We start from the raw sequence: 102,237 nt of genomic DNA on the forward strand, positions 1-102,237 counted from the left end.
GGCTCAGGTATGTAAAGGTGGTCAACCGTCTGCTGCCGCGGCGCAACGCAGAATCAGAACGGAAACGATCGTACGCGTTGCTTTTGCTTTGCATGCGCTTACTATTACACTAACCAACACATTGTTACTACTTTAGTAGTTGTGTTAGATTATTTTATTACTTTGTTAATCAGGATTATGTTTAAGAGAGAACCCTTATTTCTAGTATTAGTTAGGATTCTGCAGTAGAATTTCACATGCGAAAAATGTCAATATCAACGTATTATATTTTAAAATTACTTTTGAACACACGCGACGATGAAAAAACATGTAAACAAACATGTATTTAAATTTAGGTCCTGAAAATCTATTTAAAATTTAAGGTTCTGCCGCATAACCCTAGTGATTCCATTGTTCCATTATAAGGACTGGTTCTCTCTTGAGCGCGAACTTTATTAATTAATTATGAACCATTCTCAATGTACTATAAAAAATGGGTTCACCAGTCTCCCCGAGAATCGTTGCTATTCCATTTGACAATTAGCAGCGGATTATTTTCGGGTGCTGATTTAAAATCTCTCATAAGATTAATACTAGTTGGTATAATGGTATTCCGTCAATGATTAGTAGTGGATTAATTTCTATTGCTGAATTCCTACTGTACTCGAGTATTCCAGCAGTGCGACTCGATTTTTTTAAGTAGAGCTTGCATGTTTTTCTTCTTAGTCTAGGCGGAAGAGCTAGGTATTATCATTAACCAGCATTAAAAATACTTGGAAAAGTTATTCATAGTTCGATCATTGTTGTTGTGTCTAGTGGAGCAGAATGAAATGAAACGAGTAAAATCATTCAAAACTAATAGAAATAGGAAGTAAGCTTTGAAGAAAAAATTAAGTAGGTGCAAAATTATTATATGATGACATTTGAGAAAAAATTGGGATAGGAGAGAATAGAATATTTCTTATTTATTCTCATATTTAGGATGGGATATATAATACCCGATGTAAGGAATAGAGGAAAAAGAATTTTTAAACATGTCTAACATAGTTTAATTTTCATTTCATTTTTTTCGGAATCATTGTGTTGAAGAGCCATATCCTGATCCTCATACTCTGGTGTGCGTTTATGGATGCAATTACCTATACTTCACTAATTCCATTACATTAGTTGGTTTTTGAAAACCTACATTACAAACTTACCATACAATTATAACTTGAATGAACATGTTCTTAACATTAATGCAAAGCAGGCTAATGCTTAATATATTAGACATAAATGAAAACATATGATTTGATCAGAGCCAGAGAGCACCAGCATCCTTGAGGTGAGGAACAAGAGTGCCATTAATATGACAAGCCATCAGGGTTTCGACTCCTCCCAAGAACTTCCCTCCCACAAACACTGCAGGCACCGGATGCTGCTGTCCTTCTCCGGCAATCTGGCTCAGGAAGCGGTGGATATCCAGGCCAGCTTCCTCCCTGTCCAGCTCCACCACCGTTGGGCCCACACCGAGGCTGAAGAGGAGTTGCTTCACCACGTGGCACATGCAGCAGCCGCTGATGGTGAACACCACCACTGCATTGCCGGACACAAGGTACCGGACCTTGTCGTAAATAGTGTTCATCTTCATCTCATCACTGCTACTAGTGCTGCTGTCTGATGGAATTCCCATTAGGTGTTTTTCAACCTCCATGTTTTTCCTGTTTTCTTAATAGTAATCTTTTTTCTTGGCTGCAGAAATAACAAAAAGGAATGTGCTCAAGTGTTTCTTTTACTCATTGTTTTTTGGCATGCCTATTTATAGGCGAAGGAGAGAGAAAGCAGATAATGTATAATTAACAAGGGGTGATCAAATGTATGAGTTTTAATACATAAATGCATTTTCTATGATTGTATCTATGATTGTACATGACACCATACGTAGTATAGTACTGTAGGGTTTTCTAGAATAGTAACAAAGGTAGTGACACAAAAAAGGATTGAGTTCTATAATTTGTGAAGGTAGTACTGTGGTTGGAGTCTTGGAGGAATATAAGTGAAACATGTCTATTTGCTTGCATGTACATTTCTAACTAATTAGTACTACTCCAGTACTGTTTAACTGATTTCTTGTCTTTTAAATTCTAACCGAAATCAAGTAGAAACAGGAGGGGCCAACTTATTAGGATTTTGATTAGTTATACCATGAATGTGTTTATGTTACATGTACCCTAATTATTTTATACTCAAAAGTAGCTTCGAATTTCGATTGCATCCCTCATATAATTATATGATCTTCGCTATTGTGATTACTGTTGTAATTACTGTGTTTATACATCCTTATATCTTGATCTAGAAAAATGTTCAATTTTTATAGGACATGCTGAATATAGATTAATTATTGTTTTAAGCATAATTTCACAATTAGTACTTAATTATGAGAGAGGTGGCACACATCCGGATGGTCAAAAATCATAAAGTGAGAAAAAAACAGAAAACAAGTCACAGGGTACGTAAGTAGCAAAAGAAATGAAAGAAAGGTCATGGAAAAGAGGTGGTAAAGAAAGCATTGAGAAGGGATAAAAGAGAGAAATGAAGACAGGACTAATGAATGCATGAGACAAAGCGCTGCTGTTATACCTCTCAACATACAGACTCGTACACCTACCTAAGGCGTGAGAATCATATCCATACTCCCTTCGTCCCAATGAATTGTATACATTTTTTTTTTGGGACGTCCCACCAATTGTATACGTTCCAAAAGTAGTAAACTTTTATAATATAAAATATCGTTACACCAACTACATTCTTCCACTATCTACATTCTATAATAATATAAACACTATTACACCCACTACTTTCCTCCACTATCTTTAATCTATTATTAAATATAAATGGGTCCCACCACTATATCCACTTTTCATCCAACTTTACTCATTTCTTACACAATTTCTTGGTCTCCGTGTCCCAACCATTTGTATACAAATGACTGGGACGGAGGGAGTATATTTTTTCAGTATATACATGTATAAAAAATTCAATATAAATTAAATAGTAAATACATTGTTGATTGTACCATGATATGGAGTTGGAATTATTGTCTTGTTGTCCAACTGATACTAAAAAAAACATCAAAGTAACACCGTAGTCACCACAAATGCATTTTTGGCTTTTGTTCAAAGTGGCTCCCTCGTCAATATACATGTGTTTATGTGAAACGTCAATGTGTAGTTAGTTTTGCATGTAGAGAGAAAAGACCAAGGAGAGGAAATGCAGTATGAATTGGGTTCAGAGAAAGTAGATGGACAAACGCAAACAAACAGGTAACTTCTAGCATGCCGTCGTTTGACTGTTAGCCCAGTTCGGGTGTAGCTTCTGCTCTTGAGTGGTGGTCTCAGCAGGTAATGTCATAGACAAAACACTATATTACAATATACCAAAAGCTGAGGCTGAACTATCACTTCATTATATCTCCGTTGCTGAGCTCTGATTCCATGGTAAGTTACGAGGGTTTAACATTGATCATATTGTATATTGTAACAGACACAAATTTAATTCAGCTTCCGGATTCAAAACAGAACGAACCCACACAATTCTGATTTAATTATTTATAAGTACCATCTCTGGCAAAAAAAAAAATCTTTTTGCTAAATAAGCTCCGAGCCTTACAGATTCAATCCCACTGGTGCATTGTGATACATTGTACATGTAGTCAAGCCTCAAAAAAAAAGATCCTACATAAAAGGAGAGTCATTCATTAATTTACTCTTCTCTGTCTCTTAACAACCTTGCATCGTATTGAATAAACCAACTTAACAATCTCATAATTACCAGCTTGGGGTAGGCCTGTAAATGGATCGGATATCCGATCTGATCCGATCCGATCCGTGGTTAAATAAATGGATATGGATCCTTATTAAAATAATCCGATCTGCTAATAATCCGATCCGATAATAATCCGGTCCGATAAAGAATGGATATGGATATGGTCAAATCCGATCTGTTAACGATCCGATCCGATTCATGCTTAACTATATTATATATTATATATTATATTTACTTATAATATATTATATTTTATTAATATATTACATACAAAATAAAAATTTCAAGACAGAGCCCTAAATCATATTTTCTTATAACCGATCAGCCGCTTCTAAGTCTTAACCCGACTCTCACTCTTATTATCAATAGAGTGAGTATAAACACATGAGAGCTAAACTCTTCCACTTAACACCTCCTCAATCACCTAGTTCTGTATTTAAGACATATTTATTGATTTTAATCCTTATTGAATAGAAAAGCGGATCATAATTTGCTTCCTCCAAAAATATTAAGCAACTTATTTATTGTTTTTCTAATTCACTTGATACATTATATGTTAAAGGTTTTATAGGAACCACCAGCAAAGTTTTTCAGTTACATTGTTTTTAATAACATGAAGTTGCAGACTTTACTTTACTGCTTTATTAGTTCTTTTTTGTACTTGTTATGTTAAAACTCATGAATTAATATAGCTAGAAAATATCACTTTCTTTCTTTGTGGAAGATTAAAACATTGTCCATGATGAAAAAATATATTTCGTAAATTTTAGTGTATCGGAGATCCGATCCGATTATCCATGATCCGAATGGACCGGATATGGATTGACTTGTAAAATATCCGACTCCTGATCCGATCCGATCCGAATCCGATAAAATTAAATGGATTAGGATATGGATTTAGCTAGATCCGATCCAAATCCGATCCGTTTACAGGCCTAGCTTGGGGTATTAAGAAACTAATTGCCCATGCAGCAGCAACCCTTAAGAGGGGCTTTCAATTTCACAACAAAATCTGATATATGGCCTTAGAGATATGGAGCCAGATAGTGAAAAACTAAAACTTCTGCGTTCATTTAATCTCAGGAGCGACTCATTCAAACTCTGGCGCACTGATTCTTCAATAAACAGAGATCAGGATCCAGACATATGTTGTCAAAATTACACAAGCCTGAGAGACGTTATACATTCGCCACCAACAAAATCTTCATCATTAATGGAATCGAGTGCATTTGATTTTTCCAATATATCAATTAGAAATGAGCTGGTGAAGCATGCAGCCTCGGTTTATGTGCAGTCCGCCATCATTTCCTCGCGTCATAGGAGCTTATTTGCCACTTTGTTAGAGAAGGTTAAAGATCAAGGGAAATCATTCCTGTCCTGCTGCGCAACACACTTTAAGAAGCCGCTGCAATGTTGTTTCGGGGCAATTTATCAATATTTCTTTTACATAGTCGATCATTTTGCAAGAGTTTGGAGAGGAAGGGTGGCCATAAGGTGAAAGGAGCATAATTCATTGCCACATAAACCACATATTTTCTCTGCATAATTTTGTATTAGCAATTGATGTTTTTTATTTCGATGTTATTAAACAGAAGATCTGAAATGTGAATGACCGTGTTTGCTTATTTAATCTGCATCCATCTAAGCACACAAGCCTCTGAATTCCATGAAGACCTATGAACCTCAAGCAAAACTAGTAAAGAACATCACAAATAAAGCAAAATTAGAACAGAGACAAACAGAGGATCCAACCTCATACAATATGTTGTGCAAGACTCAAAATCTTGACATGCTTTTTCTTCCTCAGCTCATGCGGTACAGGCCCATGAACCCTCTTTCCGATTGGCTCATATTCACCGCTGACATTTTTCAAGAGCACGCAAGCATTGTCATCAAATTTGATCTCACTGCCATCACAACGTCCACGTGACATTGCAGCACGAACCACAACAGCATGAACGACAGCTCCCTTCTTCACTGTGCTGGCGACAACTCCCTTCTTCACTTCCTTTGGAGGGCTAACTTCCTGTACAGAGGCAACTATGATGTCCCCCAATCTTGCCCCTTTCTTACACTTCAAAGCTTGTATACACTTTACGCGCTTGGCTCCAGAATTATCAACAACTTTGAGATTGGTTCCCATCTGAATGAATGTCCGTGTTTGCTGTGAAATAACATGAGCATTCGTAAAATAACACAAAATTACTTCAAAGTTGAACTATCACGCAGTATTGTAGTATATGCGATCTTGTATAGATGTTGAATTGATTTTCTTGTGAAGTAAAATTCCCCATCATAAAAACTGACAACAAGACTATTACTCTAGTCTAATGTTTCCATCAAAATTTTTAGGACTGAGGCATAAAATTTCCAGATGCTGGACCGCATTTTTTTTGCTTTTAACAACTGTGACTGTGTTAAAACATTAGTCGATCACAAGGTAAAATGACACGGGCCTCTATTTCCTTCTTTGCACCAGATTAATATTGTGACTTGCCTATTGTGTAATACTTGGTTTCTGCTGAATTTAAACTTAGTGGTTGGCTTTCCAATCTTCCAAAAAAACACCAAGATTAAATGATTTATAAATATAATTGCACTTTGAGCAGACTGCAATATTACTGATAACGCCAAATCCCGTTCTGATGCTTCCTCCGTCGTGTACTGGTGTCTTGCGGTGTAGCTGCTGGACGGGTGTCTGCAAAACAACACCGGAGGGGGGTTTGAGCCCCGCGGCGCCTCCGGCGTGAGAATGAGTACAGGCGTCGGAAAATAGATAGACGAGAAATGAGCTATCTATGTGTGGTGGGTGAAGGTGTATGGTTGCTGTATATGATGGCTTAGAGTGTGTGAGAAATATGAGAGTGTGGCGTCTATCTATTTTCCGATGCCTGTACTCATTCTCACGCCGGAGGCGCCGCGGGGCTCAAACCCCCTTCCGGTGTTGTTTTGCAGACACATGTCCAGCAGCTACACCGCAAGACACCAGTACACGACGGAGGAAGCACCAGAATGGGATTTGGCGTTATCAATTACGACACTAAACTGTAGTAGCTACTACCGAAACAGAACTTATATATATTGAATGTAAAGCTCGGTCATCAGTCATCACACAACTTAGAACTGAAATAGACACCTTCATGAAACAAAACTTACCTGAGGAAAAATAATAGAACGACTTAGCTCATGTGTCATTCTCAGTAGACCCAGAGAATTGTTGCTGAGGCACCCTATCAATGATCGACCAGCTATTGCAATGAAACAGTTAGCAAGTTACTCAACTAGAACAGGTGCGAAGAAAATTTCGCACCACTGTACACAGAAAGGAGTCTGAAAGTAAACTCAACTGAACCCTATGACACAGTTAACTACTGCCTGAAGTGCATGATTCTGAGATGTTCTCTTTTCATAATATATGTAATCTAAACGACAAAACGCCAAGTAATAATGCTCAAATAACAAACAAACAAATGTAACTAGTATATCGGGCTTTAAGACAGGGTACAAACAAATGTAACTAGTATATCAGGCTTTAAGACTGGGTACGAGAAAGATAAGATGTACGCAACCTTACTTTTCAATTTACTTAAATCATCCTAATTGTACATCCATCTTAATTACCTGAAATGATTTAATTCTCCACTTCGCGGGCGTATCATGCAATGTCAATATCAAACATCGAAACAAACCTATCATAAACTTATTGCCAGCAGCATAATCATATCCACAGACGACACCACATATTTAAACATTTCATGATCAAATATCAGCTACTGTAACATCTTAACAGTGTCAGTATAGTTACAGACTTACAGTAACTTCATACGCAAATGTCCATCACATGCGAATGAAAACATGTGAAAGCTGAATAAATGTAATTTCACGTACAAGATAGACAATAAATGTGATAATAATTACAAAACAAGGCTTTACGTACCACGAAACCAATTCGAAGCAGCCATTCGTACACACTTCAAATAATCAAACCCGGGGGACTGATGTGTAATCGTTGTAATGTTGAGCAAAATATAAAGCCTTTAAATCACTTCCGTCAACAGACTCAACAAGACCAGCGAGAGAGATTTACCCAGAACAACTGTTCTAGGGTTGAAAGGATATACGGTATTTATGTACTTTGTTACTCCCTGTATGTTTTATACGTAAACAATTAATTAGGGACAAAAGAGCAAAAAAAACTAATATTAAACGAAGTTAATCTACACACAAATTTTATTTTATTTTTTGAGATAAAAGCAACGGAAAAAGTTTGAGCCCGTTGAACAGTAAGAGTTGTTGGCCCATCTCCTGCCACTTAATAGAGGCCCAATCATATTCAACAGAAGCTTCATTCATGCTCAACGTACATGATTTGTAGGAGTAATAATTAAAATTAAAATGGAGTATTAATGTTTTTGAATTTTAATATGATAGAAATAATCATTCTTGAACATATTGATGTGTACAATTATCTAATATTGTATTGTATTATTAATAATAAGTCAACAATCAGTGCAATTAGATCGAATATGAGTGATACTCTGCAATCACAAATTCGGTTCCCAGCTTATTCTCCAAAAAGAGAGTGCATTTTGCGTATACAGTTGATGATAAACATGAAAATCATGTTATCTGGAAGGTTATCATTCGAGTGTAGTCCGTGATTAGAGAAGAGAAGTACAAAAGTAACAAAAGGACTGGTCAGGGTCAAAGTCAAAGTAAAGGAGTGAACTGACACTTGTTAAAGTTACTTGTAATATTCGAGTACTGTTAGGCCCACCGTAAGGGTTCGGTTATAGCGCTATGCAAAAGTGTTAAAATTTTGATCCGAAAATGATGGTTAGAGAAGAGGGGAAGAAACGTTAGTCTTTGGGAAGATATAAATAATAGGGGTGATCGCAGTCCGGTTTGGTTCGGGTTGGAGGTAGAACCGGAACCAAACTATATATTAGCGGTTTTTCAAAATCTCAAACCAACCCGCGACCCGCAAACCAATTAACCCGGACTAAGCGGTGCGGTTTTTAATGGTTCGGTTATGCGGATTGATCGGTTTATGACTAATGCTTATAATCAAAGATGAGGATTCATGAATAATACTAGAAAATAGAGGATCATTTTTGTCTCCATTTACATAATTTCACATAGTTAAATTAAAATACAAATTTTAGCCTAATAAAATGCATAAAGTTGAATCGAAGTCGTGGATTACTGAATTGGTATGACTTGTAGTTAGGTATTGATAAGGTAAGTAACTAAACAACCCAGCAAGTATCAACTAAAAACATTAATATATTTATATAAAATTAATATTTTATATATATATAATACTAAATATTTATGTTATATATATATATATATATATATATATATATATGCGGTTCGGTTTTTTAACGGGTTGGTTTAATATAAAACCGAAACCAACCCACAAACCACGGTTTTTTAAATTAGTCGAACCGAAACCGTAAACCTCATTTCGGTTTCGATTTGGATCGGATTAATATCGGATTGGTTCATGCGGATTTTGCGGTTTAAACCAGACCGTGATCACCCCTAATAAATAATAATCAGGGAGAGTTCTCGTACGAACTTATAAACTTACAATTTTTTTTTTGACCACTACATATATAACATTGTTTTAAAATATTCAGTTGAACATTGATTAAAATTGTGTTGGAAAAATACACAAATTTTATAGACCCTGCGTCTCTGCCCAAACCCCATATATATAGTTTAAACATCTTTATAAATATATTCTAACATGATGATAAATAATGTTCTACATCCATCGTTGAACCCCAGTTACAAATGTGTTGAATGCACAATTTATCTTTGCGTTATTTTTATAATTATGATGTTTTTTTAATAATTTTCAACATTGATAATGTCTATAACCAAGGATTAACAGGTTGGGAGAATTAAAAAAAAATCAAAAATTTTTTTTGTTAATTTTTAACTTAAAAAAGTTTTTATTTGATTCTATCCCTATATAATTATTCATTAAAATTAAAAATAATCATTTGTAATATATTATAATAATACAAATAATATATATATATATGTGTGTGTGTGTGTGTGTGAGAGAGATATTTGATCATAAATTAATGATTTATAATCTATTACCAGTATATTTGAATTATATTATATTATTTAAAATAAGTTAAATAAAATTATCAATTATTTGAATAAAAAATTGGATTTGGTATTATATGTATTATAAAATAAAATTTATATTCATTAATTTTTATATATAAATAGCAATAATATTCATTTCTATTGAAGATGAATTCAAGTCCGAGTTACTTGGAATTAACAGTAAAATAAAAAGAAAAAGATAAATTGGTGGAATATTGAATAGAAAAGGGAAATATATTGAAATAAGTGATGAATCACGAAGACCACGACACGTGGTGTGGGTTTTGATCGAGAAGTCAGTCAGCTCCCCATCACGCCTTCTCAGTCGTAGACACGTGCCCGTGCTCCCCCTTTTTCTCGAGTGAGTAGAAGAGTACTTTCATGAAGTAATATGTTATTTTTACAAAATATATACTCCATCTGTCCCTCCCATTTCTTATCAAATGGGTTGGGCATGGAGGTTAAGAAATATGTATAAAGTAGTGAAAAATATAAAGAAAAGTGGGTGAAGTGGTGGAACCCATTGATTTTTAATGTATAAAAAGAAGATAGTGGAGTAAAAGTAGTGTGAAAAGAGAAGAAAAGTGGAGAAGTGGTGGGACCCATTGACTATTTTTGGTAAGTTTTGAAATGTAAAGAATTGGTTGGGACATCCAAAAAGGAAAGTGTAAAGAAATGGGTGGGACGGAGAGAGTAGTATATATTTATTATTTATTTCTTATTTTATAAATATATTTATCATTATCTACTTGCTTTAAATCTAATTTTATTTAGTTTAGTTTAATTTAAGTTAACTACAACTTTTAGTTTTACAAATAAATAATTTCAATGCTACGCTTTAACTGAATTTTATTTTTTTTTAAAGTTATGTGTATTTTACTTTTTATAATTAAATTCATAAAATGTTAATTGAAATCTAAATAATTTAAAAAATTAATAAAAATATATTAATAAAGAATACATTGTACTATTTCGGGATGTATACTTCATTCTTTTATAAAATATAAAAAATCAATTTGATTCTAAATGAACTAGATAAACAAAGGGTGGTTAAAATTTGGAGATTAGGATTTAGTGGGTTTTCATCTTTTGTAATTATCAAAATTAAATCATCACGAGTTGTGCTATAGATATAATATATATTTTTAAATTGAATACATTCAATTTATGTAAATTTGGAATGTAGGATAAAGTGCTCCACTCCTAATTGATTGCGCAGTAAAATAAAAATTTATGGTCAAAGTGATTCTAAAATTTATATATATCACATAATTAATAAAATATTATAATATTAGAAATTATAAATCCATAAGATCAATCCAGAGCATGTTTGGACACCGGTCTTAAGTCATATTAAAAATATATGTCTGTTGCCTTATGATTTAAGTCAAAAACATAAGTTAGCAAAATGTATTTTTTCGAACAATTTATTTGTTACTAATTTTTTAACAAAAATTAATAAGTTCATCACTCAAATAACTAAACTATCCAAAATTATTTTTAATAAATCACAAATAAATTAGTTTTAATATAAAATTATTCAAAATTAATTTAAATTACCATACATCATGTACGTGTCAATATTTTATACTCACCGGCTCCTAATAGGAGAGTATATAATAACCGTGCGAGTACAATAAGAATCTCGAGCGACCCACGACGACTGTCCCTTAACCCCAAACTCAACTTGTCAAAACCCTAAAAAAGCTCCTTTGCATCTGGCCACTCCAACTTTTCCCCACTAAACACTTCTTTATATTTATTCTGATCTGTCATTATTTTATTACGTTAAATACAAGAGTATCAAATTTTGCATGCTTTCTTGCTAATATGATATTAATATTGTACAAACGATATTGGAAGAAATGATGTGGGTGAAGAATATAATTAGTATTATATAGTTGGCTTCTTTTTAGCCGGCAAGCGATTGGACCTGGAAATGTGTGAAACACATCTTAACTAAGTGTATAATTGTACCATAAAGTTTTCTTTAATCTCTTCTTTTGTGATTTTGCAAATGGGGTGGGAGACAATTACATTATTTGGATAAGAATTATAGTACATCCCACTAATTACCCCAACAGTTAAACATTATTTTATTGTAACACAAGCAACTAACTTGTATTATTGCGCATAATTGTACTTTAACCACCCAACTAGTAAAGCATTAAAATTAAATAAAAAAGTTCTGGAATATGTATATTCCCCTACTTTAACTAATAATTTTTGAAACTATTTCCGATTGAAATTGTTTGAATATGTACACATGAGTATTTGGGACAAAAATGTTAGAACCTGAGATTTAGAAATTAGAAACAACAAAACCTTGAGAAAAGTTCTTCAACGTCTTCAAATTAAATTGCAGATTTTTATTTAAATATTATCTATTTTTAATATCATATATATTTAACAGCGTAAAAATTTATATGAGGTGACACATTTACTCAAAGTAACAGGAAAGTACTATCGGTGTTATGTTCGTGATTTCTGTTTCCTTGAGAAAATTAGCCATTTGCGATATTGTTTTGAACGGTTGCATACGGTCACTTCGGCTACCAAAGAGCAGGGTGAATAGAGTGTTATATGCAGTACAATTATAACAAAACCATTTTTACATATCATAAATTTTATCGAAAATTAAATAGAGTTTCCGAAAAGGAGGGATTCTTTTGTTCAAAAAGTGTCCACGAATGTATAGATAATATAGAATTTTAAATGAACAAGAAAAGAGCACACAAAAAAAATAAAAAATCAATACATAATTGAACTGATCTGAGAAAATTTACGTGTTCATTTATCTTCTGAGAAAATTTACGTGTTCATTTATCTTCTGAGAAAATTTACGTGTTCATTTATCTTCCACAAATCATCTTTACAAAAAAACGGAGTAGTTGCGATCACGATAATAACATAATTAACGTTCATTATACCACCAGCTCAATTCTATTTCTCAAATATTAATAAAAAGAATTATCATCAATAATATATTAAATTATATAATTAAAGACAAATCCTTTAATTGGATATTATAGGTAATAAAACAAGTAAATTTCTTATTACAGGCAAGACAGAAATTACATCGTACATGATCATCCAATTTCTTCAAAACACAAAAAGGACAACTTTCACAATTCGCAATGAATCATTAAAATTCATCGTATGCGTACATAAAAATCTATTTGAATTTTGAACTCAATAGGATAATAATCACAACTCTAGATTTCGCATAATTTTTTTTTTCAATAAATATTCATGAAGATTCATGACATAAAATACATATAAAATATATATAAATCCTGAATATTGGACAATAATTATAAATTCATATATGAAATTAACAACCAAACACACTGTGAACAAATTGTTTAGAGTTTAAGAACCATTTACAAACCCCACACACTTACCTCTTTATAAAATTGAATATTTGAAAAATATAAACCCAAATATCTTCAATATCTGAACACGATTTCGAACAATAGGCAGTAAGAGCACGGATTTTTCTTCAATAAACACCAATCTAAAAGGAAAAAGAAACATTAAATATTATTATCTTAGTATTTTTAATGTTACTTTTTATCCAACAAAATAAACAAGAAATATAGATTGGTGAAGGTTGCATGAACAAATTAAAAAAATAGTGAACTCATATATATAATAAAAAAAAAGGGAAAATAGATTTTTTTGCCACTCAACTTATAGCGTTTTTAGAAATTTACCACTCAACTAATTTATTTTTTCTTTTAGTCACTAATGTTAGGTTTGGTTTTATTTTTAGCCACCAACTTAGGTTCGGATTTGAGTAATAGCATTATGATAATTTTTTGTAGCATCATTTATACATGGTGATAGTATGTAATATTTTGATGATGTGTCGTATGTTTATATATTTATATATAACAATAATAATATAAAATGATCCGATGAAAATTAAAATCAGAAAAAATCGTAATTAGATTCTAAAAATTCAATAAATCATGAATATGAAATTAATTACTTCAAACAATTCACCTCCTCTCATATGATAAAGTGTAATTGAGTGATATAACGTATCATCTTTCGCTATTAAAGTTTCAATCGACTAACTCAGTCTAAAATCTCTTTTAAATTTATCTTCAAAAATTTTAATAACTTTATCCTATTACAATTTTCAAGATAAATAAATAGAGTTGAAAATTTAATTTTCGATGATTGTCCTCTATATATAATGCATCATATTATATTATTATTACTCCCTCTGTCCCTCTCATTAGTTTACAGTTTTTTCAACTGCTTAGCACGTATTTAAGACTCTTAATAAACATAGTTCCATAACTTATTTTTGTGGTTTTTTTTGTGTGAAAATTCAAACGTTGAATATTCATTCGGAAGAAAAAAATAAAGTTATATTTGAAACTACATCTTTTAAAGGCCATGAAATGCGTGTAAAATTCTTATCATCCAAGATAAACGACCTTAGAGACATAAAAAGTACTTTGTATATATCAAATCATCAAAATATTATAGACTACCACTATATTTTAATAATGCTACACATAATATGTAATGCTAATAATTAAATCCGAACCTAATTTCAGTGACAAAAAAAAAAGCTGAATCTAACACTAGTGAGTAAAATAAAAAAATTATAGTTGAGTGGTTGGATTCTAAAGACGTAATAAGTTTAGCGACAAAAAAAATATCGTAATACTAGTAATCAAATCCGAACCTAAGTTGGTGGCTGAAAGAAAAACCAAACCTAACATTAGTGACTAAAAGAAAAAATAAATTAGTTGGGTGGTAAATTTCTAAAAACGTTATAAGTTGAGTAGTAAAAAAATCTATTTTTCCAAAAAAAAACTAATTTCAACAATTATGTATTAAATAACTTTATAGATCACGACCCAAGAATAATGGCATACAGAAGAGAGATGAATATAGAAACAGAAGTGGCTAAAGGTGTGGATTCGCTGCTGTTGATTTTGTTCGGGAGCGAAAAAGACGGACTTTAATAGTGGGGGGTTCCTGGCTGTTTCATATGATGCTATCAAAATCAAGAGCCAGTGCTTCATCCTTTAATTACTAATGCAAATGACGGAGTGCAATGAGACACATCATTGCTTGTACGGACTAATGTCATTTCGGTACTTAATTAAATCAACACCCTCATCTTTTGACACAAGTTGTAGTTATAAAGTACCCCCAAATCAGACAGTTTGTGAATAGCACTGAAGAGTTATCAAGTGGATTGTTTACCTTAGATTTTTTACCCTAAGTGTAGCGATAAGTATTAAAATATAGAGTTTCTAAAATAAATTGAAGGGTATTTGATTTATCAAAAATAGAAGTTATGATTAATAAAAATGAGATAGATTAATAATATTTATTCGGTTGATAGTGTTACTATCACATACTCATATATTTTACCTGAATGAAATATGTATCAATTAAAACTACTTAGGTCTTGGTTGATTAATAGAAATCGACCGATTGTTGGAAACAACGGTGGGAATATTATAATATGTATATATTTTTTCAAAAAATCGCTTGATTGTCTACGGAAAAAATAAGGATTCAAAGACGATATGATCATGTGTTCGTTCCTTGATTTCGATTTATAAATGTTGTATAAATTTTCATTATTGAATTACCCTCCTTAAAAAAAAAAAAAAAAATCTTCTCAATAATATGAAATGTAGTGTAATCATAAAATAATTATTCAATTAATAAAAAAATATAAAAATTTAAATATATAATAATTAAATTCATAAAAATATTTTTTTATGTGATACATGAAAATAAATTAAAAGCATGTCACATAAAAAATAATAATTATCAGGATTATTATATTCTTCCCAAAATTGCTCAATTATGCATTTCGAGGTTCAAGATGTGCATCTTTGTTTTTGATTTTAATGTAGTGATTGATCAATTGTTGAAATCGCTCATCATTTTCATCATTCAAAACCGTCTCAACTTCTGGATTCGATACTGTTTTAATATTTTTATCTAAAGTTGTATTGTCGTTTTATTATCTATATTGTATTATTTTACTCATGGTTTTAATTTTCATGTGTTATGAAATTTTAGGTATTTTGAAATTTTATTTTATAATTAATCGTCATTTTAGTTATATTTTAATCTTAATTAATTTATCTTTAATAACATTAACAAAATTATTAAATAATAAAACTAATAATATTTTAATATTAAAAAGATTTGGATCAATGAACATGAGTGATCCAAATTTGGACCAGTATTGTTCACTGATCTATGTTTGGATCACTTTTCGATTCAAGGTTGGAGTTGTTTGAGGCAAAACTGTCTCAAATTTGGATTTTGGATTACGCTCGGAGATGTCTTTATAGATTTTTCAAATTATCTCTAAAAATGCTACATAAATATCATATACATTTTTCTAATTATTTTTTATTATTGAAGATGTAAAAAGAACAAAGAAGCCGCCTTTTTTTTTCTCCACTATATGCCCCCCGTCTTCCCAACTCCTATGTGTATTTTACTGTCTTCTATCCATTTTTCCCAGGTCTTTGTTTGCTAAAAATATCCGATAACTAAATTTTCTTTTCTATCTTGGCTATGTATGGTACATAGTCGATGAGTTTAATATGTGTTCACTGCTATAACATTATTTCTAAAAAATGTCTATATCTAAATAAAAAATAACAGTTCTGTCAAAAAAAATTAAAAAAAATAACAGTTATTATGGCACACACAAAAAAATGCCATTTTATAAAAACTCGAATCGCAGAGGGATAAAAATGGTAGAGCAATCAACAGAAGCGCGGTAAAAAGATAAAAAAAGAGGAGGAAGAGGTAGATTAAATACAAGTTACAGGGAGGGGAAGAGGGGAACGGCGCTGTCTGGATAATCTCATTCATATATCCCTCCATTCCCCATAACCAATACACACACAACACACATACAAACACAATGCTTTTTTTACTACTTGCTCGCTCTTCTTCTTTACTTTCTTCCTAGGGCATTTCTCTTCTAGCTTTCTTCTTCCTCATAATTTCCATCTCTCTCTTTCTTTCTTTCCTTTTTTTGTTAAATTTAACAAAACCTCTTCACTACTCCATAAATATATATACCTATTTTTTAGGCTGCATTGTTCACTATTCTACTCACCGGAAATTGACTCCAAAGGTATGAGCGTGTGTCTCGGAGTGCATAGTTATGTACATTTTGCGGAATTTAGTGGGAGGGGGGGAGAGAGGGAGAGAGAGAGAGAGAGAGAGAGAGAGAGAGATTTCACAAACACACACATGAAGTAGGAGAGATTTGTACTAGTGTTACTGATTTTTAGTTTTGTTACTTAAATGATGTTAATGTGAATACTTAAGATGCTGATCGATCTGCCATTAATGTTGTTAAACAGGCTGAGAAGCTCTCAGATCCAAAGCCTCTAGTTGGGTACTTTGTCGTTACTTGCAACTTTCTAACAGACAACAAGCTGGTAAACTAATGTACACAGTACAAACTTGCATATGTATATGTATGTGTGTTAGATAGGTTTGTTCTTATCATCTTCCCTCTCCATCTGCTCACTAAAATATGTCAAATATTATATTAGTCTTAACCGATTTCATAACCATTATTTACACATACACACTTGTAAGCTGTATTTAATATCAATTATTGATAATGGGTTAGTTATATATTTACAATATATATATATATATATATATATATATATTTGTACCGTTCTTGTTTGTTTTTTAATTTTAGGTTAACTTTGAGCAAACTGGATACCATGTTTCTAATCAAAGCTTAAATCTAAAGCAAAATGAGGTAGGAGTAATTAGTACCAGCAGTTGAGAAACTTAACTTTTAGTGAACTACTTATGATTTTTCATCTTAATTTAAACATTATCTATAGCTATAAATACACTGATATTAATACATACTATATATAAATGCATTAGTTGTGGGTGCTGCTTTACAGTCTGCTCAGATAGTAATAGTAATAGTAATAAAGGCATGTGTAGAAAAGCAGGGTACTTGAGAATACATTACATGTATTTTTTAATCTGCTTTTTCTTTAAATTTTCCTGTTTCCTTTTGATGGGTTTTTACTCTTTTTACAGAACAAGCTGCCTAGAAGAGAGAGATTTTTAACTTCTGATTTTTTCTCAGGCTTTGCTTTCAGAAATCACTGAAAAAGCTTCAAACGGAGTTTCTCGCTGACACCACGGCTGCTATTCAACATGATACATCAAGCCAAGACTTTATTATACACATAACCATATAAACTTAATTAGTTAGTCATAAGTCATCTGTGTAATCCTCATTAATGCAAAGCAAATCTAGTCATAATATATATATATAGCTAGCCCTTAATCTTTCTCTCTCTAAACCCTAATCTACAGCCAATTAGCCCTTACCCACTAGGAGATTTGGTCTTAATTCATAGAGTATGAGGATGAAGGTGAATTGCTTTTAGTTATATGTATGTGGGGAAAGGTATGAAAGTGATATGGATATGGATGACATTCAAAACCAAGGTTGCAAGTTTCCGAGAAGTAGAAGCGGTGGTAACAAGATAGGTCAGAAGGGGGATGATGAAGATGAGGGAGATGCCAAGAGGATTGCTTCTGGGAATGATATTGGTAGGTTTTGTGGATGGCCGTCGTCGAGAATAGTTAGGGTTTCTAGGGCTTCTGGTGGCAAAGACAGGCACAGCAAAGTATGGACTTCTAAAGGGCTGAGAGACCGCCGTGTTCGCCTTTCTGTCACTACAGCCATTCAGTTTTATGATCTTCAAGATCGGCTCGGGTATGATCAACCCAGTAAAGCTGTGGAATGGCTACTGAAAGCCGCGGAGAGTTCCATTTCTGAGCTACCTTCACTGAATACCTCTTCGTTTCCGGATACTCCTAAGCAACTCAGTGATGAAAAGAGGTCAAGTGGAGGTACAATAGAACATGGGTTTGATTCTAATGACTTGGAAATGGATATGGATCCGAATCATCACTACCAAAACCAGAATGTTTCTTTGTCAAAATCTGCTTGTAGTAGCACTTCTGAGACCAGCAAAGGCTCTGGTGGGTTGTCAATTTCGCGGTCTGAGATCCGGATTAAAGCTCGAGAGAGGGCAAGAGGTAGGGCAGCAGAAAAGGAAAAGGAGAAAGAAACTGATTCTCTTTTTCCTGCTCATCACCATAGTGTAACCCCCAACTCCTCTTTCACTGAGTTACTCACAAGTGGTGGTGGTGGTGTTAACAACCATAACACTAGCCGTAATGCTCGAGCTCCACACCTCCAAAAGTCCTCACCATCATCTAGACAATGGCCTAATGCTCCAATGGATTATTTTGGTACAGGACTTAACCATCCATCGCCTAATTATCCGGGGCATATACAATTGGGGAATTCTCTACCACAGCCCATGATGATTTCTCCATTCACTGTCACATCCGGAGATCAGCAACATCACGAGCTTCAACAGTTTTCATTTGTCCAAGACAATCTTGTCCCAACTGCTTCTGGCGGGAGTGATTACAACCTAAACTTCTCTATATCTTCCGGCCTTGCTGGTTTCAATAGGGGGACCCTTCAGTCCAATTTATCAACAATGCCTCAACTCCATCAGAGGTTCTCACCCATGGATGGACCACATTCATCACCCTTCTTCATAAGCTCTGCGGTCCCAAATGGCTCCACAACCGAGACCCATCAGCAACATCCTCAGCACCACCCTCAGTTCCCTGCTGGACTACAGCTATACTATGGAGATGCAGGCAGGCATTCAGAACAGCAGCAGCACCATCACTACTCATCTACTTCTCAGGTACTCCCACACTACTCACCAGTCTACATAATATAAAATTGTTTCCTTTTTTTCCTTATTACCTGCTAATTTGAAATCTTGGGTCACGTGGGTTCTTGTTTATGCACTTATTTTATGCTTGCAAAAGTTTGCTTTTTGGATTTACGTGCTATATGTATGTACTATATATAATATGATAATGCTCTCCTCCATGAATGCTTTGGGTTTCTTGGTTTCACAAAAGTAAGCATAGCAATTGAGTATATTTAATTGATGTAGCATTATGTTATGTATTGCGTTGTCTTTATTATACAGCATAGATTGATGAAAATAGGGATCCGGCAGGTTGTCTCTATGCTTGTTTTCTTTTTGGTTCCCTTCTTTCTAGCATGTGTATAGCAAGCCAGGTGTTAGTCATTGTGTGAAGGAAATAGACTTTACACTAGGCTTAATCTTAATAGGTTTGTTTATAATTACATCACAAGATTTGGTCTTTACGCCCAAAGGTTGAGTCCATATCAATGCCAGTACCAATTTAACTGTCACTGAAACCAAGCCTGTTCAAATTGCTAAGCAACAGGGTTGGTGGGGTCATTATAAGACTGTTAACTTTGAACAACCATTGGTCAAACTCCATGCACGTAAGCTCATTTAGTTGGGACTAACTTGTACTAATAAGAAAAACCAGGCCACTCTATCTTTTTGAATTGTACCAAGAGATTCCAGTGATCTCATCATGGAGATGATTAATGTGTACCTTAATTCTTAATTCTTTCTAGGTGATACATGATGTAGCATGATGTAGTATGACTATGAAGTGACGCTTCATGGTTACTCATGAGAGTATTGTACTCATTGGTTTGATAGAGTAATTGGGACTTTTTTAAATTTTTTGTGTTGCAAGATGAATATTTTGTCTTCAGTTACTGTCTAATCAAATTAAACAAAAATTTTGAGGGACTTTCCATTTCAGAGTTCAAACATAAAAAAAATCTGGTATAACTTAGTTATATAATTTACCATAGGATGTTGCTCTCAGTTTGCATTGTTTTTTTTTTTTTTTGATACTGGCAGAATTTTCAGAACTCAGCTGATGCAAATGAGAGGCATAATTCATACAGATAATATTATTGCTTTATATTTAAGAAAATAAAATAAATTAATATCAAAATTTAATATGACATCATTATATATATTGATTTATAATTGATAAAATTGTGGTTTATGAAGTCCGCATTTAAGTTAGAATATTGGAGTACCGGTCATAATTTCTAAGTCAACATAAATAATATCTTTGATTATCCAAGTTTATATATAAGTAGTTTTAAACATAAATATCAATTAGTCATTAATATCTTTCAAATTTAATAAGAGTATCTCCAGCAGATTAGCTATATGAGATCCTAAGCTATTATTTTAAAGAATATGCACAGAAATTCACTCCAGCAGAGTCCTGCTCATTCCCTAAATGTTAAGATCCAATTTCCATTTCTCATAAGTAAGTAGGGAATCCCTGACCCATTCCTCGTTTCATTTTTAATGATTAAATATTCAACTTTCACCTTTTGCACACTCTTTCCCACATATTTTTTGTAATCTTTTCGTTAAAAGAATTTGAATTTAATATTATAATAATAATAGTGAAGAGAAATAGGGATCATTGTTGGAGTTGTCAATCAATATAAGATCCCTATTATTTAGAATTTGAATTGTTTATTATATATTTAGGGAACCTCTAGACACTGCTTGAGATGCTCTAATCATTAAGATCATTATTGAGCTTATGAGTTCTATTGTAGAACATGATGTGCCATGATTTTTAAAATGAACTGTTCTACCATTACAATGATTACATTGTGGAACATAATTTGCAGGTTTTCCAGCTGTTGAAAAATATTATTAAACAAAAAAATTAAAATTGAAAAATACTATACTCTCTCAGTCCCATTTTAACTAATGTTTGGCTTTTTAACACGTATATTGAGGTGTAAAAAAATAATATCTACACTTAATATAAAAATTCAATTCTTATATCAAATAAAATTTCAGATTCTAAACTTTTATTTGATATAAATTTTCTAAAATATATTTATGTTTCGATGTGATTTTTTTAACATCTTAAAATACGCGTAAAAAAGTCAAAAGCAGTTAAAATGATAGTATTATATTTTACTCAATTTTAGACTCCAAAATATTGTGAACTTCATGAAACTTGGACCTCTATGATATTTTTAATTATCAAAGTCTATATATAATTTATCATTTATAGATAATTTTAAACATAATTATCAATTAATTATTAACATACTCCAACCTTATTAATCATTGATATTATTGTTCTACTTATTAATTATATTATAGAACACAATGTGCTACGATTTAAAAAATTAATTAGTGTGCATGTTGATTATATTGTAGAATATAATTTCAAATTCTCGGATTTTTAAAAATATAATAGCAAAATAAAATCAACTTATAATATAATTATATTTTATCATATTTTGAAAAATATGATCAAGACTCCACCGTAAATGTGGAATCTATAAAATTTAAGTTGTATATCATATATAACTAAATCAAAAAATGATAATTGGTACTAAACTCCATAAAACTCAACTCGTAATTATATTCATAATTATCCATCATTTCGTTCTTATTTCAAAGTTTGTCATGTGCTAAATATATTGTGATGCAAGATACCGGGACAATCTTGTTATAGTCTTTTATAGGACTTTCAAAAGTGACTTCATTTTGTGATTTTGTAATTTTCTCTCAGTACTATATAAGAAATTTATAATAATTGAATATTTGTTTATCTTGAAGTAAGTTAATTAAATTTAGAATAAAAAGAAAAGTAGATGAAATGTGGAATTTTATTAATTTTTAATATATAAAAGAGAGATAATGTAGTAAAACTAGTGCGAAAATAAAAAAGAAATAAGAAAATGATGGCATGTAAAGAATTAACTCCACACCCATTGAAAAAGTAAGAGACACAAAAAGCATATCACAAAATATGTCACCGGCAAATAACTATATTATGCAAGTGACAGTGTGTATCTAATACTCTCTTTGTCGTCCCTTGAGTCTAATGTTTCTCTAAAAAATATATTGATAACCTTTTTCAAAATTTTTTATTCAAAAAAATAATCTTAAAAATAAGTTATAAAATTATACTTCACTGAGTGTCATGTAATAAACGACTGACTGAACGCATAGAATACACGGGAACTGAGGGACTACTCCCTCCGTCCCAATGAATTAACTAAGAAAAAGTGTAAAAAATGAGTAAAGTTAGATGGAAAGTGGGTAAAGTGGTGGGACCCACCTATTTTTTAATAATAGATTTGAGATAGTGGAGTAAAGTACTGGGTGTAATAGTGTTTTTATTATTATATAATGGAGATAGTGGGAGAATGTAGTGGGTGTAATAGTGTTTTATATTATAAAAAGTTGCTATTTTGGGAATGTATAGAAATGATGGGATTGAATTGATTGGGACGGAGGGAGTACATACTCAGTACTAGTAGTATATCAGAGGAAACGTGACAGCCAAATAACCACCATACAAGAGACCTCTATAGGCAATCATGGAGTCTAACCTGCGAGAGAACTTTATTTCAAATCGACGATTTTCCTTCCTTGTTTGTTTAGACTTTAGAGAGTACTTATAATATTATAATAACCAGAAGATATTCATAAATATTGATTACTATATTATAAGGGGCATTTGGTTCGCTTCAAGGAAACGGAAAGGAATCCAGAAAGGGAAACGGAGAAAGGAAAGGAATGATCCTGAATTGTTTTGCTTGTTTGGTTTTGTGGCAGAAACGGAATGAAAATTTGTGTGATTAATTTTATATTCAATTTTTTTAATATTATATAATTTCAAAAGAGTTAAATGTATTTATATCTATAACAAGATAATTTATTTACATTCTAATAAATTAATATAATTTATTTAACCATTCTATTAATTTTTTTAAATAAATTAAAATGTGAATTATGTCACAATTATATTTAATTAAAAAACTAAATTAAAAATTATTTTTAATTCCTAAAAATACTTTATATGATAATCTTCTATTCTAATTGTTTAAAATATGAATTATAACTCAAAATAGAAAAAAAGTGAGGAAAGAGAATCCAAATACCTAATTGGGGTGGGGAATGAGTTATGAGTAATATTGGGTAAACCCACTACTAAAAAAGGGGAAAGGGAAAGATGATTTTTACAAAACAAACACCTACAAAGATTACCTTTTCCTTTCCTGAATACCCCTAACCAAACGGCCCCTAATTATATACCTCCTCTATCCCCTCATTTATTTACATGACTTTTTGGCACGTTTTTCCACTCTCATTTAAAGTATAATTTCATAATATATTTTTAAATTTTTTTCCTCCGAATAAAAGTTTGATATTTAAACTTTTATTCCGAATTTTTTTTTTTTTAAAGTAATGAAACTATACTTTATAGCAGTCTCTGAATACGTACAAATACAAACACTGAACGTAAACAACCACGAGGAACGGAGTGAGTATATATGAGTGAGCATAAGACATTAACATGTAATAAATATATTATGTTCAAAGACCAAAATAATTTCATAAAATATATAAATTAGTAATATATGTTGGTGCTAAGTCATATATTTAAAATTCAAGTTTATTTTTATTATAAAGTTAAATACAAATTATTGTAAATGATATTATAAAAGTAGTTAGAACCACACCGATATAAAGCCAATACCATATTAATTACCATCCAACTCATAATATATAATATATATGTGTGTGTTAAAGTTCCTTGCAGTCTTCATTTCAACGGGGTCTTAGAAAATTGGATAAAATATAAAATAGTGGTTTTAATTTTAAATTTTTTTGTTCTACAATATTTTTAAACATCCCACGAGTTAAAGATTATGTTCTACAATTTAATCAATGCACAACAATTAATTTTATAAATCGTAGGACATATTAAACATATTGTAGAACATATCGTCTTATGATTTATAAAAATCAATTGTCATGCATGTTGATTACGTTATAGAATATAATCCTTAGCTTGTCATATGTTTAAAAATATTGTAAAACAAAACAAAAAAAAATTGAAACCACTAGATTAAATTTTATCTAATTTTGAATGATAAGGACTCCACTGAAATGAGGAATACTAGCTTAACTCTATATGTATATAATTGTTGGAATACAAACTAAAATTAAATACAAATTACAAACTAAACTAACCTAAACTCTAAGACAAATCTAATATCACCACACAACACATAATTTAAATACACACCTCCCCATCCCACATAATCCCCTCTATTTCTAATTTGAATTTTTCCGTCAATCGATGAGGTTTTTTTAAAATCTAACTTCGCTATATTTCATTCCATTCCATCCCCAACGATCAATATACATAAGACATGTATTATATTTTAATGTGGTATGTAATTATTTTTTAGAAAAGTTGATATTGGAACAATATCATATATAACTCTCTATATATATAATAAATATACCAAAATCACATACATGTCTGCATGAACAAGAAAATAATAAACAACTGCAACACATTCATTGCAACATCAATGGAAAAAGTTGCAATAACTTAATATAGTTTACAACACTAAGTTCATTTTCATTCATTACAACTCATCTTTCTTCGCGAGTTCTAATTAAACCAAAGAACAACTTTTCTTCTAATTATCTTTGCGACGCCACTTTCTTACGTGTTGTCCTCAACAATTCCACCATTTCGTGAAATCTACATCGGAACTTTTATATCACTTTGAACATGTACATGCTGCCGGAATCTAAGCAACCCAGAAACCAGCACCGTTCCGGTCATCAAAACTCTCTAATAAAGCTGAATTTATGTTCAAATCGGCTCTATTTTCTCTGATTTTTAGTGTAAATCACTCTATACAAACTCAACAACTCTTACTTAGAGCAACTCCAACAACCACCCTATACAAGCTCTTAAGTCATTTTTTGAAGAATCCAGAGTTTACATGTACTCCAACAAGCTCCTTACCTCTCCTCAAAATCTTAGGAGTTTCATTTGCTTCCTCAATGTTGAGGAGGATATGTTCCCTCCTAACTCATTTTATATTCTTTTCTTTCTCTTCAATGTACTGAACATACATGATAACATTTATATATGCATGCTTGAAGCAATAAATGATAGAGAAGGAGAATCAATTTGAAGAAGTCTGTTGGAGAAGAAACAACATTTTAACTCCTAAATAGTTAAGAGTGTATTGTGTATAATTTATTTGAAGAAAAAGTTAGGTGACTCTTGGAGTTGCTCTTAATAACCAAAGTACTTCTCGACCATTCCGTCAAGAACCAAAAAATCTTTCAAATTTAAAATATGACAATACTAATATTGATTAAAAACTCAATAAAACTTGGTACATAAGAATCAACACACTCCTGCAAGATCATCACACCAACTTATACTAACAAATAATCACTCAATCAACCGAAAAAATTAAAGACACAAATTGCGTCCACTTTTACGGCGAACACAAAATCATAAGCCAAAAATCACAAGATTAATGTATTGAAGCTCAAAATCGAACGATTGATGCATTCATAACTTCAAAAACAATTAACTAAAATGAAAGCCTTAATTAGGTCAAAATTGAAAATTTACACAAATCATTTTTTATTGATGAAATCAGGTAGAGAGTTTCACAACAATCGATTTGGCTACATAAACTCTAAATTTGGACTACAAATTCATCTTTAAATTCGAGTTTGATCTTCAAGAGCACTAAGAACATTTGAGAGTTTCTTTTAAAGTATGGTTTGGATTGGTTTATAGTTTTTTAGACAAAATTAATAGAATGATTTAAAATGAAAAAGAAATGTAACTTCACCTAAAATAAATATAATTTTAGTTTGGTAGTATGTTTCTAAAAAAATAAATAATTGGATAAAAAAATTGATTTTGCTTTCTAATATGACTTAAAATAATCTTTTCCTCAGTGTATTATAATATGACATTTTATTCAAGAATATTTAATTTGTAAAATGTTGATTTAATATGATGGGTAGCACTCCATAGCATACCATCTTATATGGAGTTACGTAGCACACCATTATAAATATACACATAATATATATTCTATTATATTTTTTATGAAATATAATTACAAATTTTAATTATTAAACCGAAAACGAAGATATACAATTTTTTTATTCCAAAGATCATCCAAAATTATGCAATATCTCAACATGATTCTATAACAGAATAATAATCATCCAGAATTATTCTGTTGTAGAATCAGTTTCGAAAATATACTTTTTTTCATCAAATTTTAAGTTTTAAATTACTTAAAATAGATATATTTTATAGTATTCTATATTAGAATCACGTTTTATATGTATTTTATAACAGAATTTATAATAAAATTGATGATTTATGGTGGCGCACTATGTAACTCCATATAAGGAGTCCCTCTCTTGAATGTTGGCCTTAATATGATAATAGTTTATTATATAACGCTGGCCTTGGATATTGATTGTAAATTTTCTCCTAAAATATTGATTCATATAGAAAATTCATTCTCTATTATAAATCTTTATAATATAATATAATTTACTTATAATATATGTTAATACATAATAATCGTTATTAAAATGTAATTATAAAAGAGATTAGTTCAATAGGATTATTATTAGAGAATGATTGAATTAAATGGAGATTGATAAGTATGAGCTATTAATATATAATAATTGAATATGGGTAAAATTATGATTTTGTATGAATTTATTTGCTTGTTCTCCTATTAGATATATGATAGATAGATTAGAGGAATTAAAAATTCTAATTAACAGAATATATTATATTATTAGTTATTAAAAATTACAAACGAAAACATGAACACATAATCACACTCAAAATACACTAGTTTGTCTATGACTAAAAGGAGAAACCAAACTGAAAATTTAACAATGATTTTAATCAAAAATCAAGCTGAATTAATTTGTGCACATTCCGTACGAAGCATACAACTCCGATATAAATTATTTTTACATAAAATATTTAAAAATAACATTTTTGTTACCTCGCATAGTTTATTATATCATATAGTACAAATTTTAGATGACAGTGTATATTTCAAGTATGTATATTTTGATATACATAATACCAATATTAAGTAATTTTTGTATGTCAGTCTTTTTGGATCCATTATTATAATTTCTAGTTATCATGCCTTTGTTCCAGGCTAATTAATCAGCTGCATTTTCTACCAAGTATTCTGTGATTATATATGTTCCACCAAGTACCCTTACAAATGCTGTGATTACATTTCATAACGACTATGATGCAGGGGGGCTTAAGCAACCTATGTCCAGAAAATTAAATTTTTATACATAAAAACATCCCGTAAATAAATATACTGTAGCATTTAGTAATAGATTTGATATGCATGGTTTTATATTCGACGAACTATCAACATTTGGGAATTATTTGTTAATATTAATTAAGTCTCTCTATCAATTCCTGAATCCGATTTTACCAATTACCATATATTCTATTCCTGCCAAATTATAAGCTTTAATAAATCATGCTGTCAAATGATTAAACTAGTGAGTATTGAATGCATAAGAACTGGACAATCAGTATAAATTATGATCACACTTTGTTTCATTTCAGTGGTATAACGCGTATTACCTGTTTCATTGATTTATATGTTATACAATGCTACCGATATGAATGCTGATTTATATCCCACATGATTTGTTACATGCTAGGCAAATTCTTACTTAGCAGTTGCTAAACCAGTTATTTTAGGCAGCTTAGAAGTAAATTAGTGCCAGCATGTCCTGTGTTGAGCTATTTTAAAATAGTTCATCTTTGGACTGTCTGAATTTGTTTTACATTTTGTGTTTGCCTCAAGATCAATATCAGCGGATCATTTTCAAATTTATACAGGCAGTATTTCAGTAAAGTTGCTTGTTTTTGTTGTAGTATTAAACCTGCAGTATATTGGGGAAATTTCCAAGAGGATCCAAATTTTGATCCGAATAGATTAAGCTTTCTTTATGAACATGTAAAATTTAGAGCTTACTGCAGTTTGCAACCTGAGATTTTTTCAGCCAAAAAGGCTTAAGTACTCATAATTTATTTCTTGACAGTTTACCTTCCTAATTTCAAATTGGCTTCAGTTTGCAACCTGAGATTTTTTCCCGTTAAAATAAACATTGCATGCTGAAAAATTCAATCCCGGCCATTTACGTTGTTGATGTTGAATGCAGGTAAAGAAGGCGGACAAGTAGTAGAACAGGAAGGAACTCACAGGAGAGAACGCATGCACCGTCTCCTCAGTCCTCAGCAGACACTATAGTATTATGCTCCTGTAATTCATGTCGTGTTTCTTAAGTTTAAGGTCACTATTCGGATTCTTGTTTTGGTTTTCTACGTAACTTATCTACTATCTCAGCCTGGAAGGCGCAGAGTGTTTTGGTTTTCTACGTAACTTATCTAGTATCTCGGCCTGGAAGGCGCAGAGTGTTTTGTGTTTTGATGTATGAGATACACATCGATCTCTTCTCTACTGCACGTGTTCTGTTCTTTTACAGATTCTTGTTCTTTTTTAATGTGGAGACTTTGTTTGCCATCTTATATGTTTGTGTGAAACTGAAACCAGAGGCTACGGCACTTCCCCTCCTTTTCCCAAATCAAATACAGATTTTGGTCTATGCTTCAGTTCTCCATACCCTTTTACCACTCAGTTATTAATTGATGTTCAACTGAAACTAGACGGGATTTATGTTCTGAGAATTTGAACGATGCTGGATAAAGCAGTTTGCTAAACAAAGTGTCGCGTGCAAATTGTTATTACAAGACCATCATCTAAGTTATTTTGCATCGGAATGCGAATTCTGTTTTGTTTTAATACACGAGACATCCCGGATTAATCGAATCAGATTGTGTTCAAATTTGGTCTCTGTTAGTGAGAACCGGATTTTGGTGGTGCAGGAAATTGCTAAACACTATATTATCAATCACGCAACCTGAGTTCCCATCTGTGAACTTGGATTTGCAAAGAAAAGGCCAAATTGCTCAATATCCAGAAATTGCAACCCGAAAAAACAAGTTATAAAGTTAACAAGGAATATAAGTATATAACTCCTGTTGAACGTCTCGGTGCAAGGTGTAACAAAGAAGCACTCTTGGCTTACAAAATGATTTTCTGTTCTATCATTCTGCGAAGAGTGTACTTTTGTATTACTTAAAGGGAGAAATATAGATAGTATCAACATTTTATTATTAATACTTGAGAGACATGGGTCTTGTGTACCATACATTATCAGATCGGGTATACAAAGCAAAGAAGAATAGTAATTCAAACATATTCATGAAGCGCCATACAAGTCACGTCCACAACGGTCACATGTACTAGGAGTTATATGGGAGACTGTTTTTGGTTTCTCTCGCAGCATCTTTGGTAGATCATGTTCCAAAACATCCTGCAAAGCCTTTGAGCCTTCCTGAAGCTCTTCCGGGCTGAAAACACCCACAATAATAAGTCACTGTATAAGCTGTAGTTGTGGACCAGATAGTATGATACTATGATTTAAAACGGTAGTGCATACTATTACCCTTCACAATAAGTATTGAATCTAACACATAGTGCATTATGACTCTTTAACCACATTTTACTAATAAAATGGTCGATAGCTTTAGACATAATTGCCACTGGAATAACTTAATAAAATAGGTAGAGCTTGGCTGATTTATATACAGGGAGTACCACAGTCTCTTAATTGTGACCTGCTTCACAGATATTAACCTCAACTCCTCAAGGAATTTTAGAAAGGACAAAACGGATGTTTATTTGTTTTGGCTTTTGTTTTTGTGTTTTTCCTTTTTAGGTAATTAACTACTTTCTTCGTATTTATTAACAGAAACTTAGAAATATAACATATAAATTTAGTAGTCATTTATAATAAAATTATACCTCATGCAGAGAGGGGGTGTCAAACGAATAATTGAATCATGAGTAGGCTTTGCAAGAATTCCTCTCTCCTTCAGTTTCAGACATATATCATAAGCAGTGATGGGAGATAAAGCTTTGCTTTTAAGCTCTACAGCGTTAAATAAACCTTTTCCACGAACTTCCTTAATAAGGTCAGGATACTGCTGCCAGATCTTCAACAATTGCTGCCTAAGCAGTTCACCCATTTGAGCAGATCTGTCAAGAAGTAAAAAATGAGAACTTTGCAATTTTTACAATAAACCCAATATAATTAAAGACAACTCTTTGAAATTTTATGATAACTGATACGTGCAATTATAGCAAGCTGGCCTTTTATCGACTTGAAAATTTTCTCCAGACTTCGAGTCAAAGAAAACTCAAGGTATTAATTCATATATCGGATATATATTAGATAAATTCTGATTCGTTGACTTGTGAAGATATATCAACCTTGATTGGTAGCACCTAATTTGATCTGATTGGTCTAAGCATAATCCAGTATGTACACTGAGGAGTGTATTACATGCTTTACAGTTTACACTGAAGAACAATCATGTCCTTTATTTCCCCAAGAAACTCCATAAATTAATGTTTTATGATTTTTATCAGATTTGCCCTTTAATTGACTTTCGATTAGAATCAATTCCCAAGCCTCTGACCTGTGGTAACAGAGCATGACCAGGCCTATTTTGCAGAAACATGAAAAAAAATTTGAGGATAATGGAGAAACGGCAAAGGAGCTTTTAAATTTTATGACCAAATTAACTAAATGCAATCAAAATAAGAATGGAGCCACAGGACCTTGGGCAATAGTGGTCTCCATAGAGCTTAACTCTCTATATATATTATAGATTAAGTACTCGATCTCAAATCTTTGGTTCAACTTCAATACCTTTCGACAAGTCCTTCATCCCTGACGACCTCCAATGATGCAATGGCAACAGCACTTGCTAAAGGATTTCCTCCAAATGTGCTGAAAGTATTATTTAATCAGTATGTTATTATTCTGAGCAAAAACAGGAATAAAACAGAGGTCTCATATCCCCCATTATCTTTCTAGCATGAGTCATAATTTCCAATAAAAGATTTTTACTAATCCAATAAATTATACCTGTGAACCAACAAATCACGACCTACATTAATTCTCCAACACAATTTGTTTTATCAGGTCAAATTTTGACCAAGCATGAGGATCCTTCCCCTTCAGTGGAAGTGTCTAAAGCCCACGTCAAACCCTCTTAAGCTCAAACCTTATGTTCTTATAAAAATGGGCTTATTACCACAAGCCCAGATCGATTTTTGTCTTGGTAGTAAGTTTTTATAATTCATACCAAAAAACCTCATATTAGGACATCCCCGACCTTAGCTCAGTTGGTAGAGCGGAGGACTGTAGTTGTTTCAAACAGAAATCCTTAGGTCGCTGGTTCGAATCCGGCAGGTCGGATATTTTTGCTTTTGTTGTTATCCATGTCCTTTCAGACACTCAATACTTGATGCCTAAAAATGTAATGCATTTCATAATCTCATGCTCTTTCACTCTTGCTGTGCACACAACAATCATGATTCTTGCTTTCTAGGCTTGAGTCATATCTAACATAATTACTGTATATCGCCCTTATAAAACTCCATTCATTTGTCCCATTAAGAGTAGGTAATCCCTTCCCCGGTAAAAGAAATATCAATATAAATGATAACTGAATAAAAACGCACAAATCTGAGGTTTGGTAATGGCAAACCTTCCATGCTCTCCAGGCTGTATGCAGAGCATAACATCTTTGTCCGCTAGAACTGCACTTACAGGTATCACTCCTCCCCCTAATGCTTTTCCAAGTATCTGAATCAAAAAAAATTATATCAAACTCAGACACACATGTGCACAGAACTTATTGATCTTTTTTTGCCTATGTGAGTGTATGTTTGTGTGTGTACGCGTCTGTGTGTCCGTGTCTATCTGCAAACTAGCAATCACACATGTATTACGTGGTTACCAGTTCATTGAAAAATGGCAAATAGTATACAGAGCTATATCTTATACTAACACCTGAACTTCTAGTTGTGTATGACTGAAAATTGTGAATTAAATATACAACAAATCAGAGATGGTGTGGTTTAATGTGGCAGCAGCTTCCTGAGCAAAAAATAGGAGAAACCAAAAATATGCAATTGATTGTGGTTGCGATATGCTTCAACATCAGTTGCGAGAACATAACTTGTCAATAACATCGGAAATTCAGATGCATATTAGAAAAGGGTTAATAGTCTTACTACAACATCAGGCCGAACTTCTTCCCAGTCACAAGCCAGCATTCTTCCTGACCGAGCAATACCACTTTGTATCTCATCTGCGATCATTAAAATATTATATCTTGAGCATAGATCTCTGACAGATTTAAGGTACCCATCTGGAGGAATTATAACCTGCCAATAAAAAATAAAGTTACGTCCTCTCGGTTACAAATTTTGCAAGTACCTAAAAAGGGGAAAAAAACGCTTGACTGGCATATAAGTATATAGAGAACGAGCATACCCCTAATCAATTACACAAATTGGTCATTTGCGAACAAAGTGACGGAATTGTAATTGTTTTAAGCTGTGAAATTATATCGAAAGACTAATGGATATTTACATGTGATATAATGAAGGTATAATTGTAGATTAAAAAGTTCTCTCAATCAATCTTTACTCATACTTTTAAAATAAAATGAGAGAACAGTTGCAAAACAGTACCCCGGCCTCTCCTTGAATGGGTTCAAATAGAAATCCTGCAATCTGATCTCCTTTTTCTGGACAACAAAATTTACAATTGCAAGTCATGAAAGTATATTGTAAATAAGTAATATCTTATACTTGGTACTCAGTAGAGATAAATTTGTAAGTGCTTACTAATAAGTACACGTAATCTATATAGAGTAAAAGCAGTTCACAGTAGGAAACATTATGATACCTTGACATTAATCAGGACTCTAATTTACTAACCTTTAAATACTTTCTCAAGTGAAACTATATCTCCAAAGTCAACTTTTAGTTGCCCAGGTAACAGAGGCCAAAACTCACGGGTTGCCTCGTTGTCACAGCTCATTGATACAGCTGCCAATGTTCGCCCATGGAAGCAACCACAACATGACACAATGATAGCCTAAATAAATCACTGAATCATTACCTTATATGATTTTAAATTAGCATACTAGAAGCTGCAGAAAATTGAATAAAATATATCCAGGCAACAAGGAACGCAAATTTTTGGCAAACTAAAAGTATTTACTAGTCTGTCCAAAGCCATAAATATCATATTATACACATAAGATCTTCAGCATAAACATATTCAGTGGCTTATTTTAACCGTAGTAACCTGAAGCAGAAGATAGGAGACTGATATGGGTTAGAACCGTGCCTACTGCAACAGAGCAAAGTGAAAGAAAGCTACGCTAAATAAAATAAGCTACCACTTCAGCATTTCAATTCCTGTGAATGTAAATAAAAGGAATAAATAGTTGTGTACTAATTCAAGGTGCAGACTCAAGTTGAGAAACACAACAATAGCAACTTGGAATAGGACAAGGACAAGAAAGGTATCTAGCGCCATGAATTCTTCATTTATAATCAAGTAGATATGCCAGATGAAGAAACATGATCTAAGACAAATATGACGAATTAAAGATACCTTATCTTTAGGAATCTTTTTCTTCTGATATCCCCATTTCCTTGCTAATTTTAAAGCTGTTTCTACACCTTCAGCACCTGTGTTCATTGGTAGCACCATGTCATATCCAAACATGCTAGTTAGGGTCTCCGCAAATACTGGAAATTGATCATTATAAAAGGCTCTAGAGCTGAGGGTGAGCTTTTCTGCTTGTTCTACTAGTGCTTTCATTATTTTAGGATGACAATGTCCCTGCAACATATATCCAATTAGTATAAAGGAATAGCATAAACTTCATTAACAACCTCATTTAAACATGCTCACAAAAACTGATCTGATGACATTCAATCAAAAAGACATATCAAACTTTGCAAAATAATCCTACTTGATTAACTGCTGAGTAAGCAGAGAGAAAATCAAGATACTTGTTTCCTTCAGGATCCCAAATAGATGATCCCTTTGCTTGAGAAAATACAACCGGAATAGGATGGTAGCTGCATTTAAAAAAGAAATGTAAATACTATATTTAGAAAGCACAGTGCAACACAATTAAACACTGGAATATTTCTGCAGGGAGAAGAATGATTACAGTCTTGAACATTTCTGTTGATAAAGTTTCTTCCATCAAAAACACACATTCACATAGGCACACGCGTGCATACAGTTTTTAGATTCTTGACAGTTTTTTCTTTGGATTACAAATGTGGAAACAGCATTTAAAGCATCAGGCCCATATTCTTCTCCAATTATTATAGGATAATACTCAGAACAGTTGAACTACAAATATGCTTGATACTATGTATTTGTCCGAATGTTCCATTATCAGTTATCTCAATTCATCAGACCTTCTAATAAGTGTAGGTCTCTTGCCTCTAGGCTTAATCATCTACTAGACTACTTATCCATTCAAATTTCACACTTATAGTTCATATTAAAAAATAATCAAGCACACTTAACATAAATCCAGAAAAGCTGAATAAAGAAGTTTTTCAATCTATTCGGCAAAAATAAAAGCATCAATACATACCACCAAAAATCAAAAGGAGCCCAAAATAAAACCCAAGAACAAAACTAAATTATTACGAAACTCTATCTATATGGTTTGCTCAAAATCATAAAATCAATAGCCCATTAATGATTCCAGAGAATATAATAAATAATAATAATAATAATAATAATCTGATGATACATACTTGTGGGCACTGCGCTGAGATTCTAAAGTGATGAGATGGTGAGAAGAAGAGGAAGAAGCTGGTAAGCCTTCTGGGCTGCCAGAAAAACCACGTGTAATAATCCCCTTGCTCCTGTTAATACCTCTGTTGAACAAACACTGCAACGCTGCTTTCTTGCCTGCCATTAATTTTCTTGATCTTCTACAAGATGATCAAGATGACATATAGTATATAATATATGTATGAACTATTACCGTAAACTAAGGTTTACTCAACTCAGGGATCAAGTTTTGTCAGTTGGGTTTGTGTATGAAAGATGTTCCTCGTATTTGATTATGATGAATCCGTTGGATAATACCGAATCATATGTCCCACGTCCTAATAAAATTTATTGATTAAAGCATTCGTGAAGTAATTATAATAATTTTTAAGTTTTTGGTGGTGATGGTGAGGTCTGATTGGTACAGTATAAAATTATAGAATTTGTTTCGGTAAAAATTATTAATTATAGGTTTTTTTTAATCAACATAAGATAGACTAGGCGTCTAATAATAAATTAAATAAAATTACATATTTACTTTATCCACGTCGATTTATTAATTCAAAAGAACGTTTTTTTAAATCGGATTGCTTTTCTATTAGTACTTGTATAGAAAATTAGATACAGATATGTTGTGTACACGCATCAAATACTCTATCCGTCCCTCTGAATTCTATACACTTTTTTTTCGGATGTCTCATTCAATTCTATACATTTCAAAACTTTCCCAAAATAGTAAATTTTATAATATAAAAATCCCACTCACTACGTCCATCTACTTTTTCAAATCTATTCATTAAATATTCATGTGTCCCGCCATTTTACCTACTTTTCTTTCTCTTTCTCATTACTTTCCACTATTTTATACATTTTTTTTAGTCTTCATATCTATTTCAAATGTATACTTCCCAGAAAGACGAGGGAGTAACGTTTTTCCAGAGTCACCGTCCATTTAATTCTATACATTTCAAAACTTTCCCAAAATAGTAAATTTTATAATATAAAAATCTCACTCACTACGTCCATCTACTTTTTCAAATCTATTCATTAAATATTCATGTGTTCCGCCATTTTACCTACTTTTCTTTCTCTTTCTCATTACTTTCCACTATTTTATACATTTTTTTTAGTCTTTATATCTATTTCAAATGTATACTTCCCAGAAAGACGAGGGAGTAACGTTTTTCCAGAGTCACCGTCCATCATCCTCCTCCGTTCCTTTACATTTAGTTTCCCAATGCTAGATAGCAGTGTAGGAGTAAACATTTTATTCTTCTCTTGCCAGAATTTTCATCTTTCTTTCTCTTTTGTCAGAAGATAAGTAGACAAGATTCTGATCTTTAATTACGCGGGTTCGATGAAAAACGACACTAAAACTAAACAAATCCAAGCAGGATTTTTAAACTGATGGGATTCGAAATGGATCATATATTTATTTAATTTTTTTCAGATTTCGGTTATTTTTTCACAAATCATGTCTAATTATTTTATATTATTAGATAATTTGATCGCATTTTCTGTATCCATTTTATAATTCATTTATTTTAAATATCAAATACAAAAATAATAATTTTTAAATATGTAAAACCGCAATCAAACATATAACTAATAGGATATAATCAATAGTTATCAAATTTGATGAATATTGTCAAATTTAATCAAAACACTCTTGTGGGTCATTAATCGAGGTTATATGCAGTGTGTGTTTGAAACGGATTCTTACGTTTTGGCTGATACGTGTAATGGGAGTCCATGGAGATCTTGTTCATGCTTTAGAGTTGGATTTGATATGTTAATGCAAGTTCGATTTTATTTTAAAAAAATTATGAAATAATTAACGAAATTAAATAATTTAAAGTACACAAATTCATAAATGATTTTATTAGGGTATAAAATATTTTTCTTAATATGTATATGTAATGTTATAAATGTTTTTTTATTACGATAACAAGTATATGTATAGCTCAAATTCAAGTTCTACCTCCATCCCTTTTTGTCTTTTTTTCTTTATAAGGTCACCCACAATTGCTTGTTTTTGCTTATTTTTATTGATACACTTTTCCCAATAATTATCTTGATATTAAAAAGTTCAATACCAAACTAATCAAATATAATGAGCTCATAAGGAGTACCGATTAATATTTTTGTCTTTGTTTAAAAACAAACGTCTATAAGAGTTCGTATATTAAGCATAGACTTTAAATATTATATAAATATAAATTAGTATAAGATCCAGGGAAAAAAAAATCAAATTGGATATGTGTTTATCACAAACATCCGATCTACATATTATTTCTGAAAATCCCAAATAGAAGATGTTCAATGCATTACAATTTCACAAGTATAATAAACTAAATTCAATATATGAATATCACCTGGTAATTCCTCAGTACCTTGCATTCATTTGCATATGTTTTTCCATTGTCTAATAAGAGAGCGCATACATACATACTACCAATAGAAAAGAACAATTATCAAAACCTAAACTCCAGTTGCCAGTCCAAGTTCGCAGAATTAGCACACCATCGTCCCCAGACCTCCAATTGCTTTGTAATTACAAGCAACTTAATACCAATCAAACAAACCAATCCACGACAAATATACTGCCCTAAGGAACATTTTATTGGTGACAACCTTGATGTTTTACAAGAGTGAGAAACTTTCAAGACCTCACTAAAAATGAGAGCAGGAAATTGATGGCCCGGTAGGAAAAGATTTAATACTAATCATCCAGACATGTTATTCCCTACCCTCCGAACTATCAGAAGAGAAAGCTTAATAGCTTAATATCACTTGCAAGATGATAGTAGAAACCTATAAGGTTACATCACTAACCTCTTCAATATACCTTCATAACCTGTCTTGACCCTAGAATGTTCAGTTATAGGTATGAAGTTACTGGGCAAAAGGGTAGGATTATAGGCTAACATAAAATCAACAGAATTCTCTGCAAAGCTTAATTAAGAGAATTTATTTACAAACTGACCGTGAATCAGCCAGATTCAATGAGGAGATGGTGAAATAGATCATTATTATGACAAAGATAAACCCTCAACTTATATTAGTCATAGACGGTGTTTTCTAGCTTATTAGATTAGACGCGCAAATAATAACACATTTCACCACTAAAGAAAATCATGGTCTATATTGACTTTGTGGCCTTAAGAGTGTATATTCAGAAAAACAAGGTTAAATCATCAGAATATGATGCAAACAGTGGTCACTTCAAGTAAGATAAAAGAGTAAACACATTGAGAATATTGACCTCCCGTGTAATCACTGAAAGAAGTTCGAGTCAAAAAAACAAGCATGTTTATTTGTGAATAAGTTTATCTTCAGATTAATTATTTGCCACTCGCCATCATTCTGCCCAGATAAAATTGGTCCAGCCTCCTAAAACTGAATCTAAGAGTCGTTTATGTTCTTATTGGGGAAGAGAAGCATAAGAGATATCGACAACTGATGTCACGTTTTAGACAACGCTTCAGTTCTCTTTTGATCATCTTCGTTCCCAGAAAAGAGGAACATATCCAAAAAGTTAACTATATAGGAGATCTGTCATATGCAGATCTGACATTCAAGCATATACTTCCGCAAAGAATTAGACAGTAAAAAGCAAACAATATCACACAGGGCGATGAGTACTGATTGCTTTAAATCCCCAGCTACAGTTAGCAGAAAACACAAGGTAGATATCAAAAGCAAAACCTATTAATCGAGCTGCCTAGTATCTGGGGATGAAATAGAGAAAGCTTATGAGTAGCAGCACTTTTTAAATAGTTAATTGACTTGACTAATGAAAAGTCTTCATGTGTTGCCTGTCAGAATGATGATTCCTACATGACTATGCAAATCCTAGGGCCAATTGAAACGACAAAGATATAATCGGTTGAAGAAAGAAGCCATTCAGGATAGTGACATACAGAGTAACTAGATATGATCAGGATATTATTCTTGATATATGTCTATGAATACATACATTATAACCACTGAAAATCAGTGGACATACTTGACATCTGGAGTGGGAAAAGTGTTGAACTAATGAGATCTACGCAAATTTATATACGCCAAAACCACAACTAACAGAGAAAAAGGGGTGGTGCATAGCAGTCATCAACACTATTATGAAACACCCATGATAGATGCATGAGGTGCAATAAGGGCTTCCAAAAAACAATGACATCTGGATTTGGGAATCGTGTCAAAATGATGAGACCTACACAAATTTAGATATGCAACCACCACAATGAACAGAGAAAAAAGGGTGGTTCATAGTAATTGTCAACACTATTATGAACCACCCATGATGGATTCTTGAGGCTGCAATAAGGCCTTCCAAAAAACAATGACATCACTTAAGTATGAAAAGCTTCTTGGTACAGTGACATAGAAGTTCTATGTGTTTTAATTGTGCTGAACTGAACTTCCAGATTTAGAAAACATATACAAGGCCATAGTAAAACCACTCAAATTGATGGATGCGTGGATGAGTGTGGAAATTGTAAAACCATGATTTCTGTACAAGGAAAACTAGAGTACTTGAGAGGCGACAAAACCAATATGAATATATAAAAAAAGTGACTTTAGCTTTTAAGAAAGTTGACTTTTAGCAAAAAAAAACACCCTTAAAATGCTCGGGTCAGCTCAGGTCAGTTGAGAAACTTTAACCAATAGAAGAGTATTAATGATTTATATTGATGTAGCACCCTAAAATCAGAAGATGATACTTCTCGTGGAACTACTCTGTAACAATGAAGTAAGCCGAGAGAGTATAGAACAAAAGAGCAGCTATAACCATGTATTATCCTGGGAAGGAAACTGGGAGGAAAGAATAGGGAAGCAACCAATACAACAATTCATGCGAGTTTAAATATATGGTACTTAAAGTATATGGCACGAACATCAATTTCATAGAGCATAAAAGTTTTAGAGTTTAGAAGAAAGAACTGATTGTTAGAATTGAAAAGATCCTGATTAAATTCTAAGATAAGGCAGATAGACAAGATCCTACAACACCACAGATGAAACCTAGATTCGCTTTATGAGTCTTCCTTCATATGCTTCGAAAGATTTGGTAGGGAAGATACAGGATTACAGAAGAAGAAACCTAAGATATGAAGGCTGAAGCCTTCTCCATTGCTAAAGCCTAAAGGAACTATGGAGAAAACAAGATTTGGCAAAGCCGCAACAGTTAAGCTAAAATTCACCTCCAATGCAGAAGATTATTGGAAATTTAAGTAGACATTATAAATGCCTGAATCATGTTCTCAGCAGAACGCTTCTGTTCAGGTGTACCAGAGATAAGAGCCACACGGTCGCCTCGTGAAGATTTTGGATGGGAGATATCTACATCTGCTCCTGAAAGCTGGATGGGCAAAATTTTTGTAGAAAATATGTTAGGAAATATGTACTCCACCAGACCACCATGACTCCATATGCAAACAAAAACACCAGTCTGCCTGTAACTTTACTACTGCTAGCAAAAAATATGCCTAATGAAAATTGAGATTTGAAAGGCTCCTCAAGTTTGACAGAAACATTGTCTATAAGGTATGGTGTATAGAACTGATGAGATTTAAAATAACACCGTTTACACAAAATGTACATCAAGCTTTCGCTTCTAGGAAATGACTGAAATCAGTCATTCAAACAAGTAATTTCCCAAGACACATATTTTGTGTAAACTTGCACCCAGAAACAAGTGGACACTAGCAAATAAGCAAAAAAACAAACAGAAGAAATTAACAAATAATCTTATCCAGAATAAACAACCCACCTTTCGGATGTTATCAATATTGGCCCCTCCTTTGCCCATCACTTTGCCCACTGCATGAGCAGGAACCACCATCTCAAGATCTGTTGGAGGAGGCAATCTGCTTACATAGACCAAAAATATATGAAATCAATATTCTGTTGAGCCTGAAGAAAAAAGTAAACAAAACAAGGACAAACAACACTGACCCGCTGCCATACAGCTTTGATGAATATGGAGACGACAAAGACCCATAGCCACTGTCACCCATCTTTTGAAAGGAAAAGGAGAACATTATTATATATATGTAAGCGTAATTATTGAAATAAGGATTCCCCAGATAATCAATTGCAGGCTAAATTGCTAAACAGACGTTAAACCTATATGTTCAGCAGACATATTTTAGATCCATATTCTATAACATCTTCTTGTTGGTTTGATTTAAACAAATACCTTGCCCCACCTCTCAACCCCACCCCCAAAAAAAATCTAAGTAAAAATAAAGGGAAACACCATATAACCTAGAGCATGGGTCCGAAACACCACAAGTCTATAGTTAAAAAATACCAAAACAGCACTTTTGACAAATTCAGCCCTCTCCATCACACACGGTTAACGTTCCTCAGTCTCCCCTATTTCTAGTTTTCTTGGATATTAATCTAATGTTGCTACTTCGAATCCATTGAAGTCATAGATTAATTACAAAAAAAATAAAAACTCTCTCCCTAGTTGATATAGTACCAGAATTCAAATTTTAATTTGGGTTCTAAGAAATTTCGCGTTGTACAGAACAAGAATTTGACATTAGAAAGAGAAGGCTTGTTTGCCGCGTCTGTAAATGAAATCTATGATAATATTTTACTTGGACAATTAAAATATATAAACCATCTGTACAGGCATAGATAATGCTCATGTATACAGAAGAAAGGGAAGACTATCTGAGAGAGAATAAAAGGAAAGTGAAAAAATATATAGAGAGAGAGAAGAAAGGTGAAAATAGGTTAGAGACAGGCAGAGCGTCTTTTAAAAAACTTTGAAACAACTTCGCCTTAATCAATTAGTGTGTAGCACATGTGTTGAAAATAACAACTAATCATGCAGTTGGAACTTGTGCTACGACTTCGAACGTTAAGATAGAATGTGTTTTCCTGACAACCACATATTATGATATTATAAATTCTTTAGCTCTATAACGCTAGCTAATGTGTTATTATTTATGCACTACACACTTTTTTTTTTGTGCGTGTGTTTGTGTGTGTTGGGGGGGCGTAAAGTGTTCTGTTGGTCATATATGCTTAATATTGTGCCAAAACAGGACTGACAACCTGAAACTACAAATTGACCAGGTCAATTTGAAACCTGTGATTGGAAGATTATAAAGACTGACCTTATTGTGCTAGCTGTGTTATATGTTAGTATTCCATATATTCGCTCTAGTTACTTACTAGTTCAAAACACACAACATAAAATCTAGGTTAACTGTTAACATAGGCAACATTCCTGAATTAACATTTCATATTAGATCCTCGTGACTTAATTTAGCAAATAAAAAATATAAGATGAATAAATTATATTTTTGGACAAGACAAGCTACAGAATTGAGCAGTTATCAGATAATGACATACCGGCAATGATCCATATCCATAAAAGCTATCTGAGGATAGCATGCTTAAGCCACTCCCACCATCCCCTCTCTGCTGTTCATAACCTGCATGACCAACAGGAGGAATGCTAGGCAAAACTTGAGGCATCGAAAGACTTGTGCTACCAGGGTATAAAGAACCATGTCCAGCACCATCTGGATTTCGATTTCCTTCCCTGTCTCTCAAGACATCATCTCGAAGCCTGAGAACAATCTGGACAAGCGCATCCCTCACACTACTGACTTCACCAACAACCTGAGCATATACATATATATGAAGCAGGTTAATAAGGAAAATTTTACATATACGAAGTCAAAATAAAATTATAACCAAATGAATCAGACCTCAACAACTTCGCTACTGTCATCTGCGCGTTTGTGCTTATCTCCTTTGGAGATACGAACATCCGCCTTTGTTCTCTTCCTGATTTCATTAATAATTGAACCACTTTTGCCAATTATACAACCAATAACTTTAGAAGGAATTAGCAGCCTAATAGATATGGTATCATCTTCCTCGTCATTGATTTTCTCTTGTAGCAATAAAACTGCTTCAACTGCCATCGATTTCATATCGTCCAATTTCTGTAAAAGAAATCACTCTAATGATCAAGTTACATTTTAAAAACTATAGCAGCAACATGTGGTCTAGATCATCTCCAAAACTCACTCAGTCATTAATTAGTCTAACACAATAAATGTAGATATTTCATTAGCAATTTAGCATGAGTAATGAATTGGTAGATCACCCATCCCTAATATGACATAACCCACCCAAGGCCCACCCCCAGCCCATCTCAATCCACCCCGGTCCCGGGATACAGTAGAGCCTCACCAAAGCTCCCAACAGGCCTCCGACAAACCCTAGGAGTTCCCACTAGGACCCACCCCGGTCCCACTAAGCCCCGCATCGGCAAGAACCAGGAAGTCTTCGACAGGAATTTGTTGTGAAATAAGAAAGTGATGTTGTCCACAAGTTCTTTTTTGATGTTTGATAACCAAATTTGTGTTCGAAGGAAACAAGTTCTATCCACTTGCATCAAATATACACTTTCATGTCTTGAAGAATTTTAATAAGATCAATGGCGTGGATGCATCAAAGAGAACAAGTGTGCACACACACGTGAGGTGGAAATAATTGTCAAGTAAGGGAGGTAGTGTCAACAAGACAAATGCAGAAAGTAGAAGGCGCAAAAAATGAATTTTATGACATAAAGCATATACCTCTGTAGAAGTGACAGTGATGGTACAGTCATTATTATCAGTCTTCTTATCATCAACGTCAACCCTTGCACCACTAGTCTGCCTCACGCTTTTAATTGAAGCCCCTAACTTGCCAATAACACGGCCAATCTTACTAGAGGAACACAGAACTTTAATAATTAATTCCTCTGAACGGGATGCACCACCGTAACCAGAAACCACGGGAACAGAAGATGAATATACAGGCCACGTCTGTGCTGTATCAGCATAATGAGAAAGTTCTGGTACAGGTGTGGCACTTAAAATGGATGGAAGGGATCTTGAATTAACAATAGAATCTAGACCGGGATAGAGTCCTGCAGCTGGATACACAGGTACATCTGAAGGAATAATTATGCCAGGATGGATGTCTGGTACAGTAGTATCGAGAGAAATATCTTCCTTTGGACCAAACTTGTACATGATTGCAGAAATTGCAAATAGTGCCTTTTTAACTGCCTCTGATTCACCAGTTATCTGAAACAATTAATTAGAGGTTTAAAAACTTGCATAGACATTATTAAATACACTATAAATTTCTGAAATACACGGTGTGTTGCATCATCGGACATGGAAAGAAAAATCTTGAATATTTGTGGCATAAAAAATCAAAGTAACACAACAAATGACTTTGCACGATGGGTATATATAATCTCTAGAGCTCAGTAAATGACTCCATGTGACAAAAGAAATTAGAACTATAGCCTATTGCTTGGATGAAAAGCTATAATTTGCCACGATTTGGTTCATAATCTGACCTAATATATGCAATAAGGATTATGCGCTAAACAAATAACAGCATTATCTGGAAAAAGAAACCTGAATAAAGTTGTCAAAGTGCATGGCACAAGAATGAGTGGGATCACTTGCATCCTTGGATGTGACCCTAATATTTGTCCTTGTCTTGCCTCTCAGTTTTTTGATAGTAGACCCAGACTTGCCAATTATATTTGCCGATTGGCTGGCTGGCACAAGAATCTGGCACTCCTCCTTATCTGAATCCTTCTTGTAAGGGTCACTAAGCGACGCCACAGCATTCGAAATCACAGTATGCACCATTAGGAGAGCTTCCTGAGCAGCACAGAGAGGCTCCGTATCGTCAAATTCATTGTCAACTTCCACATCTACTTTCTCCCTGACGTAACAATAAATAGTTAATACTCTATCCTTGGCACCAGGAAATGGATCAACCACTTTAACTTTGGCCCTCGAATCCTGCCTGATCGCATTTATGACTTTTCCACTCTTTCCTATCACACTCCCAATCACCCTGTCAGGGCACAGTATCCTATACACAATCAGCTCGTCATTACTCACCCTCTCATCTCTATCATGAGTCCGCCTCTTTGGATTTCTATTATCCCCTTCATAATTCCTCTCGGATCGAGAATGATACCGTTTGCCTTTCTCAACCATTATCCTGTACGCAAAGCAACTGATATTCAACAACACGTGAAAAACTAACACACACAAAACATATACCATTAATTGCCTAACTATAAACACACACCCGTATATAATTTACGGGTCATAGTAACACTTACTTTTTACCATTCAAAAAACACCAAAACCTGTAAAGATTCAAACGTTAGAAAAGAAAGCTAAAATCTTTAAAGATCCAGGCTTTAGCAGAAAAAGGCACATATACATTATACAGCCAGATCAAAAACCCATCAACAAATTAATCAATTCTAATCATAAAGAAGTGTATATGAATCAAATAAAAATTGCCCAGATGAATTAACCTGAAATTAAAGCAATTAATATTACAAAAACACATAATAAACATGATTACCGATATTATAGACATGTGCGTGTATATTGAATGGTAATTTAAAAAATCGTACCTGAAGATGAATCGCGAGAACAAAAGGAGTGAGGCAGAGGAGAAGAAAGATTCTAATTAGGTTTTGTCTTTCTATGGTACTGTGTAATTTTATTTATACTTTGTGCAGCAGGGGTAGGGCTGGAACTGGATATCATACGGGTACGATAATCGACCCGTTACTTTTTCCTAAAATTAAAAGGATTTTTATTTTTATTATTTCATTTTTTTAATAAGTTATAATTTTATTTTGTTTGATAAGGGGAATTATAATTTAATTACTCTCAGAAAATATATTTTATATTTAATATGCTTTAATGAATTTTATAATCTTAGACAATAATAAGTCGAGTGAACGTACTTGAATAGATGGAGCTGTTACTTCAATAAATTATAAATTATAAATTATAACAATATTTTATTTTAGTATAAGATATAATTATAAAATTTTATTTTATAATAGGATATAAAATATAATTGCAATGACTATTTCTAGTTTTCGTGTTATATAAGACAATCCGGTCCAACATCAAATCAGTGATGACAGTAAATTAATATCAAATTTACACTATAATTGTTAATATAAGATTATATCTATTGTATACATATGACTATATATATAATTAAAATCAATTTCAGATATATATTATCAGTTTTACATATTTATATTTAAAGTGATTAACATTTAAATAATGGTTGTTTTCTATGAAATGTGGATGTGGATGTAAAGAAAATGATTAGAATTTATGTCAGCTATAAGTTATATATTTCCTCAAAACTTCCATCCACATCAATATTCAATATTTGAATTTAAGATATGTCCTTTACAGTACATGAAGACTTGCATAACAAAATATTTTTTTTGATAAATCCGATGATCATGAGATTCTTGTTGAAGGTCATTTGATTTTGGAGATCTCTGGTTTTTTCCTTCTATTTCGGAACAAACATTTCGAAACACGTGCAAAAATACATTCGAATCCACGTTATAGAAATTAAAAAAAAATCTAACTATCATTGAAATTAGTTTATAAAGTTGGCATCCATGATACAAGTGATTTCGCGGCTCACTGCAAGTCTAATATTCAAGAACAAGCCAACTAGACAACCACAATATTTGTATACATGTGCATTCTTATCACATTTAGAATTATGATAATTATGATAGTAGTTATTAATATGATTGGGGAGAATCTATCTTACGTTGCAGGTGAAGTCATGACCTAACATTGACGATGACAATAATAGGAGGTAACATTTTTATTTTTTTCTTTTTTTGAAAAGGAAAATAAATTTCCATTGATACTAAATATCAAAGATACAATGTTCGACGGAACAGAGTTTCTTTCATCCACAAAAGTATACCATCTAACCGAAGAGTAAGCTAGTACTCCCGGACGCTTAGACGATATGGCTTTTAATGTACGAAAAGAAAACCCACCAATTGGGCCTCGTTAAAACCCCGCAAGAGTAAAAACCCTATGGGGGAAAAACTCAAGGGAGAAAAAGAGTACCCTACAAAGCAAATATACATCATTTACAAAGAAATTACAAGATAAAACTCGTATCCTCCGATGCTAAAATGATTTGTACACATATGTCCTTTTCCACCTGCTACCTCTAAAATTCCGTAGAGTGCAATATTTAACATTGAACCTGCAAGATATTATAAACATTAAATAAAAATAGTTAGCGAACACTAAAGATAAAATAGTATGGAAACAATTCAAATGCACCAACATTAAATAGTAATTAATTAAAATAAAAACAAGTCAATAAATGATACTTAATTGTGGTCAAAATATTCCACAAACATAACTCATAAAAGAGACAATTAAGCCTTCAATTAAGGCACAATTAACAAAACATTAACGCCGCAATTAACGCCGCAATTAAGGCACGATTAATGCATTTTTTCTGAAACCGACACACGGATCTCATTCTGATCTCGGAACTGCCGCCGTCACCACCATCCTCTTCGGCTACCACCGCTATCCTGTCTCTCCCGTACGAGATCGTGGAGTCATTAGCCGAATCTCGTCCGTAACTTTCTTTAGTTTTTATATATCCCTGAAAAAAACAAAAACACGCACAAAGCAAACAAGCAGCCATGGGATTTCTGAAAGGATGAACTTAACCATTCGTTTTCTCTTCAAAATAGAGAAGTAATCTCGCCTAACCTTTTTGATTCTTATAGTTTTACTTCTATATATATCATATATAATTAGTAGTATATGTAAATTTGCTTCGGATGGAGTCTAATTATGGTGCGAAAGATCAAACCTATTAATTTATAATCGCTGAAAAGCAATGATCATAGACTCCGAACTAAATTATATTAATCAAATGCAAATCAGCCCTATCAACAAATAACAATATTCATATATACGCGGAGATAATCACATAATCGATGTTGAAACAAGAGGAAGGTTAAGAAACTTATCAAAGGAGCCATCACTATTAGCCACTGTATTTTCCAACTTCAATCATCAAGGATTGTCTTCTCCTAAGCCTTGAATTAGACATTTTTTTTTTAACGTAAGAACCCGCAACCGCTACTCTTCGGGTACGCACTGGGTAAACCCACGAGCTCACGCAATAGCCTGCAAACTACGTGAACCAAGGTAAACCGCACCTAAGCGCGACAGGCAACACGTTGTACACCTAATTCAGTTCATTCACTCCTGATATCCATCATTAACAACACATATCAAAATCAGTTTCATAATCGTATTGACAACTTTTGTTATGATCCTATTTAAACAAAATAATATCTTCGAAATTTATTAAAAAAATATTTTTAATTAATATAACATGTTGCACACCCAATTCAGCTCATTCACTCATAATATCCATCATTAACAACAAACATCAACAAAAATTTCATATTCGTATCGACAACACTTGGCTATGATCCTATTCAAACAAAAATATATATTCGAAATTTATTAAACATAATTTTTTAAAAATATTTAACATTACTTGACTATAATCTTATCAACCATTATCATATCTGTGACAGTCCCATAGTAAAAAGTAATATATATAAACATTATTTTCGGAAATCTGGGTACACAAACCGTTTATAAAATTCAAAAAAATATTTGTTCTGCCGAGTGTTCATTTTCCAAATTCGATCAGGGGTGGGATTGTTAGTTAAATATTATCGAGAAACAAACCTTTCTTACAAAATCACAGAAAACCCAAACTCCAAGCAGCAGCTTGACATAAAATTTGAAATTGAAATCCCCAGCCCTCAAAACCCCCCTCTCATTCCCACCCCCAATTACACCGATTTAAATCTCTCTCCCTCCCTCCCTCTCTCTCTCGTTCGTGCAGATATAATGGAGACGATACTGAACGACTGTGTGCAGAACAGTCTCCGCCACTTCCTCTACCACAACGCTATCTTCATGTGTGAACGTCTCTGTGCCGAGTTCCCCTCCGAGGTATATATACAATAATTAATTGAATTTAATTGCTATTGTTTTCCAGATTCGCGTAGTTTCCTGGAAAAATTTGTTTGATTGTTTTGTTAATACATACACTGTACAAGCCCTGTATGCTAGTATTTACAGTTCTCAAATTAATTTTTATTTTTATATAACGGGTTGTTATGTAACCTGGATCCTGCTAGCACCGTTATTGGCGAACTAGTATGGACAACTGGCGGGTTTGGCAATCGAGTTTGGATCAGTAGTTTTAGGTAAATTGGGTGTTTACTATTTGAATAAAGCTCGAAAAGTCTACTATAAATGGCAAAAGACTCGGTGTCCAGATGGTACATTGATTTTTCGTGATATTAACTGAAAGACAGGCAGAAGAGTTTCCATAGTTCGAACAATTATTGAGAATTTACTTAAGGAGCATTGTTTACATGTTGTTTGTTTTTACCTTGAAAATTGAGCTTCTCTAATCATCTCACTCTTGGAAATAACGACTCGAATACAGACAAATTCCCAACTGCTAGCAGCATGTTACTTGCAAGGCAATCAAGCGTACTCTGCGTATCACATTCTCAAGGGTATGTATCATCTGCTAACTGATATTAGTTCCAAACCTTGTTTCTCAAGCCATGTCTCTTGTCGGGTCATTGTGTTCGTTTATCCAAGTATGAGTAATATATTATGTTTCTTTTATACATCTGAAAGACACTCATATGTGTTCCATTTGCTGTGCTTGTTTTAAAATAATGAAGGGACACAACAGGCACAATCTAGATATTTGTTTGCCATATCATGCTTTCAGATGAATCTGCTAAGTGAAGCTGAGACAGCACTGTGCCCTGCCAGCGAGCCTAGTTCAGAGGTATTATAGTGTTTTCATTATTAAAATAAGAAGAATGTTTGATTTCTTGAAGTCCCAATACTCTACTGAAATGAATCCTGAAAGATTTAGCTCATTAAACACATAACAGTTTGAAGTTTATAATTGTTGGAAGAAAGAGGTCAAAAATTGAAGAATGTTATTGATCATTAATTAATTATGTACGCACGTGGTCTTCTTTTAAACGACATGTTTATTGTATTCGAAATCCCTAGCATTGATTTATTCACTCATTTTAATGCAGGTCCCAAATGGCGCAGCTGGTCATTATCTTCTTGGTCTCATCTATAGGTTCCTTACCGCTTCCCTTGGATTGATATAATGCATGTTTCAGATTCAGCATTTAATATTATCTTTTTTAGCATGTGATCTTTTTATCTGTTTATGTTATCATCTTAGATCAGCACTCGGCAGTAATTGCTGATTCTTTAATATTCATACCATGTCATTTAACAGTTGATGCAATTTGGTAGTATTTATTATTGTTCTGGTAAAACATTTGAGCTCTGACATCATTAAATTTCTAAAAATAGATTCAAAATCACTTGATTATTGAAATTATATTTTATAGCTTATGCAAAATAAATTATACTGTGGTCCTTTGTTATGGAATCCTTTTTGGAATCCATTTTCGGTTGTTTTGTGCCTTCGCGTAATTGCATGTAAGTCCTTTTTCTTTTTCATATATTATTGTATATATGTTTGTTGATTACACGACACTCACAAGTTCTCTATTCTTTAAGCATAATTGATATATTTCCCCCTCTTCAGGTATACTGATAGAATAAGAAGTGCAGTGAATCACTTTAACCAAGCGTTATCAATTGACCCATTATTTTGGGCCGCATATGAAGAGCTTTGTATTTTAGGTATGTGGAAGAATTTAATGCAGGTGAAATGTATTTCCATCATAAACATGTAGCCACGGTATATTATGCAATTTGGCCTCCAAAATCACGTGCTGTAAAATTATATAGAAACTTAAATTGACATGTACTCTGCTGCCCCTAATGTTGTTTATATTCATTTGACTCTACGATCTCAGCTTCCATTAAATTTATACGGGCGTTGATAGCTTGCTGGTGGTGAATTTTACATTTTCCTCTACTGACTTCAGTATATTTGTTTGTTACAGGTGCTGCTGAAGAGGGAACTGCAGTTTTCGGTGAAGCAGCTTCACTTTATGTCCAAAAGCAGTACTCAGCTAATGGATTGGCTTCCCAGAGCATGCTTGCATCTACTGAAAACAAAAATCTTGTTCCAGCTAAAAATCTAAACTTGCATGATCCTAGTCCAAGACAAGTGAAGAGTATGCATGGTACTACTCTGAAAGATAACTCTGCTAATTATCATGGAACAACTTTGTCTGGAGGTGCTTCCAGTAATTTCGTTAATGGTGGTTTTGCCAATATGTCTTTCTGCAGTACTCCTTCACCAATGGCTGCACAGGTATTGTTAGTTAATTATACATATTCCTTTTGATCTCCGCTTGCCAAATAATGATTGAGATATCTACTTTGTCTTTCTTGGACTTTCAAAAATGAATAAAATGGATACATAAATGTTGCTAATTAATCATATATTCCTTTTTTGTCTTTCAAGTTCAAATTTAAGCAACAAAAAAGATTAAAACCAACATTTTCATCAATAAAAGAACTGCATGAACATGTGATTTGAGGAAGGATCCAAAAGTGTTATTTTCTTTCTAGACCACAGGGATTTACATGTATGATGGCGTCTTGCTTACCTGGTGCGCTGAGTGCACACACGCCACACAGCCTGTCCCTGTATTTGAGGGCAGGGGTGCTGGGAGGAGGGGGGGGCTGGAGTGGCATAAAATAGAAATTAAAAAGAACCTACTTTTAGTCATAATCTTGAACTAAGCGACATCTTTTCAAGAACCTAAGCATTTGGCGCTTCTTCTAGTCATTCTTTGACATCTTCTGTGATATCAAACTTCCCAGTCAATTTATTTTCTTATAATCTTCTTCCTTTGTCATTGGCGGCTGAGACATACATGTAATAAGTGTTATCAACGTCGACTAATTCTAATGGACCGGGCCTTAATACTTGGGCTACCCAGCACATTTTTCATTTGGACCATCTTTCATATAAACATTTTTAGTATTTCTTACAGATATATGTTGAACAATAATATTTGCATTATTTGATTATTTATATATTTTAATTAATGATCAAATTTTACAAGTTTTTCAATTATTAAGGATGACTAAGTTGTGTTTTTGACTATTTGATGTTAGTTAAAAGGAACTCGATATTATCTATCATAAAATAATATATAATATGTTTATAATATATCTATTGTTGCTGTATTCCCCTGCACCCAAATCCCCATACTCCTGGATCTGCTGAATTTTCATATCACACACTCATGCTTCATGTATTTATCGTATGGTTAGTATCTGGAAACAAGGATAACTGTCACTTACTATAAAGTATTATTGTATTATTTTGTTAAATAAATAGATTAATACTTGTTTAGTTTTGGGGTTTTAAGTGCTATATAAGGAGATGCAATCTTTTATTAATGTAATCTTGTTATGGGCTGTGCTCCAAACAAATTTCTCTCTTCCACGCTTGGAAATCCTAGGTTAGTGGATCTTTTTTACCTGACCTTTTAATTTTCTGGGTGTTCATAGGCTAAAAAACAATAATCGAGTCAAGATTAACAATGAGATACAGAATTGTAGAGAGATTCAGAGTGATTAGCTAGAAAATAGACATGATTTCACAGATTTTGTTCTATGAAAAGAAAGTTCGGAGCAAACTAGAGAGAGAAAGACGGTGGAACATAGTATTCCTCTAAATTAAAATGCAACATTATTCATCACAGAAATTACAGCTCAGAGTTCTACTTAATTTAATCCTTATGCCATAAGTAATATCAAAGTACTAAATCGCCCTTACATGCTCTATACTACTAATACTAATGTTATAATCACAGTAGCACTGATTTAGTAAGAAGAATGCTTTTGCCATTACTAGTGCAGTCCTGACATTTTATTGCACAAGTTTTGTTTCTTGAACCTTGTCTTGCATCGGCATGAGTAGTGGAATGTAATGTGTTCTCTCATAGAACTTCTAGCATTGGAACTATGGTCCTATGCATTATTGTTTTTAAAGCCAAAGCTCTTCTGTGTAACAATATGATGTTTTTTCCCCTTCCCAACTCTTTTTAATTATCTAATATACTGTCATTCGGTAGATTTTTAGGTTTGGTGAGGTTGTAAATTCCCATAACAAGTGATTATTTCTTATGTGGAGAACTGCTGGTTTTTTCCCCTCAGATATGCACCTATTTTGGAAAATTCTTCCCCTCCCCCATCCCTGTGCGAAAAAATGTAATAAAAAACACCCTCTTAATTTTGAGGTTATATAGATGAGAAATTTGTGTTTAGTCTACTTATTCAGAGAAGGGAATGGCATGATTTTTTTTTTAACATCTAATAAAATAATTTTATAATACTTTACTGTTTGTCTGACTGCTTGTGCATTTCTCATTTATTAGAAAGTGATATACTTTTGTACCCAGATGATTCTACACGTACGCCTGTTATCACATTTTTACATGTAGTGTTTTGAAATATCTATTATCAGGATAATAGATGGCTCATCTCTTGAATCACTTGCAGATTTCAGCTGTTGCTCCACCTCCTATATATAGGAATATGCAAGGAAATGGTCCAAACCCTAGCTTACTTGGTGCAGATGGATCCCCACGGTCAACTATAAACTCTACAATGCCAGCCCCTCGAAGAAAGTTTGTGGATGAGGGGAAGTTAAGAAAGGTTAAACTGATATGTTCCCTTCTTGTTCAAGTATATATTTTAACACATACTAAAGTCTCTGTATTCTCGGAAATTCCCAGGAGCAATAACTCTTTAGTTGCATTAAATAGATCTCTAGAGCCAAATTTATCTTTTAATTCATTTTTTTATGCAGCATGCAAAATGAGCTGTTCCTCGTACCTTTGTCACAGTTGATGATTAATAGATGTCGGACAATTGATATATGACCAAAATGCAGTCACATACTCGTATACATACAGCTGAATAAATATTCTATGTCCTTGTTTAAAAAATGTAATGCACACATATATGTACACTAGTACAGTTCGTGTCTATGTACCGTGATATTCACATGCGCACAGGATAATGGGATAGACATATATCTAATTGTTATATTTGGCGATATATGTGTGAATTGAACTGTTCAAAAAATACAAGAAAAAGGCTTAAATGTATTGTGCCCTAAGATTGACAATTTTTTTACAATGCATGTATTAACAAAATAAGAATAAAAAATACTTCCTCGTAGCAGGAACAATTAAAGAGCTTTTATTACCTCTTGAAAAGTTTATGTAAATAGTTGATAGTCACTATGATTCTAGGTCTTTCAAAATAAATTTTAAGTCTGTTTACTGTTACAAGTGAACCAGATCTCTTCTTTTTCTCCTTATTTAACATTTGCAGTTCTTTGTGCTTTTATCTTCATTATGTAATTTTCCCTTATTAGTCCTGTGATGGGCCTCATCCCTATTCAGTGTTGCCTGAATACCTGTTTGTTTACAGATATCAGGAAAGTTATTTGATTCTGGCCCAAGACGAAGCACTAGACTTGCCGGAGAATTGGGACCCAGCACAGGATCAAATGCCACATCAGTTACTGGAAATGGAACCAGCCACTCCTCTAGGTATCTTGGCGGCTCAAAGTTGAGCTCTGTTTCATTTCGCTCTGTGACATTTAGAAAGGGGCAAGCTCGGACTTCTGAAAATTTTGATGAAGGTGCTATATGCTGATCATGATCATGTCTTATTGCAGTTTTTAGCTTTCTTTGATTACTACGCGTATGCACAATATCTTCTACTATTGGCAGATAGCACAGTTGTGCAAGTTTGGACCATCTGATAGAAGGGAGCTGCAAGATTTGCCTTCAACATTATGAGATAAATAAGGCTATCATTTGTGAATGGATGCTTTTGAAGTATATTATATGAGTGCAAAACTGGATATTATGGCACATGTTTGATTTTAGTTCAATATATATCACAATAGAGCGGGCTTCTATGCGAGTGAGAAATAGTAATAGGTTCTCTGTATTTTGGCTTACCCTCACCCTGGGCAATCTCTTTTCCAAATAGGTTTGTCTACTTGTGACGGGCCTTTCGTGCCTTAGCACTTGGATTTAACCATTTAAAAACCCCCACTCAAGTAGTTCTCACTTCTCAGTGAAATCTGTCTTCTCATTATTTAAAATATATTAACCTTCCTTATCCATCTTTATTTGTTCAGCCCCTTTTTAAGGCTATCTCTTGATTTAATGGATTAATCTTCGTCTGTACTATTTCTGAGACTATATGACTCTTTAACTGTTTTTGTGTAATTAATGCTAGTTTTTGCCATTCTTAATGTTTTAGGGGTTCAACATGAGAGTTATGATGATTCACATCAAAGTATGACGTCAACTACTACCTCATCCCTTGCATGTGATACCAAATCTCTTGAAGAAGGGATCTTAATGGCCACAGGGGGGGCTATTATGAGTGAGTCACAAGCAATAACCGGCGCTTCAGAATTAGTAACGCTCTTGGCAATTCTTGGGGAGGGGTATAGACTTTCGTGCATGTATAGTTGTCAGGTATTGCATAGAGATAGTTGGAAATATGTTTTCTTTTAAGTTGCTGCTTTTACTCGTTGATTTATATTCCTTGTTAGCACAGGATGCACTGGATGTTTATCTGAAACTTCCGCACAAGCATTATAATACTGGCTGGGTACTCTCTCAGGTAACTGGCTATTATTTTAGAAATTTCTCTGGTATTACGGTTACATGTCTTTGCTCCACAATTAAGTTTGGACCATGATGAACATATTATGCCCATCCAGTTTCTGTTGCAAGGAAAACTATATACAGGCTTTCTACTTGTTAGTTTTAACTTGGTCATCGAGTGTCCTATTTCTTAAGTTGTCATCTATGTTTCTACTAGATATAAAAAGGGTAGATTTTATGTGTTATATGTCATTATCAAATCATGGTCTGTAACTTAACAGAGTAAGTTGGATTATTAAATATACATCATCAACACAGGAATTTGGGGTCCTTCTATAGCCTTACATCATGACTAAAAAGGAAACTCCAGAAGACTGGAAAGTACTAATTGCAAGGCTATACTGTACTATATCTTAGGTCTTAACCCCCCCTCAAGCTGGAGATGTCTAGTGGCAATCGTTCACATGGGTTGTCTCCTCATAAGTTAAAAAAAGATGATTAACCAATTAACTATCTAATGCAGGACATGATTGTCATATTAATTGTCGTTTGTCCCCAGGTTTTATAGGATGCCTATGATTTTTGTAGCCTCAAAAGTAAAGTTCCTGACTTGTCATATGTGGTCAATGTTTAATTGCAGGTCGGAAAAGCGCATTTTGAGTTGGTTGAATATCTGGAAGCTGATCGTGCATTTAGTCAAGCTCGCCTGATCTCTCCGTATAGTTTGGAAGAAATGGATATTTATTCTACAGTTTTGTATGTGAGTTAATTTTTGTCTACCTGGGGCAATTTTTATTCCAGAATCATGCAAGGTTTTCTGTTTTATTGCTAAGATGGTAGATGTTCGAACATAATTCCCTTGAAACTTCTCAATTGTCTATGTAATATCATTTTTATTATTTAGGCTTGTGTAAACTACTGTTATTTTATTTATTTTGTTGTTAATATGATTTGATTGTTTTTGCCTCTGTACTTGTGTGACTCTTGTTTGTTTGTTTTAGCATTTAAAAGAGGACATGAAATTAAGCTACTTGGCTCAGGAGTTGGTATCAACTGATCGCTTAGCTCCACAGTCGTGGTAAGTAGCTAAACTTTAAACATGATGACTGATGCTGCAAAATGCTTTTTTAAGAATCCTAGATATATAAATATTGCATCAGTATTAATTATTATTCCACGATATTATTTGCTGCATGATCAGTGATTCAGTATTATGGGGATGTTGCAGGGTTGCTATGGGGAACTGTTATAGCTTACAGAAAGATCATGAAACTGCTCTTAAGAATTTTCAACGAGCTGTTCAGCTGAACCCAAGATTCGCATATGCTCACACCCTTTGCGGTCATGAGTATGTCATAACTTTTATATATCTGATTCCTAACTCTTGAGGTTCTCGCGTAAATAGATAATGGACAACATCTTTATATGTGTTCCTCTTAATTGTTTGTATTTACAGATATGTGGCCCTAGAGGATTTTGAGAATGGAATCAAGAGTTACCAAAGTGCTCTGCGAATTGATGAAAGACATTACAATGCCTGGTATGGTCTAGGTATGATCTACCTTCGTCAGGAGAAGTTTGAGTTTGCAGAGCATCACTTCCGAAAGGCTTTCATTATCAATTCACGTTCTTCTGTTATTATGTCTTATCTTGGGACTGCTTTGCATACCTTAAAGGTTTGGCCACTTGGATTACCCAAAATTTCAAAATCTGGATGCTTGGGAATTTCATTTCATATTTCATACCATATTAACAATTGTTTTAAAATCTGGCAGAGAAGTGTTGAAGGTTTAGTAATGATGGAGAAAGCAATTTTAGCAGATAGGAAGAATCCTCTTCCCATGTATCAGAAGGCTAATATACTTGCAAGTATGGAAAATTTTGATGGAGCTCTTGAAGTCCTAGAGGAGCTGAAAGATTATGCCCCTCGTGAAAGTAGTGTGTATGCTTTAATGGGTAAGATATATAAAAGATGCAAAATGCATGACAAAGCCATGCTTCATTTTGGACTAGCGTTGGATTTGAAACCATCTGCAACAGATGTCGCGACCATCAAGGTTAGTGGCTCAGTGCATAAGTTTATAACATTAATTTAAGTGTTATAGCTTGTTATTAAAAAAAATGCTGGGAAAAGAAAAGAATATGATTTTCTATTTCGAATTCTGCCTAACTATAGAACGTTGAAAAAGTTTATGGCCACCCTAATGTTTCCAGTCTGCATGACTAGTTTTTAGAAACTATTAACCACCGGTTTTGGCTCTCAGCCTTTTTTCCTGTTAGATCCCTTGAAATTACTAGAACTCCAGGATTCCCGGACATTTAAGCTGCACACACCTTTCTATTATTGGTTAGTCTTCTTGTAACTAGTGTGAGTTAATCAAATCTCCTATAACTTCAGGATTTTAGAAGGGCCGAAATTGTATATTATGCTTTATGTTTATAATCCCTCGAAAGTTGTTTGACTTGAGGAATGGATCACTAAAACCCTTCCGCCGAAATTGTTTGTCATCTGTGAATGAGTTCGTTTCTATAAAATTTTAAATTAAGAGGTGTTATGATTTCAATGTTTTAAAATTCGGACCAGAGACCTATGCTGTGTGAGGTTGCCAATTCAGCACTTCTCCCTCCGTGTATCAAGCCATATGTTGATTCTATCAGTCGGGGGTGCCTTCCCTCCAGTTTTTACTTTTTAGACATATGAGTGACACCCTAACTATAACTTGGTCTTGTAAATAATAATTAAGGGTGTCTTCTTGAGATTGTTGAACATCTGGGCTCCTTCACATGCGAACAGACTTTATATAAGCTGTACATATCAGATGTATACATTAGTAATTTAGACAATTTTTACTGATGTTCATACTGTGTTTGATTTGGTTGAAAAAAAGTTGAAATTTATGAAATGAAGTTTGTACTATCTGGTGGGTGATAGTTTTAAAAATTCTAGCCTCCATTTTATTCCTACCATTATAATATAGAGCTCAAGCCCATCATTTGGAGAACAAATAATCCATTTTTAATTTACTCATTATCTTTACAGACCTCATCATATGAATTTTTTTCCCCTGCCCTCTTACATCTTTATCTTTTGAAATGCGGTGGCCATTTTCCATCTGTGACAGGCTGCTATAGAGAAGTTGCATGTACCAGACGAGTTAGACGACACCTTGTGAGTTGTGAGTTCATATGGTATTCAAGTGCAGGAGAGATAGTGTTGTAAATTATCGGCATGATAAATTAGCCCCAAGAGGTTTGGCCTGCTAGTGCTTTCGACTAAGTGATAGATAAGTTACCAACATGATTCAGGCTTTTCTTTGTACAAGTAAACGAGTAGGAAAATCCAGTTAAGTGTATGTGGGCACTTGTACTTTATTCAATGAAGTAGCATAGGTAGAAGTTATTAGTCAAATTAAGCATTGTTGTAACAGAAATATATTGTATTAATGTCAGAATAACTTGTATCAATAATATATGCTGGCAGCATTTTAGAATTTGTTTCATTAAATAGAGGCTTATATATAAGTTGGACGTCTAAATTTCCAATGCTTCTTAATCCTGTTACTGGCTGTTGTGCTTTATTTTCAATATCGTAAGCCACTTGTTAAGTTTGCTGTAGAAGTCAAGGAATCAGAATGAGATGCTCTGAAGACCAAGGAGTGAAGTGCATCACGAGTTTTACCTCCCTCGTGACTCGTGAGCACTTTTTTTTTTTTTTTTTCTAAATACTCGTGAGCACTTTAAAGATACTAAATTACTAACATTATAATCTCTCATGTTCATATTTATACCTTTCAAAAATAATTTTATGAGTCCTTTAATTCCTTTGATTGATAAATTATATTTTTCATTCTAAATTTTTATTACACAACATAATCTTAATTGTTAAAATTTATGTTCTACGCATTACTCCTATGATATTATTTTTAATGACTAAAAATTAAATAAACAAAATGTCTTGATTTAAATACATGTAGTCAAAAATATTAAGTTGTGCATAAAAGTGACTCAATTAAATTATTTTAAAGTATTATTAACAATTAATTCGAAAAAATCATGTACTTTTACTTGGAAATCTAAAAAACTCGGTCAGATCAGGATGAAAATCACCTACCAGAGCGAGATCACCCATATGTAATTGGGTAGAAACTTAGGTCTTCATGGTGGTGTAAATTTCAATTTTAGAAATTCGATTAACGTGTAAGCAGACTGTATATACAATTATGGTTTGTCTGCATATTCGCATAGTGGAACAAAATGTCTCGTTAAATCTGAGTGAGAAATGAAATTCTTTCAGAAACCAAAGCCCTTATAAGAATGAGTTTAGCATGTAGAGATGCATAAATATATCTATTGAGTACAATAAGGTGATGTAGCCTGGATCCTAGTCCTCCTCTTTTGAAGAAACTGCTGCAAAGATCTTTTCATGGAAAGACCTGTATTTTGCTTATAAATCACTTGGGGCTTCCGACAAGACTCCGATGATGTCTCTGACAAAGTTGGTGTGGTTGCTTCATTATTCTCTCTCACCAGTTCTTCACTTGCCACTGATATGATGGATCTAGCCTGCACCACATAAACATACATTAAATTAAATATCGTAAGATTTTCACGTACAAACATAGTACAATGCTAAGAACCAACCCATGAAACGAATTACATTTACCAACCTGAATCTCAGTAACATCACAGGAGCTGACTGTACCGTTGTAGAATATCGTTAGCGTCTGAGTATCCCGTGGATTCCTATTCGTCACCTCTTCGATCCTTAAATCAACCAAAATTAAATCAATAAGCATAATAGGGACATGGACAAGATACATGTCCATGATATATAATAAAATAAAATCTGACACCTTAAGATTTCAGGAGAACCGACAACTTACATTGACTGGTGCTGGCAAATATTTTCTCCTCCGACCGCATGATCATCAGACGAGGGGGTCACAAGACGAAGTTCCAAGTTGCAGTTTCTTCTCATCATTTTGTTAATGTGAAGATAAGTTTCTGCAGTGAAGCAAAACCAAACAAATATAGTGAGTGAAGAAGATGAGAGGAATAATATTGAAACAAGAATATGAAATGATGTATGGGGCTTGTGTAACTTGTAGCTAGCTACATGTTTATATATGAAATATTTTTACTATGATACAGGCGTGTATGTAACGTATAGTATGATGCTTGCTGTCAGTGGGGCACGAGGTTTTCAAATAAAATTTGGGACACGAATTGCACACAAAAGATTAAATAAATCGGCGGTTGTTACGAGTGAACGAATTAAAGCACGTGAATTCTATGTTTTTTAATTCAAAGCCGTAGGTAGGGTAGAGTTGGGTAATGATAGACTATAGTATGAAGACTTTTGATAATTACTTATACTAATCATTTCCATAGAGTCTATAAACACATGTTTATGTTTCTTAATTTATAGTTTTGTCACGTATTTATGTCATCTTTTTATCCTCCCATCACGCATGAAATTTGGGGTTTCTATATTTTTTCATGGTATTGTTCCTTCCGGTTTTAGATCAAGGATAAGAGCATCTCCCCTCTACAGAACTTTTAAATAAATTCTAATAAATTATATTATAAATTAAATTTATAAGCAATATATAAAATTATATCAAATTGATTAGAGGTTTTTCATATTTTTAAATTATTATATTCTGTTATAGTTACCAGCTATGTGCTGTTAATATTTGTCAGATTCTTTACCGTTAGTTTGCTTTCGTGTTTAATTAAAAATTAAGTTGGCAGAAGAGCTTAATTCATTTATTAATAAAATTATATAAATAGGAACTTATTAAATAAAATATTTAGGTACTTCGAACCAATGACCGACTATGACATTTGTTAAGAGTCAATTTATCTCAAGTCATCTGTTCGTGTCAGCATAAATGGGTTCGTGTCCGGTTTTCAGTGAATGGTTTATATCTTTCCTCTGATATATGTATCAGATAATTTCATATTACTGAGCTGTTTTATACAAAATGTTGGCGTTAGTATAAAATTTCAAATCTATATTTCTTTCATCTGATATATTTATCCAAAAATATAATATTATGAGATGTTTTTATTTAGATATTTGGATTGTACAAAATTTTATGTAACTATCTCAATAATTTTTCTGTTGTAATTAAAGACTCATCTATAATTTCAAGTATATTATAAGTAAATACATATATTTTTACAAACTATGTTTAAGATACTTTCAAATTTTACGTGTGGTATTTTATTTAGTTTATGAAATAAAAGTATATTATATATTACATGAATACGTGTACGCAACTCACATTAACATGGTACAGTTTAATATTTAATTTATTAATATAGTATAGTCATATAAAAAATATATAATTATTTAGACTTATAGATAGATGTTCACGCCTCTGAAGTCGATCACAATCTAACTAGAAAAAGTATTACTGTATCAGCTTTTCATAAACCATCGGCATCAACTTATTAGTGTTGGTAGACTAAATTTATTGTATTATATAATTTTTGTACAAAGCGAATCTCTTCGATATAAAACTCCCCGCCTATCTAATACTACTAGACTACAGTGGAGCGATGCCTTTATGTAAGATGATAAAGGATAATAGTGTTTCAAATAACTAATAAAATGGCTCTGTTTTGGAAAATATAGTATTTATAATATTTAAAGTGTGCTTTGACATTCAAAAATACGTAATCTTTTTAAGTATATAAATACAACAATAAGTTACTCCCTCCGTCCCACCAGGTAGTTTACGTTCACTGTTTGCACGCATTTTGAGGCTCTTATAAAGGATAGTTCAATAATATTTTTTAAAATTATTTTTTTTCTGAATAAAAATTTAGACATCAAACTTTTTTTCGAGATTTTTTTAAAAATTATATATAAAATATAAGTATACTTTATAGGAGCCTTAAAATGCGTGCCAAAAAGTAACGTAAAGAACCTGATGGGACGGAGGGAGTATGATGTTTGGACGTACGGGGTGAATTTGTGGAGGACCCAAATTATATTTCAATCATTTTTATTTGAATTATTTCATATTCAAAATTTGAGCCTGCCATGATTTTTGAAGAAGGCTCAAATTTTGAACAAAATTTCAATGTATGATAATGTAATCTGTAAATTATGAGCAGATGAGAGAGGGGGACATTAATCTTGCTTGATAATTACTTACTTGGTATAATTGTATATTGGGTTTGTATAGTGTTTGCCCATGGGCACATGAAACCAACCGAATGCATAAATTTTGGTGCTTAGTGTGTGCCAATGGGCACACCATAGAAAAACCGTTGTATATTTTCAAAAATAACAGTAAGTTATTTAAAAGGCTTGTTGATGATACCAATTCCTGATTCACAATAAACACGTTTAAATCATCTCGAAAAGTTAAAACAGATAAAAGGAGACATGAATAGAGCAGGATCCAAAGATAAAATCATACGGTCTTCCCTGTAGGAGAAAAAATTGATTAGAGCATGTGGATGTGATGCTACTGCATCTTTCTTGAGGCTGACACAACATGATGCACAAGTCAATTCAGAGCTACCGATCTATAGCTGTTGAGATGTTAATTCGCTGCATGAATCACACGTCTATATAAGATTTCCAAAAGTACATATATTTTGAAATTGGAGAGAGACCCCATTTATGCAACAAATATGCATTTAGTATGCGTATTATTATTGGAAAAAACAAAATTAATTGAGTAATATGCAAGTGCCTATTACCAATGCTAAACGTTACTAGTTTTCCAATGCTTGAGTGTAAATTTACTACTTTATGTGGAAGACCCTGATTTCTTAGAATGCAGAATAGAGGTGGCAATGGCTTCACCTCATACACTTTGCGACAAATTATTACACAAGAGAATTTGGACTAGAACTAATAAAACTATAGAATTGAGGACCAAATTGCGGCGTAAGCAGTGACTTTATTTACTTTGAAGAATTGAATTGAGCTCCAGTGTAGTTCCTTACAACAATATAGCAGTAGCATTCACAGCAAGTGCAGTTCAGTTTTGTATTCAGCACCAGGGCCACTTGGCATCTCGCCATTTAAATAAGTGACCCTCTGCACTCCTGTCCTTCAATTCTGTAACAGGATTAGCTTCAGATTTATATTGTGAATCAGATGCAAACGCTGTACAGGATGAAAGCTTAATATCACGAGCCATAGCTTCTTCCTTGTATGCTGGGTTGCTATATCTTGGGTGTTGTATGAACTGAACCTTTTTCCACCACAGCTTGAGAGCCTATAATATACAGTTCAAAAATATGACATATCTATATTTATGCTGAAAAATTAAAGATTTAGAGATCTGCTTCGCAAGCTTTACATTCTCTCTTAAATATAACATTATGCTCTTCCTCCGCTTTGATTCTTGCTTTTGAGCTTTAATGAAAATGAAAAATATAGAAATAATTGTGAGGGAAAATTCTTGTCCATGTGATAAATTTGACAATATAAAATATTCAGGAGTTTACATGTTTGCATACTCTTTTATTCACCCAAAATGTCAAATGGGGGTATAGCCTATAGGAACAGTATAAGCATCTTATAGTTCTTTCAACATGAGTTCCATTTTTTCTTTTTTTGTTATTATAACTTTTGAACAAAATTCCTTTGCAAATATATTTTGCAAATCAGTTCACTCTCCATAGACAAGTTCCACAACAGATAGGAGCTACTTGTTTAGCCAGGGCCTCATAACATCAACATTTTCCTCACATCAGTGTCCTACACTTATATTTTAGATTTCTTCAGTGTTGCTTCTAGTTCTTTAGCAGCCATCCCTTATATCTGTAAAATAATTATCAGCACTCTAATCCAGAGTAGCAGAGCAAATTAGATCATATTTTATATAAGTATATTGGTTATCTATTTTTTTTAGTGAATCGGTTAGCTTATCTGTCCTAATTAAACTTTCATCACAGGGCAAGTCCATCATATTGTCTGAGAATGAATTACACAACTACATTAGTATTTTTAAACTAAACTTATACTGAATCTAATATATGTATATATGAAAATGATTATGAGTTCTGGCAACAGAATATAAGTTGATTTGGAGGAATTTATAAAAGAAATAGAGCAGTGTCCATAAGATAATATAAGAGGGCTTACATGCCAGTATATCCACAATGCAACTTTATGCGGCATCAACCAAAAGAAGAGTGCATGGTCAGTAGCTGATGATGGTACTCTTCTGGCCACCAAGGAGGCACTAAAATAGTTGCCAAGCTTGGGATGCTGAACAGAAATTTCCACAAGCAAATTATCTTCAGGTTCACTTGTTTTAATTTTCCAACTTCCATGCATATCCTGCAATGTATTATCGTAAGAAAATCTTTAAAGAGAGCCAGAAAGACAAGAAAGCAGATGAAAATGTAACCATACCCAAAAACACACATGCAACATACTACCCATAGATACAAGGAAACGGGTACGCTGCCACGAACCGCGATCTAGATCGTTCGTACCCGATACGGTCGGAAACGCGAACGGAAACGTTCAGGGTCGCGACCCAGATCGCCGGAAGTGACGACCCGCAAGAACACACTTCATTCTTGTTTTGAACAATAGATCCATGTCTATGTCATATGATAAGTAATTTATTTTATCAATAAATGTGTACTTTTATTTGTTATTCAATATCTTTTTCTTTATAAAAAATTATAAATTTATAAATTATCAACTAAAATTGTATATTATAATGGAATTTATATATATGATTATAGAATTCTTTTTAAAAGGACCAATCGTACCCATACGTTCCATCGTACCTATACGTTCCATCGTACCAGATTCACTAAAACTAATGTTCCACGTACCCGATTTCGTTCCCCGTTTCGAATCGAACCCAGTCCTATGTAACTATGATACTACCTGATGGTGCAATAGCTTCTTGTTTTCAAATGGTGATACATAAATAAATGGCACGGCAATCAAAAGGAGATTTAAAGAAGAATGTCCACAGATTTAAAGAAGAATGTCCACGGATTTTCTCACTTGGAGGATGCTACTTCGATAATATAGAGATTTGAAGAAGAATGTCCACAGATTGGGGACAAAATATTAGTCTAACATGCTGAGAAAATTAAAAACATGAATAACAACGGAAATTTGTAGGTCAAGAGAAAGACAGACGGTCCTTTAACTTGTCAAAAAGTATAGGGGTAGGAGAGTTGGAAAGTTTAGCGAGCATGGGGAAATGCTTTATGAACACTTACCATAAATGGACTAACATGAAGTGGCTTTGCAACTACATCAACATTTGGATCAAACAAAAATGATACCCTTTCTCCCCATGGTGTATTTGTCACCTAAGCAGAAAATGAACAAAGTAAAATTCAGCATAATTGTGTACAATAAAGGGCCCCATTACTGAACAAATTTCTCCTGTTAAGAAACAGATTGCATAATACTATGACTGTCAAGGTGTTGCCTAAGCGTCTAGAACGCATTTGGTAGGCAACACCATGTGGAATCAGCGAGTCCAGCTATATATACATGAATAATGTTTTAACATATAATTTGACTTTGCTTGTTTCATTTACAAAATATTTTTTAGTTTGCTCAGTCATAAACTTATAATATAGTGATAACCGTCTCAATATTGTGTTATTAAAAGTTAATAAACTTTCTTAAATAAAATATTCATATTATTACGATAACTACTGAAAGATAACCAAAGAATATATATGCCTAAATGAAGCTGAATCCCGAACAGACACCTAGGGGAGCGCCTTACCGCCTAAGAGTCCAGGCACTTCATTGGCACCTTGGCTAGACTCTAAGCCTTGAAATGTATGCAGAAAACATGCTATACGCGTGCTTGTTTCGAATTCTTGAATTTCAATTATAACATGTAAAAAGATGAGCACTGATATTATAGGGAAACATTCCATACATGCCGACGATCTCTAGGGGATATGTGAACCCTCTTTCTATCCAAATGAAGAGTAGCTTTAATCAAAATTGTCTTGGCAATAATGGTGCTCCAAAACCTAATTTGGTGGTTCAGTATTTACAATCTACTGAATTTTCTGGAGCAGTACAGTATTGTTATTAAACTTTCGCTGTATGGGGAATTTAAGTGTTTTTGACCCATACTACACACTAACTTGTATTCTTATTTTCCTGCAGATTAGAATTAGAACTTAATCACAGGCAATCAAATTTCTGCCAAGACAAGATAAGTTTTCTTACTTCTTATAATACATTTGCGATTTTGTCAACAGTACATATTAGAAGTGGGAAAGATGATTGAATTTTGCAAAACAGTTGCATACCTCGGCAATGCACTTTTTCAAACTCTTAGAAGAGCCTTCTATGTCATAACAATAGTAAATACTCAGTGGATTTTGCTCATATCCAACACTAGGAGGAATAGTCAAGAGAAAACTGCAGGTACCGAGAGCATAATTATCAGGCTAGTTAAATTTTTACACATAGAAACTTCAAAGCCTAATTCATAAAGCAACTACTTGATCACAGTTCACCCAATTTCCGGCGCCACCTAGTTGACTTGAATCAACATTTCCCCCATACAAATGAGTAATGTGATCAAATCAAACTCAAGAGTACAACTCAGTAGTCAAGCCATATTTGTTTTATTTTATTTTAGTTTCTTGCAAGACTATTAGCTTATCCACTCTAATTTTCTATTACAACTCATTCCTAACCATCCAACAGACCAAATTCAATCCAACGACCTGGTTCATTTTCATGGGATTATAATATCCCGCGATAAATATAATAAAACTAACACAAAACTATGTAAATTAATAAACCAACAAACAAAATGAATTAGTAAATTGCAAGAGTAATGATCATAAAAAATGGAAAGAAATTTACACAGGGCCATTAGTTTTGGCGATGGTACGAGCTTCATCAGCGGAGAAATGATCGGACGGGGAGTGAGAGTCATGGTTGAGCTCATAAAGAGCATAACGAACAGAGTAGTTGAAAGAATGGTGTACAGGACGGCGTCGCTGGTGCCAAACAGTGCCTTGGTAGAGAGATACTGAGGAAGGTGGGGCGGCGCGTGAGGAAAAGAGGAGGCGGAAGGGGAGGAAAAGTGAGAGAGCGAGGGTGGTGAGTGTGGTGGAGAAGATAGAAAATAGGAGATAGAGCAACTCCATTGTCTCTGTGTCTGCTTATCTAACTGTCTATATGTTCGCTGGGTTATTGAGGTTTGACGTGTTTGGTTTGAGGTTGTAAAATGTTTGAATTGTTTGTTGTTTTTTTTTTTGAAATAAAAATGTTTGAATTGTTATTAGTCTAAGTTTTTTTAATTTGTTTAAGAGAAGGTCTGAAAAGATTATATTATTTAATGGTATTGTAAAAATTGTGTTTTAATTAGTGAAATCGGTTGAAAATTAATTAAATTGATTGCAGATTAATCAAATTATTAATTATATAATCATAAATTTAATTAATTTAGTAAATTATAAAATATGGATTAATTGTAATAATGGCGGATTTTTAGAACAAAGTTTAAGCGTGATTTTTAGGTGATTAGTGATGGAATTTTTTTAATTATTCATTGGGTCTTTTTATTTGTTTTAGAGGAAGTCCAAAAAAATCACATTATTTAAGTTTGTTTTTAAACGGATTGATGAATGATGAAGTTAAATATTTAAATTATTGAATGAGTTTGTCCATTTATTTTAGAGAAGGCCCAAATACAGCCCAACAAATCGTAGTCCAAGTACCTCCTTTTCCTGGATCATAGTTGCAGAAGTGATTTCTGTATATCATATTAATATTTTTATAAATTACTTAAAAAGTAATTTTATTAAGAAAATTATGGATGTTAATTTTTATTAAAACTTTTGAATATTTTTTTTATCATTCACATAATTTTAACTTTAAAATTCATGTTTTTAGGTATGGTTGATTCTTTGTTTGATTATTTACTTAGTTATGAATTTAGCTGGTAACTAAAATTCAAATAAGTTCAACAAAAATTATAAATGATTATAATTATGAACAAATAGATTCAATTTTGTTAAATGAAATATACCTTTTTCTATCTTTCCTTTTTGGAATTTATTATAAAAATAAAAATATACTATTTATTGATTAGCCTTTTTATCTTTACAAGAAATAAGAAGTTTAGAAAATAGAAGCGCCTTTCTTTATTTATTCATATATTTAAACTAATATTATGGTTTTTGTCAACGGATTAAAATAAAAGTATATTAGACCTCCTGCTCTATATATAAATTTTTTTTGTGTAACGACACAAAAATAATTAGGGACTAAACAGAAAATTTGAGCAAAGGAGTCTTACTTGATTCTCGAATGGGATAAAATCATAAAATGTAAATTTATCGATTGTCGATGTAAACAAAGTAGAAACAGCAACACATCATCATCGTCCAACACCACAACCACCACTTTGCCCCTCGTTCTCTCCGCCCCCATTTACACACATATTACATATATACACACTTCATCATCTTAAAACAATACACACATTGTGCATTTTGTGTGATACCCATCTCATTACTCTCCAATCCCTGTGTATTATAATCATCGAAATGGCTTCTATTTTCCAAGGAGTTGGAGCAGCTACTGCTATTTCATCCTCAGCTTGTTTTGATTCCAAGAAACTCATCTTTTCTGCTGCTACTCCTAGGTTTCTCACAGGTCTGGTCTGGTTCTTGATTTATTTTTCTCAATTTTGAATCTTTTTCATTAATTTGATCTGGGTTTTTTTTATATATTGATGTGTGTTTGATTTTGCAATTGTGAAATGATTAACAGAGAAAAAAGGAAGCTTTTTTATGGTTAGATCTGATGGGAGATTGAATCATAATAATGGGATTAGTAGCAGAGCTGAGAAGATTGTCACTAATGCTGTTGCAGTTAATATTCATATCCCTCCTATGTGTTTTTGTGTGTATATACATTGATTAGCCTCATTGTTAGTTTATTAGTATGTTTTCTTGCCCTAAAGCTTGATTTTTGTTTGTGAATTTTAGGCGAAGGCTGATGCCCCAGCAGCATCTGCAACTTCCAAATCTGGGTATGCTTCATTTCATTTTGTTTATAGCTATAATAGTAGTTGCTGAGAATGATCAAGTGGTTTTCGTGTTTGTATTTGTGTTTGTCCTACAAATGAGTATACTAGCTTAAAGAAATAGTTTTCCTTTGATAATTGTCTAGTTGTTTAGGTTAATTGAGTACTGTCATGTCATTTCTTGGGTTTGCCTATGCATGCCTGTCAATATTTCAGTTGGCTTCTGCATGTTGGTAGACATTGTCACTGCTTTAGAATGTAGTGCACACTCTTAATATTCAGTTCTATTAGCTGCTTATTTTGTTTGGATTTCTTTTTCATGATTAAAGCTGTTTTTGTTATTCCATTCAATTCAATGTTATAAAGATCAAGTCTTTTGTGGTTCATACTGATGATAAATATCATCTAGGAAATGTGTTACATGTTTGTAAAAAGATAAACAAGTTACTCTTAAATGCTTGATCAGAGTCTAATTTATATATTTGTAAATTTTGTGCTGAATTTGCATTTGAGGTATTTAACTATTAGGTCTTTTGTGCCTTTTGAGTTCTGGGGGCGGATACATTCAGTTCTGTGATTACTTGTATGATGACATCTGGGCTTTGATGCCCCAAATCCATATACTAGCATGTTATTCTGCAGACTTCTCTATAATTTGCTTGAAACTAGTTGTACTAAAATAGTTACATGCACAAGGAACGATAATATTTCAGTTTGTGATATTATTCTAAATAATCTACTGAGTGAACTTGTCTTTCAGTAACACTCATTAGTTTTGTCACATTGATCTAAGGAATTTACTGAGTGAACTTGTATGTCAATTACACTTATTTCGGTTTGTCATATTGATCTAAGGAATCTACTGTGCGAACTTGTATTTCAGTTACACTTATTTCGATTTGTCACATTGATCTATGGAATCTACTGAGTCTGCTTGTATTTTGGCAACACTTTTTGAAAAATGTAAGGAATACAATTTTGATGTTCCCTCTTCGACTTTTGGTATTTGAAATGTTCAGCTGTAAAAATGCCTTACATTTTGATCAGCCTTGTTTGTTGCCATTTGCGCAGAAATTAGAAGCTCTTCTTTTAGGTGACAATATGAATGTTTTACTTTATGTAGAAATCATTTGGTTTGTTTGCACCTTTTCTTCTCCAGTCCAAAAATCATCTGCCTCACTCTGTCATAAATAGTTAATTGAGAAATAAACTTTCACCCCTGCAATTACTGCAGCTTTTAAATTCTGGGCAAGAACTGAAATTTATACTTAAAGCATATTATGGTTAAACATCTTTTTAATGGAGCAATATTGGCATTGAAGGTTTCTGTTCTGTAATTTAAAAAGGTGTCTGTGTGGGGTGTCAGGTAAATTACTCCCTAGTTGGAAATATCAGTCCTTTGGCGATATCGATCATTATAGTAGCATCTTTATAGGGATAAATAAGTTGCCTCACACATTCTAAATGTTACATGGATTTCGAAAGTATATATATGCAGGCACACCAAGTTTCATCCTTTGGTTGTTATTATAGCCTTCTGGTTAAGACCTTTGAGATGTTCGTAACGATCTGTAATTACTATCCTCAGGCATGAGCTTTTGCTGTTTGAAGCCCTCCGTGAAGGTCTGGAAGAAGAAATGGACAGAGATCCTCGTGTTTGCGTGATGGGGGAAGATGTGGGTCACTATGGAGGTTCATACAAGGTGACTAAAGGTCTTGCTCCAAAGTTTGGTGATCTCAGGGTCCTTGATACCCCAATTGCTGAGAATTCTTTTACTGGTATGGGAATTGGAGCGGCCATGACAGGCCTCAGGCCGGTTATAGAGGGAATGAATATGGGGTTTCTTCTACTCGCGTTCAATCAGATATCTAACAATTGTGGCATGCTTCACTACACATCTGGGGGACAGTTTACCATTCCAGTTGTCATCCGAGGGCCTGGTGGAGTTGGGCGCCAGCTTGGGGCAGAGCATTCACAACGTCTCGAATCATATTTCCAGTCCATTCCAGGAATTCAAATGGTAGCATGCTCAACACCATATAATGCCAAGGGATTGATGAAAGCTGCTATTCGAAGTGAGAACCCAGTCATATTGTTTGAACATGTTCTGCTTTACAATCTCAAGGAAAAGATACCTGATGAGGAGTATGTTTGTAATCTTGAGGAAGCTGAGATGGTTAGACCCGGGGAACATATAACAATTCTTACATATTCCCGGATGAGGTATCACGTGATGCAAGCTGCCAAGACTTTGGTGAACAAGGGTTATGATCCCGAAGTTATTGACATCAGGTCGTTAAAACCATTTGATCTTCACACCATTGGAAACTCTGTAAAGAAAACTCACCGTGTGCTGATTGTGGAGGAGTGCATGCGGACTGGTGGTATTGGTGCCAGTTTGACTGCTGCTATCAACGAAAATTTCCAGGACTATTTGGATGCCCCGATTGTTTGTTTGTCGTCACAGGATGTGCCAACACCATATGCTGGAACTTTAGAGGAATTCACTATAGTTCAGCCAGCCCAGATTGTGACAGCTGTAGAGCAGCTATGTCGATGAGCCGTAGCCTGACAAGTTATTGCAGTCCCTGTTCCAGTACTGTATTATCCCCAAGAGTGCTCAGCATCTTAGTTTACTGCTGAATTTGGACTTGTTTTCTTTACATATTTTCAGGTTTGTAGTATCTAATTATGTCGAGAAGTTTTCCTTTCGTATATTTTGTTTCTTTACTTCACTGTGTCCAAAGGATATAAGTTATGTCGTGCACAATGCTATAAAAAACCCATAAGATGTACTCTATATTACTCTCTGCTCTTTTACTCTATAATGTTGTGATTGGATGGGGAGAATGGAATGGAATGAGTAAATATAAAAGAATATATTAGAGGTATGAAAGAGAGTGAAGCATTCTTTCTCAAATTGGGGGTGTGATTTCTAGTTTAGGCTGAAAGGAATGAAATTTTTGAATAATTAGTTATAATATTGTTCAAATTTTATTTCATTCTTTCCAAATTTATTCACCCCAACCAAACACAATTTAAGTGTTGGCTGGCAATGACAAATGAGTCACAAGGAAATAAATGGAACTTATTTCTTTTGTTACTCATTGGTTGTCGGTTATTGCTGTCTAGTTCTTCTGGACAAACCATTCCCAGACCAGATTAAAAATCAGTAAGCATTTCATAGGTGAGATTGCCATTTAGCATATCCAGGAAATTCTTGAAAGACCAAAGTTTGACGTAACATTTTCAAGGATTGATCAAATATATCTTGTTGCATTACTACATTTATCAGGGTTCCGTTTTTATATGTAGTGGTAACTGGTAAGTGGTAAGGTATGCCAATATGCGTTTATTTTTTTACATCTCCATCATCATTCATCATGATGCAATAAGGTTTTTTTGGTTGTATGTAATGCAAATAAGTATGTTTGGAAGAGGTAACAGTGACATCCTTGGTTAACTCTGTAAGACTGTAACTATAAAAGTCTAGGTGCTGCCAAGTGCCAAGTCTAATGCATCCTTAAGCTGGCTTAATATCTTCACAGTATCAGTTATCATTCAGAGAAAGTAGTAATTAACGCCCTATTATGCAAGAGTTACCTATGACTATAGTGTGATACATTTACGGTGCATGAATTGTCAATCTCTAGGCCATGATTGCTTCATGGAATTATAAATGAACTAGGCAGTGAATGAAACTTGTTTATCGGTTCTATAATATTGCAAATGGTGGAGAGATTGTAGTTCTTCTAAACAAGCATATCAGTATTGTTTAAGTTTCCATTACCTGTCTGGTTTTTGTCAAAACATGTCTACATGTATTTCTTGCTATAAAGTCTCGATGCAAGTTATTCATTCATGAATCTGGCTATGTTTGGATTTCTTTATTTCTTACAGAATCTGCTGCCCGATCTAACACCATCTACTTCGAGAATTTAGGCTGGGGACTGTTATGATCTAGATATATTCAATGCTTTAACTATAGTATTTTATTATTGTATTGCAATGCTTTGAATTACACTTTTCATGTTGCCAGTACACTTAGTTTGCCTGAACTAAATCTCCTGTGATGTATTGTTTTCATTTGCATCTGAAATCTTACATCCTAGAATTTATCTAACTCGAAAACAATCGATGCTAAAGTTGAATAACTGGCAATATGACATGTAAAACAGCTCTTATCATCTACATATTGTCTGAAACTTGTGAGCTTGATGGCATCTCCAATATGAAAGAACATGAGCATGTCAAAGATTAGCAAACACAAAGTCCAAGTGAAGTTGGAGAAAGTGCGAAAGGTTGAAAGCAAGTGGGGAAAATATGTGGTGAAAACATGCTTCGTAGATAGCCAGCAAATAAGGCCCTGTATTGTTTCTGTGTCTCCCATGACCGACGAATCGATCTCTCACTCTTTGCCTCGATTCTGAATTCAAATCTTTCCATGTGAATCCTGAGTTGTTTCGTCATGTGGTTTTTCATTATTTTATATTTCTAAGTATGGATTTATGTGAATTTCCCCCCGATCTTCTGACATCCTGACTTCTAATGTTTTTTTGTGACAAAGGAGTGTGCAGTTATTTAAAATAACGTTTCTTACCTACAGTAGCTTCCAGACAGCGTAAAAACATACTGTATATTCTTGTTACCTAAAGGTAAGGGGCTGTTTGGCTAATATATAACGGTTTTTGGTGTGTCCATGAACACACACTAAGCACCAAAATTTATGAAATTGGAGGGTTTCTATTGGCTTACCTTCTTTAATAATGGTGGACCTCCTTGCAGTTACAACAACCACACCAATCAAAACCCTCCATTTTTATTAATGTTAGTGCTTAGCATGTGCCCATGGGCACACACTAGCCAAACCGAATATATAAAGGGTCCTGTTGCTGACAATTATTGTTAGACAACGTTTACACAACACATTGTGTCCGGCTGAGATAGAAGAATTTTTTTTTTAAGTATCCGCTGAAAATATCCGCGGACACGAGGTTTTTCAGCATGTTTTTACGCGGATACACAGGGTATTCGCTACAAAATAAGAGCAGAAGAGTTTCCCACTAGGTCTCTCCTTTTAAATTTATTGATCTACATGATTCTCATAATTAAACTAATTTTGTTTTGAATAAATAACAATTAATTTTATTTTATATTTTATGTTTAAAAATATTGTATGTTTAGAATTCTTTGTTTATATATTTTTAATAGTTAGTCGATTATTATTAAAATTATCAATATTACATATACATTCTTATGTTAGTATTTTATTATAGAATTTATTAAATTTATAATAAAATACTAACATAAGAATGTATATGTAATAATGATAATTTTAATAATAATCGACTAACTATTAAAAATATATAAACAAAGAATTTTAAACATACAATATTTCTAAACATACAATATAAAATAAAGTTAATTGTTATTTATTCAAAACAAAATTAGTTTAATTAGGAGAATAATCTAGATCCATAAATTTGAAAAGGAGAGTATAATTTTATTTTTACAGAGAAGGAGAGACCTAAGGTTTTGGTACAGACTGAGGATACATGGAAACTCTTTCTTCTGTGTGTGTCCGCGTAAAAACACGCGGAAAGACCTAGTGTCCGCATATATTTTCAACATATGTTTAAAAAAATTTCCTTTTATCCCCGCCGTTGGATCGATCACAGTATGTTGTGTAAAAATATCAGGAAACAGAACCCATATATAAAAATGTCTTGTGCTAAGTAAGAAAATTATTTACAAGCGAAAGTTATTTATGGATTACACCGAAAAATATTTGTCATAGATTTTATATTTGTCGAGTGTAGCATCGCTGGACTTGCCGCTAATTAATTATTATTTAGTGAAAAAAGTTGCAGATAAAATAAAGAAAGAAAAGTAGTGGCTGAAAAAGTGTGCGGCTCATGTTGCCACATAAGTACAACATAGTGGCTGCTATGCAGACAAAAGTAGAGCAGAATAACATCCCTTTTCCCAGGGAGTTTTCGTCATTCAGTATCTCATTTTATCATCTTTATGCATACAAACCAGACTCTGCAATCTAGTCAAGTCCCCTTCTTTATTTATACACCTCTTCCATCAGCTATATATTTATACATGCATATGTGATATGTGTAAGTTCAGTTCTTCACCTGTTCCACTCCACTACTTTTGCTCTTATGTTTATTATTTTGCTTTCTTGAATCAAAAAGCTATGTTAGATTTATTTTTTTTTTAAATTCACTAGGAGTATATCGTTGTATCATAGGTAAGGACCAAAAGAATCCTTTTACTTCTTATTCTTGAAGTGGGTGCTTTTGGATTTTTTATGTTGATGAGATTTAGTTAGATGAATTGTTTGTTTGATATGATTTGGTGATTTGGGTTCTTTTTATATGCAGCATGTCTACACTAACATTACTTGCAAGCTGCAAGGTTTATTCTTTAGAGTGGTGCTTTAAGTGATTAAAAAAAAGAGACCTTTTATGATGATGAATTTAGTAAAAGAATTTCTAGATGAGGCTACTTTACTGTGCTTTAGGCCTTTTAGGGTGGTTTAGAGGTTAGTGATTCAATATGATAGGAGGTTGCTCCCGTGTTTATGATATCTGTCTGAATGTTAAATTATTGGCGTGCAACTGAATGTTTATTTTAAACTGATTTATGCAGGAAAGCCTCTTGATGCATATGATAATTTAACCAAGATGATTTCGCAATTCAAAGGATGATCGCTTAGACTGAATATTAGTATATGTTTAGATGCAAAGGGTAGAAGTTTCATCCTATGTGGCAGCGGTGCACAAGCTAGGTGATTTAAAGATGGCATTGTCCCCTGAATTCAGATTGGATGGAAATAAGTCATTGATACAAATTCCTTTACTAACATCAGAATGGTGTTCAGAGAGTGAACCCCTCATTCCAGGTCTTCCTGATGATGTTGCTCTCAATTGTCTATTACGCCTACCAGTAGAACAACATACGACCTGCAGGGCTGTTTGTAGACAGTGGTATCGGTTGCTTGGTAGTAGGGAAAGATTCTTCACTTGTCGAAAAGAGCTTGGATTTCGTGATCCTTGGTTATATGTCTTGGCCTATCACAAATTTACCAAAAAGATTGAGTGGCAGGTTTTCGACCTTAAAGATTTCTCTTGGCACTCTATTTCTCCAATGCCTTGCAAGGAAAATATCTACCACCATGGCTTTGGATGTGTTTCTATTCCAGAGGAAAGTACTCTCTTTGTTTGTGGTGCTGTGATTTCTGATGCAACAAGCCCTCTCCATGTGGTCATGAAGTATGAAGTCCAAAAGAATCGCTGGACTGTAATGAAGAAGATGATTACTGCACGTTCATTTTTTGGTTGTGAGGTGATTGATGGAATGATCTATGTGGCTGGAGGAAACAGCAGCGATCTTTTTGAACTTAATTCTGCTGAAGTAATGGACACTCGTAAGGAGATTTGGCGCTGTATTGCAAATATGAAGACGAATATGGCAGCGTATGATACAGCAGTCCTCAACGGGAAGCTTCTTGTAACCGAAGGATGGTCCTGGCCCTTTTATGAGGTACCTAAAGGTCAAGTCTATGACCCAAGAACTGATAACTGGGAAAGTATGCCCGCTGGTCTGAGGGAAGGCTGGACTGGTTCGAGTGTAGTTGTTTACGGACACTTATTTGTTATTCCAGAACATGAAAGGATAAGACTTAAGGTCTATGAGGAAGATACCGATTGTTGGAAAGCTGTTGCAGGCCCTCCATTACCTGAGCAAATATGCAAACCTTTCTCCGTTAATTGCTTTGACTGCAGAATTTATGTTGTCGGTCGAGACTTTCACATTGCAGTTGGCCATATATTGGGAATGGACGCAGGGACTAATTCTGTCACGAGCTCTAGCTTTTCTGTACAATGGCAAGTAGTATATGCACCTACAGCCTTCTCTAATTGGATTCCATCTAATGCCCAAGTCCTCTTTGCTTAGACCTTGGATTCCAGTTCACAGGCGGTTTGGTGTTTGCCGGTTGCTGGTTATATTGTTTTAAAGGACTATTAAAGAGAACATATATATAGTCTTGCTGCTCCTGTAACAGGGTAAAATTTGCGTACAATACACCATCACTAGAACCACTCCGGTTCCTAGATCACTTGGAGGAAACTATACTAGATTACTAGGTATGTTTGGTCTGATTCGATTGTAAACAGTATCCAGAAAAAGAGGCGACTGCATAATAAAAAACATATAGTTTCTGATATCCTTGTGCTGTGTACTTTTCAAGTCTAGCATTTCTAATCCGCTTCCTTGTGTTTTTTCCCAGGGGCCCTTCAAGAACAAAATTACACAGTACTGAAGTGTATATATTCTAAACTTCTCGAGTGATATCTTGTCTCCGGGTTGTCTTGAACAATACTATTACATTAGCCGGTTACATGCATTGTAATTGATTAAAGCAATTACTACATTACACTATCATATTTATATTCAAATTCTTACTGTATTATATATTCATTTTTTATGTTTATCAGTGTAATTAAATCAGCAGGATTATTACTGGCAAAAAATAAATAAAAAATCAGCAGGATTATAACTGAGATGCAAAGAAACTTTTGGTTCATATATTTTGATTTTCATCATTTCGGCTGCAGACAGTGCAGTTAATTTTCACAAAGTAGAAATTGTGTTGGACTCTAGACACTTCCACAATCTATCACTGAAGTTCCTACAACGCAAAATAGAAGCGAGGACAAACATACGACGTCTCACAGGACCTCGAATGCTAGGGGTGGGGGATAAGAATCCCCAAGACCACAATAATTTTTTTTTGAAATGAGCAACAATTAGTAGCCCAGGCAAATAACTGCTACTAGTCTCCCCTTGCATGACACATGATTTTAGCAAATTCTAGCAATGAAGATCCCCATAGGCTGAACTGGTCTGACACATCACTGCAACAATGCAAAACAGCCATGATACCAGAAATCTTTGAAATTCCATACTTTTTGCATGCACATTGACCACAATCATTTCAGCAAAGCAGAACAGCACCTGATGCAAACGAGCAACTTGTCAAGCCCTTATGACCGATGGTAATCGGCGGTGCACAATGAGGTATTTTGGGTTTCTTTCGTACTACTTTTGCAAAAATTCCAAATTGTGATATTTTGGGCCTTCACCTCCCAAAGACGGGCAGTAAAATATGTCAGCTTTCTTAGCTTTCCTTACCGACATTAAGAACATAGCTAGAGTAGGATGCATGGACAGATTCAGCATAAAAATTGCACCAACATCCTAAATGAGCCATCCGACAACATAGCACACTCCGGAAAAGATCAATTCTTGTAAAGATGTACCATCTCATGTATACTTAATCGAAGTTAAAAACTGATCTCAAAATAAAATATAACCAAAAAAATGCCTTTATGGATACAGAGTACAACAGTGTTGAGAAAACTAAAGTACATGTAAAAGTGAAAATTCCTGTACAGGTCCGACTTTGGAGGATCTTTTCAAAGAGATAGGCATTCACGGCTCATGCCAGGTAATTGTATATTTGAGGATTGCTTTTGTCCCGCTCCAGGTACTCTCTGTCAATGAGGCTCTCAATCCTTTTCTTCAAATCAGATGGTTTTATCGGAAATTTAAGCTGTCACAAACATTAAAAAAAGTATTACAAGACATAAATCTCAATCTTTATTAAATGCTTAAAACTGGACTTCACAAAATATCAAAAGGATTATAACAGATGCGTTCATGTGTGTAGGGGGTGCGCGAGTTATTTAGGTTGTTGATAATATCGCATGCAGGTGTCAGATGTAGCTATTTTGGTTCATATTATTCTTTTGCAAGATGTCCTCTGAAGTCCATACAAAACTCAACCTGCCACTCTTCTGGAGTAGAAAAAAAGAAAAGAGACAAATTATTTACCTGCTGAAAGAGTTCAGTTATCAGCAAAGTATGACTTAACACCTTCCTTGTCTTCATTATCCGAACGATAGCAGCATCAACCTGCGAAGTGTTCTTATTAGCAATCAAGCAGTCATCGGAGTACAAGTTCTGCACATATATACCACTGTTTGGAATAAAATTAAGGATGACAATTTTATCCGACCCGATAGATACCCGATTTCGATTTTCCCGAATCCAGTTTTTTGGATCCCACTTTGGTTTTTTTGCAGACCCGAAAGAGTTTGGATCTTAAGTATACCGACCCGCTACCCAACCCGAAACCGGAAAATCGTCCCAAACCCGACCCAAATCCGAAACTCGAAAAAAATCCGAAAGCATATACATAAATATCATGAATTATTAAATAAATTGATATCTTACATAGTTTTATAACAATAATAAATGACTTATATATATCAAATAACTAAATCTAATGGTTATAACAAGCAAGTTGGATAATTATTGTTAATTAAAAGTAGAGTTAATTGCAATTGGCACTCCTTTGGTTTCAGCTTATTGCACCTAATAGTTTTGGAAAATACACTTTGCAACCCCAGACTTTTAACCACGCTACATTTAACACCCTTTCCGTTAATTTATGCCGTTACCGTTAACTTTTGCAGGGGCATTTTGGGAAATTTTATTAAATTTAATTAAAATCAAACCTTTATTTAAATTTTCTGACCATCTAAATGATATTTTTCAGAAAAACTTAAAGAACAAAAGTTGTAGAAAATAAAAAGATCTTCTTAGAACTATAACGTTCAAAATTTTCGTAATTATTTAAAAACGATTGTTCATTTTTACAAGATTGCTAATTTTTGAATTTTTTAAAAATAATTATAAAAAGAATTACGAAAATTTTGAACCTTATAGTTCTAAGAAGATCTTTTTATTCTCTACAACTTTCGTTTTTTAAGTTTTTCTGAAAAATATCGTTTAAATGGTCAGAATATTTAAATAAAGGTCTGATTTTAATTAAATATAATAACATTTCCCAAAATGCCAGTGCAAAAGTTAACGGTAACGGCAGAAATTAACGGAAAGGGTGTTAAATGTAGCGCGGTTAAAAGTCTGGGGCTGCAAAGTGTATTTTCCAAAACTATTAGATGCAATGTGCAATAAGCTGAAACCAAAGGGGTGCCAATAGCAATTAACTCTTAAAATTAATATATTTGACATTAATATTGAACTACATACATATACAGAGTAATGTTTTTATTAGTTAAACACACGAACGTCAAGAGTGAGTCGCACCGTGGACTCCATCAACCCTGTGTTAGCTACTACTTTTGTATTCTTAACATTAAAAATACAATAATATAGATTTATTCATTTCTAATTAATTGCTATTAAAGATCTGAATTAAACCCGAATCCGAACCGAAATCCGAAAAAACCCGACCAATCAGATTTGGATATTCATTTTCAGTATCTAGACCCGAACCCGAACCGAACCGAACCAAAACATAATGGATCAGATTTGAATCTTACGGAACCCGGCCCGTTGCCATCCCTAAATAAAATTGCTGAGGGCAAATGAAGAAAGTTGACCTGATATTGGCGGTCCTGAAACACTCTTTCAGTGGTGCTTGTGTTCTCTTCTACTGTTTCCTTCATCTGGATTGCATTTACCTGTACCCAAAAGAAAAACACAAAGATGTGAAACTTCACCGCAAGTAGCTTAACAGAATATTATAGTCCACTCATTGAGATTGAGGTCTCTTAAAGTGGTTTGAACAGCAGAAATAGCCTATAATATACAGGTAATTCTTGCATGCGTTCGTTAGATCGAGACACAGATATGATAAATTGTGTTCAGTAATGGATCTACTTCCATCACCTAGTCATATTTGTTATGCTAAAGATTAGACATCCATCCTAACCTTTATCCTATAGAGAGGAGCAGCAAACTGATCGTTGAATGAAAATGAATCATTATCATCCACTTCTCTCCCTTTTGGAAGCTGCAAAGACAATGATACACCATTGGAGGAAAACAATAAGACGATAACTTTAATTTGTTGTCATGAAATAGAAAGACGTTCCATTATGCTATGTACCTTTTGGAGAACTCTAACTTTTCCACAAGCAAGAGATTGTAGAGTTCTTCTAAGTTCCTTATCCTCAATGCTAGTTGCATCCTTGATATCTTGAAAGCTAAGCTTTTCGGCGTCATTAAATAACATCAAAACAACAGTCTGACACACAATCAGGATATCCCAAGTGTCAGGATATTTAATTAAGCACATGGTAGAGCAATATTCGCGTTAACGGAAATAATCTCAAAGCAAACAAAGACAAACCTGAAATAGAGAAACTGCCAGTTCCTTTCTACCTTTGGGAAACTCTGCTTTTAAGACACAGTGACCCAGTGAGTTTTGCCACATTAATCGCCTTCCACTATACTTGCTCAAGTAGAATTCCTTGAAAATGTCCTGTGACAATAAGAAAAAGAAATATGTCATGTAAGCATGAATCAGGAACCCAGATGGTAAAGCTTTATAAAACTTCGCTATTAAGCCAAACCTGGTAGACGTTGAGTTCATGTGGAAGCCGAACATCCATAGGAGGGTATGTTGGCCAGTACCTGCCAGCAGGCAAACATCATGAAATATAGAATTACTTCCACAAGCTACTTTTCCAATAATCAGAAATGAATGAGCAAAATAATGTCACAAACGATGAACCTACCCAGTTGTTAGAACATGAACACTCATCTCAATTCCAGATGGGAGCTTTGTCCTAGCTTGAGATGACTGCTTAAAAGATTCATTTATCTCCTTTGACAGTTCAATGTCCTGTGGAATTTTCATAGAAATCAGTAAACATACTACACTATTCTTCTTACCTCCCAATTTAAGCATCTTGTTCCTAATTTGAGCTTCTTACTTCCCTTTTTCTTTTTCTTTTTTGAAATAGCTTCTTACCTCTTATATATAAGGATGTATTACTGTTAAATAAAGCACAATTAACCATCAATACACCATAGTTCCAAGTTCCTATATATAAAGGCCGAGGCCCCTTTGTAACATGCAGCAAAGATTGTAATATATACATATATATACTTTTTTGCTCCATCCCGATTCTCTCACTATTGTTATTAACCATGTTAGAGCATCTCCAACCATGAAGAGCCCTTGGATAAAAACTTAGTTGGGCATATCAAAAATAAAAATATAGCCAATCTCTTCAAAAAACCACACTCCAACCATACCCACCCCTTGTCTATAATGATAGTCAACTTCCTATGGATGACTATATTTGTCGATCCACTACAGGCCTGTAAGAAATCTGTAGGAAGATTATACATCACTTATTACCATATTAAAGTGATACATACTCCCTCCGTCCCATCAGGTTCTTTACGTTACTTTTTGGCACGCATTTTAAGGCTCCTATAAAGTATACTTACATTATATATATATATTTTTTAAAAATATTGAAAAAAAGTTTGATATCTAAATTTTTATTCAGAAAAAAAATAATTTTAAAAAATATTATTGACCTATCCTTTATAAGAGCCTCAAAATGCGTGCAAACAGTGAACGTAAACTACCTGGTGGGACGGAGGGAGTATATTCTATTCAGAACAATCTAAAATATTAATAACATACTATAAATTATAGCCAACCAATATAGACAATACCATCGAAGCAAAATGTCTTGCATGTTCAGCAAATTTTACATAATGTCCTACAGGTCCAATCTAGCCAACCATTATAGCCAACCTCATTGGAGATGCTCTTATATTTATATTAATTATATATTCTCATATAAAAAGAGAACTATGTTATACTTCACAGTAAGTGCATATAAATCACCCATTAAGGTCGCAAACATTATTATAATATAAACACCCCCCTCATTGATGACAAACAAAGAAACAAGTAACATTAATTAATTATTATCTACAAAGGGTAATTACTTCTTCTATTGCGTTTTCTTTGCCATAGATTACACCTTCGGAAAACCCCAGAAGAGATTCTGTCCCGAAGGGGCATTAACATAATTATAGAAGGGCATCACTAAAAAATATAACCGCGTCATGTGAACTTGCACTCTTTCCCACACTTAATCCTGGATCTTAAAAAAATCATTGCTTGATCCCCATTAGCTGATTTTAGAAACTAAAGTTAATTGATTGAAAATTTGAACTCTCCTTGAGATTCAGTTAAAAAGAACAATTTAAGGTCATCAATCATACATTCATACCATGCGAAGACAAAACTGTAAGTACTTCTAAGTTGAATTATGTTACCATTAAGACTATTCTAGGATTAGGGTATTGAGTAGGGGGCAAGGTTTACCGTTCAATTTTGAGTATCAGTATAGGACTAGTTCAGGATCATAATAGATATAGTTGTAATCATTAAATTTTATTTCATTCCAGATATACAATGACATTTAGGAGTTAACCTATCCTCCTTGGTCAATAAACCCCTCATTTTTCCTCTTAAACCAACTCTTTTAACCTTTTCTAAGATGGCAAGACAACATAAACTCATAGAATAAAACCCTAATGGCCCCAAAACAAGTGGGCTAAAATATATCTAGACCCTACATATCACACTCACCCGCAGGTAAGTATCATGAGGTTAAAAGACTTTCCATACAATTATTTTTGTAAAATCTGAGAATACACTTTATACTTAGAAGTATGCCATTCAGAATCTATACTACAAAGTGATATTACCTCAGGTAAAATCCCTAAGGTCACCCTCAGGGCTAGTTTTCTCTAAGGTAATCAACTACTTTACAGAACACAGAATAATATCATTGCCATTGGTAAAAGATTCAGAGAAGCTGTCACATATGTTATGTACTTGTGTAATTCAATTTTCTATTTTTAAGTACATAACAAAGCTGCCATCAAAGATCGAGTTGGGTATACATGCCACATATTCAAAAATTAGCACTGGCTAAACAATTTCAAGGATATATATAGTGCAGTACTTTATGAACCTCTTAATATCTTATTATTTACAATATAAGGTGAACTTACCATATTTCAAGGACAAATATGTCCATCTCTTAGCATTTGCGTACGTGCATTTTGTAATAGAATAATTAAGGGCAGAAAATGCACTAAATAAGAGGGGTAGTAACATATGAATACTATATAAAGGATTTCCTTGAAAATTTAACAGGTCATAAACATGAGTACATATAAGACCATTTTACAGCACAATGTTGTGAGCATGTGTACGTTGCGGCAAGCATCAACCACTTTTAACTTCCTACTTCTGAAGTATATGCTCATGTTAAAAACTAATTTGCCCCTTGAAAGTATGCTAGTCAAGCAAATCCTAATCAACTTATACTAAAAAGATCACTAAGAACTGAAAAGAATGGTTAGAGATTAAGATACATGCCTTGAACATCCCTTCAAGTTTGTTCGTAAACTGACTGCCACACTCTGTCTTCAGCTGTAATAGTAATAAACCTCTCAAGTCAAAACCATGATTAAGATTTCTTTCAAGAAAGACCACTCCCAAATGAACACATTCTTTACCTTAGATATCATTGATTTTTCTGCATCAATGGAAGCACTCTTTCCTAATAGAAGCCTTTTAGCTAGGTCCTTCTTATAAAAAGCTTCAAATACATCTTTACCCTAAACCACAAAAACAAATTAGAGGAATCAATGCATGTATGTGAAATCTAGGCCCACGTAGTATCAGAATTAATATCACTAGTCTTTTGAATACGTCCTACCTGTATGAATCTGAACAGAACCAATACTTTATCGAGCATTCCTTCCAATTCTTCCTCTGATGTACCTTTATTTCCGGCACGGAGTTTCTCGTCCAAGAACTTAGCAATCAATTCAGCAGGACGGTTCTGGTGTAAAGCAAAAAAGCTTTATTACTTTTGGGGGTCAACGATTAGAAAATTTAAGCTTGATCAATATAGAAGTAGTGACAAGTGCTTAATCTATATATAAACCAACTTGGACTTGATAATAAATTGGACTCGGTAACAAACTATAATCAACTTGTACTTTGTAAAATGTAAGCAAACATGAAACCATAGATTCATAGATGATCATGTTATTCATATCCACAAGGGAGGTACTATGACCGATGTTAGGGCCTGATGCCTGTATGCATATGTAGTATATAAACATCAAGTAAAAAGAGATATGAATTACCTGTAAAGTCAAAATACTTGTACAATATCGGATAAAATGTTAAAAGGGAGACATAATACCTGGCGAAGATTAATGAGATGCTCAAATGCATCCTTGACTGTGTTGCAAAAAGCTTCATTCTTAGAAAAGCTATCTTCCAATATTGTATCAAGAGATGCCTTAAATTCTAAAAGGCAAGATACCATATCTTTGTCCTTCTCTTCATCCATAACAATTCCTTGTCCAGTCTTTCTGATATATGAGTTAAGTGCATGCCTAAGTGATTCAAGGGCATCAACTCTGCAGAAAAGAACGTACATTCTTTGAAGGTCCTCAATGCGACTGCCGTCCATCAGCATAGTGAAACCCTGGAGCCATCAGAGAAACCGGATAAAACACATTGTGTGCAACTTTCCAAAATCAGAAAATAAAAATAGCAACAAGTCGAAATAATTAACAAATCCGCACCTTATCAAGAATTGCAGAAATATGGCGCTCAAGAAGTTGTCGTTCTGCGGTTGCTACAAGGGGCTTTCTTGTACCAATATCCAAGTAAAGTACACATCTGTCATGTTCCTCATGCAACCTTATCTACAACAACGGACATTCTTAAAATTAGTATACAGTCAAAACTTACTTGATGTAGACCTAGGGATGCATGTTCCAAAAGCTTCAGCTACTTTTCACATATTAATTGCACATAAAAGAGAACAATAAACCAGAGTGTCAGACAACCACTAAAAAGAGGTGGCATCAATATAGATACACACCTCCACATGTTTCAGGTAGTCAGGAACATCAGCCTGCTGCATGTATTTTGCTCCTTCAGCAGCATAGAACTCGGAAGTGCCTTCAAGGAATGGTTTCTCAAAGCTTTCTGAATAAATTCCTAATGCAGTGAACATCTTTAAAAGATGATTAAGGAGAGTCCTATCAACTGCTTCACCTCGTCTGAAACACCACAAGTTGGAAAAATTAATATTATAATATAGAAGAGATAAGAAGGCCAATCTAGGTGTCCTTTTCAAAGCGGATGTTCAGCCAATTTTTCAATTTTAAATCAGAGCTTTCTCTTATACTTGATAACTTTGTTTACCTCGCAGCGATAACTTGAATAAACATGGACTGATTTGTTAAAAAAAAAATAAAAAATCCACAAATGGTATCTCCCTCGCTCCATTTTCCGGAAGTTAAGAGTTCGAACCTTGTCAAAAACAAGGTGGGTACATGCGTGTTCTCAATTATTAAAAAAAAAACGCCCAAGGAGTGGAAATTATTTACTTTTTTTAAGCTCTACACCAAGTTAAATGAATGTGCATCAAAAGAGGGTAGCTAATTCAGATTTCTATACAGCAGTTGAAATCCAATGGCAACATCCAAATACTAAGATTGTCGGCAATAGCACTGCATGAGCTTGAGTAAGGAGTATATACCACCACACAGATGTGCACCATACAAAAATCATAGTGCAGTTATGTCCAATTCGTAATGGCATCACAAAAACCTCTTATATGATATTTGATAGTAAACACAAAAACATTTAATCTGTTAAAGTACTTCTACTTTTAGGAATTTCACCAAAATCGCCAACTTAAATGCTGCTTAAAACAGATCATCAATGAATAGTTTCACTACTCATCTCTTTTACACTCCATAAATAAGCTAGTTTTTAAAACTAGCGCGTTTGATTAAAAGTGCATACATCTTTCCTTTTTCTTTATTTTTAAAGGAAGGGTGGGTGAAAAAATGAATAATAGCATATTATCTGTGCACTAAAAGTTGCGGACTTTAAAACTAGTTGAGGCTGCTTAAATGAATAGTTTCACTAGTCATCTCTATTACACTCCATAAATAAGCTAGTTTTTAAAACTAGCGCGTTTGATTAACAATGCATGCATCTTTCCTTTTTCTTTTAATTCTAAACAAAGGGTGGCTGAGACAATGAATAATAACATAATATCTGTGCACTGAAAGTTGAGGAACTTTACCTCTCGCTTTCGATCATTTTAAGAAGACCAAATACAGTTTTATGTTCAACTTCTGAAGCTAGGGCAAGATGTTTGCGAAACAGCTGCAAACCCATGTCCCACAATGAACGCACATTTGGAGTCTGCTTCACATAAGTGCGATCAAGATACAATGCTATGCCTCGGATCATCAACATCTGATCACAGAAATCTTGCCAGCACTTTTCAACAAGTGATAAGAAAACCACAAGATCTTCACTCTGTCCAACTAATGATTGTAAAGCAGCAGAGATGTGTGTCTCACATTCTTTTTCAATTCGCTGATAAACGCTTCCCCCCATTTTGTGCAGGCAAAGGTCATTGACAGCCTGAAAACCAAATAGCCAGTTAATTCACAATAAAAATCTAATATTAGAAAACAATTTATACGTTTAATTAGATTGAACCTGATAGAGCTTCTCCAAATCACATGGATCTGGTTGCTTTAAGAAAATGGCGGTAATTGCGGACTTCAATGTTTCCCATGTAGTCTCCTCAAAGTTTGTAGGTATCGTCGGTTTAGCTTCAAAAAAACACAATCAAGAGAAACGTGAAACCAACAATTTCAGATAGTATATGAAAGACGGAAAAGTCATTTCCCTTTTTAGTTGTATGCGTACATGCAGTAGCCAAGTAAAAGGTTTAACTCAGTTTCAATTTTTTTTTCTGTCTGTCATAAAAATAACACTTGGGTGATAACCACAGTCAAGTCATAACTCACCACCATTGATGCCTTCACATCAATTTCTTAAACCAGAAAGCCATACATAAAAAGGAAAAATATTTTTACTACAATGTCAGACGTATCCTACACTATTATGGATTTTGGTACCTATATAAGCTGAAGGGGTGAAATTTTGAACCACACTGGCTTGCTAACAGACAACACGATTTCAAAATATGACAAAAGCAATTTCTATTTCTTTAGCGGAAACTATTCTCATTAATTTTTCCGTAAACAAAATTACTAACCCTGTTATTTACTAATTGCTAGTGTTTCTCCAACTAACTACAAACAAAATTACTAACCCTGTTATTTACTAATTGCTAGTGTTTCTCCAACTAACTACAATGTTATATTTAATAAACATCTTCACTTTCGGTTCTTTAGTAATAACCCCCACTACCCACATCTGCGCTTAGTTCAGTTACTTAAATTAGTCACCCGGGGGAAACTGCAATTGGGCAAGAAAAATAAACAAACTAAATGAACAAAATTAATAAAAAAATTCTTCAAATCATCAAAAGCGACACATTGTGCACATCTTATCTCCAATAAACTGACTTCCAGGTAGTAGCATTAATACGTGAGACCACTTGATTAAATCCAGTAAAAAAAGCAATACTAATTCACTAGGGTTTCCCCAGGTAACAGCTTCACACTGAAACACAATTACTTTTAAAACATTTCATTTCTGGCTGAAAACTACACTCATTGCTGCGTAGACTCACCGGAATTACATCTCGAAATACACGAGAACATTCCCTTTATAAAACTAAAATAGTATATAGTACCCCCCCCCCCCCCCCCCTTCTCACTCCCACTCATTTACGCATTTCAAAATTAAACCCTAACTATCAATATCAGTACATCCTAATATCCAATACAAGTATTAGGCATCCAGTTACGACTTCAATTACACTTCATTTCATTTCCCCAAACCCTAGAAACAAACAATCAAACACTAAAACGAACAAAACCACAAATCAACAATTAAATCACCAAAAACCACAAATCTCAACCCTAAAAACCACAAAACCACAAAAATAAATCGCAAAGCCACAGAACAAACACCTTTATTAAGCTTAATAACAAACTTCTTCGCCGGCTGAGGCGGCGTCGCCTTCTTCCTCGCCAAATTAGACGTAATCCCCCCGGCCGAAGCTCTAATAACCGACGGAGAAGGATCATTAGGATTAGGATCGTCGATCATAGCGTCGTTGTCATCGAATCGAACGTGGCCGTTCTTGTTGGAATCGAGCGAACAAGCGACGGCCTGAGACTTAGCTTTCTTCATCGGAGAAAAATACGGCGCTTCGCCGGCGGCGAGATTGGAAGACGAAGAAGAAGAGGAGCGTTTGTTAGAGTTGGTGGAGGAGCTGCTGCTGCTGTGTGGGTTAGACATATAGATATACGACTGTGTATGTATAGCTTTGCCTTTTATATCCTAATCACCACCCGACCTCATTCGTTGTATCTATTGTGTTCGTAAACAAATTAAAATATCGAAAATATCGATGAAAAATTAGGAAACCAGGACTTAATTACTGTAAATTATAACTAGCGAGATCTCGTTTTTGTTATTAAATGGATAAAATAGATGTATGTTACTTTTCGACCTGCATTTCAAGACACCCATAAAGTATATTTATATTATATATTTTTTTTAAAAATCCTGAAAAAAGTTTGAAGTTTAGACTTTTATTAAAAAATTAAAAAATTAAAAATACGTTATAGAACTATACTTTATGGGAAACTCAATATGCGTGCAAAAAGCTTCCTGGCGGGACGAAGGAAGTACTTTTTTTCGTTCGGAATAATTCTCATACTTCATTGTTAAAAATTTAAGAATTATAAATTGATTATTACTAATTATATATTGGGTTGATTTTGTAAGTTCTTAATACAAATTTTATTAATAAATAAACCTTACATTTCAATTAATATATGTATATTTAAAATATTTTTAGGTTGTTTTGAAAAATATGAAATGAATTTATATTTAACTTTGATTTCTAATTAAGGTTGTATCCCCCTGCCCCATTTATTTTTATACATTTTTTTCCCACTTTTCGACACGCATTTCAATACTCTTATAAAATATAGTTCTGTAACTTATTTCTATACGTTTTTTTTCAACTTTTCGACACGCATTTCAATACTCTTATAAAATATAGTTCTGTAACTTATTTTGAGATTTTTCATTCTGAATAAAAATTAAAACATCCAAACTTTAATTTAGAAAAAAAAAATTTTAAAAATAAATTACACAACTATACTTTACATACTTTACATAAACATTAAAGTTTGTGCCGCTTCCATGTCCATGATGTATACTATATATCCGGGGATGGAGGAGTAGCATACTATTCATTTCTTATAGTACTAAACTATTATTATTATTATTATTATTATTATTATTATTAAATTTTAGAACTTAATTTATAGTAAAAATCGTAAGAAGTGTGTATATTGGCAAATATCTCAAAATCAGTTAAACAAATTCTTCTTTTAAACTCTGATCTGTTTTTTATTGGTTTTAATTGAATTCTATGACAATATAAAAATTGATTAGATGATAATCTAGTTTGTTACTATAACTAAAACCAGCGTATCTATTTCAAACAAATTTTTATGAATAAGCTAATAAGGTGTATTCGTGATATGAAAATATTGTATCATATAAGTTGATCATATATCATTTAAATTGTGTTATATTCATGAATTATGCAACTAAACTAAAATTTTTCTATGAGTAATCCATCAACTTGAGTTCATTAGTTATCATAAAACATATCTATAGGAAAATGTACAAATTTGAGTAAGTTTGTAATCATCACTTCTGATGTATACTATATATCCGGGGATGGAGGAGTAGCATACTATTCATTTCTTATAGTACTAAACTATTATTATTATTATTATTATTATTATTATTATTATTATTAAATTTTAGAACTTAATTTATAGTAAAAATCGTAAGAAGTGTGTATATTGGCAAATATCTCAAAATCAGTTAAACAAATTCTTCTTTTAAACTCTGATCTGTTTTTTATTGGTTTTAATTGAATTCTATGACAATATAAAAATTGATTAGATGATAATCTAGTTTGTTACTATAACTAAAACCAGCGTATCTATTTCAAACAAATTTTTATGAATAAGCTAATAAGGTGTATTCGTGATATGAAAATATTGTATCATATAAGTTGATCATATATCATTTAAATTGTGTTATATTCATGAATTATGCAACTAAACTAAAATTTTTCTATGAGTAATCCATCAGCTTGAGTTCATTAGTTATCATAAAACATATCTATAGGAAAATGTACAAATTTGAGTAAGTTTGTAATCATCACTTCTTTACGTGACTCCATTTTAATTTGATATTTTTGAAAATAATAATCATTGTGATTCATATATATATATATATATATATATATATATATATATATATATATATATATATATATATATATATATATCAAACATTATTTCATAAACATGTCTTGATTTTATTGATAATAGTTATGTATTCACGATATGAGTCTTTAATAAAAGTCTAAATCATTATAGTATAGATAAATACAAACAATATAATCAAAATTATATTTGATCGGAATTTTACTTGTCGAAATGAACCCCTCCATTTTGATAAGTTGATGATGTAACAGTTTTTTGAATGATTATTCCAACAATTTTCAATTAATCCAATAATACTGATTTCATCAATAAAATTAGTGAGTAAGAAAAACAAAAACTCACGAATCATTGCAAGTGATACATCAAGTTATGTGAAATTATATTCAATTATTATATATAAAAAAAAATCAATGTATCAAGTTCTATAAAAGTACCATAGTCGATCTATGTATATAGTTGTTTATTTAAACACAAATTTAATGATTAAGTGTCTTGACAAATCAGCACCTTCAACTGACTTTAAAGTAATTACTAGTTACAAACTTCTCAATATTACTAGTTACAAACTTCTCAACCATCCGCTCTATGAATGGATCAATCTTGCCTTGCATAAAGCCAAAACACCTGCTGCGCTTTATATGCCCCAATAAAAAAGAATACCTGATCCTTATTTTTTTTTTGGAAAAAATATTTAATCTACCTCAATAATATATGGGTTAACAAGTAAAAAAGCATAAAGACAAAAGACAATAAAAAAAGCACATGTTAAGAGTGGACTAATTTATCAACAAACATATAACTACAATGAGATGGTACCACATGAGATATATGTCATAACCAAATAACAAACCATTCAAAGTCAGGAATAATAATAAAAAATGATAATGATAACATATATGTAAAAAAAGTTGGAATAATGAAAAGGTAATTAATTGTCCAGATGTAGAGTGTTAATAATTGTTGAGACGGAAAGAGATTCATTTTAATAAATATTGTATTACATTATATTAGTTACTTTTCATTTATTGTTTTTTTTAACTTTGTTGTTCATTTTAGTAAATATTGTATTATATTATATTAGTTGCTTTTCATTTATTGTTTTTTTTTAACTTTGTTGTATTAACACAGGTATGTAATTGAAATACGAGAGAAACATACACTCATATAAAATATATGTACTTAAATATTTTTAAGTGCTTTCCCAATATATGTGTTTAAATATTTTTAAGTGCTTTCCTAAAAAAATGACACATGCCTGCATCGTTCTTAGTGTAAGTTAATCATTAATAAAAAAATAAAAGGGACCATCATGATTTTCTTTTTGCAAAATCTTTGAGTATTAATGGAAGGAAATTCATATAGCTTTGGATCCTAAAAAATAATAATTTTATTTTAGCTTATTTAATGGTAGAATTTTATTATATTTGAATAATTTTATATTATAATTTGAAATTTTTAGATTAAAATTTCTTCAAAAGTATATAAAATCCCAGCCTCTTTTTTTAATCTGCACATCTCAATTTAATATATTAACAGGGAGGATCCATGTTTGTTTACAAACTCTTAATAATTATTAAAATTTTAATAATCAGAATTTTGAATTTTTTTGATACTTTTTCTATATCAAAATTTTTTTGTAAACATTTTTATAAATTCGAAAAACAATTATAATATAAATAACGTTTTTAGAATTTTAGTCTTAATACTAGAATCATATGTGGATGTGTTTATATGTGTGTGTCTATATATATATATATATATTTGTTTAGACTATATATTATTTTGAAGTCACCAAAATATCTTGATATTTGATTTGTATAATAATAATGCCAAATCATTATATATGATATCGTTAACCAAAAGGAACATTATATATGATAGTAAAATTATTAGTTAATCGGGAAAACTTATAGTGAAGTCGTTTATGAATATGATGTTCGTGTATTCGCGTATTTTGTATTTATTTGTTGTGTATAATAATTTTATACATATAAAGCTAGAGTGATATATAGTGTGTTAAATAAATTTTTAAACGAATTGATTATCTCATATACTTTTTTATAATATGTTTGGATTGAATTTATGAATCTTAAAAGTTTAACATATAGAGTATTATCATATGTTTGAGAAGTTGAAATTAATTATTACTTATTTTTTGCATTTAATTTGTAAAATCTAAAAAAATATTTTACAAATCCATATAAAATAATACCACATATTTGAAAAATTAAAATTTATTTGTCAATTTAGTGTTTTAATAATTATTTAGATATACAATATGACATACATAATAATTATTAAATAATAAGTTGTCATTCTATAAACTTGAAAGAAAATTCAAATGTGAAAAAGAAACAAAGACAAATGAAAATAATTCTATAAACTGTACAAATGAATAAGAAAAAAATTAGCTAATTAGTGGAAAAGGGTTTTAAATTTTTAGTTTATCAATTTTTTTCCTATTATTTCTTCTGTTATATATAGTACTAGTTTAAATCCTACCCCACTTTATAATTGAGAGTAGGTTATAAAATTATAAAAGTATTTTCATTTTCATTTCTATTTTTCCTAATAAGTCATATTATAACTATTATTTTAATTATATTTGGAAGATTAATAATTCATAGATGATCTCTCTGCAGTGAAGCTTATAACAAATGTCTTGTCTTTTATAAAAAAAATTATTAGTAGATTTACATTAAAACGAGTGAAGTGGTTGATCTGCTGTTTTGGAGATGGGGTATATGCAGAGGATGTGCTTCCAAGGTATTTTAGACACAATGCAAGAGTTGATCCCAAAGTATGCAAGAGTTGGTCCCATGATTGGGCCGTGGACGTATGTAGGTAGTATTCAGGGAATTCAAAGGTCTGCTGAGTAGGTCAAACAGAATAGGAATGTTGAGTAGTTTAGGATCGTAGATTTTATGTCTCGCACTTTCTTTTACCATGCTTAATTAGTTAGGGTCATGTTTCCTTGTTGACTGGCCAGGGACTTAAACTAGTAATCTTTTGATCAATTTAAGAATTTTTGAGATAGAATTGCACTGGTTTTTCGGAAAAAAAAAAAGACAGATAGTAATTATTTTTAAAATAATCTAAAAAAAATAAAAATCCAGCGGTATTGATGATCTTTTTCTAATTTAGTCATAATACATAGCCTAGCTAGTTAGGCTATGTACGAGGACTGATACTACCTATCTTTCTTTACTCTTAAACCTAGTTATAATGATCACAATTACTCGTGCTTTATTTTTTTCATAACCAATTTTAAGATATACAACAATGAAAATACGTACTTTACTCTTAAACCTAGTTACTAATGATCGCTAAAATTATAAAAGTATTTCTATTTTCATAATCCAGAGTTGGAATGGCAGTCTGCTAAATAAGAGTGGCAAAGAAATCCTTCTAAAGACAGTAACTCAGGCGATCCCTAACTATGCAATGTCTGTCTTCTTACTACCACTCGAAACGTGCAAGGAAATGGAGAAGATGATGTGTAAGTATTGGTGGAAATCAGGAAATAAAGAAAAGAATATCCATTGGATGAGCTGGGAGAGGATGTGCGCATCAAAATTCCATGGGGGCTTGGGATTTAGACATCTTCATGAGTTTAATGTGGCATTATTGGGGAAGCAGGGGTGGCGCATAGTCACAAACCCGACCAGTCTGGTAGCACGGATGTTTAAAGCTAAGTATTTCCCAAATGAGCCGTGGTTGCCGAATAATGATAACCCGTACGTGACGACAGAGAGTACAGACATAGAGGATCATACAGTGGCTATGTTAATGGTTCCGAATGAAAGAAGATGGGATGAAGATCTGGTTAAGCATTTGTTTAATCAGAGGGATGCTAATCTTATTTTGGCTGCTCCTATATCAGACAACAACGAAGATAGTTGGTACTGGAGGAAGGAAAAATCTGGAAACTTTTCAGTCAAGACGGCATATATATTAATTCAGGAATCAAAGCCAATGGTGAACCAGTGTGGGAATACTCGCTTCTGGAAACGAATGTGGAGCCTAACAATCCCCCTCAAAGATTAAAAACTTTATGTGGCGAGCTATAACGGGGTGTCTTCCAACAAAAGAAATGCTACGTCTAAAGCGGGTTGATATTAACGTAGTATGTGCATTATGTAATATGGAAGCAGAGAGCACGAGTCACATATTACTGAACTGTTCTTTTGCAAGGTCAGGTTGGGAAGGAATTGGTGTTCGTATAGATGATGCAGTTCAGACCTCTTTTACTGACTGGGCCTTAAATGTGTTTGATGAGTGGAATGTTGCTAATCGTCAGATGGGTGCCATGTTATGCTGGAAGATCTGGAATTGCAGAAACGCGCTAATATGGGATCAGAAAAGTACGGAAGTGCAAGAAGCCGTGTGCTCAGCTAGAGTGGCTCTTAGTCAATGGAAAGAAGCTCAAGACAGATTTTTTGACAGGTCATGGGGACTGTTAGTCCCAGATGACGGTGATGAGCTTTGGTCTCCTCCAACTGAAAACAAGACTAAGATTAATACTGATGCTGCGGTTTTTGAAGCTTCAAGCCGATACAGTTTCGCGTTTGCTGTGCGAAATCACAAAGGAGAGCTGCTGGAAGCAAGATCTGTTTGCAAAGAAGGCTGTACTACTCCTGAATGTGCTGAAGCCATGGGAATTCGAGAGGCATTGAGCTGGATCAAAGATAAGCGGAAGACTGACGTTATAGTTGAAACGGATTGCTTAGTGGCAGTCCAAGCAATTCGAGGCAGTGCTCCAATGACCTCATATTTTGGTGCTGTGATTCAACAATGCAGAAGCCTCCTGAAGGAGATGAAAGACAAAGGGGTTTCCCTTAAGTTTGTAAAGCTTTCAGCGAATAACCTAGCCCATGCTTTTGCAAGCTGTAGTTATTCTGTAGCTGATCGCATCTGGAAAGCAAACAAAGTTTCTCCAGAAATTATCCATGTACTTGAGAATGATTTGAAGTAATGAAAGTCTATCTTCTTCTTGGCAAAAAAAAAATAAAAATGATCGCAATTACTCATGCTTTAAAATGAGAAAATGTTCCAAATCATCGCAATTTAGGCAAATGAGATAAGGGCGTGGATTCATCTCTAAGTATTAATGGAATCTCATATATGAAACATGTTTGGAATGTATAAACATGAAAGTTCTTAATATACACAATTTTTACAATTATAAAGTTATTTTATTAATATTCAATAATTTTTATAGATTTAATTCACACCGTCAAACAAAACAAAAAAGACTGATTAAAGGATAAAATCAATAATTTATTATAATAAAATATCTTATATATATATATCTATATATATAAATCACATAAATTATGTAAAACTGAAAATATATTAGCGAGTTTAATATTTTTTATAAAAAGAATTTAACATGTTGAAGCGTATTAAAAATATAAATAAATTAACAAAGTGAAAAAATGGTGTGCTCACCAATAAAGAACATAATTAATTTTATTTTATCAAATTTAGTATCGTTTATAAAAAGAATTTATCATATTTAAAAATATTAAATACATAAATATAAAGTAATGTGATTTTTTTTTGAGAATATGGAAAAGTGTACGTTAACTCCGTTTAAATAATGTATATCAATGTTTACAAGATTTCTAAATGGTATAATTCATTTTTCTATTTTAAAAAAAATACCTTATTCAGTATATTTTAAATTTTTTATTAAATAATTAAGAGAATTGATAACTAAAGAGGTCGCTAACTTACTTTGTTCATATAGTTTGCCTTTTTCATAAGATAATTCAGATAAACGATAATTATAAAAAATTATTAACTTTGTTCATGTAATTAGCTTCAAATAATTTTAAACCGAAATAAAAATAAATTTAAATATAAAATATCTCCCAAAATTACTGCCATTGTTATTTTTCTTTTATTACTAACAGTAACATTTTCTTTTGAAGCCTTGAAAATCATACGATAACGCACATATTTGTCATATATATACACGTATTAGTAGTGAGACTGCATATACCTAGTTTTTTTCGCCCGACTCCCCGCCTCCTATCATTTCTAGCTGGTTGTGCCCTGCTCTTCTTCCTTCACCTGAGAAAAATGAGAATCCGCAGAAATTCCGAATATGCCAAGAGTCACTACTACAAGGAAGTCTGCATACTAAATCAGGACCCGTGGGATATCTTGGGGCCATTGCTTGAATCACATGCTCATCATATCATAGGTCCATCGATGGAATCACAATCTCAGGTGATACAATCCGGCCTCTTTTATGAATTAAATCAATTGCATATAGTTTATATGTATATATCTGCGAACCCCGTATATTAATCTCCTTAGAACCATTAGTTTAGTTACATCTCGGCTGTTTTTTTGGTTTTCACCCGAACCCTAGTTTCTCAGTCCAGCAGAAATTCAGATCCCTAGATCTGGCTTCTTTTAATTGCCCGACGGACGTGGTAGATTTGTTAGTTATTTTTGTTTCTATAAATGGTCATATCAAATTTTGTGTTCATATCGATCTCTGTAATCTTTTGCAGGCTAATGGAGAAAATGATGAGTTCTGTGGACTTGCTAGCTTCGGAAACACTGTCAAGGAGTTGCTTAGGTAACAAATTCATGTTAGGATTCTTATATTAGTACATATATATGTGTGTGTGCAGTGTGCTCATCTATATCTCACAATAACTAGGGTTTGTACATTGCTTATATAATTGATTATATTAGCAACTTGTAGATTTGTGCTTGTAATTGAACATTTATCTGGCTAGTAGCTTTTAATTACTTTGCACATATATTCAGTGAAATTCAAGCTAAGGAAGGGATGGACAGAGCAGAAAAGGCAGAAAATAAGCCGCCTGTGTACTGCTCCTTTACTGACGCTAGTGGGGTGAACTGTGAAGTGGAAGCAAAAGCTGAATCTCAATTTTGTGAGGTTCATGTGAAGCTTCCAGGAAACAGTAGCACTCAGTCTGGAACCAGGCTTGACAGAGGTGCAAAGAAAGCGGATAGTCGGCCTAAAAGGAAGGTGGAGGACTCCAGCCCCGGTGAGGAGATGATATACTATGCTGGGTGGCCAGGTTTGAGACGAAAGAGAGGAAGCCCTCGGCTTGAAAGTGAAGCTACACCTAGTAACCATGTTGATGAATGAAAGTCACTGAACAGCTTGTGCTGATAGAAGACAAGTGGATAGCTAGGTTATTATCCCTGTCCTCCATCACTTAATTAGCTTGATTTATATACATTGCTTTAAAATTCATTTTTATAGAAGTTTATGATGTATTTGAATTTGTTTTCTTTAATTTGTGATATATAATATGGATTGTTTGTGATGTTTTGAGATTTATTGTATGGTTAATTAGTTTATGAATGTTTTTTTAGCATCTTAGAAAAAAAGGTAGCTAGGCTGCCCCCCTATTCTAGCTCCTCCATGACTTAAGTTTCAATTGTGATGTTTTAAGACTCGTTTATGAATGCTAATACTTCTTAAGATAGAAGGCAAGTGGTATAGCTAGACGCCCTAGTTCTTCCACGTGATTTAGCTTAAGTAGTTTTGGCGCCCTATAATTCTTGTTCTTCCATTTGATTAAATGCTTCTTAAGATAGAAGGCAAGTGTATAGTTAGACGCCCTATTCTTCCACGTGATTTAGCTTAAGTAGTTTTGGCGCCTTATTCTTGTTCTTCCATGTGATTATATAACTTAATTAGTTTATATTGAGTTTGATGTTAGTTTATGACCTGAGACCACTTGTTTAGTTTCTTTGATTGTTATATATATATCATGGATTGTTTGTGATATTTAAGATTGTTCTAGGTAGTTTTAAGATTTTATGAAGGTTTTTGAGTGCAGTGATACATTATTTATCAATAGTCGTTTAGTCAACTATGAAGAACTTAATGTGTTACATTATTCGTAGCCATTTAGTTATTTTGAATTTTTATTATATTTTAATAATTACTTATATTTATTTTGAATACTTGTCATTTTTATGTTTTGAACTCTCCTATTTAAAAAAAATTTAGTAGAAAAAGTACGTTTGATATCAAATGTAATTTTAAATTTTCATATTATTTAATATTTTTAGATTAAATTTAGTTATAGTATAATCTATATTTTAAATTAAATGAAAAACATTAATTTAATCATAGTTTTGATCTCTTATTCATAAATATCTTCTATATTTGTTATTTTGAATATAAAAGTTAATAAGTAAATGATTTTGTGAAAAATTAGAATAATAATTATATTATTTTATTAAATTCGAAACATTAAATTCTCATAAAGGAAAAAAATAAAAAATAAAAAATCATGGTCAATGATGTATATTTGAATTAACTCATATATCTATTAATCTATAGTTGTTTTTAATGATTTCAATTATTAAAAAATTATTTAACATTAATAATAAAAATATATTAATCTAATCACAACTATTAACTATTCAAAAATTAATATACACAAATTATAATAACATAAATATAATTTCTTAACAAAATTAATATTAAAATATATATAATGAAAGAGCAAGTATTATAGATCACCGGTTCTAAGCTATTCAATTATAATTATGATTTCATGTATTATCAAACACAATGATTGTATTAATTTATTATTAAAATTTTCTAATAAAATTGAAGAAAATAATCAAACTTTTAATATATATATTTTAATTTGAATATAGTAGAGTGCAGTTGTTATTTTTAGGAACTAAACTATATATTGTGCTAATTAACGAAATTAGTTTTTAATCATGTATTACTTTTTCTTAATAAATTAACTTATTGGAATACTAAGTTTAGAAGCAATTAACAAATTCTAGAATTCGATACACTTTTTATAAACTTATAAATTAGTGAAACATATTTTTTTAAATTTATGATTAATATTATGTGTTCTAATATTTGACATATAAAACATACATATTTTAAAGTCGTATAAGAAATTATAAAATTTATGAAATTGTTCAATTTTATTTATTTATATATGTACATTTATATTAAAAGATTCAATATGACTTTTATAATACAATTAAAAAATTCAAAGATAATGGATAGCTATTTGTCATGACGTGACCAACCGCAAGCATTTTTAATTGATGCATAATTAATATTATAATATATATATCATAAATTTATAAGTTTTGGGATACATGTTTGTTATGTAATATATATAATCCAATTTATATATTTCACAAACATAAAACATAAAGAATAGACTGAACCTAAATTGAAGAGGTATCATCATTGTTCACTGGATAGTCCCAGCAAGATATCCTCCACGACCTTTCTCCCCTTCTGATTTATACCAGCAAAGCAGTATAGAAGCAAAGATTTCTCTGCAAGATATTTTTGATGCTAATTATTATCGACAAAGACGGAGTCTCATCAAATTATAGTCGAATAATTCAATTCTAAACCCTCTTGGTTGTTACTTTATTCTGATAAATAACAGGATGTGAAGTGGTTTATTGTTAAAAAGAGATTTTAATGTTGAATGACAATTATATAGTTTCAACCATGAAGTAAATTAATGTGCTAATCTCACAAATATATGTCCGAAATAGAATATTATCACGATTTTTTTGACAAATTAATGTATTTCCTCTTGCAGAGATTGATATAGTTTTAAATACGAAGCACATTGCTAATCTCACAAATATATGCCTGAAGTATAAACAAAAATCTTTAACAAATTAATGCTTTCCTCTTGGAGCCATTGATAGATATTTCATCAGCTCTAATTATAAGATTTTGCAATCACTTACCTTTTTGAAAGAATGTTTTCTTCTTTGAACCATTGATGGATGTACTATGCTTACTTGTCAGGGCTGATCACTTTGCATATTTATAACAGGATCCCAAATTCCCAATATCCCTTTTTTTATAATCACGTCACT

At 32.9% G+C, this 102,237-nt stretch overlaps 12 protein-coding genes and 1 non-coding gene across 18 annotated transcripts; 6 read left to right on the forward strand and 7 right to left on the reverse strand.

Moving 5' to 3' along the window:
• Nucleotides 1-1,273: 1,273 nt before the first annotated feature.
• LOC108208749 (glutaredoxin-C9) lies at nucleotides 1,274-1,672 on the reverse strand. The gene has a single exon (XM_064086934.1). It carries the CDS (start codon nucleotides 1,670-1,672, stop codon nucleotides 1,274-1,276), a length of 399 nt encoding a protein of 132 aa, XP_063943004.1.
• Nucleotides 1,673-5,315: 3,643 nt separating this feature from the next.
• LOC108208524 (large ribosomal subunit protein uL14mz) lies at nucleotides 5,316-7,929 on the reverse strand. The gene is made up of 3 exons (XM_017379057.2): nucleotides 7,721-7,929; nucleotides 6,940-7,031; nucleotides 5,316-5,947 (listed from the first exon to the last, which is right to left on the reverse strand). The coding sequence occupies exons 1-3, from the start codon at nucleotides 7,743-7,745 to the stop codon at nucleotides 5,537-5,539; spliced, it is 528 nt and encodes a 175-aa protein (XP_017234546.1). The 5' UTR covers nucleotides 7,746-7,929; the 3' UTR covers nucleotides 5,316-5,536.
• Nucleotides 7,930-16,759: 8,830 nt separating this feature from the next.
• LOC108210154 (transcription factor TCP2) lies at nucleotides 16,760-29,325 on the forward strand. Of its 2 annotated transcripts, none has more exons than XM_017381425.2 (4): nucleotides 16,760-17,056; nucleotides 17,289-17,366; nucleotides 18,047-19,700; nucleotides 28,959-29,325. In XM_017381425.2, exons 3-4 carry the CDS (start codon nucleotides 18,387-18,389, stop codon nucleotides 28,977-28,979), a joined length of 1,335 nt encoding a protein of 444 aa, XP_017236914.1. In that variant the 5' UTR covers nucleotides 16,760-17,056; nucleotides 17,289-17,366; nucleotides 18,047-18,386; the 3' UTR covers nucleotides 28,980-29,325. The 2 variants fall into 2 exon arrangements, with proteins under 2 accessions (XP_017236914.1, XP_017236916.1); XM_017381427.2 differs by having other exon boundaries at nucleotides 16,783-17,056; nucleotides 17,289-17,376.
• Nucleotides 29,326-29,950: 625 nt separating this feature from the next.
• Nucleotides 29,951-35,847, reverse strand: LOC108205689 (ornithine aminotransferase, mitochondrial). Its single transcript, XM_017375707.2, has 10 exons — nucleotides 35,516-35,847; nucleotides 34,708-34,816; nucleotides 34,344-34,574; nucleotides 33,659-33,818; nucleotides 33,410-33,465; nucleotides 32,948-33,100; nucleotides 32,419-32,516; nucleotides 31,575-31,655; nucleotides 30,665-30,898; nucleotides 29,951-30,210 (listed from the first exon to the last, which is right to left on the reverse strand). The coding sequence occupies exons 1-10, from the start codon at nucleotides 35,677-35,679 to the stop codon at nucleotides 30,060-30,062; spliced, it is 1,437 nt and encodes a 478-aa protein (XP_017231196.1). The 5' UTR covers nucleotides 35,680-35,847; the 3' UTR covers nucleotides 29,951-30,059.
• On the forward strand, nucleotides 32,039-32,126 carry TRNAY-GUA (transfer RNA tyrosine (anticodon GUA)). The gene is given in 2 exon segments: nucleotides 32,039-32,075; nucleotides 32,091-32,126. It is a non-coding gene; the product is annotated as a tRNA-Tyr (tRNA).
• Nucleotides 35,848-40,425: 4,578 nt separating the features above from the next.
• LOC108209357 (KH domain-containing protein At4g18375) lies at nucleotides 40,426-46,112 on the reverse strand. 3 transcript variants are annotated; one of them, XM_017380209.2, is made up of 9 exons: nucleotides 46,018-46,111; nucleotides 45,715-45,741; nucleotides 44,990-45,590; nucleotides 44,153-44,647; nucleotides 43,274-43,513; nucleotides 42,912-43,184; nucleotides 41,496-41,557; nucleotides 41,311-41,407; nucleotides 40,426-40,899 (listed from the first exon to the last, which is right to left on the reverse strand). In XM_017380209.2, the coding sequence occupies exons 3-9, from the start codon at nucleotides 45,584-45,586 to the stop codon at nucleotides 40,768-40,770; spliced, it is 1,896 nt and encodes a 631-aa protein (XP_017235698.1). In that variant the 5' UTR covers nucleotides 45,587-45,590; nucleotides 45,715-45,741; nucleotides 46,018-46,111; the 3' UTR covers nucleotides 40,426-40,767. The 3 variants fall into 3 exon arrangements, with proteins under 3 accessions (XP_017235698.1, XP_063944251.1, XP_017235699.1); XM_064088181.1 differs by having other exon boundaries at nucleotides 45,681-45,741; nucleotides 46,018-46,068; XM_017380210.2 differs by lacking the exon at nucleotides 45,715-45,741 and having other exon boundaries at nucleotides 46,018-46,112.
• Nucleotides 46,113-49,125: 3,013 nt separating this feature from the next.
• Nucleotides 49,126-59,603, forward strand: LOC108210113 (cell division cycle protein 27 homolog B). The gene is made up of 16 exons (XM_017381380.2): nucleotides 49,126-49,444; nucleotides 49,947-50,019; nucleotides 50,194-50,303; nucleotides 50,566-50,612; nucleotides 51,093-51,190; nucleotides 51,457-51,770; nucleotides 53,975-54,130; nucleotides 54,914-55,127; nucleotides 55,760-55,980; nucleotides 56,063-56,128; nucleotides 56,753-56,872; nucleotides 57,114-57,190; nucleotides 57,341-57,460; nucleotides 57,569-57,788; nucleotides 57,888-58,169; nucleotides 59,235-59,603. Exons 1-16 carry the CDS (start codon nucleotides 49,340-49,342, stop codon nucleotides 59,283-59,285), a joined length of 2,274 nt encoding a protein of 757 aa, XP_017236869.1. The 5' UTR covers nucleotides 49,126-49,339; the 3' UTR covers nucleotides 59,286-59,603.
• Nucleotides 59,604-60,354: 751 nt separating this feature from the next.
• LOC108208154 (protein TIFY 5A) lies at nucleotides 60,355-61,256 on the reverse strand. The gene is made up of 3 exons (XM_017378650.2): nucleotides 60,996-61,256; nucleotides 60,780-60,876; nucleotides 60,355-60,675 (listed from the first exon to the last, which is right to left on the reverse strand). Exons 1-3 carry the CDS (start codon nucleotides 61,091-61,093, stop codon nucleotides 60,460-60,462), a joined length of 411 nt encoding a protein of 136 aa, XP_017234139.1. The 5' UTR covers nucleotides 61,094-61,256; the 3' UTR covers nucleotides 60,355-60,459.
• Nucleotides 61,257-63,808: 2,552 nt separating this feature from the next.
• Nucleotides 63,809-68,323, reverse strand: LOC108206378 (uncharacterized). 2 transcript variants are annotated; one of them, XM_017376655.2, is made up of 5 exons: nucleotides 67,964-68,322; nucleotides 67,399-67,510; nucleotides 66,337-66,429; nucleotides 65,231-65,428; nucleotides 63,809-64,358 (listed from the first exon to the last, which is right to left on the reverse strand). In XM_017376655.2, the coding sequence occupies exons 1-5, from the start codon at nucleotides 68,248-68,250 to the stop codon at nucleotides 64,131-64,133; spliced, it is 918 nt and encodes a 305-aa protein (XP_017232144.1). In that variant the 5' UTR covers nucleotides 68,251-68,322; the 3' UTR covers nucleotides 63,809-64,130. The 2 variants fall into 2 exon arrangements, with proteins under 2 accessions (XP_017232144.1, XP_017232145.1); XM_017376656.2 differs by lacking the exon at nucleotides 66,337-66,429 and having other exon boundaries at nucleotides 67,964-68,323.
• A 1,124-nt stretch (nucleotides 68,324-69,447) lies between these two features.
• LOC108210073 (pyruvate dehydrogenase E1 component subunit beta-3, chloroplastic) lies at nucleotides 69,448-72,942 on the forward strand. Its single transcript, XM_017381327.2, has 4 exons — nucleotides 69,448-69,763; nucleotides 69,881-69,981; nucleotides 70,099-70,142; nucleotides 71,725-72,942. Exons 1-4 carry the CDS (start codon nucleotides 69,655-69,657, stop codon nucleotides 72,695-72,697), a joined length of 1,227 nt encoding a protein of 408 aa, XP_017236816.1. The 5' UTR covers nucleotides 69,448-69,654; the 3' UTR covers nucleotides 72,698-72,942.
• Nucleotides 72,943-76,110: 3,168 nt separating this feature from the next.
• On the forward strand, nucleotides 76,111-78,641 carry LOC108208988 (F-box/kelch-repeat protein At1g30090-like). Of its 2 annotated transcripts, XR_010289223.1 has the most exons (3): nucleotides 76,111-76,262; nucleotides 76,798-78,296; nucleotides 78,440-78,641. XR_010289223.1 is itself a non-coding variant. In XM_064088182.1 (2 exons), exon 2 carries the CDS (start codon nucleotides 76,888-76,890, stop codon nucleotides 78,103-78,105), a length of 1,218 nt encoding a protein of 405 aa, XP_063944252.1. In that variant the 5' UTR covers nucleotides 76,530-76,690; nucleotides 76,798-76,887; the 3' UTR covers nucleotides 78,106-78,376. The 2 variants fall into 2 exon arrangements, 1 of the variants encoding a protein (XP_063944252.1); XM_064088182.1 differs by lacking the exons at nucleotides 76,111-76,262; nucleotides 78,440-78,641 and adding an exon at nucleotides 76,530-76,690 and having other exon boundaries at nucleotides 76,798-78,376.
• Nucleotides 78,642-79,440: 799 nt separating this feature from the next.
• On the reverse strand, nucleotides 79,441-90,405 carry LOC108208987 (cullin-4). The gene is made up of 17 exons (XM_017379652.2): nucleotides 90,001-90,405; nucleotides 88,613-88,728; nucleotides 88,188-88,534; nucleotides 86,970-87,150; nucleotides 86,668-86,790; nucleotides 86,280-86,567; nucleotides 85,785-85,910; nucleotides 85,582-85,683; nucleotides 85,442-85,495; nucleotides 82,761-82,867; nucleotides 82,596-82,656; nucleotides 82,373-82,504; nucleotides 82,130-82,267; nucleotides 81,953-82,033; nucleotides 81,621-81,701; nucleotides 80,047-80,127; nucleotides 79,441-79,765 (listed from the first exon to the last, which is right to left on the reverse strand). The coding sequence occupies exons 1-17, from the start codon at nucleotides 90,329-90,331 to the stop codon at nucleotides 79,652-79,654; spliced, it is 2,463 nt and encodes an 820-aa protein (XP_017235141.1). The 5' UTR covers nucleotides 90,332-90,405; the 3' UTR covers nucleotides 79,441-79,651.
• Nucleotides 90,406-96,496: 6,091 nt separating this feature from the next.
• Nucleotides 96,497-97,327, forward strand: LOC135150559 (uncharacterized). Its single transcript, XM_064086935.1, has one exon. The coding sequence runs from the start codon at nucleotides 96,497-96,499 to the stop codon at nucleotides 97,325-97,327; it is 831 nt and encodes a 276-aa protein (XP_063943005.1).
• The last annotated feature ends 4,910 nt before the right edge of the window (nucleotides 97,328-102,237 follow it).

The sequence above is a fragment of the Daucus carota genome, chromosome 2, assembly GCF_001625215.2.
Source record: "Daucus carota subsp. sativus chromosome 2, DH1 v3.0, whole genome shotgun sequence".
Taxonomy (NCBI): domain Eukaryota; kingdom Viridiplantae; phylum Streptophyta; class Magnoliopsida; order Apiales; family Apiaceae; genus Daucus; species Daucus carota.

What these genes read in the sequence shown, in the direction of transcription:
- LOC108208749 (XM_064086934.1), bottom strand. Translation starts at nt 1,672, where the DNA reads ATGGAGGTTGAAAAACACCTAATGGGAATTCCATCAGACAGCAGCACT.
- LOC108208524 (XM_017379057.2), bottom strand. Translation starts at nt 7,745, where the DNA reads ATGGCTGCTTCGAATTGGTTTCGTG. An exon ending in TGCTTCGAATTGGTTTCGTG is followed by an intron (nt 7,032 to 7,720) that starts GTACGTAAAGCC and finishes TCATTGCAATAG; the next exon opens with CTGGTCGATCATTGATAGGG. An exon ending in GTTCTATTATTTTTCCTCAG is followed by an intron (nt 5,948 to 6,939) that starts GTAAGTTTTGTT and finishes GTTATTTCACAG; the next exon opens with CAAACACGGACATTCATTCA.
- LOC108210154 (XM_017381425.2), top strand. Translation starts at nt 18,387, where the DNA reads ATGGATATGGATGACATTCAAAACCAAGGTTGCAAGTTTCCGAGAAGT. An exon ending in ACTACTCATCTACTTCTCAG is followed by an intron (nt 19,701 to 28,958) that starts GTACTCCCACAC and finishes TGTTGAATGCAG; the next exon opens with GTAAAGAAGGCGGACAAGTA.
- LOC108205689 (XM_017375707.2), bottom strand. Translation starts at nt 35,679, where the DNA reads ATGGCAGGCAAGAAAGCAGCGTTGCAGTGTTTGTTCAACAGAGGTATT. An exon ending in TCTCAGCGCAGTGCCCACAA is followed by an intron (nt 34,817 to 35,515) that starts GTATGTATCATC and finishes TTTTAAATGCAG; the next exon opens with CTACCATCCTATTCCGGTTG. An exon ending in CAGCCTGGAGAGCATGGAAG is followed by an intron (nt 31,656 to 32,418) that starts GTTTGCCATTAC and finishes TAATACTTTCAG; the next exon opens with CACATTTGGAGGAAATCCTT.
- LOC108209357 (XM_017380210.2), bottom strand. Translation starts at nt 45,586, where the DNA reads ATGGTTGAGAAAGGCAAACGGTATCATTCTCGATCCGAGAGGAATTAT. An exon ending in ACTTTGACAACTTTATTCAG is followed by an intron (nt 44,648 to 44,989) that starts GTTTCTTTTTCC and finishes TAATTGTTTCAG; the next exon opens with ATAACTGGTGAATCAGAGGC. An exon ending in TCAAAGCTGTATGGCAGCGG is followed by an intron (nt 41,408 to 41,495) that starts GTCAGTGTTGTT and finishes CTATGTAAGCAG; the next exon opens with ATTGCCTCCTCCAACAGATC.
- LOC108210113 (XM_017381380.2), top strand. Translation starts at nt 49,340, where the DNA reads ATGGAGACGATACTGAACGACTGTGTGCAGAACAGTCTCCGCCACTTC. An exon ending in TTTATTCTACAGTTTTGTAT is followed by an intron (nt 56,873 to 57,113) that starts GTGAGTTAATTT and finishes TGTTTGTTTTAG; the next exon opens with CATTTAAAAGAGGACATGAA. An exon ending in CAGATGTCGCGACCATCAAG is followed by an intron (nt 58,170 to 59,234) that starts GTTAGTGGCTCA and finishes CATCTGTGACAG; the next exon opens with GCTGCTATAGAGAAGTTGCA.
- LOC108208154 (XM_017378650.2), bottom strand. Translation starts at nt 61,093, where the DNA reads ATGATGAGAAGAAACTGCAACTTGGAACTTCGTCTTGTGACCCCCTCG. An exon ending in ATTTGCCAGCACCAGTCAAT is followed by an intron (nt 60,877 to 60,995) that starts GTAAGTTGTCGG and finishes GGTTGATTTAAG; the next exon opens with GATCGAAGAGGTGACGAATA. An exon ending in GTGATGTTACTGAGATTCAG is followed by an intron (nt 60,676 to 60,779) that starts GTTGGTAAATGT and finishes TATGTGGTGCAG; the next exon opens with GCTAGATCCATCATATCAGT.
- LOC108206378 (XM_017376655.2), bottom strand. Translation starts at nt 68,250, where the DNA reads ATGGAGTTGCTCTATCTCCTATTTTCTATCTTCTCCACCACACTCACC. An exon ending in TTCATGTTAGTCCATTTATG is followed by an intron (nt 65,429 to 66,336) that starts GTAAGTGTTCAT and finishes AATACATTGCAG; the next exon opens with GATATGCATGGAAGTTGGAA. An exon ending in CATTGTGGATATACTGGCAT is followed by an intron (nt 64,359 to 65,230) that starts GTAAGCCCTCTT and finishes TGTATATTATAG; the next exon opens with GCTCTCAAGCTGTGGTGGAA.
- LOC108210073 (XM_017381327.2), top strand. Translation starts at nt 69,655, where the DNA reads ATGGCTTCTATTTTCCAAGGAGTTGGAGCAGCTACTGCTATTTCATCC. An exon ending in TTGTCACTAATGCTGTTGCA is followed by an intron (nt 69,982 to 70,098) that starts GTTAATATTCAT and finishes TGTGAATTTTAG; the next exon opens with GCGAAGGCTGATGCCCCAGC. An exon ending in TCTGCAACTTCCAAATCTGG is followed by an intron (nt 70,143 to 71,724) that starts GTATGCTTCATT and finishes TACTATCCTCAG; the next exon opens with GCATGAGCTTTTGCTGTTTG.
- LOC108208988 (XM_064088182.1), top strand. Translation starts at nt 76,888, where the DNA reads ATGCAAAGGGTAGAAGTTTCATCCTATGTGGCAGCGGTGCACAAGCTA.
- LOC108208987 (XM_017379652.2), bottom strand. Translation starts at nt 90,331, where the DNA reads ATGTCTAACCCACACAGCAGCAGCAGCTCCTCCACCAACTCTAACAAA. An exon ending in TGTTATTAAGCTTAATAAAG is followed by an intron (nt 88,729 to 90,000) that starts GTGTTTGTTCTG and finishes GTTTTTTTGAAG; the next exon opens with CTAAACCGACGATACCTACA. An exon ending in ACTACCTGAAACATGTGGAG is followed by an intron (nt 86,791 to 86,969) that starts GTGTGTATCTAT and finishes CCGTTGTTGTAG; the next exon opens with ATAAGGTTGCATGAGGAACA.
- LOC135150559 (XM_064086935.1), top strand. Translation starts at nt 96,497, where the DNA reads ATGGAAGCAGAGAGCACGAGTCACATATTACTGAACTGTTCTTTTGCA.